Here is a 144,179-nt window from a genome sequence, read left to right on the forward strand (position 1 = left end):
ATTGCCTGCCTATTATCCAAAACAATAAAGTGGAGTTTCTCTCACCATACAGATCCCAGTAACCTTTTTCAGGCAGTGACTCTCTCCAACTTAGATAAAACTGGGGAGAGACACCCTCTTGTTATAATAAATGCCTATATTCCGCCAGGTGATCCTTTTAATACTTTGATGAAGAAAATTGTTATTTTTATTAGACAAATTAAAAAAACAGCTCCTCTCTCTAATTTTTTGTTAGTTGGTGACTTAAATTGTAAAGTGTCCAATTATAGTTTAGAACTATTCAGGAATAAAGAAAAAGAGGAGGTCTTATTGATACCTCAAGCCCTCTTTCCAGATAACATAAAAACAAACAAATGGGGTGAACTGCTGCTGGAAGAACTATATAGCACGGAGGGACTTATAGTTAATGGTAGGCTCCCATCCGATGTCCCTGCAAACTATACTCATAGCTCCTTCAATAGCAAATCAATTTTAGACTATATAATTGTTGACCACCCTATTTTCTCTCTGTTAAGGGATTTGGTTGTTATGGACACTAACCTTAGTGACCATAATGTTATTTTATTAACGCTTTTTCTAGAGCCCCCTAATTCTGACACCTGGGCGTTTGATAGGGATGTGGTCACCTTTCAAAAAACAGGAAGATGTTTCTGGGACTATAAAGCTATGAAGGGTTTAGAACCTCTTCTTGAAAAAACACTATCCAATTTAAACAATTGGCAGGGGGTGGAACAGTCCTCTTTTGATGCTTTTATAAAGGAGATCATCTCTGCCGTTAAAAAATCGAATCTAATTAGGAAAAAAAACAACCTCCCAAAAGCAGTTGTTTCCCTTAATAAGGAAATAAATAAACTGGTGAGGGAACAATACATATGTGGTGCAGTAGAAAGATCTCAGAAAATATCTCTCCTTAAAAGGAGGAGAAGCAGGATAAAGAAAAAAATGAAAAGAGAAAAAGAGGACCTGTTATGGATTGGATTGCGGGAAGCCGCTGTTCATGGGAACTCTAGACAATTCTGGACCCTTATTGGGGAGGGATGTGGTTCTAGAGTGCGCCCACCTCCAATCCCTATTTCCGAACAAACCTGGGTCAACTACATCTTAAGTCTGTACGCTAAAAATGATCTGCATGTGAAACTTAGGGGAATCGAGGAAGATACTATCCCTATAACTGAATACCCCTCAGAATTATCTATAGAATTGGCTATAAGGGACATGCGTCCATCAGGTGCCATGGGTCCTGATGAACTCCCGATATCAGTCTTAAAACAAAATCCAGTATCCTGGAGCAAAATCCTATTTCCCCTTTTTAGGATTTGCTACATTAAAAAATTTATTCCAGCATCCTGGAAGGGGAGTATTTTGGTTCCTATGTTCAAAAAGGGCGATAGAAACCTACCTATTAACTATCGCCAAATAGCTCTCCTAGACGCTATTGGGAAAGTGTTTTGTAAATGTTTATTATCCCTAATTAATAATTGGGTGGCGCAAAAACAAATCTTACCCTTAGAACAAGTAGGCTTTCGTAAGGGCCACGGAACGCTGGATAACCTTTCCGCTCTTCAGACAATTATAGATAAATATATAGGGGTACGTGGCGGAAGAGTTTATGTGGCCTTTATAGATTTCTCCACAGCTCGCTTTTGCCTGCCTTCACTTTGAGCTCTCCTGCAAATAACGCTGCTGTGTGTCCTGACTGCGTGGGCTGTTCCGCCCTGAGGCGCTACTCGAGGACCTAGGAGCCCGTGTGCTCCACTCTGGACTTTTGCTGTATTGATTTGGGGAGAGAAGCGTCCCACGCAAGTAGCGGGAGCGGGACTGCGAGGACCAGAGGTGCTAGCGCTTGTCCATCACGCGCACCTGGTGCCTCTTCCCGCCCCCTTTCTGAAGGCTACTTCACCTCTCGCGGCCCCCGCTCCGCGGGAGCCGCTCGCTTTTGCCTGCCTTCACTTTGAGCTCTCCTGCAAATAACGCTGCTGTGTGTCCTGACTGCGTGGGCTGTTCCGCCCTGAGGCGCTACTCGAGGACCTAGGAGCCCGTGTGCTCCACTCTGGACTTTTGCTGTATTGATTTGGGGAGAGAAGCGTCCCACGCAAGTAGCGGGAGCGGGACTGCGAGGACCAGAGGTGCTAGCGCTTGTCCATCGCGTGCACCTGGTGCCTCTTCCTGCCCCCTTTCTGAAGGCTACTTCACCTCTCGCGGCCCCCGCTCCGCGGGTGCCGCTCGCTTTTGCCTGCCTTCACTTTGAGCTCTCCTGCAAATAACGCTGCTGTGTGTCCTGACTGCGTGGGCTGTTCCGCCCTGAGGCGCTACTCGAGGACCTAGGAGCCCGTGTGCTCCACTCTGGACTTTTGCTGTATTGATTTGGGGAGAGAAGCGTCGCACGCAAGTAGCGGGAGCGGGACTGCGAGGACCAGAGGTGCTAGCGCTTGTCCATCGCGCGCACCTGGTGCCTCTTCCCGCCCCCTTTCTGAAGGCTACTTCACCTCTCGCGGCCCCCGCTCTGCGGGTGCCGCTCGCTTTTGCCTGCCTTCACTTTGAGCTCTCCTGCAAATAACGCTGCTGTGTGTCCTGACTGCGTGGGCTGTTCCGCCCTGAGGCGCTACTCGAGGACCTAGGAGCCCGTGTGCTCCACTCTGGACTTTTGCTGTATTGATTTGGGGAGAGAAGCGTCCCACGCAAGTAGCGGGAGCAGGACTGCGAGGACCAGAGGTGCTAGCGCTTGTCCATCGCGCGCACCTGGTGCCTCTTCCCGCCCCCTTTCTGAAGGCTACTTCACCTCTCGCGGCCCCCGCTCCGCGGGAGCCGCTCGCTTTTGCCTGCCTTCACTTTGAGCTCTCCTGCAAATAACGCTGCTGAGTGTCCTGACTGCGTGGGCTGTTCCGCCCTGAGGCGCTACTCGAGGACCTAGGAGCCCGTGTGCTCCACTCTGGACTTTTGCTGTATTGATTTGGGGAGAGAAGCGTCCCACGCAAGTAGCGGGACTGCGAGGACCAGAGGTGCTAGCGCTTGTCCATCGTGCGCACCTGGTGCCTCTTCCCGCCCCCTTTCTGAAGGCTACTTCACCTCTCGCGGCCCCCGCTCCGCGGGTGCCGCTCGCTTTTGCCTGCCTTCACTTTGAGCTCTCCTGCAAATAACGCTGCTGTGTGTCCTGACTGCGTGGGCTGTTCCGCCCTGAGGCGCTACTCGAGGACCTAGGAGCCCGTGTGTTCCACTCTGGACTTTTGCTGTATTGATTTGGGGAGAGAAGCGTCCCACGCAAGTAGCGGGAGCGGGACTGCGAGGACCAGAGGTGCTAGCGCTTGTCCATCGCACGCACCTGGTGCCTCTTCCCGCCCCCTTTCTGAAGGCTACTTCACCTCTCGCGGCCCCCGCTCCGCGGGTGCCGCTCGCTTTTGCCTGCCTTCACTTTGAGCTCTCCTGCAAATAACGCTGCTGCGTGTCCTGACTGCGTGGGCTGTTCCGCCCTGAGGCGCTACTCGAGGACCTAGGAGCCCGTGTGCTCCACTCTGGACTTTTGCTGTATTGATTTGGGGAGAGAAGCGTCCCACGCAAGTAGCGGGAGCGGGACTGCGAGGACCAGAGGTGCTAGCGCTTGTCCATCGCGCGCACCTGGTGCCTCTTCCCGCCCCCTTTTCCTCCTCCTACTTAAACAATTTAACATACGCGAACGCGGGACGCCGCGGACACAATCGCGGACGAAGACCGGACAAAGAGCGGGCCCTCTGTGGCCCTCAGTGGCTAAAGTAGGCTGGGCTGGGCCCACTTATTAATTTCTGTCTATACAGAGATAATTTTATTTTTTAACCCATTGACTGTATGTAGACGTTGAGTATTGCTGCTTATTCAGTGACTTTATTCATGCCTCCGATTGATTGACTTTGTGATTACACAGTATTCGTTTTATATATTTTAACTTGTTTACTGGTATTATATATTTCCCTATTTCACATATTTTGATATTAGTCGTAATATGACTGCTAAAAAGTTAAGATCTGGAAGACTGTTGGGGGGAAGATCAACAGCCAAGACCAGGTCTAACCCACTCCGAAATAAGAATGTTTCAACGATTCAGTTGAAAGGTCAAAACCAGATTTTCCAGCTTTGGGAGAAAGCGGTAGATAGGGTACCCCAGGAAAATATTGCTTCTAATAAGAGCGTCTCCCTGATTTCAACACCTAACCCATCGTTTGACCATCATCCGAAGGAGGTAGAACCGGGAACTCTTGGCCTAAGTTCATGTATTTTTGTGGGTATCCCATCTACTACTTCTTTACTTTTGGAGAATGAGAAATGTTTAACTTCCAGCCCAGATAACCCCAAAAATATCAAGACTCCATTAACAACTGTAAATGTCTTGCAAAATGGGTTACTTTCCCTCTCTAAGTTGAGGGAGGATATAAACGAAGATTCACAGCCCCTGGATATTGACCCAGTGTTGTGCGAACGTTATTTGGTTGATGTACCTAGGGCATTACTAGAAGCTGCAAAGACCCCAATGGGTGCTACTCCTTCTGGTCTCCATCTTTTTAGCAGTACCCCCTCTTCCAACTCACAAGATCTTTCCCTTCAGTCAAATATGTCTACAAGTCCAATGCTCAATATAACCAGGATTGAGGCTATTAATGATCCTAGCCTGAAACATTCAGAGAAACCCATATCTGAATTTTTACTTTCCTTGGAACATTTGCTATCCTCAATTCTAACGCTACTGAATAAATTTGTGGGTAGCTCGGATTGTGTATTGGATTCCGTTACCCAAATTTTAAAGGCTTTATTATCAAAAACCTGTGAAAGGAGCTGTGGCTCAGATTCTCCTATTACAATACCTCCCAAAAACCTTTTGGCTAATACACCTTGTTTGTTAATTGAGAATACACCGGTTGCACCTGTAGTGAAGGACTCGCGTCCTATTTTGAAAACTTCTGCTTATAATTGTATAAGTGATTCCATTCCAGATATTGTTTCTGAGTAAAATAATATGGTACTGCCAAATGCCAATGCCGAAAAGGCATTATATCCTATTTTTGATCTTGACTTTAAGGGGCCGGAATTGGAGGAAAAAGTGGAAATACATGGAAAGCATAAGGGGAAAAAAAAGAGGAAGTCTCTCCGTAGATTTAAAAAAAGGAGGCAGAGACAAATTCTCTTTGAGAATCCCAAAGTTTCCTTCAAATCCTCCTCTGCTGAGGTTGATGATGACATTGATAATGGATCTCTGAAGCATGACTCAATTAGGTCATCCTCTGAATTTTTGGGGCTTTCCGTTAATTCCGATGAAATTATTATGAATTGTTCTAAATTAAATTCAATAGAACAGGGTGTAGAAAAATAAAAATTCTTGACCCACCGCTTAGCGGAAGAAGAAAGAAGCTCTGCCCCGGTGGTTTCCACTTCTTTAAATCCTTCTGCCCCTTCTTTCCATACACGGATAGAGGGGGCAGCCTTAGGTCAAAACTCTGTTTATAAATTCACGGAAACCCGTACTGACTCTCTGCTTTTGGACTTCGTCCCATTATTTGATATTGATTTAAGCCTGAATAGATCTTTTCTCCTGAAATGCTGTAAAGACATCGAGGGACTAAAACTAATTAAATCTAGTGACATTGACCTAGTAACAATATTGGGATCAGGGTCTATGTCATTTACTAGGGTAAGGTTCTATTCAAACTTGATAGTGAATCTTATATTAAATAAAGCAGAACTTTTCCAGAGTCAGGGGATTGACGTGGTGCCGTTTACCGCCACATGTGGTGATAATCATATTGTGAATGGTCACCATAGGGGATTGGGTCCGGTTGGTCTCTCTCAACCTTTTGATGACTTAAAAATTTGTGTGTCAAAAACAAAAAGGATAGTAACACATCCTATTCCCCCCCCCCATAACAATAAACAGGGGTATAACTGAAAATGATCAGCAATGGAACTGGCTACCCGGTGCCCTGGCGACTAAGGTGACGGACAACCCTAGATTGTTCTCTCACCTTTAGCAGTATCTTTTCTGTCATCTCCTGGAATGCTGCCGGCATCAATAATAACCCCGAAAAATTATCATATCTTTTTTCTTTGAATGCCAATATAATCTGCATCCAGGAAACCTGGTGTATTGACAAATTGAACATAGTGAAGGACTATTACATATTGGAGGTGGCGGCAACCCCCTCTAGTAGAGGTCATGCAAAAGGGGGAATTGCCTGCCTATTATCCAAAACAATAAAGTGGAGTTTCTCTCACCATACAGATCCCAGTAACCTTTTTCAGGCAGTGACTCTCTCCAACTTAGATAAAACTGGGGAGAGACACCCTCTTGTTATAATAAATGCCTATATTCCGCCAGGTGATCCTTTTAATACTTTGATGAAGAAAATTGTTATCTTTATTAGACAAATTAAAAAAACAGCTCCTCTCTCTAATTTTTTGTTAGTTGGTGACTTAAATTGTAAAGTGTCCAATTATAGTTTAGAACTATTCAGGAATAAAGAAAAAGAGGAGGTCTTATTGATACCTCAAGCCCTCTTTCCAGATAACATAAAAACAAACAAATGGGGTAAACTGCTGCTGGAAGAACTATATAGCACGGAGGGACTTATAGTTAATGGTAGGCTCCCATCCGATGTCCCTGCAAACTATACTCATAGCTCCTTCAATAGCAAATCAATTTTAGACTATATAATTGTTGACCACCCTATTTTCTCTCTGTTAAGGGATTTGGTTGTTATGGACACTAACCTTAGTGACCATAATGTTATTTTATTAACGCTTTTTCTAGAGCCCCCTAATTCTGACACCTGGGCGTTTGATAGGGATGTGGTCACCTTTCAAAAAACAGGAAGATGTTTCTGGGACTATAAAGCTATGAAGGGTTTAGAACCTCTTCTTGAAAAAACACTATCCAATTTAAACAATTGGCAGGGGGTGGAACAGTCCTCTTTTGATGCTTTTATAAAGGAGATCATCTCTGCCGTTAAAAAATCGAATCTAATTAGGAAAAAAAACAACCTCCCAAAAGCAGTTGTTTCCCTTAATAAGGAAATAAATAAACTGGTGAGGGAACAATACATATGTGGTGCAGTAGAAAGATCTCAGAAAATATCTCTCCTTAAAAGGAGGAGAAGCAGGATAAAGAAAAAAATGAAAAGAGAAAAAGAGGACCTGTTATGGATTGGATTGCGGGAAGCCGCTGTTCATGGGAACTCTAGACAATTCTGGACCCTTATTGGGGAGGGATGTGGTTCTAGAGTGCGCCCACCTCCAATCCCTATTTCCGAACAAACCTGGGTCAACTACATCTTAAGTCTGTACGCTAAAAATGATCTGCATGTGAAACTTAGGGGAATCGAGGAAGATACTATCCCTATAACTGAATACCCCTCAGAATTATCTATAGAATTGGCTATAAGGGACATGCGTCCATCAGGTGCCATGGGTCCTGATGAACTCCCGATATCAGTCTTAAAACAAAATCCAGTATCCTGGAGCAAAATCCTATTTCCCCTTTTTAGGATTTGCTACATTAAAAAATTTATTCCAGCATCCTGGAAGGGGAGTATTTTGGTTCCTATGTTCAAAAAGGGCGATAGAAACCTACCTATTAACTATCGCCAAATAGCTCTCCTAGACGCTATTGGGAAAGTGTTTTGTAAATGTTTATTATCCCTAATTAATAATTGGGTGGCGCAAAAACAAATCTTACCCTTAGAACAAGTAGGCTTTCGTAAGGGCCACGGAACGCTGGATAACCTTTCCGCTCTTCAGACAATTATAGATAAATATATAGGGGTACGTGGCGGAAGAGTTTATGTGGCCTTTATAGATTTCTCCACAGCATTTGACAAGGTTGATCGTCCACTGCTGTGGAGAAACCTCTCTGCTATGGGAATGCCGCCTTATCTATTAGATATGATTCAGTTGCTACATACAGACACCTGGCGCCAGGTCCTGCAAGGAGGAGATAGGGGGCTCTCCAAGATTATCCCCTCATGCAATGGTCTTAAGCAAGGCTGTCTCCTTGCCCCGTTACTCTTTTCGTTATATATCGCTGATTTACCTGCTTCTCTCTCCTCCTGTGATGGTATAGGTCCAATCTTGGGCGGAAAACACATCTCATGTATGTTATATGCGGACGACATCATAATATTGGATCTTATGCCCAAAGGTCTCGCCAAACGTCTCCTTGCTCTACATCAGTATGCAGTTGCTCATTTTTTAAAAATGAATGCATCCAAGAGCAAAATTATGTGCATCACAGGCCGGAAAAAACATAAATTTAGGAACTTTACCTGGTCTGTGGGAGATGATAAACTGGAGGTAGTAAAGAGTTATGTCTTCCTTGGAAAATTAATCTGTGATAATCTAAGCGCTAAACCCCATACCGATAACAGTGCCCGGAAGGCCGTAGCTCAAGGAAGAAGCTTAAGTGCACTGTACTCGGCATTGGGAAGAAGGCATTTTCCACATTTATTGGAGGTCTTTAGGGCAAAGGTCCCCTCCACCCTTCTATATGGTTTAGAATTAATTGATATTAAGCACTGGGATTTCTTAAATAAGGTGGAGGGAAAATTGCTAAGAAGCATATCCACCGTCAGTTCTGCCTGCTCCGTGGCTGCTTGCAGACTTGAGTTTGGCTTGCGCAGCAGCTGGGTGCAGGGCCTGGCAGCTGTGGTACGCTGGGTCGCAAGCATAGCCAGAGGAGAAGAGGGGACTATGAGGTTCCTCCTAAAGACTGAACTACTGGGAAGTTTAGGGGAACACTCCTTAATTGTTAGCAACTTTAGAAAAGCTGTATCCCTCTTGCAGTTGGAAGAGAGTACTCTCTTTTCTCTACCCGTATCCCAGCTAAAGTCTGTCCTGAAAGAAGCTACTTGGGATCTTAGCTATAGACTAGACTTTACTTCAATCTCTGATAAGAAGGGTGTTAATCTCCTTACCGATTCATTCGCAAGAAAATCCGCCCAACCCTACGCTACTTGGAATCTACCTCATGGTATTCGGAGATTTTGGTTTTTATTGAGACAAGATTTGTTACCCCTAAATAATCTTTTGTTTAAATGGTATGGAGTATCTGCAATTTGCAATTTCTGTCATCAATCTATTCAAGATCGAATACATGTACTCTTTATATGCCCAGCGCTGCGTCCTTATCGCAGCAAATGGTTAAGACAAATATGTCTGCAAATGGGTATTGTAAATGCAAATTCCTTTATGAGTGCCTTACATAATCCCCCTAATGAGAGATTTTGCTTCTATATTCATAATTTTTTTAAATGTTTTTTAGAATTTTTTTGAATATTGGCATGATTAACAATGTGTCACTTTGTGTTCTAGTAATTGCTATGATTTGTCTACCCTTACTGTGAATGGTATTTTTGTATTGTACTTTTTCCTTATGTGGACCTCTAAGGAGTTCCAAAACATAATAAAGATTGAATTGAATATATAGGGAATTAGCATTAAAATTAGTCAAATGCAGCAGCGGGTTTCATTAATGTGAGACCTCAGAATGAACAGCAAAATTATTCAAAGTCCCAAAAATGAGTCAAACTAAGAAAGGTATGCTTTCTAAGAATCAAAAGATGACTCTGGTTATCTAAACAATGAACCTCTTTTTTTATCCAAATACACAACACAAATCATACAGCAGGAGGTGAGCAAAAGGTAATGTCGGCACAGCAATTCGCAATACATAATATAACGCAACATTACCTACCATCAAACTAACACCATCCCCTAAATCAATAATTATTAGTCCCATTTTGACCGAATGTCAAAAGATGTGACAAGTACAAATCTAGTTATGCACAAAATGGCAGACTTACGACATGAATAAGACTACAGACTGTGGACAGGAAAGCTTGACCAGTTTCACTGTGATGGTAAGTTTCGCTGTACCAAGACCTACACATCTTAATAAAGAATGTCATTTGCGCAAATTTTGCTGCAAGTGTAGAGAGCGAGAAATTGAAGTTACAGTCATCATTTAAGATTCAAGATGGCCTTACTGACCAATCTTGAAAAACATGGTTCTTTAATGTGCAGTGTATTTGTTGTTAGTGCAAACTATTTGTGACACTAAGCAAACATTATTTGTTAATCAGAAACAACCCTTTCACATTGCTCTTGTAACTCTGGGTTGAGGGTCATACAGGCAGTGGCTGGAATAGAATGTACACAGGCATTTCAGAGCTATATTCATATTCCATAGTTTACACTCGTAGGGGGAGATTTACAAACATTTTGCGCTGGGTTAGTGTCACAAAAGTGATACTAACCAGCGCTAAATGTTTTTTTTTGCTATTTTCTGTCCAGCACAAAACTTGTTTTGTGCTGGAAAGCACCTTCAAAGTAGCGCAAAGTCACACAAAGCACTGCTTTGCATTACATAGCGCCAACGGGGTGTTACATGAGTGGAACATGGGCGTTCCCATTCAACCCCCTATGAGGTTTGACGTAAAACCATATTTACAAACATTTGTAAACATGGTTTTGCGCTAAAAGTTAACGCCAGTTTCAAAGGAGGCGCTAACAGCAGAAATGCAGTAATTTCTTCGTGCTTTTCCAACTTTGGATGCATGTTGCACTGTGCAGCACGCATATAAAGAGGTAAAAGCTTTCCATAGTGTCTAGGCAGGGTATTTTGTACAAGAAGCATACCCTTCCTGTACAAAACCAATGCTAGACTCCTACACACACCCTAGATCTATGTCGCAAAGGTGTGTGCATGGTGCACATCTGTTGAAATCAGCACCTGCGCAAAGTAAAGGGGAGGAGAGAGCCATACCTCTGAAAATATGGCCCTCTCCTGCTCCCTCCATGTCACAAAACGCAGCGCAGACTCGCAGGGAGCTGCACTGCATTATATGACTTTTTTGTAAATCTCCCACTTAGTCTCTTCCCTTGGCCCTCATGACCAAATAGGAGGCTGTTAAGTAGGTAAGTTCAGGATAAGCCGTCAGCCTTGTAGTATCCTTGAGGTGAGATTCACAAAATCTCCATGCAACGCAGCGCAGCCCACTGCAAGACTGTGCTGCATTGCGCAACAGGGAGGGAACAGGAGATTGCCCTATTTTTAAAGATGTTCTCTCCTCCCCTTTCCCTTGTGCCGGCTTGATTTCAGCTGCTGTGCGCCATGCACCCACATAAGGGCTGCAGCGCTAGGGTGTGTGCATGAGTGTAGCATAGGTTTGGTACAGGAAGCGTATACTCCCTGCACAAAATACAATGCTAGGCATGATGCAAAGCTTTTCCCACTTTGCATATGTGCTGCACAGTGCAGCACGCATGCAAAGTCGGAAAAGGTAGGAGTAATGAAAGCATTTTTCCTTCCTTATGCTTAGTTAAAATGGGTGCAGCTTTCTCACGCTAAACCTAATCTACTATTTTTGTAAATTGGGTTTAGCGTGAGAAACCTTGGGTGGCTGCACGGGAATGCCCATGCATCACTCCTGGAACACCCCCATGGCGCAAAGTAATGCGAAGCAGCGCAATGCTTCGCATTTCTTTCTCATTATTTCCAGTGATAAACAAGTTTAGCGCTGGAAAGTTAATTAGGAAAAAAAGACTTCGCACCTTTTTTCTGTCACTTTTGTAATGCAAACACAGTAAATCTCCCCTTGGTGTCAAAGCGCGCAACCTGTGACATTTTGGTAAGTCAACTTTAATTTTTACTCTGAAAGCACTAGTTAGTTTTTTTATTGTCATCATACCACCATTGTTTACAAAGTCAAGCCTGACATCCTGACATCCGACCTGTACCACCCCAGGCTATTTGCAATTAAACATATAGTACTGCGATCCAGTCCATCCAGTTTCCTGGTTCCTGGTCCCACACAGGTGTAATCAAAGGATGCAAGGGATGAGGTTCTTATTATTCCGATCCAATTCAAAAAATCCTCCCAGATCTTACTACGTGGTTCACCCTCGATTCCTATATCCATTTTGCAAATGGCAGCAGCAGCAGGAAGGGCAGGAAAGGCAGGCAGGCAGGCAAGCTTCCAAAAAAGGCAGGGAGGCAAGCTGCTGAAGAAGGAGCCAGAAAGCCGCTGTGAGGTGAACAATCGGCAAAACCAAAGTCCATGGTCCAGGGTTCAGAGGGCTGTATCAGCTGTTTTGTCAGCTCCGCCGCTCCGCCGCAGTACGGTGTGCTTTATCAGCAGTTTTGACAGTGGCCACTCCATCACTTCGTCCGCTGCAATACAGTGCAGTGCAGTGCGGCCGCTTCCCAGGGGGAGGCCGCTCGGTTATCCGTCTACAAAATCCACAAATCCGCCCTGCAGCACAGCAGTGCAGCAGTACCGGTGTCTTCGCTTCTGAAAGAATTTCGTTGCGCGCACTGCATCGCATTTTGGGATGCAGTGTACTCAGCGAAATTCGTTTCATTTATTTAAATGTTTACTTACCTGTAAAACTCCGTAATCCATACATTACTTCCCCCCTACCCTGCCCCTCCCCCTCCCCACGTCACCGCCCTGCATTGACTCCCACTGCCGGCCGCTGCTGCCAATCAGTGGGTTCCTTTTTTCTCGGGGCCTCGTTCTGTAATTTCTTTCGAAATCCCAGACGCTGCCGATCTCCCTTCTGTTTGCCTCCACCCAAGATAGCAACTGCAGGTATTTAAATCTTGAGAGGGATCCGCCCATCTTTGCTATCAAAATTTTCCATGGCACCACCTCTTTCATCACCAGGAGACCCCCCCCACAATTCAATTCCCGCCCTCCAAATGGGACACTTAACTGGTCCTGCAGGCACTTTGACGTACCTGGCGAATCCCATATTGGTGCACCATCTGAAAAGTAACCCATTCCAAGTATATTTCTTATCCCTACCCATAAGGTAAGTGCTGCCTTAAACGTCTTTAGACTGACTTTTTTTTAAAAAATTCCATGCCTCAAACTTATATGGAAACCCTTTTGAGCCCTACTACTTTACCATTTCCACAAATAGCCCACCCCACTCCGGAGACCCCGGTGTGCCTAAGAGAATTCTACTATTTTTGAACTGAAAGGTCATGCAGTATAATCTTAAATCTGGAAGTGCCAGCTCACTTTTTCCCAATTTACGCCTCAATTTTTTCCAAGACAACCTTACCCCACTAGCTGCCAAGACGAAACTGCCCAATTTCCCCTGTAGTTTATCGATCTTGCCTTTGGAGAAACTGAGAGGGATACAATTAAAGAGAAATGTCAGCTTGGGAAGTAGCACCATTTTAAATGAGTTTACTCTTCCATATAATGACTTGTGCAGATTTTTCCATCTGGCGAGTGTTTTCTTGATTTCCTTTGCTACCCACTCTAAATTGAGCTGAGGGATTCCTTGTAATGAATTAACAATGCCTATTACGAGGTACCTGATCTCTTTCTGAACACCTCCCATCCCGAACATTCCAACATAGTATCCCAGTTTTTATGTTGTTTACCGAATAACCCGAAAATACCCCAAATTATTTTGCTAATAATTCCACCCTAGGGATCGTTACACCTGGATCTGCTGTGTAGATTACAAGGTCATCTGCATATAACGCAGTTTTCTTTTTATATGCACCTGCACAGAAGGTGATAACCTGACCATCCTGATGAAGCATCTGGGCAAATTAGTTCAATATACATATCGAACAATAATGTTGAAATGGGGCACCCCTGTCTCGTCCCACTAAGAATCAGGAAACTCCTAGTAAGTGAGCCATTGAAGAGGATCCTAGCTGTAGTACGGTTGATTTAGAGCTTTTAGTGTTGTGATAAAACATGGCCCAAACCCCATAACCTCCGATACTGCCCATAGATATTCACAGCAAACACGATCAAAGACCTTGGCGGCATCCAATGTAACTACCGCCAAGGGTACCGACCTTGATGTAGCTAGGTCAATACTACCAATTAGCTGCTGGGTTAGTTTGTGCATCTGTCTCCGAGGGATAAACCCCTCCTGGTCCTCATGGATGAGCTTAGGAGCTACTTTAGCCATCCTGCCCGCTAAATACTAACAAAGATTTTATAGTCTGCATTTAGCAGGGATATTGGTCGATACGACTCTGCTTTCTTGGGGTCCTTGGCTGGTTTTAAAACCAAGACTATGGAGGCCTCTCTACATGATTCTAGAGCCTGTGTCTCCTCCATATATGCCGTATTAAACAGGTTTTCCCAGACAGGGAGAACATCCTCCATTAGAATTGTATACACTTCTGAGGGGACAGTATCTAAACCTGCAGCATTCCCATTCTTAGCTCTGTTTATGCCCCCTGATCTCTTCCTGAGTAATTGGTGCTTCCATCATCTTTTCCACTTCACCATACTATACAGGGAGGCCATGTGTCCTAAGCCAGCTTTTGAGCTTTTGGGGCTCTGGGGTGATGTCTTCCATATATAGCTGCAAATAAAGTTCCACCACTTGTTCCTGCATATCATCCCATTTATCGAGCACCTCCCCTAACGACCCCCTCAGCTCCTTTATCTCATTTCTGGTTCTTTCAACCCTAGATGTCCAGGCCAGCAAAACTCCCGCTTTCTCTCCATACTCAAATTCCTTCACATTTGCAGCTTGCCACCTTGCCTTACCCTTTAGCTCCAACCTGATCTTACACTTTAGTTGGGCCTCTTCTAACCTCCTTACCATCCTCTCTCTTTCTTCTCCCGCACTTATAGTATGCGTGAAAGCACTATTTGTAGCTTGTAGCATTACTCTACATGTTCAACGCCCTACATTTTATTTCAAACTGCATACACAGTTTTCAGTGTAATCTACATATATTCATAAATTATTGTATTTGTTTATGTATTTCTTAGCACTAGCCTCACCTTATACCATTTTATCGTATTTACTCAGCAGAATGTATTTGAAACCAGTTAAACAGCTGGAGGTTAGACTACCAGAGATCACTTAGAATGTTTAGAGTTGCAGATATAGGAGAAGACCTCAAGACGGCAGCATAGATATCATCTTGTGAGCATTACCATCAACCTCATTGATTTTGATTGGAAAGTCTCTGAAGTATTCTGAGTAGGTAATTACCAGCTAGACAGGACTGGTTAGGGACTGATAATAGACATAAAACCAATCTAAGGTGGATGAATGTTCGGTAAATCATGTCACAGGGTTACGCACTAGGGGCCAGATGTAGGTAGCCAAATACCGGTCGGTAACGGCCGAATTCGGCCGTTACCGACCGGTATTTGGCTACCGAGATGTAGGGGGACTGAAACGGGGCAAATCTGTAATTTTACCGATTCGGTAAATATACCGGTCGGTAAATTTACCGACCGGTATATTTACCGAATCGGTAAAATTGATATGTAGGTGGGACTCTTCTGAGTCCCACAAGGCCTACAAAATCGGTATTTTACCATCAAATTGTATTTGATGTTAAAATACCGATTCAGGTGTGCATGCACATGTGTGCATGCACACCTGTGCCATATGACAGGCAGACCTGCCCTTAGGGCAGGTATGCCTGCCATATGGCCCCCGAACCTTTTTTGGGGGTGCTAGAGGGTGTCAAAGTGACACCCCCTGCACCCTTGTCAAAATCGGTATTTACCGAATCGGTAAATACCGACCGGTAATGCCCCATTCATTCCTATGGGCTTCAAAGCCCATAGGAATGAATGGAGCATTACCGGTCGGTATTTACCGATTCGGTAAATACAGATATTTACCGAATCGGTAAAATACACATCTGGATGGACCTACATGTCCACCCTTCATATTTACCGATTCTTAATTACCGAATCGGTAAAATTCGGTAATTAAGAATCGGTAAATATTTTTTACCTACATCTGGGCCTAGGATTCTTATTGGCCATATGATGATGAGTAAACAGACCTTTCAGCCTTACAGAATTTCGGATGTGTTTTTCTCCAGATGTAAATGCTCAGCAGAAGACCACAGCTATGGTCTTTCAGGCACATGCATCAAAAGGAAAATCGGTCTCAAACGGGCAGATTCTCAGAATCTGCTCCTTTGTGGCCGGTATTTTTGCATTTGGGATGCATCATCCCAAATGCAAAAATCGCAATTTAAGTAACCTCTACATTGTGATTACTTAAATTGCGATTGCATTTAAGGAATCACAAATTGAGATTCCTTAAATGCAATGCATTAAAGTAAAAAAAAAAATTGCGATTTCGCTAATAGGGGGCACAAATTACCATGAAGTTGTAGTTCATGGTAATTTGCAAAAACTTTGAAAAATGCACTAAAGTGCATTTTTAAAATGTTCATGTTGCGCACACACATGCCCTTAGGGCATGTGTGTCGCAACATATTTGCATAGATCAATTTCAGGGGTGCAACAGTGTGACATTTTGACACGCTTGCACCCTGAAATTGCATGCGCAATTTGCGAGGACCTACTGGTACTCGCAAATTGCATATGCAATTTCCCATTCATTCCTATGGGCCTGTAGGCCCATAGGAATGAATGGGAAGCCATTCCTTATTTGCCAGTCGCAATTTACGAGTCACAAATAAGGAATGTGTAGGAATTGCTATTTTTCTAGCATAGGTTTTTGTGAGTCCTTAATTGCGATTCCTTAAGTATCGCAATTAAGGGCTCGCAAAATCCTACCTTGATGCGTGTGCCTGTTTGTGCTTAGGGATATCAATTTCCGAACTGTGTGTATTTGACTGATTTGTCTGAAAAATAACTCCGGGAGGCTGATCTAATGGGTGTGGTGATTTAGATGAAAGGTCCATATTGGAAAGTTTTACCAGGTTGTGGCTGATTAGCTATTTCTAAAATAGGCACTGACAAATGAAACTTGACCTTTCCTTGATGAAGAGCCAATGCATTACTTTAAGAGCAGGTGGGGAATATAAGCTGGGATCAGTTGTTCTGGGCTGTTTGAAATGTGGTGAATAGTGGCAGCTTGTGAAATTCAAAAGTGGATGAGCTTTAGACCAGCTGACAAACTTTGGCACATAAGTGAATATAGCAATCTGTACGTTTCCCAGAGGGACTCGGGGTGTGGTTCTATTCTTCAGAATTCTTTTTAAAAAATGGAGTAAAATGGTGCATTTTCCAGCACAATTATTGTAATAAATTAACCAGCCTTTTTACTCACTATAGGCTTCTATTCTGAGGAGAGAATATTGCACCGGGTGTAGCCGCTTTTGCCGCTCCTATAATGTTTTTATCTGAAGGATGGGGCTGGTGGCAATTGGGCTCTATGGTGTGCAAATGAGGTGCTGCCCAGGCTGATGAAACACAAAAAGGTCATCAATACTAGTAAATATTGATGTGGTGGTTCTAGAAGGCCAAGGTCACACAAGTGCATTACATGACATATCCACGGTAACGTGAATTCACAGGCTGCCTCCAGCTCCCCCATCCCTAAAAACTCAGCAGTATATTCTACTTGTATGTGCACCCCAAAGAACCCGACTACTTCAGTCCTCACATTCACCAAACATTTTCACCAAACATTTTTAAGAACAGTTAAAACACCTAAGCCTGGCCCAATCCACTCCCACAGATCAGAGAAGTTGGGTGGCAGGGGTGGCTGCTACAATTTGTGCAAACTATTTAGTGTTTAAGATAAAGCAAGTTCTTAAAAAAATATACATTTCAGTGACACCCAATCAGATTGTCTATAGTACAAAACTTTTATAAATAAGTTTCCATAAGAAATGTGCACTCCAAAACTCATCTTGAGGCACCTTTGTATTACCTGCAAAAAGAATACGTTGTTTTGTCACCATTAAGCCTCAAGTGACTCCATCTATTAAAGCCATAGACAAACTTGTTCCCAAGGAACCTTTAGATCTGCCATTAAGCCAATTGCACACTTTTGCATTTTTTCAGCTGGCAGGCACCCTAGCGAGAAAACTTTTTCTTTCACTGCCTGCCTTTCCCTTGATTTGAGAGCACGGGATCTTTTTCCCTTCCATTTCAGCCAGAGGCACTGCAAGGTTGCAATTCAATAATACCGATTGTACTACAATTTTTTAAAAATGACTTGCATATTCACAGTGCTTTTAGTCGCCGGAGAGGGCTCTGTACCACTATAAATACACATATTACTATTTTTTACGCTTTTTGTCAAATCGGATAATCATCATAACGTAAAAGAGTACACTTCCCACCAATTATTTTAACTTGCTTTCATTTTTCATTTAAGGTGTTTGTGTTATATATGTATGACTGGTAGGAGAAATGACATCAAAAGAGCTGCAGAGAATGTTGTACCTCTAGGCTGCATCTCAGAGCATGCTCTGGCTGCACTCATGGATTCCCCTACCCCCATTTGCACTCAAGATCACAGTTTCCATTCTTGTTTGTAAGCCCTCAATGTGCGCCGTTGGCAATGCTGACCACTCAGCGCTTTGCTGAAAAGACGGAAGAAAGCCATGCCAAGGCCAGGCAAGGGCAGTTTTCTGGCACACGTCTTTAGTAGTCTCCTCCCCATGGCGAAGGTTTGAGGGCTCACTGCTTCGACCTGGTAGGTGATGCTGATGTCACGTGTCCCACTTCTCAATAACTTTCAGTCTGATCAGCACTGACCTCATGGCTACTGAATCTCAAATGTTGTAAACAAATCACGCTTTTGTGCACAGAAGCATGTACAATGTATCTGTTTATAGCATGCAAGTGACACAAGTTAACATACTGACCTGACTCTACCCACCACCTCATACATGTGCAGCCTCCTGCTCCAGTGCACTGTAGGTCTACCCTGTCCCAAATGGCCACAGGGTAGGGTCATTCATGATTGCTGACCTCGCCACGCCCCTTGACTACTTGGGTAGGATAGGGAAAAAGGCAGCAATAATTAACTTCAGCCCCTTGCAGTACCAGACAGATGACACAACCCCCTGGGAATGCTTTAATAAGTGATGCTACAGCGCATCAACAGGGGTTGGACCCTGGATTCCCCTGATCATGACAGGCCATGCTTGTGTAAGTAGAAGACCTAAGGCCTCCCAGATGGTTAGCACATGTTTACTGGTGCAGTTGCCTGTTTAATGTGCCTGGTTGCCTGACCCTGCATAAGCAAAGGTTAGAGAGTGACATCCAAGCACTGCAACACTTTTAGCAATGCAAAACAGTGTGTAATGCAGGTATTTAATAACACACTTGTGGATGTAATTGGATTCAGATTGGATGGAACACAAAACCAAAAAGATTGGAAGGACAAAACCCCGACTCAGAAATACACCAGCGGCCCTTGGTAAGGAGATCATTTAAAGACACTTTTCTGTAGATGGGATTGTTATACTCTTCTTGGGAGGAAACAAATCAACGAAACTATGGGGGGAATTAGGATGGCAGACCGATCGCCAGCGCCATGCAGGCGGTCGCGATCAATCCGCCATCTGTGCCCGTCTGCCACCAATTTTCCCCCGCTATTACAATGGCGGGGGGACCGGGGCGGACAGAAACACCGTCTGCCGCTTTTTCGCCCTGGTCGCCTTGCGGCCTGGGCGGAAAAGGGTTCATATGGCTGGCGGTGTTTTCCAGACACCGCTAGCCATATTACGATGGCTGGATGCAGATGCCTTTCGCCACAGAAAGGCATACGGGCTTTGCTTTGGGGGCCAGTTCCGGGCCCCCAGGGTGAAGGGGGGTGGGGGGTGCACATGGGGGGTACCTATGGTACCCCCCTGCGTTTCATAGTACAACATGGCAGGTACCGCGCGGTTCGTCTGTCGCAATGTTAAAAATGCGGGATACATCCGCCACTGTGGCGGGTGCATCCTAATTCGGGGCACGGTACCTCCGCACTTGTGGCGGATGGTACCTGCCCCAGACAGGATAGCAGACGGACTTTGTCCGTCCGCCATCCTAATCGACCCCTATGTTTGGAGGGTGTCATAAATGGAGGATACCATGAGGTTGGATTATGTGATGGATCACAGGTGTGCGTGCATTTCATTGTCAAACAGTACTCCCAGCCTGTGTGCTCTTTGGACAGATTTGGGGTTGGGCGCATTGAGAGAGGAGATATGAAAGAGAAAGTTCAAATATGCACTGTTTCATGCAAAAGGTTGTCAGTTTTTGAGTAAAGAGGCGGAGACATTTTGGGCCTGATTTACAAAGGGCCTCTGTATGTATGGCGGAGGCCGTGGAGACGTAGGGGAGTCTCCGCACTCGGGTTGGAATCTCTGAAATCTGAATTCTCACTGCGGAGATTCCACCCTGACGCAGACACTCCCCCACGAATACGAGGTAGATACCTCGAATGTGGAGGCCATTAATGAATCAGGTTGTTTCTCTCCATACACTGTTTTACATTTTTTAGGGGGTTTGCCGCTCTGAGTTTCTAGATAATCCTCTAACCTCCTAAAATAAATAAAAGTTGCATCTTCCTTCAAGTGGAGAGGGCTTCTGAGATATGGACGAGCAGGCTCATGTATGTGTCACACAAAAGAGGCAAGCGCGTGGATCACTATGGGATTCTGAAATTAAAGGTAGTGATGACAGTTGTAAGCCTAGATTGATCTGCTGACTGACAAAACCATGAAGAAAATATGCCAACAAAGTGGCAAGAGGGTTAAGTAACGTTTTGTTGTCAATGGTGTCAAGTATGGCCATTAGATCTATAATTGTCCAAGCACGTTTTGTCCTAGTAGACTGTAGCTGTTAGTTGGTAGTTCATTCACTATGAACTAGAACATGCTTTTAGGTCCATAGGGTGGATGGAAACATAACTAGGCAGGTATACGATCGCCACACTTTCTAGCACATTTGCAATGTGAGGTAGGCAGGCGATGAGACAGTATTTGGAGTGAAATTGATTGCGATTATTAGGTTGTTTAGTATTTCAGTGATGATTGCAAGTTTGAATGTGACGGGAAAACACCTGATAAATGTGTATCATTGATAAGTTTAGTTAAGTTTAAGTTATTGAGTCTTTCACTCCAAATGGCCGTGCTATTGAGTTTAATTTTTAATACTTAGATAATTGCTCTGCCATCTGAGTCATCCAGTTACCTCTCTAACAGGGCCAGTTTCAAGGGAGTTGAACTCCTGCTTTCCAAGGAAATTAGAGAAGTTTGAGTGTCCATAAGGTACAGAGAGCATACCTTACAGAAATACCAATTAGCTCCTAAAAGCTCAAAAATGAATTTCATCATTTTCAATCTTGATATGAATCAGCTAAGTTTTTGAAAGGAATTCAATTTGAGGATAGGACATAAATATCAGTAGTGGCTTTGACCCTGATTCTGCTGAGGTACAGTTCACGATTTCCATATTGCAATCAAATCTAGAATAATGACATGTGTATTTGGTATTTATGAGGATTTGGGTGTACTATATGATATGGCTGTGGAGGCTTATCATGGAGTACTTTGATGAACACCATACTGAGTCCAGTCAGTATCGTTTACTTAACCTTAGCCTAACCCGGGGTAGCTGTGGTTTCAAGCAATACGGTTTGGCAAAGGAACTTAGGACCTAATTAATGAGGTCAGTGCCGTATGGAATCATGCTAAGCTGCCATATGTCAGAACAAAAGGAAAGGAATGTGCCGTATATATGTGATATGGCGCATTCCTGTTCTTTTCCTCAGCGCTAGCACACAATGGGCTGTTTTGTACCAATGCCGGCACCCTTGCACAATGGTGCAAGGGTGCCTGCATTGCGGAGCTGATTGATTTTGTGCGGGAAGGGATACCTTCCTGCACAAATTCAATCAATTCAGGTGATTTCCTTTTTCTATATGTACTGCAGAATGCAGCACACTTAGAAAAAGGAAAGCACAAGGGGAAATGAAAACATTCCAACCCGTGGGGTGGAGTTAGGCTCTGATCCATTCCCAGGTTTACGATTTCCCATAAATCTGGGAATGTCAGTTTCCATGGGTGTTGCGTGGGAACACCCACAGCAACACCGATGGAACGCCCCTTTCACTCAGTTTTCTGAGCAAAAGGGGCATATATTTATAAGGCCATGAAAAGCCATGTAAAGTGGCTCTACGTGGCTGTATAAATATGCTGTGGCACATTGCACCACCGGAATGTCAAAAAAAGTGATGTTCCAGCAGTGTAAAAGTGCTGGTAGTGCCTCATAAATGAGGCCCTTAATGTAAAGCAATTAACAGCACCAAACAACCGAACAAGAAAGTCAAACACCAATAAAGCAACACAACAACAATTTATACAACTTTAATGACATTTTAGAGACCTTGGTCGTCAAAATCCTCCAGAGGGATCCGGAGATACAGACTTCAGAAGCTTTTATCACTTTTAAACGCAACTACAAACAAACATCAGACAACAAAACTTTTGTAAACTTTTCAAAAGTATGAAAGAGTTAGAGCAGGTACTCTGGCCCAGGTTGGGTGACCAAATCTTGCAGGGAAAACTTCTAGGGGAACGAGAGGAACCTTTGGACAGTTACCTGGCCATAAGAGCATTATTAAATTGAGTTCCACACTTTACAGGACGACCACCATAGACACCAATGAAGTGGTCCTAATGCTGAGGATACAGGCGAAAGATGCTCAAAAAATGCTCTGGTTGTGGTGTGGTCAATGGGGGTGTTTCTGTGGCTGTCCCTTGATACATGGGTGATGAGGGGCAATTTTGACTATGGAGATCAAGTCCCTCATCATGCTCTACATTCCAGAAGTCTGTCAGCAAATGCTTCACCCTCCTTGCACCACGGTCTCCTTGCACCATGGTTAGGGCAAAGTCCTTAGGTGGTGCCTGGTTTCCCTGGAGTTCAATGAATACGGTCTTTGATAGTACTCCCGGTGTTAGAAATGGGGGTCTCTAGTTGGCAGGTTGTTACCCTGTAAATGCAGGGATTTCCCTTGAGTTCAATGAATACGGTCTTTGATAGTACTCCCGGTGTTAGAAATGGGGGTCTCTAGTTGGCAGGTTGTTACCCTGTAAATGCAGGGACCCTTCCTCCTAGTCAGGATAAGGGAGTTACACTTATAAAGCAACCTCAGCTCACTTCTTTGTTAGCTTGGCACGAGCAGTCAGGCTTATCTCAGAGGCAGTGTGTTAAGCATTTGCACATAACCAACAGAAATACAGTTAAAACACTACACAAGAACACCACACCAGTTTTAGAAAAATATCCAATAATTTATCTGTGCAAAATAAGACTAAAAATGATAAAAATCCACCATACGGTTCTTAGAAATATCAAAAAGCAAAAATAGGCTTAAAATACAGTACCTTAAAATTGATAGCTCCTTTCTGGATATCACGAACAACAAATCCAAACAGTTCTCACTGACCGTGGCATCACGGGCCAGCTACGGTGTCGGGAAGACCTGCAAAACAGTACCTTTTAGAAATGCAGGGCGTGGGCTCCCTCTCGTTGAGCTCTGAAGAGCTGGCGTCGCCAGGCGTCAGTTCTGGAAGTCAATGCAGGGCTTTTTGGGCCCTTGAAGTCACCCATGTTGCTGATCGAAGTCCTTGCGTTTGAAATCGGGAGCGCTGGTTTAGACTGCCATTGGTAGAAAGTGCAGGGGTTTGGCGTGCCATGCCCCCAGGACGCGGTACAGGCAGTGGTTCAGTGGTGGTCATCCAGCTCAGTCAGTGAGACCAAGACTACAGTGCGAAGTGATGTGGTGCTCCTCGTAGTGCTGGCAGGTCGAGGGTCAAGCAGTGGTGTTGTTGGTGTGGAGGTGCTGTTGTTGGCTGACAAGCTGGTGTCGATGGCACCGGCGTTGGTAGGCCAAGACTGCAGTGTGGGATGAGGTTGGTGCGTTGTTTAACTTACAAGCAATGCCCTCGAACCACAGTACAAGCAGCGGCGTCAAGGTTGACATGAAGCGGCATCGTTGTGGATACCAGGCCGACGGCATGAAGCGAGGAGGTTCAAGCAGCAGCTCGTTGGCGGTGATGCAGCAAAGCTTCGTATATTTTGCGACTTGCCGAATTCATGAACCTCGTTTATGTGTAACAAGGTAATAATTTGTACGTCTTACTAACGTTTATTCTATGTTTAAACAAGGTTTCCCGAAGCTTGCCTATGTGTTTTACTAAAATAATTAACTCGAGTCTTTTAAAATGGCCGCTGCTTGGAAGTAAGTGTCTGCGCATGCGTCAGTCACAATCACGTGTCCTGATGTGTTTGCAGAGTTGGAGGGAAATAGTTGCGCATGCGTAATGCATAGCTCTGCCAGTAACGTGGTACTGCTCGTGCCACTGCTCTTGTACCTGTTTATATGTTGCTAACATTTAGACTTCATAAGTATATTTTATAGTGATAAGTTGAAAGTACAAACCCTGTGATGTGTTTTCATAATGTTATTTCTATGTATTAATTTGTTCTCGCTTACTTTTCATGTACCGCGGGGAATGGGGGTCTGACTGAGCCGAATGCCATCTTGGAGGGCCTTTCTGCGCATGCTCCTCCGTCTGGGGAACTGACAACCTTGGCTGGTGGAACTTGGCCAGCTGGCAGGGATGGGCAAGATGCTCCTGAGAACTGACCTGAAAACCCAGGAAAACGGAGCCATGTGTCCCTATTCAGCAACAATGTACATTGTCATTGTATTTCCCTGCAGTTTCTCATGGGAACCCCAATCTTGCTAGGCGGTACCCAAAGATGCAAATTAGGTCCCCAAATAGTGTGTTATGATTGGTGTGTTACCCAAATCCTACCTTAGGACCAATCCAAATTGAGGGATTCTGACATTTTGCAACATTGGGGGGTGGTACACTGCCCCAAAACAGTATAACTACCCTAGGTTCACCTAGGGAAATTGTCCGACTTGTCTGGTTTAGCTGACCTGTCACTGACCCATCGCACTCAATAGGTGACTGAAGATACAGAGAGCTGCGGAGCACTCTGTCCGAAATTGACCATAGACTAAGGTTCTACTGAACCTTAAAGTGCTGGCAAAGCACTTTGCTGGGAGTTCGCTGACCCAATCGGGGTCTTGATCGATAGCTGCAGTGAGGGTGGAGCGCAGGCGTTGCTTCCAAACTGCGGGTGCAGTCCTGTCCTGAGCGGTCCTGTCCTGAGGGTTTGCTGTCCTGTCCTGAGGGTCCTATCCTGATTCCTAATCTGAGGGTATCCTGTCCTGTCCTGGGTGTCCATTCTGCACCTGCTGTCCTTTGAGGGGTATCCTTCCTTGAGGGTTTCCTGTCTTTAACTGACCCTTGGCCAGGGTTTGGTTTCCACACCAGTCTAGGTAAATACTGCTCTAAATTCTTTAAACTTGCACCTTTCTATTTTTCTGTCTTTTGCTTTAATAAAGAGACACCTTTGCACATGTTGATTTTTTCCATGCTTTTGCCGCAACTATTGAAACGTAAAGTCATTTGCATTTATTCTCTTAATACGTTCCCATGTTACCCTTCCTGTTAGAAATCATATTTTTGCATTGCAGTTTGTCATTTTCTGATATGGTCTAGAACGGCCTTACTTAAACTGTCTAAAGAACTTTTGCCCTGAATACATAGCGTTTCCTGTTGCATTTCATATTAGTATTTCCATGATTACCCTGACTCTATTTCTCTATAGTTATGTACTTTTCATTATCTTGATTATTGATTGCCTTATTCTTGTAAACTTGATGCTTAATGAAAACGAACTTTAGATAAAGATTTTAAAACTTCCAGTTGTCCGTGGTCATTCACAACAGTATTGAATGTCATTTTGAGTTGGTATTTTGCTGCCTTTCCTTTTACAGCTAGCTCCCTGATCCGTTGTGGTCATAGGTACCCGTGTCGGTGGATGGTAAGTCGGGTACGCTGAATAATAATAGTAGGGAATTCACACAAATTGGTAGCAGCCCGTGAAGTCGCCTGGTCAATGTATATTGTGAATTGAAAGTATATGGGCCCAAAGCCGGAAACGGCGAAATTATTGGCTGGGTGACCTCGCGCGCTCTATCAGTTTTTCTGGCTAGCAGAGGATGGTTAGGGACTAGTTGAAGGTTAGGTAGGATTAGTTAGGCTAGCTAAGTCGGTAGCTGCTAGTATATTAATGCTGCTATAAGAGCGGCTGTTCCGAGGGACCCGATCAATCTCTTGTGAATACGCTGCTTTGAAATTCATGAATTGTTTTATCATCGTTATTCTTGTTCTTATATTGTTATATGTATTAATCCATGCATTTGTAAACCGTCTAGTTTTATGTTGTCCGAACTCCCCGGGGAATTGAAAGGGCAAGTGGTGAATAGAATCCATTGTCCTGATGTCGCAGGCTCGAGGAAAGTTAGGTGCAGGTTAGGATAACCGGGAAGCACTAACTAGGGTTTTTCTGAATACATGTGTGAATAAATGTCAGTAACGAGGTTCATTGGCAAAATTCCCATAGTGGCGTAACCTAGTAAGGGTCACATCGGAAGAGTAGCAGGTTCTTCGGAGCTAGGGTGAAAGCAGAGGGGTCAGCTGGGAAACCTTAGACTCGGATATATCCCGGAGAAGTGGATGAGTTTAGGGGAATAACAGGTTCATCGATGCTAGAGTGAAGGGTAGGCGGAAGAGATCTACCCGCAGCGCGTGAAAAGTAAATGGAAGTAGTTTACTTGCAGTAAAACAAATCTGTCCTGTCTAGACACTTGAGCACTGTGGCGAATGTGTATTCGTTGTTAAATAACCAAGCACTGAGCACTTTAGAAGGAAAGAAAGTTTCCGTTACCTTGTGAAGGGAGCGAGTCAGCCGCGAAGCGTCTCTGACGTCACTCCGTGCCGCGCTGGGATTGGTAGAAACAGCGGGCGGGTAGCGGGGCTGAAATTGTAAAGGAGGGGTGAAGCGCCGAGGAGTGAGAACTGTCTCACGAAGGGGCCGCGCACCCATTGGTCGAAATTATTTGAACGCGTGCACCCCATTGGTCGCACGGAATTGCAAACCACATTTTGATTGGAGGTCACTTTGTAAACAAAGCTAAGCGTAGAAATCGTATGTGGCACTTGTATTGTCCAGAGAATAGACCCGATCCAAGGAACCAAGGGTTTGAAAGGGATCAGTGGAAAGCCAATAGATACGATGTTATGTACGGAGCTAAGAGAAAAATGTCCCTTGTAAATAGGGTAAAGAATTATTTCAAAACGGACAAACCGATTAAATCCAGAGAGGGCGTTATTGTTAAGCATGGGCGGATTTTGCGGATCCACGATTCGCGGATTTAGCGGATCCACGGATCGTGGATCCGCAAAATCCGCGGATTTAGCGGATTTGCGGATTTGGGGGCGGGGCTTCGTCGAGTGTGTGGGCGGGGCCAAACGGACGGGGCTTCCACGCGAGCGCACATGCCTCTTGTGTGTCTAAAAGGTCAGAGACCGATCAGAGCAGCATCACAGCGGATTTTCGATGATATATTTGGGAAGAAGGCACATCTGCCCAGCCTCCAAACGCTCACGATTTTTTTTGGGCTGATTAATGAGTCACTGCATTTGCGCTTCAACTAGTTCCAGCGACCAAGTGTGTGTTACTATGCAATCGCGCCGAAGTGCGCAGGGGTCCCTTGAGTGAAATGTCCATCATAGTGGGTAAATGGCGGGAAGACGGTGCACACCTCGAGTGTGTGGGCGGGGCCAAACGGACGGGGCGTCCATGCGAGCATGCCTCTTGTGTGTATAAAAGGGCAGAGACCGATCAGAGCAGCAGATTAATTTTTGGGCTGATGAATGAGTCACTGAATTTAAGCTTCAACTAGGGCACATGCTTTATTGATATCTGCAAGTGTTTCCTGTTGAGGTTTATTTTTTTGTGCCAGGACCGTCGTGCCCGAATGAACCCTGCCCTTCATATTTATTCAAGAAGACACCACCGTTGAAATAATTTACGATGGCGCCGGCAAGCTGCCAGCGCCATCCTGCAATAGTTACTTAATTAGCTTCAACAGGAAGCTCCAACTGTTAAAATAAAGCAGGCGCTCGAGCCCCTGCTGTATCTTATCTATTAGAGCTTCCTGTTGAAGCTAATTAAGTAACTATTGCAGGATGGCGCTGGCAGCTTGCCGGCGCCATCGTTAATTAGGCTCGCTTGAACTTTTGACCGCAAAATCCGCTCCGATCGCGGATTGCGGATTTTCGGTAAATCCGCGAGAGTTCGCGGATCGCGGATTCACCGAAAATCCGCAAAATCCGCGATCGGAGCGGATTTTGCGCTCATGCTTAGTTATTGTCCCGCCACCGAATACTCCCGCCTCGTTCATGATGTTTGACCGAGGGTATAATACCTGTGTGTGGTTGGAGAATTGGGTAAAGTACACGAAAGATGACGGAATATTGGCTTTTCCGTTAGACGGTACTTTCAATGGTAGGATTTTCTTTATTTTGAGAACCCGAATGAATGAATTGCATCCCAGACCGAGACTAACGCAGTATGAGGCATTAGAGGAATGGGAGATTGAGGCTTTCGAAAGAGAGAAACCCCGAATGGACAAAGGTCTGACCAAGTGGTACCCCAGGCTAAAACAAGAGACCAGGGATAAAAGGATGAAACAGTAGAGACAGAGTATGATTGTAGAGGGTCTGTTTCCCATGATACCAGCAGGTAACCCTTCCATGGGAGAGAAAAGGACAGAGAAGAGTAAGCATTGGGGAGCCCTTGGGGAGTCAGACGATGAATTGTTAGATGACATCTTTACGAGAAGTCCGCCCCCTTATAATGAGGGAGCCCGACCTTCCAGTGCAGGAGAGAATCCCCAACGTCCATCTATTAAGGAGGAGGACAGATCCCTAAATAGGAGGGGAGGTGGGCAGGTACTGCCCTATTTTGAGAATCCCGGACCTGCAGAGGTACGAGATATATATCCTAGAATGCCCGTGAGCCCGGAGGAAAAATATTCCCGTGAAAGAACGTTTTTCCCCAGACCTCTTTATGAGAACGAAGAGAAACCATCGAGTTCAGGAATGCCTTTGTTACAGCCTCCATATGGGGAAGAGCGCAGGTCATTTGGTGCAGGAACTTTGTTCCCTAAACCAAATTATGGTGGAGGACCAAGTGAAACGCATCCTACTGCCCCGAGTTTTACCCCTCACCTGACCCCACAGATAATACCTGATCGAACCTTAGGAAGAGTACTGGATGAAAGGGAGCAAGAGGCCCTAGCTAGACAGAGAACAGAAATAATTCAGAAAATCTCCCAGTTAAATAACAGTCCTGAGGCTCTGACTATTCCGGTAACAATCGGACCAGTGGTTCCGTTGTATGGGAATAATCAAGGAAGTCCAAACCCTCCAGTTATGAACCCAATCATGGCCCCACCAAGGCAGGAGCCCATACTGATAGACGATCAGTCCAGTGAGTGCGAGTCCGAAGTTGTGTTCTTGGACCTGCCAAACAAACAGAACGGGAAGGGAGTGCCGAAGCGGCAAAATCCTTTTAATGCGAAAGAAATAAAATTAGAATCAGCGTCAGGTACTAGGAGTGTCTCTCTGGTAACTCCGGAAGAAATTGAAAACTGGAGTCGTGAATTAGAAAGACAGACTCCGCAAACGAAACCTTCAGACCTCTACAAACTGAGAGTAGAAATAGAGGAATTAATGGCAGGAAATGTAGGATTAGACAGATTAAATACCTACTCGGAAGAAGAGTTGCTGTTTATGTGTAAAAGCCTTACCAGAAGTACCAGAGTGCTCCATGAAAAGCTGACAGACACGGCAGCTAGTATGGGAATAGATATTTCAAGATCCAAGCCCTTGCAGAAACCATACCGAGCAAAATTTTCAGACAAAGATATAGAGAACTTGAATGTGTCAGGGAAAAAGTTGCAGATTAAAGAGTTGCTTGCGATTTTACAAAAATGGGGAGACGTAGAACGGTGGAAAACAAGGTGGGCCCGAAAGAAAGATGAGGCTCGATCCAGACAAACAACCCCTGAGTTCCCTTTGAGAGAAGTAGACAAGCCCGAAACGTTATGCCCCATGCGGGAAGTACCAGGTGGGAGGTATGTACACGTTCCGTGGTCCAGGCAGGATATTGTGTCCTTTACTAATGATTTCCCGAAACTGCGCGAGAAGCCAGTTGACTGGTACCGGCAGGTGGAAAGGTTCGTAAAGGTGCAAAAATGCCTGTGGAAAGACCTGGATGGATTTTTCGATATTGTGGTCCCGGTAGATCTATGGACCGAGTGTAAAATTGCCATAGGCTGGCCTAGTGAGGAGTACCCGAGGGACTCCAACACAGGGGAGCCGTCGATTGAAGTGATGAAAAAATACGAACAAGTAATGCTGCATTTGAAAAATAAGGTGCCCGCAAAGAAAACAGATTGGACCAGGATAGATAGGACAACGCAAGAAAGAGACGAGACAGTGCACTCCTATTATGAAAGGCTGTTGCAGGTGTTTAAAACATACAGTGGTATAGATAACATCGAGATGAAGGATATGACACATTTCATTTACAGGTTTGTAAACGGTTTAAGGCCTGAAATTTGTCAGTGGATAAAAGATAACAAAATCTGTTGGCACTCCAAAAAGATAGACGAGGTCCTGCGGGAGATGGCAGAAAAGAAAAAGGCTCTCAAGGAAAAGGTCATGTGGGCTCAGGTGAAGCTCGCAGAACAGCAGGAAAAACAGTTGAGTAACATGGTCAAAACAACTCAGAACCAAGGTCCTGGGGGTGGGGGAGGAGGCAAGCCCCGGCCCAAAATGAGCAGGGAAGAGGCTATGAAGAAATTTCCCTGTCACCAGTGCGGAGAAATTGGACACTGGCGTAACGAGTGTCCTTATTTGCCTGACGATAACCCCAAAACACCTGATTTAACTCCACGGACGCAGAAAGAAAGACCAAGAAAGACTCAACCACAGGTAAAAACGGTTCAGGTGCCCCGAGCTCCTAAGCAAGTACATAGGGGAAAAGGCACAGAGGGTGATGAGATAGAAGTCTGGGAAAGCAATGAGAACAGAAATGCAGCAACTTCGCAGTATCTGTTAAACGATACCTTCCTTTGTGATGACCAGTACTGACGGGGCCTGAGAGGGGAGGACGAGGAGTGCGTACTTGGCGCCTCCTTGCCGGTAGACCAGTCCGGACCATACATTGAAGGAAAGGTTGATGGAAATGATGTCACCTTTCTGTTGGACACTGGCGCTACCCGTTCTACTGTGAGAACAGTGGACGTTCCAAACCTACCCCTCTCGGGAGAAGCCATCCAAGTAGTGGGTGTATCTAATCAATTGATTAGTACTCCTGTTACCAAGCCCATGGAGATCTCAATTGGAAACTTTAAGGAAATGCATAGATTTGTCGTTTGTGACACCAGTCCAGTAAACTTACTGGGACGTGATTTGCTGTGCAAAATGAACTGTACCATCTTTTGCACACCAAAGGGTGTTGAAATTCAGACCCCAGATGAAGATGGCATTTATAAATTAATGTTAATCAGACCGGACTCAGAAATTAAACGAATGACAATGCAGGATTTGCCCAAAGAACTTCAAGAAGCAGTGAAGCCAGAGGTATGGGACTTTACTGGGAAAGATGTAGGGTTAATGAAAAACGTGGACCCCATACAGATAGCAATCAAGGACAATGCAGTATACCCCAATACTAAACCCTACAGGATGAATGCAGAAGTGAGAGCTGGTGTTACCCTGGAAATACAGAAATTGCTAGAAGGAAACATCATACAGGAGGTAATGAGTAGCCCATGTAACTCCCCGATTATGGGCATCAAGAAGCCTAGTGGCAAGTACAGAGTAGTGCAGGACCTACGAAAAGTCAACAAAATAGTGGTCCCCTGCTGCCCTATTGTCCCGAACCCAGCAGTGATTCTGTATCAGATTCCCTGGGATGCTGAGTGGTTCACTGTGATAGACCTGTGTCATGCATTCTTTTCCATTCCCTTGCATCCAGATAGCAAATTTCTTTTCTCATTTGCCTTCAATGGTCACGTATATGTCTGGAACAGGGTCCCTCAAGGGTACACAGAGAGCCCCTCTATCTTTAATCAGATCTTGAAAAAATGTTTGGAAACTTTGGTCTTACCTGGGAACTCTGTCCTAGTACAATACATAGACGACCTCTTGGTGGCCTCTAAAAGTCACAGGGATTGCGTGATTGACACCATTGCCCTACTGAATCACCTGAGTGATAAGGGACATAAAGTGGCCCCTGAAAAATTACAGTTCTGTACAAAGTCGGTGAAATATCTGGGGCACCAGATAGAGAAAGGTGTCAGGAAAGTGACATCCGAAAGAGTGAGAATAATTCAAAAGATGCAGTTACCTCGTACTCAGAAAGAGATCAGAATGTTCCTGGGGGTGATAGGATACTGCAGGCAGTGGATTCTGGGATTTGCAGTCCTGGCTAGGCCCTTGATAAAAATGACCAAGAGAGGAACTCCAGATATTGTAGAATGGGATGATGAAGGCTTAACAGCCTTCACCAAACTGCGAGATTGTCTGTGTACAGCCCCTGCATTAGGAATGCCAGACTATTCCAAGGAGTTTGCCCTATTCTGTGACACTCGCGATAATTGTGCGTTGGCAGTCCTGACACAAAATCATGGCACAACAAGAAGGCCTGTAGCATATTTATCTGCCACCCTGGATCCAGTGGCTGCTGGATTACCAGGTTGTCTGAAAGCGGTAGCTGCTACCTGCGCAAGTTTAGAGCAGAGTGAGTCCATTGTCCTGGGACATCCTGTAACTGTGTATGTCCCACATGGAGTGGTAATTTTACTGACCAGAACAAAGACTCAGTATCTCACCCCTAGTCGGCTGACTAAATACGAGAGGATTCTTGTGGGTGCTGCAAATGTAAACATTGTTAGGTGCAGTATTTTGAACCCTGCCACTTTACTTCCCGACCCAATGGATATGGAAGGGGGGGTAGATGATGAGCATGATTGCATTGATTTAACAGAATTCAATACCAAGCCACGTCCAGACATTAAAGAAACACCATTGCCCGAGCATGACAAGGAACTATTTGTGGATGGTTCATGCCTAAGACATGAACAAGGAGGCCTAAGTGCTGCCTATGCGGTAGTCTCCTTAGACAAAATTGAAGAAGCAGGTTATCTATATCACATAAAGTCTGCACAAGTAGCCGAATTGATCGCTATGATAAAAGCTTGCCAAATTGGGAAAAACCTACGCATAACAGTGTATACTGACAGTCAGTACTGTTATGGGGTTGTGCATGACTTTGGCCAGTTGTGGCTACAGAGGGAGTTCCTGACTTCATCAGGTACCCCTATTCGAAATGGAAAGGTGGTTCAAGACCTTTTAGAGGCAATCCAGTTACCAAAGGAACTGGCAGTGGTAAAATGTGTTGCTCATCAGAAGGGCATTGACACTGTATCACTGGGAAATGATTTTGCTGATCGAGTGGCCCAATGGTGCGCCAGAGATCGGTATATCATAAATCCAAAACGAGGGGGGCCAGGAACCAGCTGCCAACTTCAGGTGTTTGAAGAAGTGCCTACATGGGATGAAGTGAAAGAGTGGCAGCAGGCGGCACCCTGGCAAGAGAGAGAGAAATGGAAGGAAGATGGGTGTAGACCAAGACGTGTGGATGGTGTCATCTTAGGCCCAACTGGTATGCCTGTGTTACCTAGACACTTACTTAGCACGATGGCGAGATTGATACATGAAGGATCACACATTGGTAGGGACGCCATGGTTCTAGTGTTCCAACAGACTTGGTACAGTAAAAAGTTCAGGAAAGTAGCAGAATCCCTCTGCCAGAGGTGCCTGTCATGTCAAAAGATGAACCCCGGGAAGAAAACTGTGGTGGAACTGGGAAAAATTGGGAGGTCAGGGGGTCCCTTTGTGAGAATACAGGTTGATTTCATCACCATGCCCCGTTGTGAAGGGAAGCGATATGTCCTTGTCATGGTCTGTTTATTTTCAAAGTGGGTGGAAGCTTTCCCTACTCCCCAAAATGACGCAAAAACAGTAGCTAAGTGTTTACTAAAAGAACTGATACCTAGGTTCGGGGTTCCAGTCACTCTTGAATCAGATCAAGGCTCACATTTTCAGAATGAAGTGATCGCCGAACTCTGTAAGGCCTTTGGAATATCACAAAAGCTTCACTGTGCATACCGTCCAGAGGCTTCTGGAATAGTGGAACAAATAAATGGGACTATCAAAAACAGACTAGCAAAACTGTGTGATGCATCTGGCATGACCTGGGTGAAGGCCCTGCCCCTGGTCCTGATGGGACTCAGAAGTGTTCCTGACCGCAAGACAGGCCTAAGTCCCCATGAAATCATTATGGGAAGAGTGATGAGACAAGCATGGGTGCCAGGAAGCAAACTGTTGAGTATTACTGATGATTTGGTGCTTGAATACTGCAAGAGATTGGGTGACCAAGTGCGTTCTATCTCTCGCCAGATCGGAGAAGACGCCATCCTCAATCCAACGACTCCTCTCCACAAGCTGGTCCCGGGGGACTGGGTAAAGATAAAGAAGCATACTCGGAAGAGCTGCCTGGAACCAAGGTGGGGAGAGAAACGTCAGGTGATCCTGGTAACTACCACAGCAGTAAAGTGTGCAGGGGTTCCACGTTGGATACACGCCAGCCACACCCAGAAGGTATTACCAGACAAGGAGCCTGAAGCAGAAGGGCATCCAGCAGAGGACTCTGCAGGAGCCAGACCGGAAGTAGCTGACGACGTACAGCCCAGTACCAGTCGAGCTGCAGAATCAGCGGACGTTGGCCCAAGAATAGTTGACAACGAACTACTAAGAGCCCAACCTGCTGAAGAGGTCCAAGAAGCTGAGCCAGAAGTAGCTGAAGACGAGCTGCCGAGCATATGGCCAGAAGAGTGGATTCCATTGATTGATCTCACTGAAGACCCCATTCGAACGAGTGAGAGACTGTGGGAAGGTAGAGAGTGGAATAGAGAGGAAAAGCAAGGCACAGGCGAAGAACCTCAGAATCTTGAGATTCACATCAAAACTGAGGAAGGGGAAGGTCAGACAGGGACAGAACAAGTGAATGATACAGAGCAAGTGCTCGATACTGAACAAGTGAAGGATACAGAGCAAGTAATTGATACTCCTCCACTGACTCCTGATATCGAGAAGGGACAGACTAGACATAGTGTAATAGTTCGAGCAGAAGAAAATCAAGAGATCGAAGTGCTTGAACAGGATCAGATAGAATTAGAAGAACGTGTTCAGGAAACAGAAACAGAGACATTTAAAAAACGAACGCAAAACCATCCTGAACAAGGCCAGATTAGTAACCAGGCAGAAGAAATAGATGCGAGCCCTGGAATTAGTCAGATAGAAGAGGAAGAAACTGAAAAAGAATTGCCACAAACTAATGAAAACAAGAGGGCAAGAGAAGAAAACGAAGTCCAAGTGCCAACTAAAAGACTTAAGAAAAGAAAGCACATTGAGCCTGGATACATAAAGAAATTGAGACTGAGAATAAAAACGGTAGAAGAAAAACGTGCAGAAGAAAGGAGAAGTGCTCGCATAGCAGAACAACCAGAAGACAATTCTAAAAGAAGGAGTGATCGAATAAAAAGACAAAACAAGAAGTACAAGTCACCTGAATGGACACTTGTGTTGGAAGAACTTGAAGATCTTGATATAACTGACGTAAGCGACGGAGAGCCCGTCCCTGAGTACTCTGACGAAGAGGAAGAAGAGCCACCGTGAATTTGCACAAAGTAAGCTACTCGTGTAAAGTCACAAAGAGGGGTCGAGAAACTTCTTCTGAAGCCAAAATGTCTGATTCAAACGTGAATGGTAGCCCTAGTTGCAGTCGTTGCAAAACATGCTGCAAGGTATGTGTATGTAGTATAGTTATAGTGATATTACTCTGGATAGGACTAACAGTTTTTATTCCCTTTGCAGTGAGCAAAAATACTAATATTGTCCCTACTGAAATTGTAAATACTGAGACAGAAGAACTGACAACACAGAGTGTAGCAAGACATGAGAGAGCACTGAGACAAACAAAACAAGACTTAGAAGCATCAGATGAGGGAGGACTACATTATCATGGAGTTAAGAACAAGACACACTTAAATGTTTTCGCAAACTTGTTAATACACTATGTAGAGACTATGGAAATTGAAGATTGCTATGTCTGCATGAAGCTACCTACTTCTGTAGCTGAAGGCGTGACATACCATCACCTGCCCTTGACATATGGAATCTCATGTAGCATTTTAGCTAGTTTGTTTTACAAAAGAGGACCGTTACAGTACTATTACTCTAACAATGACGTGATCTTTTCTGAACTTCCTATACGTGGGAACTTGAATCCTGTACATACCAAAAGTGACGTTACTCGCTATATGGGCGAATACTTCCTGACTATAGGTAATATCGACATAGGTGACGCACACAGAGATAACTTGACTTGTTCTTTGCGTGAGCAGGAAAAGATTTTCCTGAACATGGCAGAGAAAAGGAGAATTAAAATACAAAAGAAGGCAAATGACGAAAGTCAGAAAAGACCAAGGTGGGCAGAGAACATGGAAGGCACCTCAAATGGGGGAGCGGGTCCTGCTCTGTTGCTGGATTTGGAAAAGAAAGGCAAGCTATGTCTTCACCGCGAGAAGACTAGCTATTATAATAACATTTTCATTGGTTCCAGTGAATGCGAACATAATTACAAGGTAATTGGGGGTTGGGGTTTCAAAAATGGGTCAGAGCCTGTGTTTCCTGGAATTTATTATATTTGTGGGGACAAGGCTTATTTCAAATTGCCGGATCACTTGTATGGAAGCTGCTATTTTGGCATTGTCTTCCCGAAAATATACCATGTGAATGGAGTTGCTGGAAGCAGTGAAAATACTAATGGCTTAGTGCGTAGTAAAAGAGAAAGTATAGGTGAAATTATGGGTAGTATTTTCAGTGCACTGATACCTGGAGTGGGAGTGGTTCTGAACACTCACAGAATTTGAAAATTGTCTACTATAGTGGATGTGTTGTCTACTGACACAGCTCATGGATTTCTGCTGGTCAATACCGAAATGGTTGCGATCAGATCAATGGTTTTGCAGAACAGACTTGCTCTTGATACCTTATTAGCGAAAGAGGGCGGAGTCTGCCGGATGTTGAAGGCGCAACATTGTTGCACTTATATTCCGGACAAAAGTGTACAGCTCAAAAGATATGTGAAAAACATTACTAATTTGGCAAAGGAACTCAAACCACTCGAGGTTGACAGTGCCTGGAAGAGACTGGTAGATGGTCTCTCAAATGTAGGTCATTGGTTTGCTAGCTTAGGTAAAAGCTTATTGTTCAAGGTCCTGATGCCAATTGGAATCATAGGTCTTATCCTATTTTTCATATTTGTCTGTTGCAAGTGTCGTAAACACACCGGAAAGCATCAAGTGAATGCAAGAGGAGTGAAACGAAGTGTGGATGAGCTTGAATTAGAGGAAATTAATAATCAGATATATAAAAGGGTGAAGAATTCTCACCCTACAAAAGATGAAAAAGAGAAATTGAACCGCTTGCTGGAAGAGATAGAGATGTATAAGGTGTGAGAAGTTGGCATCTGGTTCCATTTAATTTGTGATGATAGTAAATATCATCAAAGAGGGGATTGATGAAGCAAAGCTTCGCATATTTTGCGACTTGCCGAATTCATGAACCTCGTTTATGTGTAACAAGGTAATAATTTGTACGTCTTACTAACGTTTATTCTATGTTTAAACAAGGTTTCCCGAAGCTTGCCTATGTGTTTTACTAAAATAATTAACTCGAGTCTTTTAAAAGGGCCGCTGCTTGGAAGTAAGTGTCTGCGCATGCATCAGTCACAATCACGTGTCCTGATGTGTTTGCAGAGTTGGAGGGAAATAGTTGCGCATGCGTAATGCATAGCTCTGCCAGTAACGTGGTACTGCTCGTGCCACTGCTCTTGTACCTGTTTATATGTTGCTAACATTTAGACTGCATAAGTATATTTTATAGTGATAAGTTGAAAGTACAAACCCTGTGATGTGTTTTCATAATGTTATTTCTATGTATTAATTTGTTCTCGCTTACTTTTCATGTACCGCGGGGAATGGGGGTCTGACTGAGCCGAATGCCATCTTGGAGGGCCTTTCTGCGCATGCTCCTCCGTCTGGGGAACTGACAACCTTGGCTGGTGGAACTTGGCCAGCTGGCAGGGATGGGCAAGATGCTCCTGAGAACTGACCTGAAAACCCAGGAAAACGGAGCCATGTGTCCCTATTCAGCAACAATGTACATTGTCATTGTATTTCCCTGCAGTTTCTCATGGGAACCCCAATCTTGCTAGGCGGTACCCAAAGATGCAAATTAGGCATCCAAATAGTGTGTTATGATTGGTGTGTTACCCAAATCCTACCTTAGGACCAATCCAAATTGAGGGATTCTGACATTTTGCAACATTGGGGGGTGGTACACTGCCCCAAAACAGTATAACTACCCTAGGTTCACCTAGGGAAATTGTCCGACTTGTCTGGTTTAGCTGACCTGTCACTGACCCATCGCACTCAATAGGTGACTGAAGATACAGAGAGCTGCGGAGCACTCTGTCCGAAATTGACCATAGACTAAGGTTCTACTGAACCTTAAAGTGCTGGCGAAGCACTTTGCTGGGAGTTCGCTGACCCAATCGGGGTCTTGATCGATAGCTGCAGTGAGGGTGGAGCGCAGGCGTTGCTTCCAAACTGCGGGTGCGGTCCTGTCCTGAGCGGTCCTGTCCTGAGGGTTTGCTGTCCTGTCCTGAGGGTCCTATCCTGATTCCTAATCTGAGGGTATCCTGTCCTGTCCTGGGTGTCCATTCTGCACCTGCTGTCCTTTGAGGGGTATCCTTCCTTGAGGGTTTCCTGTCTTTAACTGACCCTTGGCCAGGGTTTGGTTTCCACACCAGTCTAGGTAAATACTGCTCTTAATTCTTTAAACTTGCACCTTTCTATTTTTCTGTCTTTTGCTTTAATAAAGAGACACCTTTGCACATGTTGATTTTTTCCATGCTTTTGCCGCAACTATTGAAACGTAAAGTCATTTGCATTTATTCTCTTAATACGTTCCCATGTTACCCTTCCTGTTAGAAATCATATTTTTGCATTGCAGTTTGTCATTTTCTGATATGGTCTAGAACGGCCTTACTTAAACTGTCTAAAGAACTTTTGCCCTGAATACATAGCGTTTCCTGTTGCATTTCATATTAGTATTACCCTGACTCTATTTCTCTATAGTTATGTACTTTTCATTATCTTGATTATTGATTGCCTTATTCTTGTAAACTTGATGCTTAATGAAAACGAACTTTAGATAAAGATTTTAAAACTTCCAGTTGTCCGTGGTCATTCACAACAGTATTGAATGTCATTTTGAGTTGGTATTTTGCTGCCTTTCCTTTTACAGCTAGCTCCCTGATCCGTTGTGGTCATAGGTACCCGTGTCGGTGGATGGTAAGTCGGGTACGCTGAATAATAATAGTAGGGAATTCACACAAATTGGTAGCAGCCCGTGAAGTCGCCTGGTCAATGTATATTGTGAATTGAAAGTATATGGGCCCGAAGCCGGAAACGGCGAAATTATTGGCTAGGTGACCTCGCGCGCTCTATCAGCGGCATCTGGCAGCATCGTCAGTGAGACCAGGATTGTGGTGCAAAGTGCAGCGGTGCCTTCAGGACACAGAGCCAGTAGCAGCATTGTTGACTGCGTCAGGTTGCTTTTTCTTCTGTTGCAGCATAAAAACACAGTTCCCAGTGCTGGTAGCAGTTGAACTTGAAGTCTTTGCTGTTCCTGAGACTTCTTGAAAAGGGGGCAAGCTCTACTTCAAGTCCTTGAATAAACTCAAACAAAGAAGTTGCAGAAAGTTCAGTCCAGTCCTTTCTCTGGCCAAGACAGAAGTAGCCACTGCATGCCAACACAGCAAAGCACACAGCAAAGTGACAGTTCTCCTCACAGCTTCTCCGGCTCTTCTTCGTGGCAGGTTTCTGAGTCCAAAAGAGCTCCAAAGTCCTGTGGTAAGGGCATCAATATTTACACCACATTTCCCTTTGTTTTCTTGTGGCAGAGAGTCTCTGAGTCTAGCCCAAACCAGTTTTGTCCTCTCTGGCCTAGCTTCCTGGCAGGAGGTGGAGACAGCGTTGTGTAAGGCAGACCAGGCCTATTCAGGTGCAAGGAAATCTCCTCCCACTGTCTAATCGCAGCCCAGGTCTATTCAGCCTAGCCCTGACTTATCCAGGAAGGCAGGAGACGCCTCAACACCCCCTGTGGCTGTCTGCAGTGAATGCACATCCCAGCCCGTCACTCCAAAACCAGGAAGCCAATCCACAACCCAACAGAGGCACACAGGATGGTTAAGCAAGAAAATGCCTTTTTTCTAAAAGTGTGTAAACTAACAAGGTATTTAGTTGTCATATGTATTGATTTATTCAAAAATAAAGGCACCAATATTCTGATTTCATTAGCCCTTGTGCTTTATTTCACTTTTCCATTTTTCTTTTTCAGAAAAATGTTTTCTTCATTAAGGCATGTCTCAAGGGCAACACTTAATTTTGAAAACAAAAAAATACAAACATTACACAATTGATATACATGAGTTACCAAGCAACAAATAATGACCTACTAACATATACATAAACAACATCAAATATGTGGCCTTTCTTTGACCTGTCCTACATTAACACATTAACACTAGGCGGAATGTTCACTTTATATTATGTATAGTCTGTCCTGCCAATGTGTATTGCCCCGGGGTTGCAATTTTTTCATATTGTCAGGGAGAGAGTAGCTACAATTCTAGATCCCTCTCAGACACTGATGATGCGACTGTTCTTTCCCAAGGGCATGGGTCGGGTCAATGCATTTCAAGCCCCTAATTCTTCCAGGGGTTCTCCTCAGGACTTGGACTCGACCATATCTGTTGAAAATAAAATAAACGGGTGTTTGTTTAAGGAGTGTTAATTATGGATCAACCCTATTACTTAACTCCACTGCTTCATACATTGTCTCATACCTCTAGTCGTGTCAGAATGGAATCCTCTATTGTCGAATATCGCCACAGAGGATAATTGTGGGGAAGTGAGTTCCTATAGGGGGAATGTGCCATGTTCAGTATATGATTATTACCATGTGCAGATTCACTAACTGTAAAATACGTGACACAACCAGTTTGGAATATGCCAGTGTTTCAAACTGCACTTGCCATTAGATTAAAAAGCACTGTTCCTCTGCCATTGCCTTTAGCGTTCCTGCTTTCAATGTGTGCCTGTGAAATGAAAGCCACTTGTTAGGAGAGAGTTAATTACCCCTGCTTCTAATACATCCAAGCTGTGTATGCTCAGTAGACGAAACTGCCACTTGTGAAGTGTTATATTTTTACTTTGCATTTAATATTAACGCGCTCCTGGACAAAGCGACCTTATGACTCGGTAATTTCTTTTGTTTGTTGGTTAAACTTGCCTTTAATAGTCCTTGAAGATCCATTCATTCCATCTGCACGCTGGCGTCAATCTCGTGGCAGCTCGAGTGGCTGGGATGTTTTAAAGGAAATAGAATCAATTACCGAAATTAACTTGTAAGGATCGATTCATTTTTCTTGTGCTTTAAAATTGCATGATGGATGTTGTAGTTCCAAACTGTGTGAAAAAGGACATTTGAGATTTGTGTTTTGATTCAGAAGTCTTTTGATTTCTGTCATTTCATTTAAACCTCTCCTGACTGTGTATAACTTTATGAAAATGTAAGCCTCCTTTCTCATTAGCCGAATTTCCAGGTCCCCAACTCTGGGGCTTGGAGGTATTGCACAAAGAACAGTCCATTTAAAGTCTCTTTCCGTGTGACTCTTCTCCACAAAGTGATTGGCCATGGGGGCTGTGAGGATTTTCTTTTTTAATCCGGAGTGATGTTCTACAATCCTTTATTTTATCTCCTGGTTTGTTTTTCCTATGTATATTTTCTGGCATGGACAAATTATGGCATAGACCACATTTCTTGTTTTGCAGTTTGTGAACTCATTATGCTGCCATTGTATTGGACCATCTATGAAGGTAGAACCCTCGATGGTTGAGTTATATGCTGTGCAGTTTCCGCATCTGTGATGGCCTTGTATAGGTTTCAAATTAAAATTAGTCTTTCTAAAAGTGGCATTTTCAAACACACAATTTAAAGACCATCTATACTAAAAGATGTGTGATTACATTTTGAGTTCAGAGAGCTTAAACTCCATTCTCTAACTTGTCCCAAAAGGAAGTTATACTTGTAAGAGGGGTGCCTTACATGTAAAAAAGAAAAGGTTAGAGGCCTGACAAGTGGGTGCACTTGCATGTTGACATGGCAGTCACAAACTGTGTGCAGACCTTGCAGTGGCAGGTCTGCAATACACTTACATGGCTACTTCTGTGGGTGGGACAACCAGGGCTGCAGGCCTACTTGTAGCATTTGATTTACAGGCCCTGGTCACAACTGTGCATGGTACTAGTCACTTGGCAGTAAATCAAATAAGCCAATCATGGAAACACCAATCCATAAAAAAAATCACATGGAGGGCATATGCACTTTAGCACTGATTAGCAGTGGTAAAGTGTCAAGAGTTCAAAAAATCTGGGGGTAAAGCTACTGGAAAGGCCTAGTTTAACACCCAGGTTCAACAGACATGGGTGCAACTTTTGGCTATCTTGGATGTGTCTTTTTGTGTGCCCGACGGCTGGTAGCAGCAAACCTTCTGCGTGGGATACCAACGTTGTTGGTTTGGGCTCTTTCAGCTCTTGTGTCCCTCACTAGCTGTCTCCTAATTGTCTGCAGGAACTAAAGGCAATCTGCTCAGGGGTGTTGTCGCAGTCTGCCCTTCAAAGGTGGCTTTCCCTTTGAAGCTCACCTTTAGGGCACACACCCTCAATGGCCATCCTGGGAGAGGTCTCACCTCGCTCTGAGGCAGCTACCTTTTTTCCTGGGCCAGGGAGTCAATCACACATCTCCCCAGGTGGTCAGAAATCTGTCTGTGTGCCAGGGCCTTTGTGATAATTTTTGAAGGGTTGTAGGAGCACTCCGTATTAATCTGCTTTTTCCTTCTTGTACACTGGTGCCGCGATTGTTAAGGGTTGTCAGTCCTGGTACCAAAGTAAGTTATGGTGAAATAGAGTTTCCACCCAATCGCGCACTGTTCACTTGGCGCCCTAGCGCTTTTTGTTTTTATTATTATTTTAATCCGGCTTGAACCACACTTGTTTTTGTTTGCTTAAATTTTCCTTTTATTTCTTTTGTATGCTTTTTTGCTGATTAATTGTCATTTCATTATTCAACATTCACATATCTATTTAGTTGCAAACTGAATTTCACAACATTATTTCACATCATAATGAAACACATTTTTTTGCCACATATATTACAATATATCAAATCAACATTTCTCGAATGAGCCCAATGCATTTCGGCACTCATGTGTGCCTTCATCAGGGGCAGTCTCTAAGAAAGAAAGTAAGAAAACATAGTGTAAGTGTTATTGTTTATGTTTAGCGAGGGGTTCTCTTAATGTGTGGCCTTAAAATGTGCCTACCTGGTCGTTGTTGTTTTGTGCCTTATAATATTCTGTTCTTCGTTATTGCCACTATTCTTCTGTTTAAAAACACAAATGCAAAAGCAGACCCATATGTAACTAATCCACTGGTATACCTGTGATTGTTAATAATACTCAAATATGTACCCAACATACCTCCAATGATACTGTCAAGTGTTGCTGTTGAAAAATAAATAAAAAACAATGGTCTTAGCTCCTGTGTACAATGCACTACTACCATATTCCAACCTTATGAGTTAATTACATACCTCAATCGGAAATGCCTTTTGACTCTGAAAAACACAAACCGCAGCTGTACCTTAGTTACACCAAAAAAATCACTGTGAGAAGAAAACGGGTCGCAGTAGCTCTCCGTATGTTTACCTTATCTTCTTCTGTGCGTTCTTTATCTACGAACCGAAAGTCAACAATGTCACTAACCCGCTCTAACCATTTCCAATCATTTGCGATACTAACAAAGTATGCTGCCACCATACCTGTGCCAATTCCTTATCTCCTTAACATAGAATCCGGATAACCGCTACGTGGTATCTCCCTCCCGGTCTGTTTATTAACTACTTCTCCGCTACTTCCCCAAACAACTGCGCAAGGTTAGCAAGTGACGACGGACTTGCTCAACAGTCCTTGTTACCATTAGTTGCCGTAGGCGCCATCTTAACACTATACTCACCAACATCATATCTGCCTGACAACCGTGTTGACCGTGTTCTAATATTATGGATCTTTACTTAATATGATGCCTGCTGGTTGTTAAAGTGCTCCCCTCTAAATATATACAATTGATGTATATTGGACCCATGATTACTATTGTGCAACTAAATACCTCCGATATATTGCGTGCAGCTAAGTGCCACTCGTGATTTGATATATTGTAATATATGTGGCAAAAAAATGTGTTTCATTATGATGTGAAATAATGTTGTGAAATTCAGTTTGCAACTAAATAGATATGTGAATGTTGAATAATGAAATGACAATTAATCAGCAAAAAAGCATACAAAAGAAATAAAAGGAAAATTTAAGCAAACAAAAACAAGTGTGGTTCAAGCCGGATTAAAATAATAATAAAAACAAAAAGCGCTAGGGCGCCAAGTGAACAGGGCCTTTGTGAGGGCACTGGACTAGCTGGAGTGAGGGGTGGCAACTCTCTAAACATTGTTAGCTTTAATAGTGACTATAAATCTAGCCTGAGCATCAGGCCAGATGTAATGCCATCATTAATTTGAAACCTTACCTCGCCTTGTTAGGTAGTCCCATTCGGACGTTGGCCAGCCTGGGATGTCATCCAGCAACTCTGTGTTAGCCAATGTCGCTAGTAACCTTTCCGCAAAAAAACGGCAATTTGAATGTGTTGCTGTTAAGACATCAAAAATCATATGTCCTTCTGAGTAATATATAGCTCCCTGCCATAGTGCTTGATAGGCCTTCCTAGGGGCAGATTACTTATATCCTTATGGAAAGTGATGGCTTTGCCATTAGGTGTAGGGGCAAAGTCGGACTAGCAGTATAAACACTGCCCTTTCAGTCTGCAGAGGATGGCTGGGGTCCATTTTGCCTTGTCACATGCAGGATGGCACAAACAACGCTGCAGCCCTGGGTGAACACTCTGCCTTACATGCCCTGGATACCATATACTAGGGACCTATAAGTAAGTTAGTTCTTGCCCATTGGGTATATGATTTAAAAAAAATGTATTAGGTTTTCTCCCTTTTTTACATGGCACATACCAAAGAAATAAAGTTAAGGTACATTCAACACAATAATAAACAGATGCATTAAAGAGAAAAGAAAAGATCTGGGCTGGTTATCCGGCTCGAAGTACTGAATAATTCATTAATACATTTCATTGTCTCTCAAACACAGCCAATAGACTTATAACATAAACATCTACATCCATCAAGAAAATAAACATTAGCAGTAATAAGTCAGTACAGGCAGCCAGGCCTATTTAACATCTTATTATACAGCCTACCCTAAATTGGCTGTATCCAGTCTGTAACAGGAGCCCACATTTTACAGCCCAAGACCATTTTTCTTCTCCCTTTGGTCTTATAAATTGAGAATTCTAAATTATATATAGCTAGTAATCTTGACTGCCAATTAATAAAGGTAGGTGGGTTGGGACTAATCCATTAGTTGGTTGTACATGAGGAAACCATCGCCATAGCGATGAACAAAATAGCCGTCATAGATCTTGACCTTGAAGTGCCCTCCCTATCAAATCCCATTCCCAGTATTACCAATTCCCTGGCGATTCTTATTGATGTTCCATGTATCGAACCTAAAAAATTCTCAATCTCTTGCAATAAAGACCCTAGTCTAGGACAAGAGAAGAACATACGGAACGAGTCTGCAGCTTGTAGTGCACACCTATTACATGTATACACCTTTGTTGCCCCACATTTAGCAATTTTCCCTCGGGTATAGTACAATTCAAAAAGAGACATAAAATGCTGACGCCTTAGTCTACCAGTGATTAAAATCTGGCTCGCCAAACCCAAGGATTCTTCTATATTTATCCAGATGATCCCCAGCTTATTCTCCCATTTTTCATTCCAAATACCAATATCATCCGGGAATGTTTCCCATTTTCCATCCACATATCAATATCATCTAGCAATGTATCCAATATCTGTAAATATACCTGCCCTATTGAAGTTTTTTTCCTAGTTTAGTTTATTTTATTTGATTTGGAACTCCGAAGAGATCCACAAAATGAAAGTACATAGTCACAACATTACAGGTTATATAATAGAAGGACACAATTACAAAGTACCATTTATCTGTGCAGAAAAACCAATACGGATTTCATAATCATAATACCTTAGTTCATACATTGCAAAGAAAGACCCGTCAATAAATATCTAAAAAACATTTTAAAAAGTTAAAAACGTTAAAACAGAACATCTCGTTGGGAGGGTTATTAAGAGCAAGTACAAAAGCATTGACGGTTAGAATACTCAATTTCAAACAGATGTGATGCAACCATTTGCGTCGGGAAGGAAGCAGAGAGGGACATACAAATAATACATGTGTCAAATCTTGCATAGGGAAGTTGCAAAAATTACAGGCTGCGGAAGTACCGTACCATTTGGCCAAAAGTATGTTTAAAGGTAGAAGATCCTGTCTTAGCAGGAACCAGAACCGCCGGACACCATGAGATAGGTTCCAGGATACATAGGGTTGCCTGTATTTGATTGCACAAGATGAAATGAATGGAGTGACTCCTTTCCTTGTCACGATATACTCCCTATCTAAACAGAAACTAAGTTCCCACGAGGCCCGTTTCAGGACTGATTTCAATTGGCCCTGGGATAGTGAAAAAAGGGAGGTCTCATCTAATTTTAAAAACGACACCACCTTTCTAAAGTTTTTTACGAGAAGGGAGAATTCATTAAAAGACCCCAATAATTCGTTTTTCATAAGACATCGTAGGGTCCCCACTTCACCCTTGGCCAAACAGAAAACCCATCGCACCAATCCCACCGGGCCCTGGGCCCAACTACTACGTACTCTAAACTCAAGTCTGAAGGCCGCTGCTGTACATGCGTTATTAGTAGTAGTTAGATACCGGAAAATCTTCCCCTCGGCCTGCTGCAAAAAACCCCATTGCCCCAAATCCACTGTTTCCAGTCCATAGAGTAGGGAGGACGGGATTTTTGCACGAAATACCTCCAGCAGGTAGGAAAAATGTCGCCTCCCAGTGGCAGTGTAAAGGGATAGTAAACTTTTCCCATTCCCAGTATTACCAATTCCCTGGCGATTCTTATTGATGTTCCATGTATCGAACCTAAACAATTCTCAATCTCTTGCAATAAAGACCCTAGTCTAGGACAAGAGAAGAACATACGGAACGAGTCTGCAGCTTGTAGTGCACACCTATTACATATATAGCCCTTTGTTGTCCCACATTTAGCAATTTTCCCTCGGGTATAGTACAAATCAAAAAGAGACATAAAATGCTGACGCCTTAGTCTACCAGTGATTAAAATCTGGTTCGCCAAACCCAAGGATTCTTCTATATTTATCCAGATGATCCCCAGCTTATTCTCCCATTTTTCATTCCATATACCAATATCATCCGGGAATGTTTCCCATTTTGCATTCCACATATCAATATCATCTAGCAATGTATCCAATATCTGTAAATATACCTGCCCTATTGAAGTTTTTTTCCTAGTTTAGTTTATTTTATGTGATTTGGAACTCCGAAGAGATCCACAAAATGAAAGTACATAGTCACAAAATTACTGGTTATATAATAGAAGGACACAATTACAAAGTACGATTTATCTGTGCAGAAAAACCAATACGGATTTCATAATCATAATACCTTAATTCATACATTGCAAAGAAAGACCCGTCAATAAATATCTAAAAAACATTTTAAAAAGTTAAAAACGTTAAAACAGAACATCTCGTTGGGAGGGTTATTAAGAGCAAGTACAAAAGCATTGACGGTTAGAATACTCAATTTCAAACAGATGTGACGCAACCATTTGCGTCGGGAAGGAAGCAGAGAGGGACATACAAATAATACATGTGTCAAATCTTGCATAGGGAAGTTGCAAAAATTACAGGCTGCGGAAGTACCGTACCATTTGGCCAAAAGTATGTTTAAAGGTAGAAGATCCTGTCTTAGCAGAAACCAGAACCGCCGGACACCATGAGATAGGTTCCAGGATACATAGGGTTGCCTGTATTTGATTGTACAAGATGAAATGAATGGAGTGACTCCTTTCCTTGTCACGATATACTCCCTATCTAAACAGAAACTAAGTTCCCACGAGGCCCGTTTCAGGACTGATTTCAATTGGCCCTGGGATAGTGAAAAAAGGGAGGTCTCATCTAATTTTAAAAACGACACCGCCTTTCTAAAGTTTTTTACGAGAAGGGAGAATTCATTAAAAGACCCCAATAATTCGTTTTTCATAAGACATCGTAGGGTCCCCACTTCCCCCTTGGCCAAACAGACAACCCATCACACCAATCCCAGGCCCTGGGCCCAACTACTACGTACTCCAAACTCAAGTCTGAAGGCCGCTGCTGTACATGCGTTATTAGTAGTAGTTAGATACAGGAAAATCTTCCCCTCGGCCTGCTGCAAAAAAAACCATTGCCCCAAATCCACTGTTTCCAGTCCATAGAGTAGGGAGGACGGGATTTTTGCACGAAATACCTCCAGCAGGTAGGAAAAATGTCGCCTCCCAGTGGCAGTGTAAAGGGATAGTAAACTTTTGCCTTAGGCCACAGCCTTCCGCATATTATTATCAATATGGGGTTTCTCACTAGAATTACTAGTTATTATTTCCCCCAAAAATACATAACTATGTACAATTTCCAACATTTGTCCCCCAACAGTCCATCCAATTTTGGTTTTTTTTTTCTTGCCAGCAATACACATTATTTTACTCTTAGAAATGTTTATTTTAAGGAAATGAGATTCAGAAAATAAATGGAGGGCATGTAAGCGGTTATTTAAGCCCTTAGGGGTTAGATCCAATATTAAGATATCATCGGCGTAAAGTAAACTAGAAATCGCAGAGCCCCCTAACATAGGAGCTATTCCTTCACAGGAGGCAAGTGTCAAAGGAAGATTAGAAATATATAAAGAGAAGAGAATGGGGGCCAACAGACAACCCTGCTTAAGACCATTAACAGAGTGAATGACCCTGGATAGCCCTCTTTCTCCCCCTAAAAGAACTTTACACCATGTATCTGTGTGAAGAGCACAAACCAGCTCCAACAAGCTGGAAGGCATACCCAGCGCTGATAGCTTTCTCCAAAGCAGCGGACGATCCACTTTATCGAACGCCGTGGAGAAGTCTATAAACGCTGCGTACACCCTACCACCGCGAACCCTTACATATTTGTCAGTGATTATTTGTAAGGCCGTAAGATTATCAAGGGTACCATGACCCCTGCGGAAGCCTGTCTGTTCAAGGGGCAATATGTTGTTATTGGACACCCACTCATCTATCAGGAACAGCAGGCATTTAGCAAAGACCTTACCGATTGCATCAAGAAGGGCGATAAGGCGATAGTTTTTGGGGGCATTCCTATCGCCCCTCTTGAACAGCGGCACCAGTATACTTCCCTTCCATGACGGCAGGACAGTTTTATTCCTAAAGCAGAAACTAAATACTACTTTTTTAATCAGGGGAATTTTAGCCAGCTGTAGCTCTGCACCTGACCCCAGCTGACCCAGAAAACTACGAACTTGAAGATATTTAAAAAAGTCTTGTTTAGCTAGGCCAAACTTCTCCTGAAAATTTGAGCACAGACATTGAACCCCATCAAACAAATCACCCAAACAACTAAGTTCTTTCAAGCCCCATCAAATGTGACTTGATCTTTAAAATCATAGGGAGCAAGCCTGAAGCGGTAAAAGGGGTATAGACATTGATGTTTGGGGTATTCAGCTTTCGCCTAATCTGTTTCTGAACTTGATATGCAGCCTTGAGTGTCCTAAACTTAGTCTATTTATCGTACCTGGGCTTCAGTAGCCTAACCAAACAGCTATTGGCTTTATCCCCCAACCACAAAACATAAATAGATGGTCTGTTAAAAACCGGGACCTCTGCCTTGACCCCGACTAAAAGGGGGCCCATGTGCTGTAGCATGGATACCCAATAATACACCAAAAATGTGGGATACACCATCCTCCTCGGTCTCTCGGTAAGATCATCCTTTTAAATGCCCTTCTCGGTTTCCGATAACCCCAAAGGAATCTGGAGCAGATCCACTCTAACTTAGTAAAACAAGAAACAGAGAACTCAAGGATAATTGTTCTAAACATATAAAGAAATTTAGGAAGAACCAGTATTTTTAAAACATTACAGCATCCATGGAGAGAGAGATGTAAGTGATCTAATCTTTACAAGGTTTTATTAACTTTATCCATCACTGGTATAATATTCAGATCCGGGAACTGATCCACTTCCGGTGTAATTTTAATTCCCAAATTTGTCGCTGTAGTAACAATTGGTAGATTTGCCGGATACTTGGTGCCTGAATGAAGCATCTGAGGTTTGTCTATATTTAATTTATAACCGGAAAATCTACCAAACTGTTCAGCCAAAATCCTTATTGCAGGAAGTGCCGAAGTAATGTCACTAGTAAGAACCACGATATCGACGGCATACGCCAATGCTCTATATTCGTTATTGTGAGCTCTAACCTGTTTAATATTAGCACTCAAATTGAGTTTACTAAGGAATAAATCAATATAAAGCGCGAAAAGCAGGGGGAGCATGGGCACCCCTGCCTGGTACCTCTGCTAACACTGCATGGTCTTGACTCCTGTCCAGAGATATGTATGGATGCCACTGGGCTTATGTATGAAGCATTCAATGCTTGGATAAATTCCGAGTAGAACCCCTTCCAGTGCATAACATCCCACAGGAACCGCCAAGGAGACCCTGTCGAACGCCTTCTCGGCGTCCAATAGGATCAACCCAACGGAGACTCTGTTGCCTGAGCCCAGTCTTAAAGTGCTATTACACATCTCAAATTATCGGCTGTATCCCTTCCATGGTCATACACTGAAACCAACCGACAGGCCATCATTTTTGAAAAGTTCTTACTCTCCGAGCTAATAAGAGATATAGGTCGCTATGAAGAGGAGTAAAGCTCGGGTTTGTCTTTTTAAAAAAAAAACAATTATAGTGGTTTTTCTCCAGGAGTCCGGAGCAGAACCCCATTGAGCAGATTGGAATAATAACATAAGTTCTGGTCAAAGCACCTACCTAAACGTCTTGAAAAATTCAAGAGAGATACTGTCAGGACCTACCGCTTTTCCGGTAGCTAAGGACATTATTGCTCCCCCCACTTCTTCCCAGGTAATATGTGCAGCCAATTTCTCATTCTAATCAAATGTGAACTCGTTTGTCTCTACTTCTGAACTGAATTCCTGCATCATATCATTTCCACCAATAGTCTTTCCCTCTGTATATAACTAATGATAATACCTACTGAACACGCCTAAAACTTCTTCCGGGAAATCCTGAATCTGATCGAGATGATCCTTAATTCTGCAGATTCGGGTAGCCACTTCCCTTTGCTGCAATCTCTTTGCTAACATTCTACCCATATTTTCACCCAATTTCACATACTTGAGCCCTGTAGAGGGCAAGTTTGGCAACTAATTTCTCTGCAAAGTGCTGATAAATTTTAATTTTCAAAATAGCAATAGCCTTGTGAGTTTCCTCACTATTTAGATGCCTTGTTATTTTCCCCATGAGTTCTAGTTCTAATAGTCTTAACTGTTCAATCCAACCCTTAATTTCCCCAAACATTTTCCGCTGATTAAATAAAGAGTAGCTGAGTTTCTCCCCCATCCCCAGGCCTTAAAGGCTTCCCAAACAATGGGATCGGAAGCTGTGTCCCTATTAATTAAAAAAAACTCTTGAATCCAGTTTCCCATGTGCACACAATATGCTGAATCCAGCATAATTTTCTTTCAAAAGTCCAGGACTTTTGTTGAATCTTAAAGCTGACTAGTAATTCTAAAATTACCTGGTTATGATCTGAAATAAACCTGGGTGTAATCTGAATCTTAGCATTCTCAGCTTTTTCCACAGAAACACAAAAAAAATAATTCAGACGCACAATTTTTTTATGGGGAGCTGAATAAAAAGTAACTCCAGGATCATCTCTTTTATGCCTGTACCACACATCCACCAGCCAAAGCTCCTTAACTAACCCTTGAGTAGCTTTAAAGACATTTGGTTTTTTACCCCTATATGGAAGATTACTAGTTATGGCAAAACAACTATCTCAGTGTAAGTTAAAGTCTCTACAAAGGATTAAGGTGTGAGGCCATAGTGCTAGTTCAACACTCAAGTGATGATGCATCACTTCCGGGTCATCTAGGTTGGATCCATAAATAGAGCAAATTGTCAATAAAGAACCATTAACCAGGATTTCAACAATGGCCCACCGCCCCCGAGAATCCTCTTTTACCCGTTTATAAACTCCTAGACTATGCTTAGCCAGTATAGCTACCCCTTTAGTCGTTGTACTTTTTCTAGTACAAGTAAGCACATCCAAACCCAAATCCCTCAACCTCCCCCGATTATTCCAAGGGATATGGGGTTCTTGTAAGCAGAGCACGTCAATATGCATAACCTGCAGGATTTAAGCCATCACCCCTCTTTTCCTCCTATCATTTAGACCAGATATATTTCATGAACAGATACGTAATCTACCAGTCATCATTGTATCTACAAAAATATCAACTCAAGTTGGACCAGCCAGTACCCGGGGCTAAGTTCCTTGGCCATGAAAAAGATGATTTTCTCTCCCATATAAAAACGCGCCATAACCATAATGAGCGAAGCACATCAAACACCACCAGTGCCATCCCAGCCCCTCCCCCACCCCCTCCACGTCCTATGCCCACCCAAACCTACCCCTCCCGATTGAGGCATAAGGACCATAGTCCGCTGTGATGGGAAGCAGATAGTTGACCACCCTGAGGATCCCTCCCCCCGATATAAACAATGAGATGGTGCCGGAGGGAAAAAAAATAAGCGAGAAAGCCCACAGGGAAGGGTAGCACATACGTCAAACAGCCATAGGAATAAAGCACCTTATCTACCTCAAATTGTACTCAAAATATTCTTAGCTAGAATTTCAGAGACAAACATTTTTGTCTGACCCCTGTGTATGATTTTCAATTTGGCTGGATTGAGTAGACAAGCCTGAGCTCCCTCGCTTGAAATAAAGGGATCAATTGCCGAAGGTGCCACCTCTTTTGGACTGTGACCTGGCAAAAATCAGGGCAGACAAAAAATTCACATCCCTTGTCCGCTCTTCCTATCTAGTTTTGCCAGATCATAGATTGCTGCCCGTAGCAAAAAAGTATTCAGACATATCAATATTGCTCTTGGCCATTCAATTGATCCCCCACTTTTTTCGGTTGATTGAATGGAAACTGATGAGCTCGCTGTAGTTCAACTTTCCAGTCCCAGTGCTGCAGCTCTGGAAGGGCTTCTGAAAAAAGTTCAGCTACAAACTGCCAGACATCTTTGCCCTCCAATCCTTCGGGTACTCCCAAAATCTGTAAATTGTTCCTTCTAGAACGATTATACAATTCGGTCAGCTTCCAGACTATATCGTCTTTCTGAGCCCTCAAAGATTCAGTAATGAACTTCGGCTGTGCCAGTTCATCTTCCAGTACTGAAATTCTGGTTTCGGCTTCCCCAATTCTGGTGGCAAAGTCCGAGCACGTCTCAGCTACTCTGTGCACGGCATTCTGTAATTTGTGCACTGCCCCCTGGGTCCGGAGCCCTTCCACCCTGGTCTCCTCTCGATGGGCCATTATACTTTGATAGATGGTAGAGAGGGTAATTTTCCCTTGCATGTCTAACCCGGAAGTATCTTTAGAGGTGCCTCCTTGCCCCTCTTCATCATCAATTTGTGGAGAGAACAAATAGTCCTAAACTAGAGAGCCTGCTGGACATAGAGCTCAGTTTGCCAAAGAGTCACGCTGCCCCCTTTGTTTCCAGACAGTCCCATTATTTCCAGATACCTCCTCGCTCATCTCTTCTTCATCGAGCCGTAGGATGCTCGAATCGCTTCTATCTTTTGCCCAATCTTTTCTATGGCTCTCCTCCCCGGAAGAGTTAGAGGGATCTGACATAGAATCAAATTTGTTGCCCGAATCTACTTCTTTAGTACCCACTGTGGCCAATTGGTCCAGATTTTGTGTGCCCTGAAGTCCTTCTTCCCCCCTTTTCAGAGGGCTACCATCAAAATCTGGCTTCTGACCTCCAGTACCCGAGCAGTCACTAAGGAGTTAACTAATGGCGTTGCTGCAGAGACAGAAATCTTGGGATCATTTGCCAAGACTGCATCTCTTGAAGTCTCAAATCATGCCAAACACAGCTCTTCCCCTGGAAAAAAAATAACCACTTGATTGTTTCCTTCCATAATAATACCAGTGCTTTGCAAATCGCCTCTCATGTCTCCGAACAGCCCTGGGCTGTCCCCCTGCCACCATTCGCCTCACCCAAAACCACCCCTGAAGTGGAAACAATACTTTGTGCCATCAAAAGTGTCAGTCCCGCTGCAACACTGATTCCTGGGCATTTCACTTTCACTTTTTTGCCACTATCCACCGGAGCGTCGACAGCCTCCACTACTTCCACCGGTTTCTTGCCTTTACCAAGTTGTTTTTAAACAGCCCTGGAAATGCATGGCGGTTCGGATAGAAATACCATCATTCACCGCAGAAACTGGAGAGGAGCTGCTTACTTGTTGGCGTGCTCCACCGTCTCCACCTCTTCCGAGACTGACCTTAGTTGGGCTTCTGGCGGCTGGGGCTGTACCTGCTGGAGGCACCTGGATCTGAGCCCCCTTAGTCGTGCTTTTCTGCGGCATCGTAGCAGGTATGCGGAGAGATAGAGCCGTACGCCGCCAACACAGAAAGTCTGAAAAAGCGTATTTGGAGCGTTGCAAAAGAGTCAGGCGCCAAGACCAATACTGCAACAGCATATCAAATTATTCACATTATCCAGTGTATCCTTTGTTAGTGGAGTTGAAGAATGCTGCAGGGGGCGGCGGGAGGGTTATTCCTGGAGAGTGCCGATATCCAGCTTACTCGGCCGAGCTGGCAGCTGCCATCTTGCCTCTGCCCATTGAGTGTATCCAATTAAATATATCTTTTGTATAAGGTTAGAAAAAGGCACTGAGTTCTGGTTAGCAGGCTTCAGTGCACTCTCAGAGTTGAAAAACCATCAGCATCACTCCAAAAATGTGTGAGGAGGGGTGAAAATGCAATAAGGGGGATTTCCTTACATGGCTCGTGTCAGACAAAAGAAGGTGATGAGCAACCTAAACTGGTGATTTTCATCTTTTAAGTGGAAGAACCTGTAAGGCTATTGGCATTGGCATGGCCATTCCCAGGTCTGTGTTCCACTCTAAAGTCTATATGCTGTGGAGAAATGGACCGCCTCAACAGTTTGAGATTATCTCCTTTTCTCTGCAACAGCCATATGGAGGCCTGTGGTCAGTTTGATGTGTGAAATGAATCCCAACAAGTAGGGTCTTATCTTCTTCAGGGACCAAACCATAACAAAGGCTTCCCTTTCAATGGCACGCCAATGCTGCTCTGTGGGGGGAGTCACCTGCCTATAAAGGCAACTGGTTGATGTTGACCCTGATCATTCAGCTGTTACAGTACTGCCCTAATCCCATATTCTGAATCATCAGTTTGGACAACAAACTATTAACTAAAGTCATGTGCATTCAGGACAGCTGCTGAGCATATCGGTTCCTTAAGGGTGTCAAAGGCCTTTTGAAAATAAATCAGTCCATACGACTTCCCCACGCTGTTTCTCGGTTAAAGGTGCCACTATGGTACCATATCCTTTTACCAACCCCCTATAATACCCATCAGGCCTAAAAAGGCTCTGACTTGGGTATGAGTCTTCAGAGCGTCCCAGGCCAGAATTGTCACAATTTTGGGTTGGAGAGGTTGTACATGCCTCCAACGTCTTGGTGGCCAAAGTACACTGCTGACCCTTGTCCTATCTAGCACTTGCTTGCATTGATAGTCAGCACTGCCTGTTGAAGGGCTTCAAGTACATCATTGATGTAGACCAGGTGATCCTTCCAGGTGGAACTAAAGACAACTATATTATCCTGATATTCTGCACTAAAGCTTACCAAACCTGTAAGTACTTTATTCACCAGCCTCTGGAATATGGCAGGTGCATTCCTCAAACCAAAGGACATCACTTTGAATTGGAAGTGGCCTTCTGGGGTTGAAGAGGCAGACCTTTCCTTAGCTCCTGGTGTGAGCCCTATCTGACAATAACCTGAAATCAGGTCAAATGTGCTTAGATATCTTGCAGTCTGCAGCTTATCAATTATTTATTTATTTGAAAAGTTTTATAAAGCGCGGACATGACCGAAAGGGTATCAGAGTGTTGTACAAATGAACGTAAGTGGAATGAGGTAAAAGCATGAGTGCAACATCAAAACTGAACATATGACGTACATGAAAAGCAACAGTCCTAGGGGAGCACGGGGAATAACAAAATAATAATGGTGACTCAGGGTAATCAGCCCATCTTATGGGACATGCAAAGTTCCAGCAGAGCAAAAAATTAAAAGGGCATGTGAGGAGACACCTATAGCACTTTTGACCAAAAGGTATAAAATAATGTCAAACAAGAGATGGAAGTATATTAACATGGCATCAGGGCTATTGCTTTAGATTGTCATTCAGGAGTAGCCATTTGACATGTTTTTTGAATGATGCAGTAGATGGGTTGGATCTGATCTCAGGAGGAAGAGCATTCCATATTCTTGGAGCAAGACCAGAGAAAGCACAATTGTATGTTCTTTTCTTGTTGAATTTGGGGGGTTTCATCAGTGGGGTATTAGAGCTTATTAAGCCCAATAGTTCAAGTGTTTTCACCAAGTAAACAGGGGTGTTGTAACGAATAGCTTTGTGCAGATGTATGACGTTACAACGCATACTTTTACAACGCCTACCTTTACATCACAAGTTTTACAACACATACCATTACAACGCATAATGCTTTTGGGCGCTGGATAGTGAATAGTTTAATTTACTATTCCAACGCCAGTCCCCGTGGATAGTATGGAAGGTGTTGGATAGTACATTAAACCTATTCCCTATCCTGGAGCACCCCCCAGCGCTATGCGTTGTAATGGTTTGCGTTGTAAAAGTTGCGTTGTAATGGTAGTTCGTTGTAAAAGTTTCGTTGTAAAGGCTGTATACCGCTTTGTGCGTCAGGCAAGCTATCTTGAAACGGAATGTTGCTTCGATAGACAGACAGTTTAGCTGAATTAGGTCTGGTGTGATGTGGTCATGTTTTCTGGAGCCCGAGATGAGTCTGGCCGAAGAGTTCAGAGTGGCTCTGAGAGGAGCCAATATAGCTTTAGGCAACCCAGCTAGGGTCAGCAATCCATATTCCAAGTGTGAGATAATTAAGGATTGAACTGATGACCGGATGTCCTCAGAAGATAAGAAATGCTTGATTTTCCTTACAGTGTTGAGCTGATGATTTGCACCCCTAATAGTAGCACTGATGTGATCTTGCATATTTAGTTTTTTTTCCCCAGAGTTATACCTAAATATCTAGCAGAGTCAACAACATGAGGGGTGTAGTTAAGCACAGTAAGTTGTTTGAGCCATTCCTGAGTAGGTGCAGAGTGATTGCTGGGGGGGGAATAGAAGGACTTCTGTTTTGAGGGTATTTTACAACAGATGATTATGAGTTAGCTATTGCTGAGTTTTTAGGAGCCCCAATTTAGAGTTTTTATGTCATCTGGCGAGGATATTTTTAAATACAGTTGAGTGTCATCAACATACATACGGTATTGAATATTTGAGAGGTTCAGAATATTGGAGAGTGGTTTCATGAAAAGATTGAGAAGCGTGGTGAAAGTGTGGAGCCATGAGGTCCTCCAATAGTGAACGGGGTATAAGTTGCAAGTTTCAAGGGATTGGTAAACTTTGATTCTTTGGGTACGGTTATGTAAGAAAGAGGCAAACCAATTTAAGACAGGGCCTGATAACCCCATCCTATTTTGAAGAAGAGCAATCAGGTGTTCATGTTTGACAGTGTCAAATGCTGAGGACAAATCAAGAAGGATCAGTAGACAAGGAACATTTTGGTCCAGAAATCTCAAGACATCATCAACAATGTGAGTTAGAGGCGTTTCAGTACTGGGAACTGCTCTAAATCCTTACTGGTAGAGGGCAAGGAGGTGAAATTACTCAATGTGGTGGCAGAGCTGTGCGTGAACACATTTCTCGAGCAATTTAGCTAAAGTCATGATATTGGTGATCGGATGGAAATTGTTAGGATCAGCTAAGTCGGCATTAGGCTTCTTTGGGATGGTAGTGACTTGCCCCGTCTTGAGGCAATCAGGACTCCTACAATGCACAACAGATTCTTGAATAATCCGGGACCAAAGTGGAAGACTGGCCGAACTGAGTTCTTTAAAAAACGTAGCGGGTAGAGGATCACTGAAGTGATTGCAAGGTTTAAAAGACGTCATAGAGTGGAGCAGCTCTGTATCATGTGGAAGTAGAAAGAAATTCCAAGATGCATTGTTTTTAGTAGTGCGAACTGAAGGGTAGGAAGTAGGTTCTCTCGCTACCTTAGACTCCGCTGATGGTGCGAGGGAGATCAGAGGCAGCAAATTTAGTGCAGCACGTTGCAGTTCAAGTTACATTTTTCATGCCTTTTCAATCAATCAATCATTTGTAAAGCGTGCTGCTTACCCGTGAGGTCTTAAGGCACTGGGGGAGCAGGAAGCAGCTACTGGTCGAACAGCCAGGTCTTGAGAAGTCTTCTGAAGGTCAGCAGGTCCTGGGTCAGCTGTAGGTGGGCGGGGAGGGTGTTCCATGTCTTGGCGGCGAGGTGGGAGAATGATCTGCCGCCGGTGGTTGTTCAGTGGATGCGTGGGATGGTGGCAAGGTAAGAGGAGCAGAGCTGGCGGATCATGGTGTAGATGGACAGTCGGTTGTTATGGTATGCTGGTCCGGTGTTGTGGAGTGCTTTGTGAGCATGGGTGAGGAGCTTGAAGGTTATCCTCTTGTTGACCGGGAGCCAGTGCAGGTCTCTCAGGTGGGTGGTGTTGTTGCTGTGGCAGGGGACTCCGAGGATGAGGCATGCGGATGCATTTTGAATGCGTTGCAGTCTTTTCTGGAGTATGGCCGTGGTTCCTGCGTAGAGGGCGTTGCTGTAATCCAGCCTGCTGCTGACGAGTGCTTGGGTGACCGTCTTCTGGTTTCGGTGGGGATCCATCTGTAAATATTGCAGCGCATGCGGAGAGTATTGAAGCAGGAGGAGGAGACAGCGCTTACTTGCTGGGTCATAGAGAGCATTGGGTCCATGATGAACCCCACTTTGGAAGCATGGTTGGTTGGGGTCGGGGCAACTCCCAGTGTGGCCGTCCACCTGGAGTCCTCTCATGCAGAGGGGGTGGAGCCGAGGATGAGGACCTTCGTCATGTCCATCTGTCTTTTCAGAGAAGTGTGCTGAGAAGTCCTCCCCACTGGGGCAGGAGGTCATGGGTGCTAAGATATGATAGAGTGGTTAGCTTGTTGTTTGATGATTTCAAATAGTTTCTTGGGTCTGTTTTCAGTGCTGTCAAGCTGAGCCCTGAAGTGATCAGTTTTAGCACTATGGATATATTTGTTATATGCCCTTCTCATCCTCCTTAACTATTGGAGGCTTGTAATGGAGTGAGAATTTCTCCATAGTCTCTCCGAAAGCCTACGTTTACCACGTTCCTCATTTAGGGAGGTGTTAATCATGGGTTTGGATCGTTTGATCGGAATCCTTCTGAGTTGCTTCGGAGCAATTGTGTCAAAAAATACTTGTCATGGGGTTGATGTAATGAACCGTAAAGTCGCCCAGGTTAGTAATTTTAGGGGGTGGGGGAAGAAGATTCTTAGGAACCAGCTGTTTGATTTTAAGCGGTTGACCTTGTCTGACCAGGACCTTTTCCAGGATGTGAAAGGATATTTGGTGATGATCCGACCAGTCACAGGGTATAATGTCATCAAGTTGTATGGTGTTGGCTTTAGCTATGATAAGGTCAAGCGTGGTGTCCTTGTTCTTGGTGGGTCCACTGCAGGCCTGGGTAAAGTTGAGGTCAGAGAGGAAAGCCTTAAAGGAGTGCGCAACAGGATCTTTTGTGTCATTCCAGTGAAGGTTAATATCCCCGAGGAAGATATAGCTGGGGTGTTGGTCTGAACATGAGGTAATGGACTCCATAATTTGCTCAATGAAGAGCAGATTATCACCTGGTGGATGATATATCATGTGGAGTACGCAGGCAATCTTGCCAATGTTCCAGATTTCAGTGACTTGGTGCTCACAGGAGGACATCTTAGTATTTTGAGCCTGTTTCAACGTGAGGCTAGAACGAAGGTCGCAAACAATCCCCCCCCTCTAGTATTAACAAGTCTATCACATCTGATAATGCCATAATCAGGAGGCATTACGATGTTGAGAATTGAGGAGAAGGAGTCATTTAGCCAAGTTTCAATTAGGTTCAGGTGCAGGCAGTGGTGGTGATGTCATCTTGCAGCAGTGTTGTTGGTGAGACCAGGCCTGCGGAGTGAAGTGAGGCAGTGCGGAGTGCAGTGCCTACATGTCGCGGTGCATGGAGTGGCTCGGTGGGGGTGGCAGACGGCGTCGTCGGAGGGACCAGAGTTGAGGTGCCAAATGTGTTGGTGCCTTCTGCAGTACCTTCAGGTCATGGGACAGCTGGCGGCCTTGGTGATGTTGTCAGGATACCTTTTTCCTCTGTGTCAGCTGAATCCTCAAGTTCCAGAAGCAGTACCCAGAAGATGTTGAAGTCTTTTTGTTCCTGAGATTTCTTGAACAGGGGCAATCTCTAAATCAAGCCCTTGCAGATACTTGGTATGCCGAAAGAACAGACCAGTCCTTTCCCTGCCCAAGACAGAAGCAGCAACTGCAAGCCAACCAAACAAAGCAAAAATAGCAAAGGGGCAGTACTCTTCCTGGAAGCTCTTCCAGCTCTTCTTCCTGGAAGGTTCTTTGGTCCAGCAGTAATCTAAAGTTTTGGATTCAGGGCCCCAATTACGACCTTGGCGTTTGCCTTTAACCTTGCCCTGCTACAATGGTATATTTTTTCTTGTCCAATTGTTTGCTAATTTTCTAAATTGGTTTGGCAATTTTATTATGTTGGTACTGCTTAAATTTAGCATGTAATTTTCTGGGGAGTTGCCTGCTGCTTGTGTCATAGCTACCAGGGGTTGAGCAGAGTTTCACTGAGATGTTTATTAAGACCTAACAAGGGAATGCTTATTAAGTTGGTAAGGATCCCCTCTTCCCAAATTAATTGTGCTGGTCATGGACAATTTATGCAATTGCACTATGATTTATGTGGGGCCACAGCATCTTAAAGAATGCAAAGACTGCAAAGTTAGGCTGCCAGGATATATCTGATATTTCAATGATTCCACTGGCTCCAGTCGATTCTAGGCTCAAATTCAAGGTCCTGTGAATTATCCCTAAGACTTACTCAAACAAGGTGCCAGTATACTCAGAACAGTTCGATCAACCTACATTCCTGCTAAGATCCATTGTTCTACATCTCCACTGGAGAGTTCACAATGGCCATCAATCTTAAGAAGACAGGGGCCGTTGTTTGAACTGCTGAGCCATGAACTGTGAAATTCCTTACACCACCCAAGTTAAAAATGAGCCAAACTTCCTTTTGTTCAGGCAACACTTTATAAAGAAATTCCCTTAAATCTATAGTGGTGCTCATATAATTAAATACATGAATTAAAATGAGATGTAAGATGATGTAGGAATATTCAATCCTGATATGATTATGAAGTTGCATATAGAAATTTATGCTTCTTAAGGTGTTTGTGAATACTGTGTACTCCATGTAATTAGGTCTGCTGATCAATTGAATAGAACCCTGTTTATGCATGCTTTTGATAGGGTGTTCGAAAGCCTATCTTCCAACATGTTGGAATTAGTCACCCAGAACTATTAGCTACTCTACCAGGATTTCAGGGAAAACTGTTAGTATGAGGATTAAGCCTAACAAAGTCAGTCAGACAGACATTTCACAATGGGTAGATCAGCTGGTAAGTAAGTCCTGGTGCTCTGCCGGTTCTTCTGACACTTTTTGGTGAAAATATTTCTCTTTCCCAACCTTTTAGGAGTTAGGCTGGAGCTGGACCTCTAACACTACTTGCAAGGGTCTAGGATGAAGGGGCACCACTTGGGGGATTAGGACTCCCTCCAGCAGAGACCCGATGTGAGTTTCAATCTCTGCGGAGCTTGTTATGTCACTATAGATCACACCGGATGCCAGCCAATTAGCACATGAATTCACTCTGGGAATCCTGGGTTAAAGCAGCAAGGCAGGCCTCAAACAACAGGGCATTGTTGTGATATACCCGGCAGTCCTCTAAGGTACAACACAGGTTTCAAGCAGTAGGGCACTCCTCTGGGGGTGCAAGGCAGTCCTTCCGGAGTGCACTGAAGAGGTATTCTGAGGGTCCAAAATGTATACATCATGCCAGTCTTAAAAGTGAGGGAATCTTCTAGCCTACCCCCACATCTGATTCTGTAAAGTTCCTTTGTTCCCCTGCCAAGAAGTCTTGTGTGACAAAAGACTAGTATTAGGTTTTGTTATATGTGGTGCAAGCAAGCTCTTTTGATCTGTAAGTAGGCCGGAGAAAAGTTCAACCTCATCCATACTGTCAAGATGACCCATCCTGCAATAGCCAACCTGTCTTGTCACACTGTCTTGGAGGAGAACAGAGAGCCTAACAGCAGGGTCATGTGACCCAGGGCACTAGTAGCATGCACCAAATGGATAAGACAAGAAAGTACCAACTTTTTTAATGTGGCATATTCTGAACTGTGACTGAAACTCTGACATTACCGTTAAAGAGAATTTAAAATTATAATTAATTTAAGTCCAAACATAAATGTTCCCACTCAAAAATAATTTGAGAGTTTTTAACTACCAGGGCATGTAAAGCTTAAAACCAAATGGCCTACTTTTTACATACAATGAATCCTGCTCTATAGGCTGCCTAGGCCCTACTTTAGGGGTGACATATGCTTTAAAAAGGAAGGTTTAGGCCTGGAAAAAGGTTAATTTTGGCATGTTGAATTGGCAGTTTAACACTGTGCTGCAGACTGCAATGGCAGGCCTAAAATTTGTTTTTGGGTGGCATAATGAATGTGGAAGGTCCCTCACTAGCATCTAATTTACAGACCCTGTGTACATGTAGTACACCTTTACAAGTGACGTACAAGTAAATTACATGTGCCAATTGGGTATATTCCAATTCCACCATGTTGAAACATTGAGCACAAGCACTTTAGCACTGGTTAGCAGTCCTAAGACCAACAAAAAACAATTTCAGAAAATGGGAGGGGTGAAGGCAAAATGTTTGTGGGAGGACCATACGAATGATGTCAGGTCTAAAAAAGGGATCTTAATTGAGTCCAAAGCCAAAGACTATTTGCTAAACGGGAGACTAATTGGCCCCTCTTCATATTCTGCAGGGCAACCAATTATTTTGTTTTAGCCCACTTCACTGCCACTGTTGAGGATGAAGGGGAACATTCATATGTTTATCCCTACCAGGGGAATTATCAGGGGTAATTGGGTCTTCTCTGCAATAACTCCTGAGTTGCAGAAATTGCTACATGAGTGAGGTCTACTTTATGCGGATTTTGAGTGAACATCACAAGAGAGCCTCACTCTGTTGCATTTGTACTAAGGAAGAGGATGAATGAGAAGTGCATGGGTACTTCAAAGTGTTTTGGGAAGGTGACTTACAGTACAATTAGATATCTACCTTATAGTCAGGGACCATTTATAAGCTGATGGTGCTATAGTGTCAGCAGATGTTTCTGAAGACAGAAGTATGTGCGCTCCTAATTGAAACTTACCTTGCAGTCAAACATACAATAGATTGACTGTTATTTTAAGTCCACTTTCCCTACAGGTGTAAATGGGGAGACATATTTTCAGCTAAGCCTCACTTGCCAGACATCTGGAAAATGTTGTGCAGAGAAAATAGTACCCCTTCTATCCAGTGTGCCCTGTGATCAAGGTTATGTTTGAGAGCATAGAGAATGACATTGTGAGTGAGTACCCTTTTACTTTCCACATCAAACAGTATGTATATATATATACATGTTGTAGTTGATCGGACACCATGAGATGATACCCCTAAGAAACTCAGATGTCCTTTGGGGGGCAGTACCATTTAAAGGAAGTTCCTACTGGTAGGTGCTCATGAATTAGTTCATAGAGCTGTAGCGATTAGAGGACACATAGATCCCTATACCATTTTAAAAAGACTAATGGTGACCATTAACTAATTGGCATTATTTCAGACTTCATCACTGGTGGTTAAATGTCATGAGAACGTGAGGCTCCCAGCAACATAGCTCCATAGAGACTTGTTGGAAAGTAGGCTCTGCTTCTATTGTTACCCCCTGGTGATATGTATTTGACTAGTCTGACTGAGATCCTGCTAATCAGGACCCCAGTCTATCTGCTTTCCCCCTAAATTGTTATGTTCAGTACTTACGTACACCCCAGATTAGATACTGGGGTACCCTTATAAGTCCCTAGTATATGGTACCCATGTACCCAGGGCATAAGTACCCCAGAGTTCTCCCATGGGCTGAAGCATGTATTATGACACAGATGACTGGCTGTTCAAAATGGAACTATAGGCCTGCCTTTGCAGCCTGTGGAATTTGGTGCTTGCACCACTTACTAAAGATATAGGATTCCTATATCTAGGGTCACTGCACTTAAAACCCATAAGTCACCCCTCTAGCAGCCCTTTGCAATCCTGAAGACAGGATGCTTGGTTCTAGGATAGAGGATGCTTCTGCATGTGCAGGACACCCCTACAGCCTACGGAGCCTACGGAGTCCATTCTCCTGGGTTGTCAATGAAGCAGCCATATACTACATACAGGGCCCCTGCGTAATACGCGACGACCATCTCGAAACAGGCTGCAACGAATCGTATCATATTTGGAATCAACCATGAAACAGTGTGGGAGGTCTGATTCCAAGTATTTTGAGAGGTTAGGCTCTTAGTGTTCCCGGTACCAGCCTTCTTGTCCACGACAATGGTTGCAGCCTACCAGAGACATGATTATGCCCTCGCTCGAGCAGGGGAAGGCAAAACAATAGGCATCCTGTCACAAGGAAGTGCGACCACCTCCCAGACAGGATTTAGTGTATTAGGGTAGGATGGATGTGCTAGCCAGTGCCACTCAGTCTGCATGAGTGTCACATTTGGTGTCCCTGTGCATAGTCCAGTTCAAACCAGTGCTGACAGCCATTGGCTCCAGTTCTGGTGTAAAATTGGACCAAGGACATGGGAATAACCTCCCCCCAGTCCAGAACCTCCCCTAGGAGGGTCTCCTGAATTGTTCCAACCCTTTCCTTAGGGAACTTAAAGTCTTAACTGGGTGTAGGTCCCTAGATTCATAGTGGGACAAGATTCAGATCAGACACCACTTCTTCTACCATCTGGGCACTCTGGACATGGCTGGGTTTTGTTTGGGCTCGACTTAGTCTCCCTTTCATACTGCTGCATCGTCTGTGCCTGTGCACCATACAAGAACCTTTCAATGCCAGTGGAGATCAGAGACACCTCAAGGAATCTCTCTTGGAGTGAAGGAGTCACTTCCCTGCATTTAAAGACACCGCAACTAAGTCGACCGGTGTGCTGAGCCTGACCTCCTCTGGACTCCGTAAGGTTCTGCAACACAGGTGGTATTTTTCCACAGCTCCCAAGGCCTGCCCTGCCAAGTTTGAGGCCAGTATCCCTCGTGGGGGTTGCAATAACTGAACCCCTGTGCACTGTGTCAATTTGTGGTTGTAAAGACGTGTTGGCTTCCTTCCAAGAAGATGTTTGGGCTTCAAGTAGCCCCAACCTTGAGAACCTCCATTGACCAGAATCTTCAGCCGCACCACATTGTGTATATTGTGGCCTGCCTCTTTTGGTGAGCTGCTTGAGGTCCTCTCACGACTCCAGTTCCTCCAGCCTGTGGGTCCATTGGAGGGTCACCTTTGTTTCTTTGGGCCTCCACTGATTGCTTGGAGACTGCCCTGACTCCCCCGATTGCGGTGAGTCCCCTGGGTCTGACGTTCCTCCTTCTTCAATTCATGCGTTGGTTGCCTTTGCCAAGGCTTGTTGGTGCTCCCGCCGGACATCGACCCCTCAGCACTCGACATCCTTTATGAGACAGATCGTGCATGGCTCCTGGTCCTCCTCAGCATCGCCTGGTTCTCAAAGCTGCAGAGTCATGGTCATCATCACCCATCCAGCAAAACACCCAACATCGGAGGACATTCATCTTCCAAGTCTGCTGGTCACTTCTGAGTGACATGCACTCTGTCCCCTCTGTTTGCAGATACCTCTCATCTAGAATCCACCTTCAGATTCCACCGGACATGCTCTTTCTTCAGCAGCGGCATTTTCCTAAAGTCCTCCATTGGGTTTGACGGCGTATTCCGACACCACTTCACACGTATGCACCCTGCATCCCTGGTGTAGGTAAGGTGGGTATTAGGATATCCACAAGTGGGGTGGCTCTCCAACCTTCTGTCTTCCACGGGGTTTCTTCAGGATCCACTAAAAGGGTCCTTAATCTTTAAAAACTCAAACCACGACTTACACTTATAGTTGGACAGAGCATGCTGTTGCGTTACCACAACACACACGATCTCCATGGGGTTCCCAGTCACTCTCCCTGGGTGACTCCTTGGGTCCCCAGCACTTCTACGTCCTCTTGAGATTGTTGTGACCTGAGTCGTGGTTTTTATGCCACTTTCTTAGTATATGGTTTGGTCCCCACCTGGGGCCCACTGTATATTTTGTGCTATTTACAGTATTTCAAAGCAAAGTATTGTGTACATTGTGTTTATCTCCGTTTAAGAAATATCTAAACTTATTAGAGTGTATTATATAATAAATACATATTTGTATAAATACATTGTGTGGTTCTTTTTCACTTAATCTATACTATAAGATTGCATTCCGGTAAAACAAGCTGCTTTACACTCCTTCTGGATTAAGCCTGAAAGGCTTCTCTCCACGGCTACCATTTAGAGCGCTTTCCAAGGTTGTCTAAGACCTCTTAAATCACCTCTTAAATCATCTCAAATTACCGACCAATTTGCCATTTGCCAGCCTTCTCCAAAATTCTTGAGAGACATATTCATTCCCATCTTTCCCAGTTTATTGAAACTAACAAAATCCTCCATCCCTCCCAATCTGGGTTCAGAGCCGGTTTCTCCCCAGAAACTAAGTTGCTAGGGGTTACAGAGATGTTGCGCCATCATCTTGATGTCGGAGATATCGTCGCGCTCATACTGTTAGACCTCAGCACGGCGTTTGACACAATTTCCCACCCTATACTAATCAACTCATTGAAGTCTCTCAGCATCTGTGGCTCAGCCTTGGATTGGATCAACTCTTTTTTAGACGGCCGTATTTGTCCGATCTTCTCTGCCAAGGATAGTTTAAACTGCCACTCATTACTCGCCAGAATGGGTGGAAGATCCTTTGTGTATCTAGGCCCGTCCCTCTGGAATTCTCTTCCCCTCGCTATCCGTAAAGAAACTATTTACACACATTTCCGCAGATCCCTGAAGACCTGGTATTTAACCAATAATTTCAACTCACTGCCGCTATATTTTGCACCCAGTCCGTCCAGGCGCCGGGAAACCCTTTTTGGGTAGCTGATGTGTCTTATAAATTCAATAAATAAATAAAATAAAATAAATACATTGTAACAATAATTGAGCTGTGGAAGAGTTTTGGGTATGGATAGTGGTGCTTGTTCTAAAGTAGGGGTCGAAAGTGTGTATTTCCATTGTAGTTACATTTTTTATTCTCTTCATGCTCTCTGTTTTTCATTGTTTTTGAGGTTTGTTCACCTTTATTTTTATCTCCTTTTTCCTCGTTTCTACCTCTGCCCTCACAAATTGGGTTTCTTAGGTTGGCTGATTCCGATATACGTAGGTGCACTTGCCATTCCTTTTGTGCACTTTAGGGTGATTCATTCAGATCGATTGGTGAAGGTTTCTTTCCTCATTAGTGTGGAGACTCTTGCTCTTGTTGACTATTTTTAGCAGTTTATATTTCTCTTATTTGGTGTTCATTTGTCCCCACAGACAGGCTTTACAGCCCTGCTTATACATTATACATTGTGTATTTTAATTGTTGATGGCTTTCTCCTGGCCACACACTATTAGGACGAAGTCTGCGCCCTGATGAAGGAAGTCTCTTGCAGTGGCAATTCCGAAACACGCGTCGGCGCTTTCACTTTTTGTGATCATATTTGTGATATGTGTTGTATTGTTTGTATATTTTTGTATAATGTCTTATGTTTTGTTATGTAGTTTCCTAGTTTTACTTTGATGCATGAATGTCATTTAGTTTTGTTTTATCTGTTAGTTAGTTGGCCCTTTGTATAGAATTGGAAATTTTCTTTTTGCTTCAGGGTTTCTCTGTCTTGTGATCTTTTGCTTATTGTATATATAAATGTTGTCATGTATTATGTGTCCACATTTATGTACTAAAAATGTTTTTATTTAAAAAAAAGTCATGAATTTAGAAAATATGATGAATAAATAACTGTGAGATTATATTTCTGTGGGTGACATTTTTATATTTGGAGCTGCTGCCTATCTTTATTATATGTAGTGGGGGTATTCATTCATGTTTCCTATCGAAAGTGTGAACTACAGAGGACTCAACACAGTCACTAAAACAGTTGTATAGCCCTTTCCTAGACCTGACAAGCTCAAAGCCAAAGTGAGGAACTGTTCTTTTTTTTCAGAACATGTAACTCAATCAATAGGTACTGGCAGAATAACTGGACATCTGGGGAGACATTTACAGAGAGTGAGGCTCAGTAATCAATACCACCCCCAGCACTGCAATATGGTAAATGTCTACCACAGAGCTGTTCTTCATAAAAAGCATGGTAGTACAGAGAATACATGGAATTCTACTACACATAAAATAATGCAAGAGTATCTGATTTACCGATTTGAGTAGATATGCTTCCAGAGGCCAATTCTGGCTAGCTCAGCTACCACTCCACTTGCCCCATGTGAGTTCAGCCCTTTCTATGGGTTTCCCCACAGACCAGAGTTTGATGGTACTGAGTTGGGTGCAGCCCATGCTCCACCCCTGTTTGGCCATAGCCCTCAGGTCTATGGCCTTTTTTAAATTTCTCTCCTAGTTTGCATGAAAAGTGGCAAATGCATGTAACAGCAGGACCTCATGAGTGACAAAGAGCTTCCCAGTGGTATAAAGCAGTCTTCAAAAAAGCTGTGCTGCAGCTGGCCACACAGCTGGTCTCTCGGATGTTCATAGCAGGTGTAGAGGTTTCTGTTGGTGGCCCTCTTCCAGAAGGATGCTGGGGGTTTCAGCTCACAACATGGCTCTGTCAATCATTGCAGCAGTGGCCAGGCACTATGATGCAGTGCATTGGTGTAATGAGGTTGATTCTTCATCAGGCACCCCTGGGCACCTCTAAGATCACTTGGTTTTCATGATTGGTCCCACACACTTGGGAGTGCCGTGGTCATGCAGTCCACTAGTGGCGCCACCAGTAGGTTCTTATCCTGCCATTTTAGCAACTCGTTATCAGACGGACCCTGCATCAGGGTCAATGATGGCAGTTCATTCTGTGACCAGCTCCTTCTTCAAGGTTGGCACTTCCTTCCCCCGCTCACAGTTAGAATATCTTAGCACACAGGACAGTCCATTAATTCCTTCATCATATAGGACTCAAGACAATATTCTGTTGCCTCTAGGGAGCTGACTATCAGTGTTACAGCAACCCTTGACTGCCTCATAGACCCTGGGCACTCTGCAGAGTACCGTCTCCTCAGTTGAAGAGCCCACGGCCTTTCTTTCCAGCAGTAATGTTTGCCAGAAGGAAATTATTTCCCTCAGGTGATACATGTTTTCCTCTTCTTTTCAATTAATAGTTCTACCTTTTGTATGGTGACATTTCCACCTCTTTTATGTACAGCTATATTATTTCAGATCTACACCTAATATATGCCTGTAATGTAATAGATATGGTTGTATGTTGAGTTTTGCATGTTCTCAATACCTCACGTATAGATTGGGGACACCTACCTTTACTAGTTGATGTAAATTTTCACCAGAGTTTCTATATTGCATTCACTTGAAAATGTACGCCTACTATTAGATTCAAATCAGCATGTCAAAAGCATTAATCCACCCTTACATTTACCTCAATAAAACCAGGCCAATATGTTTCTAATGAGAAACTTCTGAGATTATGAAATTGAACAGCTTAACTCAAACTGTTGTCTACGCACACTAATGTGTTCACCATTTAACTTTGAAAACAGTTATGCACTATATTGAGAAATACACTATCAAATGCCAAATATCCATAGGTAAATTACAATGTAAATATTATAACCATACCCAATACAAAAAAAACACATCTATCGTTCAGAAAAACATTGCATGTGCCCCATTGTTACTGATCTTTCTTCGAGGTTCCTGTATTTCCCTCAGGGGTGTGTTCTCCACACTCCATTTTATTTTGGCTGTGGGGCACCGGAAGGTGGTCCCAGTTATGTATCTAAAAGTTGGCTTATGGGGAATCAGGGGAATTAATATATTTTATGAGTCTCTGCACTTCACTAGGTTCTTGGATTAGTGTTTTTAGAGTGTTCTTGTGATTATAGGGATGAATCTATCAGTTTTTATCTAGAGTTTTATGGGCATTGTCAGTTTTCTGAGACCTTGTCTCTCCTGATGTGTGCCTCGAGGCACCATTGGTGTGGGTAACTTTCAACCTACACATATGAGAGACTGTATGAGGAGGGGGCGTGTTGCCTTTATGTGTTTTTGGTGGTTACAATGTGCCCCAAGATCACGTGTCCAGCCATTCACTGTGCAATGTGACCTTCCCTTGTGGTGCCAGATATCGTGTTCCACACTTTCTCTACAGGCTTCTTTTTTTGGGCTAACTTTGATCTACTTTTCTTTGGTTTTGGGTGCTTCCCTATATATCGTGTGGTCTTCTATTTCACTTATCCAGAGGAGGAGGAAGTCGGAAAGTCGATCCAAGGCTCCCATGCACCACTGATCGTGTCTTGTGGTGTCCGAAGTTGGGGCTTACTGCTTTCTCTGAATGGTGTAAGGGAGGCCTGGTGCATTGGGCATTTGCTAGGCCTGATCCTGGGGAAAGTGCATTCTGCGTTCTACTCTCGCCCATAGCTGTGATGGACTTTGCGGCCTCTTGTCTTTCAGGCTCCTCCTTTCTTCCTTGTGTTTGAACCTGCGGTTACTGGATTGTGGCTGTGGTCTTCCAACTAGCAGGCGTGCTCCTGCCACTTATTTTGGAGGAATATGGCAGAGTGACCAGACTGCGGATATTCAAAAAAGAAAAGAGTAGAAAACATTGCAAGAATCATAAGAACATGCGGGTCTGTAGGCTTTTCGTTTTTAGGAACGTTGTTGGAGATACACGCCAAACAGGAAACATAGGTCCTGGGCCAAATGCCCGAGAATGGGGACCTTTTGACCTGGTTATTGAAACCAGTCACCTTTGACTTTGGATAAAGAACATGGGTGCTTGCTTTTTAAGCACTTGGTCTGGGTGCCGCCCTGCCCCCTCTTCAGACGCCCCCCCCGTGGGGAATGGTTAGCCAACCTCGCCTTGGGGGATGAGCAGCAGAGTGGAACATTGTCTCCTGCAGGTGCCCTTAATGGTGGACTTTAGTGAGGATACCCGATCCGCAGAACAGATATAGGAGCCCTGAATAACCCCAGAAAGTTACCTCTCCCTGCTGAGACTGTGTTCCAGTCCCTGCTGGGCTGTGCTCCCTTTCTGCAATTGTTGTTGCCATGCGTTTGTCATCCTACCTGATACTTGTTGCGGGGGTGCTGCAGCTGACTGACCTCCCTTCGGCTAAATGTAATGTGTATTTGGATTTCCCAGAGCTTGATGTTGTGGATTAGGATTTTGTGGTGGCTGACCCTGGCCCGTCAAGCTTTGTTTGCGGTATGATTTTAACTGGTGTTGGTCTGCCAGGTGGCCGATCCTGTGTCAATAGTACTATAGCTGTGCTATAGGTAGTTTGAAACCCTTGTGTGGAGAACTGTGGCTCACTGGTAAGAGGAGGCAGACCGTGAAGCAGAGGTCAGACCCGGGACCAGGGTTCAATTCCCGACGCGGCAGGGTCTTGAGCCCAAATGTCCACGGACTCGATAATTCTCGCTTCGGTGCCTACTCGAACCACGGGTTCACACTCTGCAACTCTGGGCAATAGCTTGCTTAATCTCCACTACGGCCCCCCTGCGGCGGGATGCCTGGCTTTCCCCTTGGGGATGCCCACAGGGAAAAGCCAGGACGGGTTCCCAAAGCTAGCGCCTTGAGACCTTGCGGTGATAAGGCGCTATGTAAGAACATTTGACATTAAGACTGGTGCCATTTGCAAGTTTGTGGCCAATAAGGCCCCCTTAAGGGCGGTCTTTTTCATTTTGTGCTAGACCAATTTAGCAGTGTCTATATGGGCTTGCTCTTGTTTTCCTCTATACTTCTCTTGTTTCTTTTTGTGGTAATGCAATATATGGGCTTGTATCTTCCACCAGGGCTTGGTGTATAACCCAACCACTCTGTCCAATAAGCTTTGAGTCTTGGTGGGCAGCCCCTTTTTGAGAATATTATAAAAGAATGCGACTTGTGGGCCTGTGTCAGTCAAATGATGTCTTCCGCTATGATCATGTTCTCTTCTTTGAAGGATCTCTCCTTTGGCCAGGGTCTATCGTGCTAGCCTTTTCCCTTCATTCTAGTGGGCTAGCATGTGGCAGAGTGGCCACGCAAAGTCTATCTCCCTTGGGGTCAGTCCATTCATTTTGTGCGTTTGGCTGGAGCAGCCTACGTCTTTGTCATTGCTCCTTTCGTGTGCGAGTAAAGGTGCCATCCTGTTTTTCCTATGTCTTGGTTGGGTCAGCACCAGGCTACCTTGATCTCTGATTTCCCGCTCATCTAATTCTACCTCTGTCTCTTTCCTGATCAGTGACCTGTGCCTACACCTGCTCTCCTCATATAGGGGGTGGACTGCTCTGTGTTCTCTCTGTGCTTCCTAAGTGTGAGCTCTTTCTCTTTCCCACGTTAGCTTTCACCTTTCTTCTACAGCCCATCTAGGTTGCCTATTTTGCTCTGAGCTATGTGCTGTTTTTTTCGGTCAAGCTTTGCCCTCAAATTCACTCTCTGTTGTTTCCTTGGCTACCTGGCCTAGTCCTGTAGCTCCACCCTCATCATCGGATCCTGGGGGACTGAGGCCCCCTTCCTCACTCCCGATAGCAGTGTCACTGTCTAGAACTGCTACAAACCTCTCTGTCACTTATATGTGCTCACCTAAATCAGTGAGGGTGCCTGTTTTCCATGCCACTGGTGTTTTATGTGTTGGGCACAATGGACGGGGGGGGTTGAATGTCTGGGAGCCCTTGTACCGGACTTGGGTTGGTGTGTGACTTCTTGGACCTGTTGGCCAGTTAGACTCACATGCCTGGGCCTAACTACGTTTCGTTCTGTGGGATCCTCCTGACTTCTTCAACTGGTGGATTAGGGTATCCTAATACGGGGAGAGTGGGCGAGAGCACCTCCATATCTGCATATAGTGGGTGGTGCTGACGTCTTGTGTGCTAACTGTAGTGCAGGACTGTCAATCTGGGCCTCCTCAAACACGGCCCATAGTTCTAATAATGCCTCTCTCTCATCTTTCTTTTAGCCTGTGTATTTGGTTTGTATGTATGTTCTCATATGTTCAAGAATGTTAGTATCACCATTTTGCACGTTTGGACAGGTAATTTATGTGCCTTTGTGTGTGCTTGCCATTCTTGACAAACATTATTACGTTTTTTATCCAGTGTGGGGAAATAGGTTTGCATGTGGTATAATGGTGTCTCCATAAAAAGTTTGTTAGTTTGGTTTTAGAGGACAAGAAACTTTAGCTTCTTTGTTTTAGGAACTTTCTGGTTTCAATCCGAATTTACACAGGGGTTTACTACTGCTTTTAATTATGTAACTATGATCTTAGCACTATGTAAAGATACATCAACAAATCAACATGATAATTTCTTAAACACAAATAAGAATGCATATAAAGGGTTGCAACATAGAAAAAGTGCAATTTGTTAATTAAAATAGTACCTGAACAATATTGACTTCTGCCATTAATTGCGATAGGTGAGAAGTAGCAGCATCTTCATATGAAACATTAGAGTATCGACAAAAACTCAATACTTAGGACAAAACACAGTATTCCGTAACTTAACAGCATCACAATATCTCACATATATATCACATCAACAATGGCATCCTGAATCAGATCCAGGGGCTAAGCGTACCATCTATATCACACCAGTGGTCCAAGTGACCAATATCTAAAAAACTGACAGAGACAAAATGAAGGCTTTGTTAAAAAAAGTCCTTAACCGGCTCCTACAGCATGCCATCCTGTGGCCAGGGGAAGCTCTGCACAGTACACAGGGCTAAGTGAGCCTGATAGTCTGTTAACCCCTTGTGTGCTTCAAACGGCTCTTGGCCATCCGACGTCACGGTTGGCGTGTGCTGAAGATGACCGGGGGCCATCCAAATCCCCCCCACTCAATAAAAACCCTGCACAGCGCAAAAATGTGCGCAGTGCGGAAGGGGTTAATATCGGCTCTGGGACAAATATAATAATAATAGTTTGTGGGAAAAAAAGGAATAACTCAAGAACCACTAGTCCCTCTTGGCCACACACAAGTTAAACCTAATCTCCCAGACCCACATCACTTTCCCAAAATTTCCAAATCACACACCGTATCACACCCAAGGGCTAAGTGTACCATCTATGCCATGCCTAGTGGTCCAAGCACACCGACTGTATCATACCCAGTGGATAAAGCATGCCATTTGTGTTATGCCGAGTGGTCCAAGTGACCAACACCTCTTACTTCTTTCAGATACCAACAGCATTGGAAAACTGGAAGCACTGAAAAAACCCTTTTCAATTTTAAAATAAGATTGAGGTGTAAACTCTGAAAATAAATACAATGAAGATTCGCATTTCTTAGTGTGTTGACTATCGGAAAAATTTGACTTCCTCTGGATTGCCTCTGAGGCCACCTTGCGACTACCTAGCTAGGACATTTAAAATAGTTACTATTCCAGATTACTGTCAGTGACAGGGCACTCAGGTTATCTTTTTATGCTTCTCCCTAGTTTGCCACATCCTACATGCTTTACTAAGGTTCTGATGTAGTCTCTTACCCTCTGTGATGGCTGCTTCAGGGTGGGCCTTCTCTCCGCAGATTCAACGGAGCTTCCAATCAATTGCAGTGTCTGATCTCCTTCCTTGTTGCTCAAATATGAATCCCTCCGGGCAGAGTCCCCTTCCTTTGGCTGCGGTCAGGATTGAGGTACCAAACAACTGCAATGGTGTCTCACCAAAATGTTGCTTGAACATGAAACACCTTAAAAAAGCCAAAAGCCAAGCAGTGATTGGCAAAACAGGAACAGTTTGTTTAATTAAACAATGTGGCTGGGAACACAGGCATAGGGTATGTAGACTGTCTCAACTGTTGAACATACAATTTTATACAGTTTGTTGCTCTATAAAAATTTACCTTGAAAAAATGAAAAGACGAGGTGTTTGCCAAAACAGGAACAAGTTGGTTTGATTAAATGCAGCGGACGGGAGAGCATCGAAAGAGTTGCGCCTGAAGACAGCCGCAAAGTACATTGGTTTTGGCCATCGCTTTATACATTTGACAAGGTGTAATAAAGCGAGTTGTGCATTATTTTGAGAACAGAAATCTGGGCCTAATCATACATTTTTAAGTACAACCATCTGATAATGGGTACACAGGTGGCGCTCAACCTCCGTGAGAGCTAGTGTGCACCAGTGTGTATGTGTTCAGATGTACAGCATGGGGAATGCGTGATCACTAAATGGGGTGTGTGTGCTGTGTCCTGATTGACCGAATGTTCCTAACTAGATGTGGCATCGAATTTTATGGTATTTTGGAAATGTGAGCTTTTGTCAAACTTGTTTTATTGGGGCCAATTAACTCAGACATGTTTGTGGTATAGCTGCCTATCTGTGGGATTGATCTGGGGTTTCCCTGGTTGTGCATTTGTCCATGGGCTGAGTGTAACCCCACCTGTGATGTATCTCTGACTCGGGTTGATGGAGAAGTAATCTTGGGTGAATTCAACAGCAATTATACAAGTTCATTTAAGCACATGCATAGAACATGGAGGTCATTGATATCATATTTATCAATATTTTCATTATTATGCGTACCGTTGTGATGGCATACATCAACATTGCTTTTACTAGTTTTGATACTTTTATGTGTGCATAATAATGGCGTACATCAACATTGCATTCACCAATATTAACATTCCCTTTAGCAGTTGATTTTTTAACTACATAATTTTCCTCGTATGTCACATTATTCGATACACAGTGTGTTGCTGTGGTGTCTTCTATTCTTTCCCTTGCTATGTGCATGCTACCTAATTTGAGGAATGCGTTTTTATAGTAGGAAACCCCCCCTTTGTAGGAAACCAACAACAGTTGTACACAAATGAGAACTGTTAGTAATGACGTGAGTGCTCAGAGGCACCTCCCTCCTTCTTCATGTCAACTTGTAGATAATGCAGTGCTTAGATGGCAATAGTGGGAATCCTGTTCCGGAGGTCATTTCCAGGAATAAAAGTACAACAGTATGCACCAATCTTGGAATGCACCCCAGCCACCATCACAGTCATCAAGTCGAACATGTACCAATATTGCATCACTGTAAGGTGGGTAGCTTTCAGTTCTTCCTTCAATCAATCAATCAATAAATCAGAGATTGGTAAAGCACGCTACTCAGGAGCCTCTCAAGGCACTGGGGGTGGGAAAAAAGCTGGGCTGCTCCGGTCAGTCGAAAAGCCAGGTCTTGAGAGCCTGTCTTAAGGTCTGCAGGGTTTGTGAGCATGCTATTTCTACTGGGAGGGTGTTCAATGCTGTGGCTCCGGTGTAGGAGAAAGCTCTCCCTCCAGCTCTGCTTCGGTGGATACGGGGGACCTCTGCTAGGGCGAGGTCGGCTGAGCAGAGGTTTCTCTTGGGTGCGTGGAAGCTCATTCGGTCGCTGAGGTACTTGGGTCAACTGTTGAGGGATTTGTAGGCATGGGTGAGTAGTTTCAAGGTGACCATCTTTTCGACGGGGAGCCAGTGGAGTTCTCGCAGGTGTGGGGTCATGGGTTCGTGGCTTGGAATCCCTAGGAAGAGTCTGGCCGCTGCGTTTTGGATGGTTTGGAGTTTGCGCAGTAGGGATTTGTTGATTCCGGTGTAGAGGGCGTTGCCGTAGTCGAGCCTGCTGGTGATGAGTGCATGGGTGGCGGTCTTTCTGCAGTCTTGGGGGATCCACTTGAAAGTCTTGTGTAGGATCGGGAGGCAGTAGAAACTGGTGGAGTATATGGCGTTTATTTGGCGTTTCATGGAGCGGGAGGAGTCGAGGATTATGCCAAGGTTCCGAGCGTGGTCGTAGGGGTTGGTGGGGGTCCGAGGGTTAAAGGCCACCAGGAGTCATTCCATGCAGAGAGGCGTGGTCCGAAGATGAGAACCTCGGTTTTGTCGAAGTTGAGTTTGAGGCAGCTGTCTTTCATCCATGCGGTCACGTTTTTCATTTCTTCCTGGAATCTGAGTCTAATGTCCTCTGGGTTGCTGGTGTGGGAGAGGATGAGCTGGGTGTCATCAGTGTAGGACACAATGCTGAGGCCGTGCTGCCTGATGATGGTGGCGATGGGGGCCATGTAAATGTTGAATAGAGTAGGGCTCAGAGGAGATCCTTGTGATGTTGGTGGGTTCGGAGAGGAAGGGGAGAGCATGACCCTCTGTGTTCTCTCGGAGAGGAAGGATCGGATCCAGTTGAGGGCGTCTCCCTGAATTCCTGAGTCGTGGAGCCGGGTGGTTAGTGTGCGGTGAGAGATGGTGTCGAAGGCTGCGGAGAGGTCCAGGAGGATGAGATCTGCGGTGTGGCCCTGGTCGAGCAGCATCTGGTTGTCGTCGGTGGCGGTGATCAGGGCTGTCCAGGTACTGGGGTTGCTGCAGAAACTGGAAACTTGATAGTGTTTAGGCAGAGCTCGGTGTCATTGATCATCTTCAACATTTTCCACCAAGTTATTTGTAACTAGCAGTTGTTTGCCTTCGTTTGCAAGGTGAAAAAGGGTTTCGACCCTCTTGCATTTACTTGAGTTTCAGAAAACACTCTAAATTCTTCTAGAATGTCCTTGTAGTGAACCCAGCCAAAATTCTCCCAGTTCGTCTTCCTCAAACCTGATGCAATAGAGTTGTTTTCTTCTCTAGCAGACAACTAAGACAGATCTTCACCTGGGATGACCAGTGTTGGAGTGCATTTGGTCACAAGGGTGTAGAGGCCCCGCCATCTGGGAACAAGATGGGTGTAGGCAAGCTCATTACACTGCCAATATATAATCAGCAACATGGAGGTGCCACATTGAATGTCTGGTATATGCAGTATTACTTTATAGTACTCACTTAAACACAGCGGTATGGTTCCTTTGCTTCTGAAATACAAACAATGCAGTGTAAGTTTCCGTTAAATGTGGTGTTTTTCCTTCCCCTCCAACCCTGTGTACCTATTAGTCTCAATATCCCAGATTTTCAGGCACGGGGTGTCTATGCTGGTGTTTGACCCCTCACATGGGACTCATTTCCCCTAATGAGGTTGAGGTGAGCGGCTCGGCAATAGAATTCAATATCTGGGTCCACTTGTCATTAAAGAGGTGGCCCCATATATGTTAGAGGCCACTCTGGGAACGGTGGTGGGAATGGTCATATTTGTGCATGTGGTGTGGTGGTCTGGCTTCCTCCAAGAACCATTTTTCTTCAAAGTCCCGGGGCCAAACTGCGTTCTCCCTTACAGTGCCCCTGCTGAGCATCCTGTCTAGTACAGTTTGAATGTTGTTAGGTTTGGTAAAATAGTACAGTGCAGTGGGGTTGTGTAGTGTAGTTCCTATCATCCCAATAGGCTCTGCGCATTGGAATAATACCTACAGCAGTAAAGGCCTAGACCAGACGTTAACTAGGTCTACTACTGTCGATACTAGACTTAAAGTTTTGGGTTTGCCAGCTTAGCTCAGAGTTCACTAGAAACTTTCTCGAATGTTCAAGGAGGACTTAACTTCCCTGATTAGACAAGAAGGGATTTAGTTTCTGACAACCATAGAACATGACAACTTTGCTCTCCCCTAATCAAGAGTAAATCTCGAGAGTCGTGTGAACAAAAGGCAATTTATTTTACTCAGTCAGTACGTGCATTCTTAGTCTCATCAGAATGTAGAGAAAAGGAAGAGACGGGCGTGTTCAATAAAAAGGTGTTATTTATTGATCAGTCTCTTTTCTCGTACAAGAGAAATGGATCAATATTATTGCAATACTTATAGTTAAGTAAAGTGCATACATTAAAAGCAATAGTATAAAATAATACTGTAAAAACATTGATATGGTTTCTAAGCCATAAGATGTTTAAAATGATTAAAATATATTACATACACTTATACATTTGACTAAACGTACTCAACTGGTGTTTCTAAATACGCCTACCCCGTGTACCTGACCTAAGTCTAATACGTGGGCGGGAATAGAAAGTTACAGTTTAAGTTAAGTTTGTTTTTGCCAAGTGACTGACTAAAGAATTCTCTGTGAGGGGTTATTCAGTTCTGTACCTGGAAGTTAGGATGAATGAGGGATGGTATCTCTCTCTCTGCTCTCGATATTCCAGGCTGCCTGCGAGGGCTACCCAGAAGCGCCGGGGCTGGATTCTCGGCAGGAGAAAGCAGCGCGTCTCGTTCTCAGCGCGTCAGGAAGGCGGGGCTGCTGCCAGCGGGGTCTGCTCTGCTCTGGGCTTCGGCAAGTATGGCTGCTCCGTCTCGTCACCACGCGTGTGTTTGCATAGCGCAATATCGGTAATATTTATACCTTTAAGGTGCCGAGATTGACGTAAGGATGGACATAGATACGTCAATAAAGATGTCATACGACCAGGTCGTTAGCACATTCTTTTGCTGAAGTTCTCGGTGAAATCAAAACAATGGCCGCAGGGTTTTTCCCAGGTTGTCATAGGTTTGATTTGTTATGAGAACTCCGTATGCCTTATCAGGGGCTGGAGGAATATCGCTTGTCTAATTAGATCGCAAGCGTTATGACCTAATCAGATAACACGTTCCTGTGCCGTAGTGTGACTGCGTCAGATAACGGTATCTGCATCATGGGGGTTTTCTGCCTCATGGGCTGACTGCTAGTTAACTTGTTGGTTTGTTAACCAGAATAGGGTCAGGAATAGGGGGGATCGATTCAGAACCTATAGGAATACATGACACCCACTCCACGCTAACTATGGACATATTTACTAATCTAGGCATAGTATAACATAGTACAACATACTATAGAGTAGTGTGTATACCTTACCACCCCAAAATACATAAATGCATTTCGAAATTTTCAAATATACGGAAAAATTGCAGTTATATGTATTGTATGCACTCAAGCTGTAGAATAATGCCAAAGTAATTACGCATTTTCATACATTAATACTATTCGGTATATGAGAAATTACACATGAAATGGCTCTTAATACAGAAAAAAAGTTCGAGACCATTCCATCACATAATAAAATATTTACGAACATACCAGCGGGCAGCTAATGTCTATAAAGTATCGAAAAATAGAAATCTTAGTTCTCTAGGAATAGTTTCTTACTTTAAGCAGAAGATAAGTGTCCCGAAAAATATGCAAAAATATTTAGGGGCTGCTGAAAAATCGCTGTCCGTGAACTGGAGGGAAAACTGTTCATGTGACTTTATTTTTAAAGTTGAAGGCCGAATTCAGGGAACGCCGTGTGCGAGTTTGCTCAAAAGTCTCTATTTCTGCTCTGGTGAGAACATCATATCATTTAGGCTCTCGAAAAAACTGTCAACAGCTTCATGGGAAAGTTCCACTAACTCGGAAATAGGTGTAACCATGCATTCGTGCGCATGATTGTCTCCATTGACATTCTGATTTGCATTGCTGACAGAAGGTCGTACCTGTTCGATGCTGCTTTCATCTTGAACTTCACTACCCCTCAATCGTGGTGGTGAAGCTTCCACGAATGCCGTCATCAGGATTGGTAGCCTTTGAGGGCAGCACAAAGCATGAACCTTTATTGGGCTCAACAATGTTTCTGCATCCATCGGCGCATCCGATTGTAGCGTCAGACAGGTGTCTAACACGCATTCTTCTCCGCATAGCAGACACCTTAGTACAGGTAAAACACATCTTTGCCACATAGGTCGAAATGATAGAAACCAAGTCATGTTCAGGTCTCTAAGCCGGGAGAGTCCCAGGATTTTTGATATCCGGTCCCGGTATCCAATGGCTAGGATTGTTTCTTCCATTGTCGCGAGAGTTTGGTCTGTGACATGGGTTGCCATAACGAAAAATAAGGACTAAGAATAGGATTCCTGCAATTAGTCCCAAGATCAGGGGAAGTCCGCCAAAAATCGAATGGACGAAATCTGGAAAAATACCCAGTATGGCTTTGAATGGTGTTAATGCCATCGAAAATACTGTCTTAAATACCCCTGAGATCCCATTGGTATCAGAAATATTTAAGATTTCACTAAGGATTTCCGCGAAATGTATGGGGGAATTAGTTGATAATAATGTATGTATCTCTGCAGTCGTCCTTGCGACTTGTAGATCATACGTTTCTTTTGATGACGTGAGCTTTGTAGGCGTCTGAAGAAGCACTGTTTTCATTCTGCTTAAAGTATCTATTCGAATAGAAGTAATTTTCAAGTTGGGCCATGCCCTTGCCTCCCTGTCTGGAAAGGAGCTGGGGAACAAAGAGCGTCCACAGCACTTGACCTTCGCAGTCGTAGTTACTAGATAAGGAGTCCCGGGCATGAGACTACAGCATCTGCGGTCTACAATTAGAATGTAACTCCCATTATAGAGTCTTTGAAAGAATGGTTCTATCTCTGTTGCAGGTGCGCCTTGCTGGTGACATGAAAGGTTGTATGAATTCCCTTCACAGGCTCCGTGCAAACTAATTCCGTTACACAGAAGTGTGCCACTTAGTGACATCGCACAATTGTTGCCACTAAGAAACACTTTCTGTCCTTTATTACTGACACATGCATGTGAATAGGGCAGGTTCCATGTTGTTTTAAGGTACCCCTTTCCCAATTTCTCGTACATGCCAGCCTGTATATATTTTTGGCAGTATTGAAACCTGAAGGTTGAGATTGGAATATTTATTATCCCATGTATTATCCATTCACTGACAGGTCGTTCTGACATTGTCACTGGTAATCTTTCTAGTTTTTCAATGCTCAAGATTGTATAATCAGCACCCTTTTGTGCCATACTGATTTGTCTATCAGTAAGGTTAAAGATTTGGAATAGTGACGTTGTGTTGATTAAACGCCAAGGCACATAGCCTGAACGCAGATTTTGTAACGTCCAGCCAAGCTGTACAATAGAACGCAATTGAGACTGACCGTGTTGTAATAACAGTAAGTCCTGCGATAATATGTCGATTGCTGAAGACACAATGCTGTCCAAAGAAAAAATTCTGGAGGACAGAGTCATTAACCCATTGTCCACTACAGAAAGTGATTTTTCCAAATTAATACGGTCAATTTCCCGTATTCTCTCTGCTGTTTCAATTTGAGTAACCTTCCAGGCCTCATTGTATGCTGCATATACAGAGGCTGCTATGAAACGCTTTTGACGCTGTTTGCGTGGTCCCATAGTGAAATCACGCAAGTCAGCACCATCAGTAAGTAAAGTTAGGTGTTGCTTAATTTCTGCCAGTGTGGAAGTTTGTAGCCATTGAAGGCATAATTTGCCCACACTGTAGGTGGTTATTATCCCTGGGTGAAGTCTTTGAGGATATCTAGGGTCTGGCCTGGTCATTTTGAACCCCTGTGTTTTTTTCAGGAATCTGTCTTGACAGTTATTAGTATCTGTGGGCCAGATCAACCACTGCTTCCAATTAGGATGTGTTCTGTTTTGGTTTAATATATGGTTTACGTCTATCTCTTCATCTATAGAAGTGTTGCTAAACATTGCTGGCTTTGGAATAGACGGTTTATTTAGGTCTTTGATTTTGGCTAAGCCAAGACAGGTGGTTTGTTGGACAGTGTCATTTAAAAATATAATTTGTTCTGGGATCATGCAGGCTCTAAAAGGTGATTCTATACCCTGTACTTGCCATTCTTTTGTACCCCAAACACTTTTCAATTCAACATTTTTGTCCCAATAATCAAAACCAAAAGTATTCATTTGTTCGAAGAATGAATCTGAATATATCAATTTTGTGTTTGTTATCATGGTCTTGGTCCCTGTTTTGTTTGACAATTTAAAATAAAATGTTTCAGCATTACTTGTGTTAAAACCTGAAAAATATGAATATTTGTCGTAAACTGTTCTTGAGCTCCCTTTTGGAGGTGTTGCACAATGTTCCCATTGATTATAATTTAAAACATTTCTAGGTTGTGCAGATCTATGTAGAAAATGGTTACCATATTGGTTATAACAGTACATACTATCATAATTTGTAGAACCCTGCAAATAATCATGTTTGGTAAATTTAGCAGACATTACTAAGTCAGACATCATATTATTAATGCTTTCGAAGTCCCAATCATCAGCAAATGAGTTTGGTTTTACAAAGTCACTCAAGGAGATCTTAATTTGGTGTGGATATTTCAGGATCTCGACCGGACCATAAATTTCATAATCAGTGTTGTCCCATGCTACCCCACCAGGTATAGGATTGGCTGTGAAGTTGGCTGAAGAAAGTTCTCTTTTCTCGACGTGTGAAGATGTGTGTGGTTTGAGGATCAAGTTGATTTTCTGACTTGCTGTGTCCATTTTAGCATATTTTCCCTCAATGAAGCGTCCCAAAGTTAGTACCATGATGAGCCAAAGTATGAGGATAAATGCACCAAAACCCACCCAAAATTCAATCCATGGGGAAATCAGATATGTTTCTTTCAGTTGTTTCAAAAGTTCTTTAGCTTTATCTTTAAAGGTTATTGATGATGGCTGTGTCTTTGATTCACTGAAGTCTTCAGAGGAATCATCGAAGTTTATGAAGTAGCCGGATGCAGTTCTGTCAATTGTTCCAATTGCTTCAGGATTTTTGTTTCTTGCATTTTCACTTGGTACTTCATTGTAGATTGGTGTGTCTCTGCTAAATGTTTTTATTTGGGTTTTCAGAGGTCTGAGTTCTATTGCATTGTTGCATAGTCCTTGTTGTTCTTCTGTAGGCGTTTCGAATGTGATGAGCCTCTTTGTTAGGACCTCTGTACTGGTAGCAAACCTTGGTGTTCTGCTACTCATTGGGAGTCCACTTGGCCTACTGTTTGTTATCGGCCACATGATTGTGGTTTTACCAGGTCGATGGATACAACTCGGTTCTCCTTTTTACCAGCAAGTGGCGGTAGTACAACTGATCTTGTCCCGTTGACAGACAAGACAGGAACTGCTTTTCTGTAAGAAGGCCCAAATTCCTTCTTTACCGCGATCTTTTCCCTGACTAGATCCCCGACTTTTGGAATCCAGACAGGTCTTGCTGGGACAGGTGGTGGTTCTTCAGTGGTTGTTGGCTGTTGTTTCAACTTTATGTTGCTCAGGTCTTTTCTTGTTTTGTTTAAGTCCTGCAAAATAGCCAAACGGTCTTTGATATCAAAGCTTTTTTCTTTCACCACTGAAGTCTGACTATCAATGTCAGAGATCATCATCCTAGTTCCAAATAATAATTCGTACGCACTGAATCCCTTCAGAGAATTTCTTGGCAAGTTATTGAGACTACGTTGGACACTTATTAGATGTTTGACCCACCCAGCTCCCGAACCTAATATCCTTTCCGTTATAGATTGCTTTATGCCTTGGTTTTTTCTTTACACCCTCCCGTATCCCTCAGGAAGGAAGTGAGAAGATTCCCGCTGGGCTATGCTCATTTGGTCATTTTTTCCCCTCAGGCTGGAGGGCTAGAGTGAAAACAATGGTCAAACGTAGCATGCTCTTAGCGTATATGCCATTTAGACTCGCAAATCTTTGTATAACAGTCCAGACGTCAGCCGAGTGCTGGTGATCTACATTATAAGTGGAAACTAGCCTGTATATGTTAATCGCAAGCCTTCCTTTTTACATCTGATTTTTTCTGGAGTAAAAAGACGAGGTATTAAACTGTTTCTCTCCCCACTGCGATTTCTGTTGCAGTTTGGGCAGTTTTTCACAAACATGGTGTGATGCAGGCTCATGCCTGGCCACCAGTACCGTGATTGTAATTCTTCCAGAGAATCTTTTAGTTTGAGGTGTCTCAGACCCTCGCCCATATGTGCGTCTGCGATTAACAAGTTTCTCCTGTCCATGTTTGGAATCACTCTATCCCCCACTCCAGGGATTCGAGCAAAAGGGACGGAGTTTGCATCGATTATGTATGTATAATTGAGTGGATAGTTGATCGGTAACGCTGAGCAGTCGCCTTCTGATGACGTTTTCACCGCCAGCACTGTTTCACCGTCAATGTATTTTAATGTACGCTTTTTTCGAGCTACGGGAGCCGATTTAGTGGCTGCCGCTGTGGCTGTGTCAGCCAATGAATTCCCTGCAATGTGAACGCCATCACGCTGATGACTCAGTGAGTGTGTCACGTGAGTCTTTGGTAGTTATTTTTGTAAAAGAGCTATTTGTTCCCAGAGCAATTTCTGCTTTATTGGTGCATCATTGTCATCTTTGTTACCGTTTTGAATCCATGTCTGCAAATCCTTGTTGTATGATTTGACGCAGTAATATGAATCTGACACTATAAGTGTCGGGAATTCGCGATCCGCATTATCTAGCGCCATTTTCAAAGCCATTATTTCAGTTTGTTGTTCTGAATTAGTTTCTACTGAGTGTGTTTTTGTTAATAGAGGTTTTAGTTTACCTCCGCGCCACACTTCTTTTGTAATCCCACATGTGGGGTTGTATGCTTGTTCTCCCCAAACGGAGGGTTGAGCATGTCCGTCTGTATAAATTACACAGGCGTAATGTCGTAAAGGCAGAATGTCGATTGGCAGAGGGAATGTTTTTTCATATTCTAAACTTTTTAATTCTTCTAGTTCTAGATCAAAGTAGTAGTATACTTTGTCAGTTGTGATTGAATTCACCCATTGAATCCATTCAGGATCCAATGTTGTTGTTGGTAAATTACATGGTGTTGTTAGTGCCTCAAAGGCTGATTCTGCTGTTCTGACTGTAATGTGTCTACCGTCCGCTTGATCTTTTTCTCTAGCTATTGCGGTTTGAACTGCATGAACAATTTTTTCTTTGTTGCTGAATTTCTGTTCAGCTTCTGTGTACAAGTGTGATTTGAATGCAATTGGTACCTTTTCTCCCTCATTAGAGGTCAGGTATGTGAATCCGCATCTTCCTGGGATGACTCGAATCACAAGATTGCGTGTATTGTCACGTGTTTCTAATTTTGTTTTAATTAGCATGTCTGTTTGTAAGGATCTCAGAATTTCTGTGTGTATTTGAGTCCAATTTGATCTTTTAAAATCTGGTTTTGTCAGATCATAAAGGGGTTTAACCCTTTCTGCGTAATTTACAATGTATGTTCTTCCGAAATTTAGGAAGCCTAGAATTGACTGTAGGTTTTTTAGTGTTCTAGGTGCTTGGAGTACGGCACATTTCTCTAGGAAATTGTCAGCCAGGCTTTTGCCTTCACTTGATAATTCATATCCTAAGAACAGGACTGTCAGATGGGCAATTCTGGATTTTTTAAAGTTGAATTTGTAACCCTCTGCTGCGAACCCAAGTATTATGGTGTTCACCCTCTTCAAGTGAGTCTCCAAGTCATCATCTGTTAAGTAAATGTCATCGACATAAGATAATGCTTCATCATCATATAGCTGTAGTAATTCTGTTACTCTCGCTGAGAATACCCCCGGGCTATTCTTGTACCCCTGGGCTAACCGACAGAATTGTTTTTGAGTGCCATTTATTGAGAACGCAGTTAAATATCTGCTCTCTGGTGCTATGTTTTGACAAAAGAATCCATTAGAGATGTCTAATGTTGTTTTGTATTTTTTGCGCACTATGTTATTCATTAGTGCAGCACTGTGTGAGTTTTGCACTGCAAAGGTTTTGCAACATGTGTTGAGGTGTCGGTAATCCAAAACTAGACGATATGAATTGTCTGGTTTGGAGACCGGAAACAAAGGGTTGTTCATTTGTGAGGTGCAAGTTTCAATCGCCCCCTGGTATTCTAGCTGATCTAGTATTTCATTTACCTGTTTTTTAGCTTCTTGCTTAATTGGGTACTGCCTTTGTGCAATAGGTTGTGATTTTAACTGGATTTTGTGAGGAGGAGAGTCCTCATCCCATCCCACGTGATTTTTATATAAAGCAGGAGCTAGAGCCACTGCCCATTTTCTGGCAAGTGTGTATTTTTTATGAATTGGAATTTGATTTGAGAAGGCAGGCATAATTATTTCTTCGCCATGAGGGCACTCCCTGACAAACTCTGGTGGCCAGTCTTTTTCAGCTAGAAGGATATCATAGGCCTTGGAGAGATTATCCCAAAATAGACCCCTTATTTTTCTAGTCTTATCTCCCTCTATACGCAATGTTATTTCGTATATTTTGTGAGGTTTGCTAACTCTGGTGTCCGCAGTTTCCACTTGAAGATATTCATTCGTGTCCACTGTCTCCAGATGATTCATAAGGACTCTGCGAGCTATGCTCACTTCTGCTGCGCTGTCTAGCATTGTCTGAGCCCACTCTCCGTTTTTCAGTTGTGTCCTCAGTATTCTCGGCATTGTTAACTACCTTGATACTGGCTACCTTCTTTTTTGGAAATTGTAATTTCTTTTTTAGATGAGCAGGTTCCTTGTCTTTGGACTTGGCGTGCTCTTCTCTTTGTTCTGATCGTCCTCTTCTTTCCGATTTCTGCGAGGAAGTCTGAAAAGATTGAGAGGGACGTGTATCAATGTCTTGATATCTATCAGGCTTTTTTATATTATCCCTATTTCTAAGGTTATATCTTTTCCCAGAGGGGTCACTCTGAGGTGACCTGTGTCTTTGGTTCGGAGATTTCTCTCTTCGCCTAGGAGACCTTCCTCTGGACTGGAATTTCTTTTCTTTAGGATTGGATTGTTTGTTTCCATCCCAGTTCTTTTTTGGTGAATTATTATTAAAAAATATTTTTTCAGGACTTTCAGTCAGTTGCGGTTTTACTGGTATTCCACCTAAACTGTCTCTACCTAGTTCCTCATAGGATTTTTCTATGATTCTGGCAATTTCAGCTGGTTGGTCTGCTATATCTGTCTCTTTTAACCTCTGGCGGATCGCCACATTTGCTGCTTCTCCCTTTATGTTGGCTAATAGTATAGCCGAGACCTGCTTGAAGTCTTTCAGTAATTTCATACCAAGAGTTAAAGCGGGTTCTGGACCGTATTCGTCTTGAATTTGTTTTTAGCACATCTGGTATTACCGAGATGGATGGAACACCGTGCGTTTTTGTGTAGATAGAAGCGAAGACTGTACCCCAAGTGTCACAGTCCTCAATGTGTGGTGCGATTCCCATTGGAAGACAGATAGTCAGAATCCTGTGTTTTTCTAGCGGGGTGGTGTCTGGAAACACCGCCTCTATTTGGGTGATTTTCTGTGCTAACCAGAATGGTATTTGTTCCCGTTTAGCCGGTACTTTACCTAGGCAGGACTGGATGTTCTGTGGTGTAATTTTATTTGTGTTCCCCTGGTGAGGGGTCAGCTGTGAAAGTTTAATTGCTGGCTGAATTGTTGAAGTCCGCATCACATACTGGGCTAATTGTCTATGTATTTTTATTAATTGTTTAAGCTGTGTTAAAAGCTCTGCTGCAGACATCTCGTTGATGTCTGGATGTGGTGTGTATCCGGCTAGGACCGGCCACGTTGCTCCTGGTCTACCTAAAGGACCGAGCCTGGTGATGTGATTGTTATGTTTTAGGGCGCCATTAAATAAGAGCAAATGCTCTTGAAATTTAAGTGGTACTTCCACCTCCTCGAAAGGAGTGTACATTTCAGGAGGTTCCTCTATTTTGTAATAGTGGAAGTACTTTGTTACAGCATTTGCTGCTGGAAAATGTATCCATGAATAGTATACCACAGTCTGCCGATATTCGTGTGCCTCAATTACGAATATGACTGTGCCACCTCTAGGTGTCAGTCCATTTTCTATAAGTTTTAGGGTTATAGATCTCCTTTTAATGACCGGAATGAGTATTATCTCCGGGTCTGCGTCTTGCATAGTAGCATCCGCTGCTGCGAGTTCAGTTGCTAATCTAACTGCCTCTCTTTCGTCTTCATTGTCTGACATTTTACTGTTCTGAAGGTTATTTTGTTTGTTTGCAGATCAGGTTTCTTATGGAAACAGAGATTAGATGCACAATATTTTGGAACAGTGTATCCTTCAACGTTGACTATACCAAGAACCATACATAGGAGTTCCCTCCTGCGAGGTTTTGGAGGATATAACCTTTCACCCACTCCAGACGTCTTTGGAGTATAATGGGAAAAGGGGTCTGAGTGAGAAAGCACGACTGAGTTACTCTAAATGTCTTATGTTAGTTTTATCGCCCTTTCCAAACGCGTTGGGCGCCATGTAGTGTAGTTCCTATCATCCCAATAGGCTCTGCGCATTGGAATAATACCTACAGCAGTAAAGGCCTAGACCAGACGTTAACTAGGTCTACTACTGTCGATACTAGACTTAAAGTTTTGGGTTTGCCAGCTTAGCTCAGAGTTCACTAGAAACTTTCTCGAATGTTCAAGGAGGACTTAACTTCCCTGATTAGACAAGAAGGGATTTAGTTTCTGACAACCATAGAACATGACAACTTTGCTCTCCCCTAATCAAGAGTAAATCTCGAGAGTCGTGTGAACAAAAGGCAATTTATTTTACTCAGTCAGTACGTGCATTCTTAGTCTCATCAGAATGTAGAGAAAAGGAAGAGACGGGCGTGTTCAATAAAAAGGTGTTATTTATTGATCAGTCTCTTTTCTCGTACAAGAGAAATGGATCGATATTATTGCAATACTTATAGTTAAGTAAAGTGCATACATTAAAAGCAATAGTATAAAATAATACTGTAAAAACATTGATATGGTTTCTAAGCCATAAGATGTTTAAAATGATTAAAATATATTACATACACTTATACATTTGACTAAACGTACTCAACTGGTGTTTCTAAATACCCCTACCCCGTGTACCTGACCTAAGTCTAATACGTGGGCGGGAATAGAAAGTTACAGTTTAAGTTAAGTTTGTTTTTGCCAAGTGACTGACTAAAGAATTCTCTGTGAGGGGTTATTCAGTTCTGTACCTGGAAGTTAGGATGAATGAGGGATGGTATCTCTCTCTCTGCTCTCGATATTCCAGGCTGCCTGCGAGGGCTACCCAGAAGCGCCGGGGCTGGATTCTCAGCAGGAGAAAGCAGCGCGTCTCGTTCTCAGCGCGTCAGGAAGGCGGGGCTGCTGCCAGCGGGGTCTGCTCTGCTCTGGGCTTCGGCAAGTATGGCTGCTCCGTCTCGTCACCACGCGTGTGTTTGCATAGCGCAATATCGGTAATATTTATACCTTTAAGGTGCCGAGATTGACGTAAGGATGGACATAGATACGTCAATAAAGATGTCATACGACCAGGTCGTTAGCACATTCTTTTGCTGAAGTTCTCGGTGAAATCAAAACAATGGCCGCAGGGTTTTTCCCAGGTTGTCACAGGTTTGATTTGTTATGAGAACTCCGTATGCCTTATCAGGGGCTGGAGGAATAACGCTTGTCTAATTAGATCGCAAGCGTTATGACCTAATCAGATAACACGTTCCTGTGCCGTAGTGTGACTGCGTCAGATAACGGTATCTGCATCATGGGGGTTTTCTGCCTCATGGGCTGACTGCTAGTTAACTTGTTGGTTTGTTAACCAGAATAGGGTCAGGAATAGGGGGGATCGATTCAGAACCTATAGGAATACATGACAGTTGGTCATATACCGGGTGATGTTTACTACTGCTCTATGGGGTCTACTATATTGGATTGAATCTTGGCCCTAATCCTAGACAGGTAGAGATGGCTGAGACATTTTGCTTTCTTGGGGGCTATCTCTTGGAATAAGTAAAGCCTGTCTGCGGCTACGGCATGGGGGTCTATGTGAACATATTTAGCATTACCCTTTCATGTTTTGAGTGCCCACGGTGGTCATGTACTGATACCAGGTGTTGTGTAGGAGGACGCTGCGTAGTGAGAGAGGAATGCCAGCATTTGGTTCAGCATAGGGGTGAATGATTTGAGAGAGGTCTCTGCGCATGTGTCACAAAAAAGACAAAGTAGGTTTCATGAAACTAGGCATATTTCTGGCTCTGGAGGGGTGCAAGAGCCCCCAAGTGAAAAGCCTTTACGACGCGGCTGTTACACCACTGTGCCGTTACAACGCGGTCTTTTCAACGCAAGTCGTTACCACGACTTGCGATGGAGGGCACTGCAGGACAAGGAATTTTTTTATTTACTATCCAACACCTTCCCTACTGTACGTAGGCTGGTGTTAGAATAGTAAATTAAAAAATTCCTAAGTCCGCACCCCCTCCAACGCAAGTCGTGGTAACGACTTGCGTTAAAAAAAAACGCGTTGTAATGGCACGCGTTGTAAAAGTACGCGTCGTAATGCCGTACATCCGAGCCCCCATGCTAAATAGAGGGTGTAAAGAAGACACAAATATTTAACTTGGAAAACATTTGCAGGTGTTGGGATGGTGTTCAGGGGTGCTTTTCGTCATCTGGACACCCAGTGTTGTGTTGACTTGGTGTAGTGCAAAAAAGACCCTCTTTTCTTTTCAAGTCAATTTGCAGTTTGTGTTCTTAAGCAGTTGGCCTTGTTGCTGTCCTTTCAAGAGTTTCGATTGAAGGGCCGGGGGCTGCTGTAATAACAGTGCATGTGTGGTTCTGTCGCAGACCTGTGGGATAAGAGCAGTGTGTTGTAGGTTAACTTGGAAAAACACATCGTTAGACAGATTTTAGCAAGTTCCTGTGTTTCTCTTTTTTAGGAGTACACAGTATATCTTTCATTGAGTGCAAAGCGGTCTAATGAGGTACTGGAAAGAGGTGGTGATGGTTTTCAAGAATGATCAGTTTAAGTTGGATAGTGTTGTTTTGTAGGTACTTTGGTCCCCACTCTCCTTGCTGTGAAAGAGAGAGCAATTGTGTCTGTGGGCTGCTTCTATTAAATATATGTGTGTGTGTTGTTTTACCAGTGCATGGGTATCCCTTTGAACTGCATGGGCTTGAGTGCAATGTGAGGGGAAGTGAATTGCTGTGTTCTCATTGTCAAGTGAATGTCCCTCTGGTCTCTGCACATGGTATGTAATGATGTTTTCCCTATTGGAGTTGGATTTTTTTTACTACACCCTGGTTCTGGAAGCTTTGGGTTTTGGACTACTTTTGGACTTCTACTGGCAGGTCATTAGGTGTCTTCCTGGGCACTTGTGGAAGACTTGTTGTAATGCAGCATACTTGTGGGGGTTGAGAAGCTGCTCTGTGGCCCATATTATTTGGATATGGCAATGACTGGGATTGGGCAAATGCTTTCACAGATGATGTTTGTGAGGCCCTATGCATCCTATTCAACAAGCTGGGTGTGGTGGTGAGCTTAGACATGCACCTCGTGTGGGGAGGCTGTGATATTGATCTATGGAACCCCTCTTCCTCCCATCACCCCCCTCGGATCCAGGATGCTTTGGTCTGCCACCCTCAGAGTAAATCAAGGATTTCATACTTGTTGAAACGCTACTCACACTGCTCTGAAGGGGCATCATCCGATGAGCAGGCTTTGGATGTTTTTAGAAACATGAGAAGAGGCAGTAGAATGTCCTGCTTATGATGATAGTTAGGTGCACAGATGGGACTTGTGCTGAGAGGCAACAAGCTGAAACAGCTGATTGCCCATGTGAATTTCCCTATTGACTTGGTGCCAAATTTGTGCATTGACTATGGAATTCTGGGGGTCATCTCAACACCCAAAGTGCATGGAAAGTCTGTCTTTCAGCACCAGAGCATTGCCTCGCTTTGGAACTAAAACAGAAGGTGGTTTCCATCTGGTGAACACCCTAGGGTTGGTGAGACTTTCATAGCTTACCCAAGGCTGTACTTGGACCAACAGACATGGGATCTGGTTTTATGCACTGTTGAGGGCCACCCTGCGCCCTCGTCAAACTGTCCTCCCCCGGGCCGTTGCAAGGCAACCCCATCTTTACAGACCAGCAGTATAGTGGGGTCTAAGCCCCTACAGGCAGATTTAGCGTGCATTTCCAATAGATCAAACATACCAAACCCCTGAGTTTTCCAGAACGTAAGTAAAGGCTTGAGTTTTTTCCTAATGCTGTATCACTAGTCTTTATTGTAGTGAGTTTTCTGAAGTGGGTATGAATTGTATGTTTCATATTGGGAGTTTGAATGTACTGTGTAAATGTACTTTGCAGATGTGCTAAGGCATTGCCACCCTAGACAGTCCCACCTCCCTACCTTGGCTGTACCACGGTCCCTGCTGTGTGGCGTTCCTTTCTGCTGCGGAGGTTGCCACATGCTTGGCCAACCACCCAGACGCTGTTGCAGCGGGATGGCTGTAGCCTGATTTCCTTGTGGCTGATTGTACAATGTAATTGCATTGCTCAGGGTTAGGTTTTGGGGATAAATATTCTGTGGGGCTGTCTGGGTATTATCCCTTTCAGCTTGTGATATATTTTTTAGGTTGCATCAGCTGGCCTTGTGGCCCATTCTGTGACAATATGGACACTCTATGTGGCTGGGTTGTAGCCAGCTTTCCTGGCCTCGGCCACTAGGACTGGGTGGATATCCCCTGGGATCCTGAGGCAGAGCTCCCTTAAAGACTGGTACCATTAGCACGGTTGCGGTCAACAGTGCCCCTTCAAGGATTGCCTTTTTCAACTAAGGTTTAACCAAGTTGGTGGAGTCCCTCTGTGCCTGCTCCTGCTTATTCTATCCTCCTGTCATTGCCAGTAGTAATGTAATATGTGGGCCTGTATTTCTCACCAAGGTTTGGTGTCTATCCCACCTATGCCATCTAGTCCGGTCTGTATCTCAGCAGGCTTTCCCTTTTTGAGGATGTCGTAGAAGAATGCAACCTTGGGAACCATATCGGTCTAGGGCTGTCCTGTCTCTTGTCCCTGTCATGTCCTCATTCTATCTAGGAAGTCAGTATTGGTTTCCCGCTGGCTTTATGCTTTAAGCATGCATCCTCCTACATCTGGGAAGTTCAGGAATATCTCCTTCAGGGTCAACCATATCTGGTGTCTAAATGAGTTAAATCTGGCCCCATCATGCTCGGTGTTGATCAGCATGACTGCGGGGATGTGGGCTTGTGAAAACACTGTGTCTGTCTGCTCTCCAATGAGGCTGCTGAGCAGGCTTTTGATGTCACCTGAAGCACAGTTGATTCCCACTGTGTTTTTTTCAAAACAGGAGATCCAGATTCCTGCCTCGTCCATCAACGAGGGTAGTTTGTCCCTGAACCTTCTTTGTCAATCTGTGCCCCTGGTGTCTGACACACCCTTCTGTACCAGCGGGCATATCTTTGCATGGAGTAGATCCATCAGTTTCTCTTCGACTTAGCGCTCCCATCTTCTCAGGCATTCCTGCGTGTAGTGGTAGTTCCATTGTGGATCTCCCACTCCGTGTCAGATGCATCTTCCACCACAACCATGTCCTTAGGTACGAAGGATCCCTCCTTCTGCGAAGGTCTGTCATACTGGCCCTTCCTTTCAGTTCAGCAGGCCAGGAGATGGCAAAATGGTTGCACGAAGGTCTCGCCTTCTTCTCTGGACACTATCTCTCTGGGGATCATTTTGCCTGATCAACTAGTTTAGGGAGCTTTCCTCGTGTGCGTTTTAGGGTGCCATTCTTCCCCTCCTATGTTGTAAATTGTGTTTCAGTTAGGCTTTCCTGATTTCTTATCTCTTGGTCAGGCCATCTCCTACATCGGCGGCTGAGTGTAGTGTGGGTTCCTACTAGGGGCCTCTCTTCTGACTCTTTCCCAGGCTCAACCTCAAGGGAAGCCCAGGGCCCGGCTCTGGCTTCCTCAAGGGGGGGCTGTGTTGTTCTCCCTACCTGCTGGGCTCCCCAGGTAAGAGCTCTTTCTCTTACTAATCTTCACTAGTGCTTTCTTCTAACTCCCACCTGGGCTGCCTTCTTCGCTCATGCTGCTTGCTGTTCTTCTGGGTAGCATTTTGACTTCAAACTAACTCCCTGATGCTTCCTTTGCATCTTGAGCATACCCTGGGGAAGCATACACTCTGGCTCCCCTCTCAGTGTCAGACCTTGGAGGGATGGGACCTCCTATCTTCCCCTCCACTGGTTTTATCTTCCCCCAGAACTGCTATGAAACTCCCTCTGACTCTAGAGCACTTGGAAGGGTGGTTAGGAGCATGAGGTTTTCGTCCCACTGGGGCTTGATGGGCCACAACTTATGGGATGGGGTTTGAACATCAAGGGATTCTGGAATCAGACCAAGAGGGGGCTAACTATGTCAGGGCTCATAGGTCTGGTGGTCTCCCAATCGTGGGTCTGTTGGCTTGCTGCCCAGAGTAGGTCCCACCGACCCCCTCAACCACTGGATTGATATAACTCAGTCCTGGGGTGGCTGGGATAGCAGGCATCAAAGAGAGCACTTCACTGCCGGTGTATAGTGGGGTAGGTGTGGATGCCTTGTGTGCGTGCTCAAGGATGATCTTTCAGGACAGTGTCCCCTCATAGATGGCCCATATTTCTAGTAGGGCCTCTCATTTAGCCCACTTCTGACCAGCATAATTGGTCTGTATGTGTGTCCTAGTGTGTTCTATGATGTTGTTGTCCAACGTTCCGGGCCTGTGTGGGGAACCTAGCTTGCATTTGGTCTAGTGGTGTCGTCATGATGGATTAGGAAACTTAAAAAGGGGGCTTTATAAACTTTTGACTATTTCAAGGCTTTAAATAATTGCAAATTCTACTTCGATCATAGGGAACCTGTGTACACAGGGCTTTACCAGTAATAATCTACTGGTTGCAATCTCTTAAAAAATGATACTCCACAAACGTGCTTGACACTTGACAGAGGCAAATACAATTAAATAGTAACAACCCGTAAAAAAAGTGCAATGGTTAGTTCAGAAAAGATTGAGTTGATTTTTTAGCAATAATGTAGCAAATGTAGAATTCTGCTTTGTGGGTAAAAACATTATTTCACACATGCATACGCTTACTAACATGGCACAACATTCAAACATGGAACACATTTGCAAAATTTTTAAAGCACCACAACATCAACAATTTATAAATGAAAAACCTAAGAGAAAATGGAAGAGGAAAATCCACAGGAAAAAATTATTATTTTGTCCAAATAAATCTTAGCCCCCTCCTAGCACCTACAGACCGAGGATAGCAGATACTCTGTGTGGTATACGGAACTAAGTGAGCCCCATAGTCTGTCAATATCGGCTCAGGGACAAAAATAGCAACAATATGTGCAGTGAAAAAGGAACAACTTGACAACTATGTGCCCCCTGTGGCCAGAAACAAGCTATACCTTATTCACCAACATTGTAATCATTCACTAACATCCTAATTGTACCCTATATCGCACCTAAGAGTCATGCATATGTTCTGTTGTACCGCCCAGTGGTCCAAGCAAACAAATTCAACTCTTCACTTCTTTCAGACACTCTTAGTGTGATAAAACTGACAGTCTCTAAGAAAACTATTTGAACTAAAAAATAAGATCATGGTGGTGGCCCTATACCAAACACCAATGGTCTAGGGTGGACCGGATGAGTAACGCTCAACGGTTCATGCAACATAAATAAGTGGCCCTATATAACACACAAAGGGCCCGGTGTGTACCAGTTGTCTAACATTCAACTGTTCAAGTGAAAAAAAGGAGTGGCCCTTTATAACACACCAAGGGACCAGGGTGTACCAGTTGTGTAATGCTCAACGGTTCAAGTGAAAAAATGTAAACTACCTTCACCTTCTCTATTGTGCTGACTAGGGAAAAGGCGATCTACATGCTAGTCCTAGTTTGCCACAAGCCACATACTGGGACTAAGAATTCAATGTATTCTCTTATCCTCATGACGGCGGTTTCCCGGCGGACCACTGCCCCACAGATTCAGCAGAACCTTTAATTAAATATGGCATCTGCTCACCTGTCTCATTGCGCAGATGTGAATCTATTCAGATAGGGGTCCTTGTTCTTCGGCAGCAGACGGGCGTGATAAACCATCGCTCCTGGCTGGCTCGGATATGAATTTACCTTGGAAAAATTAAAACACAAGAGGCATTTGGCAGAGTAGCATCTGAAGAAATCCTCAAAGTCATTGGTTTCGGCCATCATTTTATAAATTTCACAAGGTCCAATAAAGCAATTTGTGCCTTCTTTTACAATAAAAATCTGGGCCTAGTCATATATTATAGGTACAACCATCTGATAACGGGGATAGAGTTGGCTCTCGAACTTGGGGAGAGCTAGTGTGGACCAGTATGAATGTGTCCAGATGTCCGGCATGGGGAATACGTGATAACTACGTGTAGAGAGCATTCTGTGTCCTGATTGGCTGAGTGTTCCTAACTACATGTGACATCTAACTTTGTGGTATTTTGGAAACATGATCTTTGGCTAAACGTGTTTTATTTGGGCCAATTTCCTTGGACTTGTTTGTGGTGTAGGTGCCTATCTGTGGGATTGATCAGTATTTTGCCTGGTTGCCCATTTGTCTTCGTGAAGAAGGTACCCCACCAGAGAGCTATTAATCAGAAAGCCTGTATTTAGGTCCCAGGGCCTGTCTGACCAAGAATCTCAGACTAAGGAATACTGGGGAGATCATCTCAAGTGAACTTGACAGCAATGATACAAGTTTGTTTTTGCTTGTGCATAGGACAGAACGGTCATTGATATCATATATACCGTCAGTCTGATCATTATGCGTACAGCTGTCATGGCGTACATTGACATTGCTTTTACTAGTTTTGACATTGCTATACATGCATAATTTATGGCATACATTGACACTGGATTCACAGATATTAGAAAATTCATTGGATGTTATAAAATGTTTCCAGCAATCCTTTTTTAATAAGGATTTTGAACCTCTGTCTTTAGAGCCATAAATTAAGGTATTGGATGAGGGAATCCAGGTGGGCCTCGATCTTGCATGGACACAATGCAGCCAGACACAGCACTTACAGTACATGCAGCGATCACACACTCCCCATGCCAGACACCTTACCCACTGGCTGCATTCTGTCCACTGTATTGAGGAGCAGGGAAGAAGCTGGGTGGTGTTGGGAAGAAGCTTAGAGCTGAAGTGGCAAGCCACCTTTAGCAGTAATTATCTGGAAATCTTGATCCCCTCCTGACCCCACTCTGCCACATGCTTGTGTCTAAACAAAGCCCCCCTACAGCAGCAAAGAAAGACAGTAGTGCCCAGTGTATTTACCCACACGCATCTCATTGTTACCAGTTCTAAAGAACAATCCTAACCTGCCTCCTGCCAACTAGTCCTGTGTTTGTGACTTGCAGTTATGGAAGGTGGATTGAAGGGTCCAGCCATGAAAGTACACCAGGAATTATAGTTCTCCACCCTACCATTAACACCTTCAAAATGTTCAGCTGTGTGCTTGGATCTGTTGGACACAGGACCATCCCAAGTTTTACAGTGATGGGCACAGGGGTATCCATGCAACTACAATCTGCACTGGTGGGTACAGGTTGCTGAAGAAATATGCCCCTTCTCTTCAAAGTGAGTAGCTGAGAGGGCTGGGCACAGAGATGCCCTGTAATTGGTGGTGATGGACAGATGGAGAGTTGTGGACCAGTGTGTAAGATGCAGAGCAGCAAATTTATCAATGTTTTAGGTTGCCCTTGCGCCATGTAGGCTGACGCAAAACCTAGAATTTGATTTACCAAGCTATGCAAGGCCACCCTGCGTGGCTTGGAAAATCTGGTGTAACACAAGGCAATGCACTTCGCTGCCTTGTGTTACATTGCGTGGTGAAGGCGTTACATGGGTGCAATGTGCTGTTTCCGTCACAGCCACCATGGCATTTTGATGTATTTCCAAATTTATCAACACCGGTACACCTGGGAATGCCTCAGAAATTTACTCCATCCCACCAGAGGCAGGCACCCCTGCACCATGATGCAAGGGTACCTCTGCTAGCTCTGAGGTCCAATAAGTATGCCAGTACAAGGAGAGGTCAGGAACATGCCATATCATGCCTGCCCCCACCCTTTCATAGAACACAGCTAGGTGTCTTGCTGCATTGCATTGGATGAAAAAATTATGAATCTGCCCCAGAGATCACAGTCAGGTGGAATCTGTTTGAAAATCAACACCTCCAAGTGAATTGTGTAATCCTGGGCTAATCACTTTAGGCTCAAGGATACCTGAGATCTGTGTAGACACAGGGCGGCTAGATCAGCACCCTCACCCAGCCTTTGGTTCATAGTGGTAGACACAATGGAAGGTCATCAGACTGCTACTTTGGTACTTAAAAGTACAGATGAGTAAGCGAATGGGAGATCCATTCTTTGAACATTCAGTAGAAGGTCATGGCTGGCATAACCAAATCTAGGTGAGAGCATTAAAGAGGCCCCATGTAGGCATTAAAAAGGAGAAAGGATACAGTATTTCACTGAGTGAAGGTGACAGGGGCAGAACTGACCTTCTTTGTTTCCTGTGTCCCCTGCAGGGGTGCGTGAGGATCGTGGCCAGCAAGTCTGGGACGCCACAGGGTGTACGAGTGGGCAAATCACTATATTTTGCCCCCGCTACATGGAAACACAAAACCCGGCATGGATTATGAGGCAGGAAAAGCGCACTCCATAGCCGAGGAGGAAGGGCCAGCGCAGTACTCCAATGGGAGAAGACCAACTATGATTTAAACTGGCCCCCAGGTGTGACATCGCTGCTGGGGAGAATACGGGCACTGAAGAAAGCAGAAAGGCTGGAACGCGTCTGCCCTGTCCAGAGGTTCCTGGATACAACTACCTCTCATGTGCTTTGTAAGGACATAACAAACTCATTTGTTTGCGCTTTGAATTGGTAATAAACATCACCCCCTGTCACCGAGTGGACTTGGTCCCATTCTTTAGTGAGTGGGATTGGATGTAATATTCAACGGGGAGCAAGCACCAGTTTCCGGGACCCCCTTCCGTCCAGGAGCAACACGCTTGGCTTGCAAGCGAGTGGACTGTGTATTCAAAAATACAACCTGTCGCCCCCTGGAGTGGTGAAAAATGCGCACAAGTGCATTTGCCGTTTTGGGAGAAAGGAAGCAGTATTTCACTGCGTGAAGGTGACAGGGGCAGAACTGACCTTCTTTGTTTCCTGTGTCGCCTGCAAGGGTGCGTGAGGATCGTGGCCAGCAAGTCTGGGATGCCACAAGGTGTACGAGTGGGCAAATCACTGTTTTTTGCCCCTGCTACGTGGAAACAAAAAAACCCGGCATGGATTATGAGGCAGGAACAGCGCACTCCGTAGCCGAGGAGGAAGGGCCAGCGCAGTACTCCAATGGGAGAAGACCAACTATGATTTAAACCGGCCCCCAGGTGTGACATCGCTGCTGGGGAGAAAACGGGCACTGAAGAAAGCAGAAAGGCTTAAACGCGTCTGCCCTGTCCAGCGGTTCCTGGGTACAACAACTCCCTATCATATGCTTTGTAAGGACATAACATACTCCTTTGTTTGCGCTTTGAATTGGTAATAAACATCACCCCCTTTCACCGAATGGACATGGACCCATTCTTTTGTGAGTGGGATTGGATGTAATATATATAGATATGCTTTGGGTCATGTGATCAAGGGCTCGAGGCCCCGAAACGCGTTATGGCGGCGAAGGTGTTGCACGAATAATAAAAAAATTCGCAAACAACCTGAATGGGTCTGGTTTCGTTGTGTTCCTAAAAGACGGGAGAGCGAGCAACGAAGTTCCGTGAATATATATATATATATATATATATACATTTCTAAATGTTCCGTTTCCAATCACCCCTTTGTTTTATCTTCTTCCCAAAATACACAAACTCACTTCTCCTGTTCCTGGTCGCCCTATAATTTCTGCACGAGGTAGTATGAATGAAAACTTATCTAAATATGTTGATTTTTTTCTCCAACCCCACATGACCTCACTCCCTTCCTATTTAAAGGACACCACAGACTTTTTAGTTAAAATCAAAAACGTTAATTGGTGCTCTGATTTCTGTTTTTTGGTGATGGACATCGAATCTTTGTACACCAGTATTCCTCATTCTTTTGGTTTAGAGGCTATTACATATTATTTGGACACACGAGATGCAGTCCTGCGAGAACATAATGTCATGTTACTGGACATGATAGAAATTTGTCTTACCAACAATCATTTCCAGTTTGAAAAGGACATTTACTATCAGGAAAGAGGAATGGCTATGGGTTCGTGCTTCTCCCCCAGCTATTCATGTTTACATGTTGGCTGGTGGGAGGAGCACGTCTTACATAAAACACACCGCCAGTGGCTTCCACATCTAGCCCATTACTGGCGCTTTATAGATGACATATTCGTCATCTGGAAAGGCTCGCAGGATCAAGCCCAGTTGTTTGTTAATGATATTAACATCAACACTCGCAACCTAAAATTTACAGCCATGATTACTTCTAACTCGGCTGAGTTTCTAGATGTACAGATCTACATTGAACAGGGCAAGTTACAAACTAAGCTACACAGAAAAACGACGGCGGGAAATTCGATTCTCCACGCCCGTAGTGCCCATCCGTCCCACACCATAAACAGTATTCCCTACGGCGAATTTATTCACATTAGGAGAATTTGCAGTGACAACGATACCTCCAAGCAGTGTTTAGCAGAATCAGTACAGAGGTTTTTGAAGCAGGGATATAAATTAAAACTTTTAAATGTTACGCTCTCGAAAAAGTAATCACGCTCGAGAGATGAACTTCTGATCCCCAGAAACACAACTACATCCGTATCTAATTCTACTTGTTCTGTACGCCTTGTTACTAACTATTGCACACAACACCTTAAGATTAGACGGATCATTAACTCCGAATGGCCTATTGTATTAACTGATGTCATCTTAGGCCCCATTCTGCCACAATTACCTGCTATCACTTTCAGGAGAGCTCCTTCTATGAAGGATGCACTAGATAAGTCTCAGCCTGAGTTAACTCCTAAACCTAACTGGTTGGCAAAAACAGGTTTTTACAAGTGCTTGCTCCTTTGCCAGAAATGGAACACATTACAAATCAGCATTTAGCGACAAACTCATTGCGATTAATGAACATCTAACTTGTCGCAGTGAATTGGTCATATATAAATTAACTTGCACCTGTAATCTGTCATATATTGGCAGCACGAAGTTGCCAGCTAACCAGCGTATTCTGCAACATGTGCGAGCCATAGTCAATTCGGATAGTAGTTATCCAGTGGCTCGCCACTTTAAAGCCATCCACAATAACAAACTTGCAGATTTACACTACACTTTGTTAGGCTCGGTCCCAAACCCCGGACGGGGAGGTGATCGCGAAAAACTCCTCAGGCAAAAAGAAACGTATTTCATTTTACTGTTAGATTCACGGGCCCCTAATGGATTAAATGTTATTGATGAATTGCACAACTTTTTGTAAATAAGATATTATTGTGTAAATTGCATTTATTTCAACTTTGGTTTGTGGTAAAGATGTCCAGTCTGTTAAAAGGTTGTTGTAAATAGGTATGAAAACAAAAAGAATTTTTCTTGAATAATCTTTTTAAAATGAGTATTAAGATCAAGTTAAATTTGATGTATTGGACCAATTGTTTGCTTACCGGTGGGTGCACCTGCCATCACTACACTCTCATTTTAAGAGAGTCGTGTTTTTCACTATTGAAGCACTAGCACTTTAGTTATATCAGGCCAGTACCAGACTGTGATTATCACTTCATTGCTAAACTGAGTATTTGTGAAAAGATGGATACAATGAATACTTTGATACTTTACTGTATCTAGATAACAACTCTAAATGCACTATATGTACCTAGCTTATATGCACTTTACATCTGCACTTAACTTTAACATAAAGTTTTAGCCAGGAGATATTTTATCTTTATACCTACAGATAAACAAGTTGAGAATGAAATTGATGCACTTGCACTTTATTCTCAATTCTATTGCTGCTAAGTGTTATTTTTGCTACAATATTGTATATGTATTTCTAGTTTTGTTATTCATGTCCATTTTACTTGAATCGATCTTTGTTCTTTGTAAATAGAGCACTATGCTCAAATTATCGCGATACCTATATTAGGCATTTGAATTGTTTAACTTGTCATTGTTATTTTTGTCAGCTACTGTGCCTTCAAATTCACATTTGCCTTTCATCCATTTTTTAAGGTTGTTAGGGCTTTTAATCTCTTTAAACATAACACCTACTCCTGACGTGTCATGTGATCAAGCTCCGCCCTCGGAGCGAAACGCGTCATGGAGACCATTTGCTCTGTTATTGCTGCAAATAAATCTTCACTGCAACACGATTAACGGTGTGATGGCGATTTACTGAAATTCCTGTTGGAGTATTTTTCATTGGAGAAGGGGTCTGTTCCTGTTGTGTCCGTGTTGATAGCGGTCAAGGACTTCTTTTTATATATATATATATATATATATATATATATATATATATATATATATATATATATATATCGCAGCACATATCAACTCCATCCAGTTGAAAAATGGCAAGCACACTGGTATCCGATTTCGTGGATGATTTATTGCAAACCCCCCTTCACCCCAGACAGACACGTTTCGCTATACAAGCTTCACCAGTGTCAGTTTGTGTACAAAAATGATCGCCATTTTAAACCCCACCAATCATTGCTTTCTTCATCAGCATAGAAGATGGTATCAATGGTAAAAGCAGCAGCCATCTTACAATGTATATGACTTTATGCATTTCCTTGGTTAAAATGGCGAGTGATAAAGTGCTTAAGTGCTCATATTGAAACTTTTTTGTGAAACAACAAACAATTCATTATTGAAGTACATTCCAGGAAAAAATTCATCATGTGTATTAATACACAACAACTGCAAGGCAAAAATTGCACATTGATTGAATGTTCGGGGTGTATCCCCCACTTATTGTTTGTTGTAATTTTATATGCAGGATTCGGTCACACTACACTTTGTTAAAAAAAAAAAAAAATATATATATATATATATATAGAAATATATATATTTAAATATATATATACATATATATATATATTCACTGAAAAAACCATAGGTTTCAGGGGTGTTATAGTTAGCTGCATTTCACTCGTACAAAACCATAGAAATTCCTCCATTATAGTTAGTTCTGCTTACTATAAACCGCGCGCTTGCAATGCACTGCTGATGATGTCACATATTACATCATTCATACATCACTGATGACATCTCAAATGACATCACTGATGACATCATCCACTGAATGTTGTTTTATTTGATTTATAAATATGTATAATATATATAGCAATCTGCATTGAAGAATGAGTGGATATATAAGTGTCTGGATGGAGGATTTAGTAGCTGTATGATTGACTGTTTAAGTGAGTAATTAAAAGTGTCTCACTAAATACATGGGTTAGTGACTAAACTGTGTGAATGTCTGTATGAGTCTGACTGTTGCTGTGTAACCTGCCGCATCAGTAGGTCACTAGCTACATGAGTCTATATTAGGTATTGATTAGTTGGCTGAGTATTTTGTATCGGAGACTGAATGTGTGTGTGGTTGGGTGGGGGTGTATGACTCTGTGAAAAGATGTGTGAGAGGTTGATTAACTTGGTGCATGAGTTTAAGAGTGCATGTGGAAACAGTTGTTTGGGTGAGTGAGTGTGTTTCTAGGTGTGTTGATGAGCGATTATATCTCTCTGTGGTACATCTCCAACAAAGTAGAAAAATAAAAGGCAATGTATGTGACAGTTGTTGTATATAAATAAATATACATAAGAGTCAGTGATTGTGTGAGTGACTGTATGGATGAGTGTATACTTCTAATAGTGATTTTATAAAACACTAAGTATGAGGTACTATCTGTATGAATAAGTGAGTTTGTGTTTGTATAAGTGTGTAGGTGAGTAAATGTAAGTGTGATTGATTGTTTACATGAGTGAGTAAGATGACTGCATAACTGACTAGGATGAGTGCTGGTGTGTCAATGTGGATATTGGTGTATGAGTGCATTTGATAGTGTTTTATTGATCACTGACAGCATGTATGAGTGATTCTATGGGCGAGTGAGTAGATGTGTGTGTAGACCCATGAATCAGTTAGTGGGTATGTAGAAACTGGTACTGGTGTGTCAATGGTTTCAAAAATAGTACTATGTATTTTAGAGTGAGTGATCAAAGGTTATACTAGTGTGTGATGAGGTGTATCAGATTGTCACATGGATGATGTTATCAGTGATGTCATTTGAAATGTCATCAGTGATGTCACTGATCATGTCATGAATGATGTAATATATGACATCATCAGCAGTGCATTGCGGGCGCGCGAAATATAGTTACCAGAACTAACTATAACAGAGTAATTTCTATGGGTTTGTACGAGGGAAATGTCCAGCTAACTATAACACCCCTGAAACCTATGGTTTTTTCAGTGAATTTCTAAGGCTTTTTAAATGCTAATTCCTAATTATAACATGTCTGAAACCTATGTTTTTTCAGTAAATTTCAAAGGTTTTTGAAATGCGAATTTATAACTATAAAGTGTCTGAAAGGTATTTTTTTCAGAGAATTTGAAAAGTTTTTAAATTATAATTTTTAAATATAATAATACTTATATCTTTTTTTGGTACAGATTTTATTCTGTTTTTTAATTGTTTATTTTTAAATATTTTCTTTATTAAGTAGCATTATATTTTTTATATGAAATTTGCAAAGAATATATATTTTTTTAAATTCTAACTGAAATATAGTTTTTTTTTTCTAATTTAATTGTTTAGTTTTTTTTCACCTTTTTTTGGAGTCAGGCGTTGAAAGGGTACCCATCACGATGGGTGCACGGATTCTAGCCGCCATTTTAAAAAAAATTGTGAAGGATCCGCGTAAGTTAAGCGACGCCTTTGTGTTTTTTCAGTTACATCATTTACATTTAACATTATGTGATGTGCGCAATTGGTATGCGACCGATCTGCGACTCCTGGTCCAGCGCATTTGCGACACATGTGCATTATGGTATGTGACGTTTGCGCGATGGTGGGTCCCGCGCGACATCATATACGTGCTGGTGCGCGACTCCAGCAAATTTTTTTTATATCTAAAATTTATATATGTATCTTTAATAAACATATTAGGGCAAGACATTATCTAAGATACTTATAAAAATAATATATTTGTACTTAAAATAAACTTATATTACTTTTAAATGTAGTTTTGCTTAGTCGCGTTGGGTGCGTGCTTCGTGAGCGGATCCCATGTGACCTGAAAAAAAAAGATTTCATTGGTTCATAACACTTCCCACTGGAACTATTGAAGGACCCAACCCATTTCAATCATTCTTCTTGGTGCATCTTTGGAGAGACATCTCTGTGCTTTGAAGATCCCTTACTGCATCATTTTTGTGGGTGTTTTTAAAACAAAATAGAACAACATGGCTTCAGGACAGCAACAGCAGGAGGAGGAACATTCTAGAGAAGAAGAATTTTTGAAAGAGCCTCCATGTCATCAAAGGCCCGAATACTTCGTGTGGAAGTTCTTTACCTTTCCACCAGGCCAGAAGAAGGTAAATGCTACTAAAGTCACCTGCCACATTTGCCAAGGAATTTTACCTAGAGGAAGTAGCGAGAAGAAGTATTCTTGTGGTACTGCGTCGATGTATAAACATCTGAAGACCATACATCCTGTGAATCTGGCTCGGGATGAGTGTAGAGGAGCAGAAAGGAACCCTCCACCTGCAGTTCCAAGTACTTCTGGTACATCTTCTGGTACACCTGCAGCAGACATCCAACCTGAGTTTGCTCTCCTAGAGGAGCACTGCGTGAAGTGCAAGAAACTAATATGTTTTGGGGAGCAGTCTGTCGAAGCAGTTCGTGCTGCGCAACGGAACAATCGTTGCTAGTTTTTTGCTTGCTTTGTTTTTTTGGAATGCAAAATAATTCCTGAAGTTTCCTTTTTTTCATTCTTTTTTTTTTAAAACACCCACAAAATACAAAATTGTTCAGAAAAAAATATATAAAAGAAGAAAAAAAACATTCTTATAAGAACTACCTAATCTGGTTAAAGGAATAACTATAATTGTATTCTAATGTGTGAAAGTTTGGTTGAATATATGTGTAGAGTATGAATGACTGAAAGAATGTATTAGTAGTGTATGGACAATTTATAAGTGAAGATTTATGAGGAAGTACTGCCACGTTACAGTGCAAGCTCTTTAGCTGCATTGCGCTGTGGCACTTCCGAAGCACAGAGATGTGACATATGTTCATAAATATGTTGCAACTCTATGCTTCCCTCTTCACTGTTGCACAAAGTGCAGCCATGCTGTGACACAGATACCCTTGCACCATGGTGCAAGGATGTCTCTGTCGTGGGGCGATTGTTTTTTGAGCAGGAAGGGATACTCTCCTGCACAAAAACAATCTGTAAAGGCATTTTCCTCTTTCAATGTATGCTGTGGAATGCAGCATGCATTGAAAGAGGAAAACATGAGGAGAATTGAAAACAATTCTCCTCGTTGCCCCTTGCTACACCAACTCTAGGATGGTGTAGCATTCACACACATCTCCAGATTTACGATTTCTCATAAATCTGGAGATGTGTCTTGTTCTATGGGTGTTGCGTGGGAACACCCACAGCAACACCTATGGATTGCCCTTACAATGGTCGTATTTACAAAGAGAAGAAAAACTACACAGGGTGGCTTTTCCTCTCCTTGTAAATATGAAGGAGTGTCTGGCGCCATCAGTACGTTACAAAAAGTGACATACTGGTGGTGCAGGGTGCTTGTAAATCTGCCCCATAAGTGCTTAAGTATTGGCAGACTGATACAATAAGAACTTAGTGCTGGTTGGGTGATTGAAGAATTGCATGAGAGTGACAGGAGGTATCCTATTCTTCATGGGTACTACTTCAGAATTTAATAAAGTGGATCAATAGTATGTACTTAGAGATTTGAAGGAATTATGCACATTATATTGTAAGTGTACTTGTGTTTGTGCCTAAGTAATTTTTATAAGAATACCACTACTAACTGGAATGATGATAGTGCTGCAAACAGAGTGAATACTCCATTTATAAGTGCTTATGTATTGCTAGAGTGATAGGAAAAGTAGATACTGGTAGATAAGTGATTAAAGAAGTGCCTAGGATAGACTGGACAACTCCTACACTATATAAGTACTAACTAGGTATTTAGAAGAGTGTGTTGATAATATCTAGCTAGTTAAATATCTGTTTGAATAGTGCACAAAATATTATAGCTGGACGTGTGTTAGTAGTTAGGCTATTCCATAAGTTCATGACTAGTAACTAGAATAATTAAAGTATTGCAAACACAGAGATATCTCTCCAAAGATGCTCCAACAAGAATGATTGAAATAGGTGGGGTCTTCAATAGTTATGAACCAATCAAATCTTTTTTTTCAGGTCACATGGGAACCTATAACAGTGGGATTCCAACATTGCATAGGTATTAACTGGGTATTTAGAAGAGTGTATTAATAGTATGTAGTTTGTGGCAGGTATGTTTGCATAGTATATAAAGAAATGCACCTGTACTAGGCTTAGTGGCTAGGCCAATCCTTAAATATATGACTAATAACTAGAATAATTTCAGTACTGCAAAGAGAGTGCAAGATACGTTTATAAATGCTTAGGTATTGGGAAAGTGATAGGATACATACATAGCGCTGGCAAGGTGAATGGACAAGTGCAAGGGACAGATAGAAGGTTTCCTAGAGTGCATAGTTACTAACTGAGTCTTTAAAAGAGTGTATCAATTCTATGTAGGTGATTAGAACTCTGCATACATTATGCACAGAATATTGTAGCTGTACTAGTTTTTCTGATTAGACCATTCCTTTGGTAGTTGAATACTTAATAGAATAATTTCACTGTAATCAGAATACATCATTCCAGTAAGCGCCACTGCGCTGCATTGTAGAGAGGTGGTCTAGGCCGTGCCCCTTTTTACATCTCTCTACAATGCAGCTCTGTGGCACTTACTGGACACACCTAGTGGGCTAGTTGGACTCTAGGTACCCTCAGGATTCAAGGGAACTTAATGTCCCAACATAAAAAGGCCATAGGGCATGTTTACACAGTGGTGAAGGGAGGGGATGGGGCCTGATGTGACATGTGCAAAAAAGCCCTGTGGCACGTTTTAAGTTAGAGAATTAAGTCCCTTTAAATCCTGACAGTCCCTGGGTCCAACTAGCCCACCACGTACCTCTAGTAAGCAGCGCAGAGCTTAGTTGCAGAGAGTTAGTCTGAGGCCATGCCCCATTTTACACCTCTCTGCAATGAAACTCTGTGGCACTTACTGGCGATACCTGGTGGGTTAGTTGACCCCCAGGGACCCTCAGGATTTAAGGGGACTCTATCCCCCAACTTAAAAAGCCCACAGGGCGTGTTTGAACACGTCACCTCAGGCCCCCCTCCCTTCACCAGTGTGCAAACGCACCCCATGGCGCGTTGAAGAGGTTGTTTTACAACCCCTGCCCTTTTATGTACTAGGGGTTACAGAGGAGGTCATGCTAATCACAGGGGTACCCTAATGCATAGTGTTCTCTTGTGTATGTAGGTGTTTTCACTGTATTCTATGTGTCATTTAGCATACCACTGGCTCTAGGCCAGGTTAGTCACTGTGGAATAAAGAGAAGGATTTCTAGACTTTATAGGTACTAACTGAATATTTTAAAGACTATATCAATTCTATGTAGTTGATTACAGGTCTGCATACATAGTACACAGAATATTAAAGCTATACTAGTTTTTCTGATTAGGTCATTCCTTAGGTACTTGACTAGTTAATAGAAGAATTTCACTGTTGTAAAGAGAATACATACTGAATGTATAAGTGGTTCGGTTTCGGCAGACTGATAGGATACATAGATAGAGTTGGTTGGGTAATTGAAGAAATGCCTGGGATACATAGGACGATTCCTAGATTGCCTAGGTACTACTTTATTTAGTAGTTGATTAAGAGATTGATATACATAGTGCACAGCTGAATGTAGTAGTGCATTGATATTGTTTGCATTACTTAATCTTACCTTGACAGTAGTACATATCAAAAAACGGTTAACAATTTTTTACTTGTTTTCTTACAATTTAAATTTCTGAAAATGTTGTACTTTACAATTAGAATCTGTGAAAGAGAAGAAAAAATACAGTTATAATATACAATATTATACTTTTCCCAACATAACTTTAACATTATATGAATTATTTTGTTTGCCTTTTTTGCTGTTCTCAGAATATATTGAGTTTCACTACAAACAGTGATTTCAATGTTACTCATCACATAACAGCGGGCAAAAAAAAAGCAAAAAAAAACAATCTATAAGATTGTTTAAAAAAAACAAATCTGTGTCAAAAATATTTTCAATATAGTCAACTATTTCTCAACATTCCATAAAAACAACATCCTCAACAACATACCATATAATACAAATCACACTTAAATAAAATCCTTCTTTCTAAGAGAATTCTCTTGCTTCAATATGAAAGAACTGAAATAATAATTCAATGAACAATTCTTTATTTCTTCCAGATACTGTAAATGATGTTCTTTAAAAATATATGTTGTGAGAATGTCCAAGAAAAAGTCCTTAATTCAAATTAATACCTTTCCTCTAGGCCAAATGGTATTCCTGAAATCCTTTATATTGAAATTGTCCAATAGTAATCGTATTAATACACTTTAACTAGGGGTGGGCGGACATCTCCATTCCACCCACAGAATGTGCAGAGATTTGCCCCTTCCGCCTTTTGCAATGAAGGCGGAGAAACGGGTTAAATCTCCGCACACTCGGGGGCGTAACAGAAGTGACCGCCCGCCCGCCTCCTGCACGCCTCCCGCCCACAATATTAAATGTCTTTAAAAAGCCTTAGGATGAGATGTAAAATAAAACTTACCTTATCGCGGGCTTATCCTGGCATTCCTGGGCCATCCAGCCTTCTTCTTTGGAACTGCGCATGTGCGGGAGCCTGCGCATGCGCATTCCTGGCGAGGATTATCTGCTTTTCCACCCGGTAGGCAATCGGGCGGATTGCCTACCAGCGGAAAACCGGCGGATGGTCTTCCCGTCCACCGGGGTCTCCCCCGCCATGGTAATGTGGCAGGGGGAAATTAGAGGCGGGTGGAGGTTTTTGATGGGCGGATCGCCACCGACATACGGGCGGTGGCCATCCACCTGTTATCTTAATGGGCCCCTATGTGTCCAACATGTTTGTTTTGACAATATCTGTACTTTCTGGTTCTTTTTCTGCTAAATATTCAATTTCTTGTACAGATTTAAGTTCTCAATTTTGCATTGCAGCAAGACCTAGACTCACCCAAATGATTCTTCTAGATTTCAAGTATAAACTTGCAGATGATGTGAGCATTCATATGCTCCAATTTCTCGATGAGATAACATCTTCAAACTGAAACTGTACAATTTCTTACTAAGTCTCTTTTCATGAGAAATTTCCTCCCACATTTCATTCAACTATGTCTTTTTTGATTTTGTTATGTAAGATGTCACATACCGGGCAACAGCAATGGAATTATCCGCAACATACTGGATATCCATATTAGCATTGCACATTGAGAGAATAACAGGATTCTAATCATTGATATAATTTGATTCTTCACTTCTTCTCAAATTGTATGTATTTTTAGGAGATTTTCTAGTAATGGTATGTCTCACAGCTGACATGAAACTGTTTACTCTTCCTTTGGATGTTACTGGATGTGGAAATCCAAAACAACATTTGGTATAAAACTTGTCCTTAGACTTGTACTTTCAGCGACAGTATTTCCCACATCGATGACTTTGGAATCGTAAGACTTGTTGCCTTAAGGTGTTTTCTTCTGTTCTTTTTGGAATAGCACATGTGACATATTCTTCAATAAAAGACAAAACAGTGTCATCCAAATCAGTTCCAAATTTGGGTGCATCCTTGATCCATAACCGTATATATATGTGAGGAGCACCACTAGCTTGATACTTCTTTTTCCAAAAGAAATCCACAACTTCTCCAAGAGGAGGATTATTTTTATTACAGATAAAATACATCATAGCTTCAAACCTATGATTGAAATACAGGATCCAAAGAGCACAATTCTCCAGGTGTCTTGTATTCCATATTTATTATATTCAAATTTGCTTCTCGAAGAAAATCAAGTAAATCATCCCAAGCGTATTCAGCACAGCTTAGGGTAACAAATCACGTAAGAGTTCCTAGGTTCCTTAGCATACATTTAAGTTCTCCATGACGAGGATACCAATTCTCATTAGTACCAAGCTGACATGCCATCTAATTAATCAACTGAGATTCTAAATGATTGTCTCTCTGATGTACTTTATCAATAAATTCCTTTGCAGAAACATTTTGAAGATTTACTCCTGTTTTTAATATGTGGTTAACTGCATATGAAACTCCAGGCAAATCACTCTCAAACAAAAGATGAAATATATATGGGATACATTGTTGAAATCTTGGATCTTCTGCATACATTCTTGTTGTCTGATATTCAGATGCAGGAATCTGCACTGATCGTTCATCATATCGTCCGCCTTTTCCACAGCTGCGGAAAACAGCGAGCTTCCAAACTTTTTTCCCAATCACTCATGGGAGTCCCCTTTGCTTTCTTCATTTGGAATAATTCAATTGTATTCCCCATCACTTCTTTCGAATGAACTGGATGTACACTATAATGTTCATGGATTTCTTCACTTTTGGACGTGTCCACTTTTTCATTTTGACCACTTGACATTTCACTGTCATCTGCTAAAAGTATTTCTTCTTCTTCCACATACACATTTTTGTAGTAATTATTGTTTTTCATCAGATATAATGTTGCTTTTTGCACTTTCCTAACATCCACTAATGCTTGCCAGATTTTCTTACTCTTAGTAGGAACACCATTAACTAGAATAACTAGTGGTTCACTTTCTACATTCTCAACACCAATAGTTTCAATATTTTTCTTTAAATCTAGAGGTAAATCTACAACTTTTCCTTTTAACCTACTCTGTAAATCTGTAGGAGGCAATTTACCTGTTTTAGGCTCCATACGAACAGTAGCCTGAAATGGGTGCACACATTGAATCAGAATAGACTTCTACGTATTTAAATCTATCAGTTTCGGAGGAATAGCTCACAACTCTGGATTATTATGGACAGCTCTAGCGGGCCTTTTATTCTCGTCTAATTTGTTATAACAATATTTACAAATACGCTGATCAGAACCCAAATCAAAACAATTCTCTACCAACAAATAAGTTGCAAAATCCTTCCATTTATCATTATTTTCTCTTTCACTTTTTAAATACAGATCAACAGTCGTAGCATGATTTTTATAGTGATTTCACCGGCAACAAATACAAGAATAATTTGGCTTTTCACCTGAAATTACCTTAAACTTTGTAATTTGTTCTTCAAAATGTTTTGTAGTAGTATGTTGCACATTCTCTTCAACATTTTCTTCTATTAATGTGTTAGTTTCTGCACTCTCTTGTTCAGAACCAAAGTAACAAAACTCAATTTCATCATAAACCTTCTTTACATCTGATACTGACCCACGCAAAAGAGCACTGTTCAATTCATTTAAAAGTATTGCTGGACTTTTTGCATAATACAATCTTCTGACTAACTTCCGCATTTGAGAATTATGTACTGCTAACATTCTGAAATGATGAAAAACACTTTGACATACTTTCCTAGAATGACAAGCCAGAGAATTACCTTGCAAACCAGTATTTTTTCTCACTCAAGTCCTAGATCTAGTCCTCGCAACATCTTAATCTTTTGTTTAACACTTTTTCTACTATACGCTTGTAAGAAATTGTGTAAAATATCAATAGATTCCTGTTGTATACTACAAATACTACTGCAATCCCAAGTATACACTGGGGCTTTAGAACGTCTCCCTAGAACTTCATCAGCTATTAGTTCTTCTACATTTCTAGAAACCACCTTCCCTTTCTCAATAGGACAACCATTTTTAACCTCATAAGCTCCACCACTGGTATCAACTGCATGCAATAAAGTATTAGTCTGAAAATAACTCTCTTCATTAAAGAAAGGCTCTAAATATGAACTGTGTTTCCATTCACCAAAAGAAATATCACAAAAATTAGTTCTGTTAATTACTCTTTTGGTTTTACTTTTGGCCTTCATAAATTGGATTGGTGTATCCAGTGTTCGAATTCTGTTTAAAACTAAAATGAATAATTTCCTTTTTAATTCAAAAGCCTTCTCAACAATAATTTCTATTTATTTTTTATTTTTATAAAATGCTGCTCTTCTTTTATATGTTTTCACATCTTTTAAGAAATTGAAGACAACTCTATTGTAAAATTATTTCTTTATTATTTCTTGATACTGCCTCTGCCACCTTTTACCATACATTGTGTCTTTTGAATGTAATTTCCCATTTTTTACAATTTCTTTTTTTCATTTTTGTATTGTTGTTGAGGCATTCTTTATACTTTCCACAATCTGCACACTCTTTCTAGGCTTTGAAAGTTTTTAAATAATTTCTTTTGTTGTCTTACCGCAAGACTTTTTCTTTTTTCCAACATGCTGTTGTTCATCCAATACTTGTTGTTGAGTTTTTTTTCAATTAATAGTCCTTTTTGTGTTTTTTTCTCTTTTCTGTTTTTCTAGCCATAATAAGTTTCTTTTAATGATGATGAGCAATATCTGGAAAAAAAATATGATATTACTTTAAAAATCTATAAAATATATTATTCTATAACTAAACAAACACATTCTATATAAAAAACATTTAAACACTCTCTTTACAAATCACATTTAATATAATACAGTACACAGCTATTAATTAAATAAATATTAAAATGAATAAGAGCAACACAAATGCATAGACTATGAATGAGTACCTAGAGTACTAGTAGTTCCCATCAAAGTAACTTTATAAGTACTAATGTTTCAGTAGAGGGATTTCATTGTGGCCTACTTCTGTCAATATGATCGCAAGAAATGCACACAGGCTCACAGTGTGATTCAACAAAAACATTACTTTTCCCTGCACTTTTAATAAGACTGACTCACTAGTCTGCAAAAAATTAGGAGACCACATACATTGTTCACATTTGACTGTACTACTGCTTGTCTGAATGCCTGACTCATTGTCCAAGTGCATAAATAGTGACTGTGTTCTGATACTGCTAATAGTTATCATCAGGATTAGTTTATAAGCACTTATATGTCTGCAGAGAGATTAAATAAGCACATGCTTCTGTCAGGATGAATCTAAGACTGGACAAAGACTCACAGTGTGATTCCAGAAAAGCAAGACTATTCCCTGGACTTTAGCAGGAGTGATTCAGTAGTCTGGAAGGGGTTAGGTGACCGCATACATTCTACACATTTGACCACAGTACTTCTTGTCTGAATGCCTAAAACATTCTGCAAATGCATAGCCAGTGACTGGGTTCTGATACTACCACTAGTTGACAACAGGATACGTTTTTAAGCAGTTATGTGTCAGCAAAGAGATTAAATAACCACATGCTTCTGTCAGAATGGTTGTACAAGTGGACACAGACGCACAGTGTGATTCTAGACAAGCAAGAGTATTCCCTTGACTTTAGCAGGAGAGACTCAGTAGTCTGGAAGGGTTTTATATGACCGCATACATTCTACATAATTGACTGTTCTACTGCTTATCTGAATGCTTGAATCATTCTGCAAACGCATAAGCAGTGACTGGGCTCTGATACTACTAATAGTTGACAACAGGATACGTTTCTAAGCAGTTATGTGTCAGCAAAGAGATTAAATAACCACATGATTCTGTGAGAATGGCTGTACAAGTGAACACAGACTCACAGTGTGATACCAGACAAGGAAGACTATTTCCTGGACTTTTAACAGGAGAGACTCAGTAGTCTGGAAGGGGTTAGGTGACTGTATATATTCTACACATTTGACTACATCACGGCTAGTCTGGAAGGGGTTAAGTAACCACTGCTTATATGAATGACTGAATCGTTTGGCAAATGCATAAGCAGTGACTGGGTTCTGAGACTACTAGTAGGTGACAGCAGGATACGTTTTTAAGCAGATATGTGTCAGCAAGAGTATTCCCTGGACTTTAGCAGGAGAGACTCAGTAATCTGGAAGGGTTAGGTGACCGCATACATTCTTTCCCAATTGACTGAGAACTTTTTGCCACAACTCTGAACTTTGCCTGCTCACTTGAAGTTTGCCTGAGGATCGTTCCATAGGGGCACAGGAACCTGTTGCAGCTTTAATCTGCTGCCTGCCCGTTCTGCTCACACTAAAACCGCGGACCGCGCGCTGCCTGGACTCCATCTCCCAGGGGGCAGCGTGGTCTCGCGAGAGGCGAGGAGCAGCCTCCACCAACCCAGGGCCCATAAATCCTGACAAAACCCCCCGCGGCGAGTGAGAACTTTTTGCCACAACTCTGAACTTTGCCTGCTCACCTGAACTTTGCCTGGGGATCGGTCCATAGGGGCACAGGACCCTGTTGCAGCTTGAATCTGCTGCCTGCCTGTTCTGCTCACGCTGAAACCGCGGACCGCGCGCTGCCTGGACTCCATCTCCCAGGGGGCAGCACGGTCTCGCAAGAGGCGAGGAGCAGCCTCCACCAACCCAGGGCCCATAAATCCTGACGCGGCCCCACGCGGCGAGGGAGAACTTTTTGCCACAACTCTGAACTTTGCCTGCTCGCCTGAACCTTGCCTGGGGATCGGTCCATAGGGGCATATGACCCTGTTACAGCTTGAATCCGCTGCCTGCCCATTCTGCTCATGCTGAAACTGCGGACCGTGAGCTGCCCAAACTCCATCTCCCAGGGGGCAGCGCGGTGTCGCGAGAGGCGAGGCGCAGCCTCCACCAACCCAGGGCCCATAAATCCTGACGTTGGCACCCTCGGCATGGGAGAACTTTTTGCCACAACTCTGAACTTTGCCTGCTCACCTGAAGATTGCCTGGGGATCGGTCCATAGGGGCACAGGACACTGTTGTAGCTTGAATCCGCTGCCTGCCTGTTCTGCTCACGCTGAAACCGCAGACCGCGCGCTGCCCGGACTCCATCTCCCAGGGGGCAGCACGGTCTCGCGAGAGGAGAGGAGCAGCCTTCACCAACCCAGGACCCATAAATCCTGACACGGGCCCCCGCAGCGTGGTGAAGCCTGGGCCAAGGGCGGGCCTGTCCCTGCCCGACTGTGCCCGTTTGAGGCTGGGCTGGGCCTATCCTCTTGGTTTATTTTTATTTTTTCTTTCTTAATCACTGCCATTATTTTGGTTTAATACTTACAATTTATTGTCATGTATTAGGAGGTTTGATCAGTAAATGATTGGTTTGGCCATGAACTAATTTCTGTTTCCTGTTTAAACTTGTATCAAGATCATATTTGGGTAATTACAATAGGCAAAATGAAGTTACCTAGTCCTAAACCCCCCTCGGCTGCCAGGACAGTGGTTGACTCTCAGCAGACTTTGCTGTATTATCTTACGGGGGCGGTAGGGGTTCTTGACAAACAGATCTCGCCTGTCGAAGAATCAATAGAAGCAGGTTCTTCCAGGCTGAGCTCGGATATAGCACTTTCAGATGAGCCCCCCATCCAATGATCAAGGCACTTCTAACAAAGGCGTTCTCAATGGTTATATCCAGCCTAGCACAGAGGAGATTTTACTTATCGATAGTGACTCCCCCTCGCAACCACCACAAAAAAGGCATAAAAACCCACGTCCCATAGATACTCATACCATTAATAGAGCCACACTTAATTTTCATGTAGCTCCCAAGGTGACTAAACCAGTGAAACAGACCCCACAAGGGAAAAAACGGGTGGGGTGCAGTAAAGGCCATACCAAGGGTAAGGCCGCATTAAATGGCAATCCTGATATGTATAGCGACATTAAGAACCTATCTACCCTGATTGAAAGATTGGATCTTTATTTGAGAGTTAGGCTGGATCAGTTATCATCCAGACTGACTACGATTGAGGATCTTATCTCTAGTATTTGCACCCAGGGGGGAGCCGCAATCATTGGTCTTGGAGCCCAGGGCACAATAAACACGTGCGGGAGTATTCCGACTGGGCCAGAAAACCATATACCAACAGGTCTCCTTACTGACTCAGAGAGGGAGTATAGTAGTAAAGAGGATATCTTAACGAAAAATTGTTCTACAGTTTATGGAAGTAACAGGGTCGAACATGAGACAATTCTCCCGCTGGCTAATAGGCCGGCGAAAGGGGGTGACAATGTTGTTAAAAGGTAAACTGGAACACTTGACCCTCTACAATCAACACACTCCCCTCAGACCCATCTACCCCCTGTCTTGAACTCACTACACTACCTGCGGGACCAGCGGACGTCCGATCACCATTTAGACCTCCCCCCAGCGGCAACACCATATATCGTTGTTCTGGCTAATGTCCCAAAAAAGCAGGCTGCAGACGATGAATCATGGGTTTCCTTAAGAAACAAATCACTTTATTAGCTAGGTAGAAGGGTAGGCTTGACCAAACAATTATACCATGAATTCAAGATGGCAAGACGGGTACAGTGGGTGGGCCACCGAGAAAAAATGGTAACAGGTGACTGTATAGTTTTAACATTTGCATCCCCGCTATTGGTCAACAAAATTCTAGGGGGGGCGAGAACCACTTTGTAGACGCAATGGGGATTAACATACTACCGTTAGGGTTCTTTTACCCTCCCCAACCACGCTATGAAAATACTGCCAAGACTAGACTTGATCCTACTGATTATAGCCAGACGTACATTGTCCCCACACACAACAGATTTAACCCCCTCTCAGACTTGAAAGACAATAATTGACTGGTTGATTGTGACCCTTTTTTCCAGGGGCAACGGCCGGCACTTTTTACCCCAGGTCAACATCAACTGGAACTTTTAATGACATCAAATCCCTTCAGCTGTGTAGGTGCCACTAGCCTCCCAGAAGAGGTTACTGATCTGGTTGGATCTGGAGTCTTGTTGCAAACGGAGGAGAATAAAATCTCACCAACGTCTTCTAAATTAAATGAGGAACCAAACATCGAAGTTCCTAACGGTCCCCGTATATCAGGAACCTTTAAACGTAATATTATTTTTGGGAACGTGGCAGGACTTTGATCTAAAACGACCAATGATATCTTTTAGACTTGGTGGAAAAATATAATATCCTGTGTTTTCAGGAAACATGGACAAGCACAGATATACATCTCGAGGGTTATAAAACGTATACTTCATATGCCCTACCATCAACCTCGGGTAGGAAAAAAGGTGGTCTGATAAAGTTTATCTCAAACACCCTAGCAATTGAGGATATAGCCCCTTTAAGATTGGAAACTAATTTCCAAATTTGGAATCTTAAAATAAATAAATCCGCTAATTATCTCTTGGTTAATTTATATAATATTTTAGAACAGGCAGACCTCATGATAGTTCTAAATTATATTTTTTCCTCCCTACAGGAACTAAGAAACAAGCGACTTAAAAAAGATTTGAAGTTAATTTGGGGAGGTGATTTTAATTTATCGCTTTGTAAGAACAGAAATATTAAAAATTGTGGAATTCTGGACGAGCACAATACTGCTCTAACCCATTACCCTCACTCAAATATTGGTAATTGCCTGAATTAAATTATGTTAGCCTTGGTGTTGGGTTTTGCAAATGAGCTGATGGTTCCCCCCGTTCCATTCTCTGCCACATTTAACGGCAGGGGGCTTTCCAGCATCATTGATTATATTTTTGTTTCAAGCAGCATGGAACCCATTATCCAGGGTTTCTCAACTGTCAACAACTCTGTAAGCGACCACTTCCCTAATACTCTTTCAGTACTTATTTCTATTAGCCCAGTAAAGCCTAATTCAACATGCAATTTGGGTGTACAAATTCTAAACTTGGACAGATTAAATGGTTTCTCGCTACAATGGATGAAAATTGATCCAACTGTAATAACATCCAAAGTAGTGAAGAAAGCGCTGCCATTAATCGAAAAATGTTTAAACCCAGACACTGTGCACGAAGAGATATTGGCTAGCTATATAAGCATCACTAAAATTGTACAAGACGTCCTTTTCCAGAAAGTGGAAGCTAAAAGGTTAACTGCTAATGGGTGGTTTAATAAAGCGTGCACAAAAGCCTATTCCAGTCTGAAAGCAGCACTCCATAATTCACCCAGGGACAAGGAAGAAATTATTAAACTTAGAAAAATCTATAACAAGGTAATAAAATTCCGTAAGGTAGAACAAAAAAATTACTTATGGGATCAATTGCATAAAAGTTGCACTAAGAAATATAGGGCTAACTTTTGGAAAGTTGTTAAAACCCCTTTTCTGCTGGGTGAAACGGAGCATCCCAAAATAGATGTCGCTGTTGATGCTACTACATGGATTAAGCATTTCACCCAGATATTTAGTTTAGACTTACATGATTGCACTGACCCATTTGAAATAGAAGGGCAGGCATCACCCCTACCACAAACATCTTTTCCAATTCCACTCAACTTTATGCTCCAGGAAGTGGAAGATGCTTTATTAGCTAGAAAGGGAGGGAAAGCACCGGGCCCTGATGGGGTCCCGGTCGATCTTTTTAAATATAACTTGGAATTATGGTCATCTATTTTGACTAAAGTGCTTGAAGCTGCTTGTGTCATAGGGCTAGTTGACTCATGGTCAGCCTCAATCCTTGTTCCCATTTTTAAAAAGGGCGATCGCCATAGTCCATCATGTTATCGTCCTATTTCCCTTCTTGATTCCCTCGGTAAGGTGGCGGGTCGTATCCTCCTGGAATGACTCCAAACCTGGGCAGACGACCGCAATATAGTTTCAGACTTACAGTACGGGTTCAGAGAGGGACTAGGTACAGTGGAACAAGCACTCAACTTGTCCCTTCTAATGGGGAAATATGTTGGAGCAAAAGGTGGACAACTATATATGGCTTACGTCGATTTAACAGCCACTTTCGACTGTGTAAGCCATTTTAAATAATGGGCGATCCTCCTGGAAATGGGTAAAGAACCACCATTGGTCAACTTCCTCCGTGAACTCCGTTTCGAGGCGACAGCAACAGTGAGGTATGGGCTTAGGGGCGAACTCACAGCATCATTTGGAGTGGAGAGGGGGGTCAGGCAAGGCTGCGTCCTGGCTCCCTTCCTCTTTACACAAATGGGTTGGAAACAGCTATGTTGGAAGGGGGCCTGGACCTGCCCTACATCAGATCTCGGCTAATACCGGCCCTCCTGTACGCCGATGATGCCGTGATTTTAACTAGAACCCTTCTGGGGCTCCAACGCAGTGTAGAAAGATACCGCAGCTTTATGGCTGGCCTGCATCTTAAAATTAATATTTAAAAAACTTTGTAATGTACTCGGGAACGGGACCCAAGAAAACAAGGGATATTTTTATTGAGAATAGAAAGCTGGAAAGAACAAACACATATCCGTACTTGGGGATTTTAATAGACAATAAGTCTTCGTGGAAACAGGCGATTGAGGCAAGGAAATTATTGTTTCTCAGGGCAACAACTGCCCTGATAGCATTTGCGCAAAGGTTAGGCAAAAGGTCAGCACCTGAAATGATTAAGATATTTCATGCCAAAAGCATCAGTGTAGCATGTTACGGAGCAGGGGTCTGGGGACATGGGAAGGTGGACGCTCTCCAGAACGTAGAGAATAGTTTTTTGAGATATTTACTTGCTCTTCCACAGAGCTCCTTGACCTATTGCTGCCATTTAGAATTGGGAAAAGTACATATATTAGATACTATTAAACTTCAACCAATTCTTTTATGGCACCGTGTCTGGACGTCCCCAAAAAGTGAACTATCCCAAAACCTTCTCCGTGACTGCCTTTTGCTTGAAAATAGGTACAAGATCAGCTGGCTGGTTTATGTAAAAAACTTTCTTTAAGACCTGGGCCTGGGGAAATATTATCTGTCACCATCAACCATATCGGAAGTATCAAGAAGGTCTTTAAAAAAGATCTGTATGTCACATTTGTAAGAGCTAAGACTAAATACTGAGGTCGGAAAAAGCTCAGGGCAGCATATTTTAACTATTCAGACTACTTTATCTATGCAGCCTTACTTAACATACACGATTCAGAAAAGGGGGTGGTGATGAACAGAGTGTCTGAATTAAGCAGACCACTCTTACCCAGTCCAAAGATCAGGGCTTGATCCATCACCGTTATTTATCTCACTGCCCCATCCCAGCTCAGAACCTGGCTATATGCAAATGAGTCTGTCCCTGGCCCAGTGCATCATGGGAACAGGGCATACCAAACTACCAAGCCAATTCTTCACCAGAAAGGAGACAAGCTACCGGGGACCGGTTTCTGGCATTTCAGCCTCTTCGGCCCGGCTTGCTTGAATCCTGATGGAGCAGTGAGAAAGGGACTCATGTCTGAGTATACCCTGCCACACCTATAGTGGCCAAAAACGATTCAGAAAAGGGGGTGGTGATGAACAGAGTGTCTGAATTAAGCAGACCACTCTTACCCAGTCCAAAGATCAGGGCTTGATCCATCACCGTTATTTATCTCACTGCCCCATCCCAGCTCAGAACCTGGCTATATGCAAATTAGTCTGTCCCTGGCCCAGTGCATCATGGGAACAGGGCAGACCAAACTACCAAGCCAATTCTTCACCAGAAAGGAGACAAGCTACCGGGGACCGGTTTCTGGCATTTCAGCCTCTTCGGCCCGGCTTGCTTGAATCCTGATGGAGCAGTGAGAAAGGGACTCATGTCTGAGTATACCCTGCCACACCTATAGTGGCCAAAAACGATTCAGAAAAGGGGGTGGTGATGAACAGAGTGTCTGAATTAAGCAGACCACTCTTACCCAGTCCAAAGATCAGGGCTTGATCCATCACCGTTATTTATCTCACTGCCCCATCCCAGCTCAGAACCTGGCTATATGCAAATTAGTCTGTCCCTGGCCCAGTGCATCATGGGAACAGGGCAGACCAAACTACCAAGCCAATTCTTCACCAGAAAGGAGACAAGCTACCGGGGACCGGTTTCTGGCATTTCAGCCTCTTCGGCCCGGCTTGCTTGAATCCTGATGGAGCAGTGAGAAAGGGACTCATGTCTGAGTATACCCTGCCACACCTATAGTGGCCAAAACGATTCAGAAAAGGGGGTGGTGATGAACAGAGTGTCTGAATTAAGCATACCACTCTTACCCAGTCCAAAGATCAGGGCTTGATCCATCACCGTTATTTATCTCACTGCCCCATCCCAGCTCAGAACCTGGCTATATGCAAATTAGTCTGTCCCTGGCCCAGTGCATCATGGGAACAGGGCAGACCAAACTACCAAGCCAATTCTTCACCAGAAAGGAGACAAGCTACCGGGGACCGGTTTCTGGCATTTCAGCCTCTTCGGCCCGGCTTGCTTGAATCCTGATGGAGCAGTGAGAAAGGGACTCATGTCTGAGTATACCCTGCCACACCTATAGTGGCCAAAAACGATTCAGAAAAGGGGGTGGTGATGAACAGAGTGTCTGAATTAAGCAGACCACTCTTACCCAGTCCAAAGATCAGGGCTTGATCCATCACCGTTATTTATCTCACTGCCCCATCCCAGCTCAGAACCTGGCTATATGCAAATTAGTCGGACCCTGGCCCAGTGCATCATGGGAACAGGGCAGACCAAACTACCAAGCCAATTCTTCACCAGAAAGGAGACAAGCTACCGGGGACCGGTTTCTGGCATTTCAGCCTCTTCGGCCCGGCTTGCTTGAATCCTGATGGAGCAGTGAGAAAGGGACTCATGTCTGAGTATACCCTGCCACACCTATAGTGTGTAATGGCAGAAACCGGTCCCCGGAAGCTTGTTTCCTTCCCAGTACAAGTATTGGCTTGGTAGTTTGGTTTGCCCTGTTCCCATCATGCACTGGGACAGGAACAGACTAATTTGCATATAGCCAAGTTCTGAGCTGGGATGGTGCAGTGAGCTAAAAAACGGTGTTGGATCAAGCCCTGATCTTTGGACTGGGTAAGAGTGGTCTGCTTAATTCAGGCACTCTGTTCATCACCACCCCCTTTTCTGAATCATTTTGTCCACCATAAGCGTGGAAGGGTATACTCAGATGTGAGTCCCTTGCTCATAGCACCATCAGGATTCAAGCAAGCCGGGCCGAAGACGCCTGAAATGGCAGAAACCGGTCCCCGGAAGCTTGTTTCCTTCCCAGTACAAGCATTGGCTTGGTAGTTTGGTTTGCCCTGTTCCCATCATGCACTGGGACAGGAACAGACTAATTTGCATATAGCCAAGTTCTGAGCTGGGATGGTGCAGTGAGCTAAAAAACGGTGATGGATCAAGCCCTGATCTTTGGACTGGGTAAGAGTGGTCTGCTTAATTCAGGCACTCTGTTCATCACCACCCCCTTTTCTGAATCATTTTGTCCACCATAAGCGTGGAAGGGTATACTCAGATGTGAGTCCCTTGCTCATTGCACCATCAGGATTCAAGCAAGCCGGGCCGAAGACGCCTGAAATGGCAGAAACCGGTCCCCGGAAGCTTGTTTCCTTCCCAGTACAAGAATTGGCTTGGTAGTTTGGTTTGCCCTGTTCCCATCATGCACTGGGACAGGAACAGACTAATTTGCATATAGCCAAGTTCTGAGCTGGGATGGTGCAGTGAGCTAAAAAACGGTGATGGATCAAGCCCTGATCTTTGGACTGGGTAAGAGTGGTCTGCTTAATTCAGGTACTCTGTTCATCACCTCCCCCTTTTCTGAATCATTTTGTCCACCATAAGCGTGGAAGGGTATACTCAGATGTGAGTCCCTTGCTCATTGCACCATCAGGATTCAAGCAAGCCGGGCCGAAGACGCCTGAAATGGCAGAAACCGGTCCCCGGAAGCTTGTTTCCTTCCCAGTACAAGAATTGGCTTGGTAGTTTGGTTTGCCCTGTTCCCATCATGCACTGGGACAGGAACAGACTAATTTGCATATAGCCAAGTTCTGAGCTGGGATGGTGCAGTGAGCTAAAAAACGGTGATGGATCAAGCCCTGATCTTTGGACTGGGTAAGAGTGGTCTGCTTAATTCAGGCACTCTGTTCATCACCACCCCCTTTTCTGAATTACTTAACATACAAGCTGAGCAACTATGAGAAATTTTTACTGACCTGTTTTAGGTTCAACATTTTCCATCGTTTGGTGACAGTTCCGCAGGTTAACGACTGGTCTAAGAACCTCTCGGTATGTACTTGTGATGATGCCACCTCTCAATCTTTGATACATACTGTTTTATTTTGTAAATGTTATAACGAGCCCAGGAAAACTTGGATAATACCAATTTAAAAAATGTTGGGCCTGCTTAGATGCCGCCCTGCTTTTCTTGCCCTCCAATTTCTGGAAGAGGAATTATATGCAAAAAATATTGCCCGCTTCCTCAAGTTCTGTGTTAAGCATAGAGCAAATCTTGGTTAAAGTCACTTCTGGCCCATATCACCCAAAGTACTTTGTGTCACCTCATAAATTGATTCATCGAAAATGTTATTGTATTTTGAACTGGTTTTTTTTAACACTGTGTTATTGTGTACTGTGATGTTTTATACACATATTGTCATTCTTGTATTTTTATATGAACGTTAATGGTTTTCTATGAAATTTGATAACCGATTAAAGGAATTTGACTTCACTTGACTTGACTGTACCAATGCCTATCTGAATGCCTGAATCATTCTACAAATGCATAAGCAGTGACTGGGTTCTGATACTACTAATAGTTGACAACAGGATACATTTTTAAGCTGTTATGTGTCAGCAACGAGATTAAACAACTGCATGATTCTTTGAGAATGGTTGCACAAGATAAGACAGACTTACAGTGTGATTCCAGACAAGGAAGAATATTCCCTGGACTTTAGCAGGAGAGACTCAGTAGTCTGGAAGGGGTTAGGTGTCTGTATACATTCTACACATTTTTTTTTACATCACTGCTTGTCTCAATGCCTGAATCATTCCTCAAATATTTAAGCAGTGACTGGGTTCTGATACTACTAATAGTTCACAACAGGATACGTTTTTATGCAGTTATGTCTCAGCAAAGAGATTAAATAACCACATGCTTCTGTCAGAATGGTTGTACAAGTGGACACAGACTCACAGTGTAATTCTAGACAAGCAAGACTATTCCCTGGATATTAGCCAGAGAGACTCTGTAGTCTGGAAGGGGTTAGGTGACCACACACATTCTACACATTTAACTACGGTACTGCTTGTCTGAATGCCTGAATCATTCTGCAAATGCATAAGCAGCGACTGGGTTCTGATATTACTATTGGCTCACAACAGGATACGTTTTTAAGCAGTTATGTGTCAGAAAAGACATTAAATAACCACATGATTCTGTTAGAATGGGTGGACAAGTGGACACAGACTCACAGTGTGATTCTAGACAAGCAAGACTATTCCCTGGACTTTAGCAGGAGAGACTCAGTAGTCTGGAAGAGGTTAGGTGACCACATGCATTGTACACAATTGACTGTAACACTGCTTATCTGAATGCCTGAATCATTCTGCTACTGCATAAGCAGTTAGTGGGTTCTGATAGTACTAATACGTGAAAGAATGGTTCCATCAATTGCTTATGGTCACGTCCCTCGTTTTACGTTCTTACAAATATATATATATTTTTTAAAAGATCAAATAGTTTCGCTATGTGTAGAGTCATCCTCATTCTTTTATTTCCATCTTTCTTCCAGTATAGGCAAGTGTATATGTCCTCATCTACATTCAGCCAATGAGGTTCCATGCTATTGAACTCCAGTATAAAATATGTTTCATTTTTTTAAATTTCCTTTTCACTATGCCCACCTCTTCTTTTTCTGGGGTTTTCTGCTATACAGCTATACTGTAAGCTAGACGGATTACTTTGGTGATTGATTTTAAAATGTCTTGCAATCGGATAAGTTCTATCCTGATTTACAATCCCTCTACGGTGTTGCAAAATTGTCTTGTACACAGGTAAGTTTGTACTTCCTATATAAATCTTAAAGCAGGAACATTGTAATAGGTAAACAACAAAACTTGATCTACAGGTTACAAAACTCTTGTTGGCAATGGTTGTATTATAAAATGTCCTAAAATCAGTGTGATTCATGCCATGTTGGCACACCTTGCATTTAAAACATTTTTTAAAACCGAGTTTCTGTTGGTGCCAGGTGGCGTCTCCCCCTTTCTTCTCCTGATATACGCTCTTCACAATCAAATATTTCAATGATTTAGATTTCCTATATGTTATATCTGGATGTTTATTTACTTTTGGGCCCAATACTGGATCATCCCTTATCAGATGCCAAGGTCTATTCAAAATGGACCTGTTTTCTTTATTCTTGATGTTGAATGTTGTTATAAATCTGTGATTCCCCAGACCTTTCTGCTGATTTCTGTTGTTTTTTCTCTGTTGGTTTCTAAACGGTTCGAATAATACTTTTTGTCTCTCTAGATTCCCAGCTTTGGTAGCTGCTCCTTTAATGGCATCTGGTGAGTAACCTCTCTGGATAAATCTGTCTGTCATTTCCTGTTCTATTCTGCATTATTCTTCCTGACTACTACATGCTCTCCTTGCCCTCTAGAACGCCCCAAAGGGGATGTCCCTAATAAGAGTTACAGGGTGGGCACTGCCCGCTTTGAGAATAGTATTGCCTGCTGTGGCCTTTCTAAAAACATTGGTCTCTAGTTTCTCTCCCACTGATTTTATTCTGATAACTAAAAAGTCTATTTTAGTTTCACTATACTGCCCCACAAATTTAAGATTAAGAGTATTCTGGTTACGGTCCCTGATGAATAGTTCTATGTCTGTTTCTGTGACCTGCCACAGTACGAAAATGTCATCAATGAACCTAACCCACAATAAAATCTGTTCTGACCACTGTTCTAGGAGCGGTCCCCCGAGCACATGCTCCTCCCACCAGCCAAGATGTAAATTAGCATAAATGGGGGTGAAGCAGGTGCCCATTGCCGTTCCTTGTTCCTGTAAGAAAAAAACCTCACCAAATAATAATATGTTCTTATTCAGGTTCCACTCCATTAACTCTAAAATCATTTGATTGTGCTTTAAGAATCTCATTGGTCTCCAATTAAAAAATATATAGATGGTGCAGAACCAAGCTGCGAGACTTATCTACAAACAACCATAATGGCAATCTGCTAGACCTTTACTAGCAAAACCCCATTATCTCCCTGTCGCTCAATGGGCAGCTTTCAAGACAGGGTGCCTAATTTTTAAGGCCCTCCATCACAGGAGTCCTAAATTTATTAATTGTCTTATGTCGAGACATGTTCCGTCCCGCAACCTGCGCTCAGCACATCCCCACCTTTAAGCTCAAACGCCAGGGAGGGTGCATGTTTTCCTATCTGGGTCCTAAATTCTGGAACTCACTACTGTTAGGGATACGGTCTTGTAACAATCTCCTAGGGTTCAGAAAAATGCTCAAGACATGGCTGTTTGAGCAGGCTCATGCGTAATCTGTTGCTGCATTGATATGGTCCAAGTTAAGCGCCAAGAAACCTTTCGGTGTACGCGAGCTATATAAATTATTAAAATGTATATATACATATATATATTCAACAAAGGCTCCACAACACCTCCGGCAAGCTACCCAGCAAAACCAGCGAGAGAGGAGACGGACCACAGGATCAGGTGCAAAGATTTTATTCGGCACAGAAAAACAGCTACGCGTTTCAGGCTACACGAGCCCTTGTTCACGCTGTAAGTCATTAAAGTTTTTTGATGCTTTTTTATGTGTGTGTGTGCGAGTGCACGCCCTAAACAGTGACATCATATATCACGTGGTCATGAACGGAGAAAACATACTAAACATAGTATGTTTACACATATATTTTGATTATTACCGTATTTTCCGGCGTATAAGACGACCGGGTGTATAAGACGACCCCCTACTTTGCTTGATAAAATGTAGGTTTTGTGCTATACTCGCCGTATAAGACTACCCCCACTTCCAGAGCAGTCCAACGCAGTCCTGCATAGTTGGCTCGTACTTTGTACGCTTTTGTAACCTGCACACTTATCACTTTTTTCTCCAGGAATGTACCGATTGCTACCTCATGTATTTTGGTTGCTCACTATTGTCACTTTTGATCCATGTAACTTAACGTTTGCTTTTGTAATTTGTTCATTTGTAATTGTTCCTCTTGTATCAATACTGTTCCTACTGTAAAGCGCTCTGACACCTGATGGGAAAAACAGCAAGCAGCCCCTGGATGGAAAATCTGTCATAAGTAACAGTACAATTCAGGGGAAGAGGAGCGCCACCCCTGTCACGGTTGCTGAGAGTAGCAGTTCAACCTTTCAGCACTGTGAGGTCAAGTACAGGAGTATTAAAGCTGGCAGAACTAAAATTAAAGTCCGCGCTATGTAAGAAACGCATGAAAACATACGTCAAATTTGGCACCCGGCGTATAAGACGACCCCCGACTTTCCAGAACATTTTAAGGGGTTAAAAAGTCGTCTTATACGCCGGAAAATACAGTAGTCATCGTAGGGTTATAGCAGCATAAATCCGCAATGTGATTCATGTAAATATATTATTCATAGTATGATATAACTGGTTAAATCCAAATATGCACATGTAAAAATATATACAGTTTATCCAGTTCCATCATATTTTGCTGGTGATGTAATAATAATGGATGAATCCAAAACATAGAAATGACACATGATCACAATATATCAATATAACTACAACACAGATTTCTACAGACCCTATCTGCTTAAAACCATGACTAATAGTGTCTATTATTTACATGACCCCGATAAAATGTAAACATTCATAGTGAAAAGCAGCAAAAATATTAAAGTGCAAAAAAGTTGTGCAAAATTGAAGTGCAAAGAAGGCATTTTGAATTTATGGTGCAAAATATCTGATTGATATAAGAAGTGTATCAATATTGTTACACAGATTTGTTACAGAACCCTGTAACATATGTTAAAATCATATAAATTATCTTCTAAAATTCATCAATGCAGAAAAAATCATACTTGAGGAAATAAATAAGAGATTCAGCCAAAAAAGACTGAAAAAAACAAAAAAAGGGGAATGTAACAACTTTAAATGCATATGAGCATATATACATTGTAATACATTTTTCAGATTTTATAGATAATATGTCATTAAAATATATATATATATCTCTTCTTTCACCTGACAATACGAACATACTGTATCAAATTGATGCTATATACACATTGATAGATATCAAAAAATATATAATATGCCAACCAAAAAAGCAACAGATATCAGCAATAGTATAACTCTAACCTCCAATTTACAAATTCATAATAAGCAGTGTGAATACATGGATAAATATAAAAAAAGAATGTATATTATGCTTATGTGTTATCCTACATAGTCTGTCCATTCAAAACATTATTTTCAATATTGGGGAACCTATATATTGGAAATTATTAACATGGTAAAATATGAATGGGGAATACATTAATAAATCTACATGTAAAACTGCTAAAATGCAACCTCCTGGTATGGTTCTAAAATTTATATAAAGCTATGCAGTTCCTCAATGTTATTCAATCCATTGGGCCACTTACTCTCAAACTCTAAAATCATCTTAGTTTCTAATTGTCTCAGTAAGCGCTCACGATTGCCTCCTCTTTTAAGTTTTGGAATGGCTCCCACCACATAATACCTGAGACAGTCCAAATCCTGATTATGGACATCTTTAAAGTGGCGAGCCACCGGGTAGGCCTGGTCATTATGGAGTATTGCCCTTAGGTGTTGCAGTATTCTCTCGTGCACCTGTAGCTTTGTACTTCCTACATAATTTAAGGCACAGGTGCACGTGAGAACATAAACTGCGAATTCCGTTTTGCAATTGAAATTACCTCTAATGGGTGTCTCATTTGCACCAAATGGAGAGGAATAGGTAGCTTTATTCATGCCAAATTTACACGCACGACAGCTAGTGCATTTCCTGAAGCCACTGTTAGATTGTAGCCAGGACACTTTTTGTTTTGTTTCCGGTGCTGCCTTATCCAAGGTAGACCGCGTGTTTCTGGCTCGTCTGAAAGTAATATTCGGGGTATCAGGAAGCTTGCCACTAAGAACTGTGTCTGTCAACACGATCGGCCAGTTTTTATTAATTATGGCTCTTAGTTTTCTATCCTCACTGCTGAAAGTAGTGATAAGCCGTGGACATATGTTGATATTGGCTGTTGTTAGTGTTGCTGCTGAGGTCACATTACTAAGTTGTGTATTCACACTATTTGGAGTTTTTTTTTTTTAAATAAACTTTTCCTGGGTCTTAATCTAGCTTTTTGGATGGCTTTTTGCAGGATAGAATCAGTGTAACCACGTATTTTGAAAGGTTTGATCATTTCTTCTACACATCGATCAAACTCTTCAGGTAAACTACAAATTCTTTTCAGCCTCAAAATTTCACCATAGGGAATGCTAGATATTAGGTGTCTCGGTTGCATGCTGGAGGCATGCAACGTAGCATTCCCAGCGGTAGATTTTCTGTGTAGGGTCGATTTATTGGTCTCATTCTCTATATATATTTCAACATCCAAAAATTCTATTTTAGTCTTATTTATATGGGATGTGAAATGGAAGTTTCAGGAGTTTAGGTTGATATCTTCTACAAACTTAGAAGCCTGCTGTTCATCACCTTTCCACAGGATAAAAACATCATCTATATAACGTAAATAACAGCATATGTGATTGTCAACCTAATATTTGTGTTCCGTCAACAGGACCTGTTTCTCCCACCAGCCAACGTGTAAACACACAAAGCTGGGGGAGAAACAGGACCCCATTGCTACTCCTCTGAGTTGTCTACATAAATCAGAACCAAAGGCAAAGAAATTGTTGTTCAGGCACCAATCAATTAAAAGAATAATCATTTTGTTGTGCTCATAATATTCAATACTTATGCTAGATAGATAATATTTAATAGCTTCTAGTCCTTGTGAGTGATTGATGCTCGTATAGAGGGATTCCAGGTCTAGCGTTATTAGCAACATGTCAGCACTCCACGATAAATTTTGAATTTTGCATAGAAAATCACTCGTATCACGTACATAGCTAGGCAGTTCTTTGACAAAATCCTGTAAGAAATAGTCTATATATTGTCCTGCATGCTCTCCCATGCTCTTGATGGCGGAGATGATTGGTCTGCCTGGGACGGGATTTGTGAGCTTATGAACCTTAGGAATTAGATATAGGGAAGGCATAACAGGGAATTCGATATTCATAAATTTGTACTCTTCCAGAGAGATAAGTCTCTCCCTGCGCCATTGCTCCAGCATTTTTTGCAGTTTTTCTTTGGCTCTTGTATATTCCTTTTGGTTAGTCTTTTCGTAGCAGTTAGTATCGCTCAATTGTCTATTGGCTTCCAAAATGTAATCTTTTTTTGGCCAAATGACCAAGTTGCCGCCTTTATCTGAATTTTTGATTATAATTTTACTGTTTTCTGCAAGTCTCTTCATCAATTTGTCATATGCTCTTGTCATGTGTAGATTTTTCTTTTTCTTTTTGTTATTTATCGATTGATACAGTTTCTTAATATCATTAGTAACGCAATCATGAAATACATCTATGCAGTCTTTAGGCATCATAGGCATGAAATTCGATTTGGATTTAAATGGATTCAGGCCAGCTCCTTTTTGAAAGATGTCAATCTTATTTAATCTCACTTGTGTTGCTTGATCAATATCAGAATTTGAAGGTTCTGAGTTATCTTTTAAATCATGCATTGTGAGAACAATTTCCACATCGGAGGATTGAAAAGGAGCTGTAGTCGTTTGCTCACAATTGTCATTATTCATTTGTGTTGCGATTCTGGCATCTTTTGAGGCAAAATGTTTCTTTAACTTGAGTTTGCGGATGAAACAGAACACATCCACTCGAGTCATCGTGTAATTAAAGCTTTGTATGGGACAGTAGTTAAGGCCAAGTGACAGGAGCTGTTCTTCTGCCTTGGTCAAAGTTATTGTTGATAAGTTGATTATAGTCTTATCTTCTACCGTCTGTTACTCCAATTGCTTTTTTTCTTCTTTTTTTGTTGATTTTTGTTTACATCTGCGTCTCCTTTCTCTTCGCCTTTTATTTCTTCTTTTCTTGTTTGCTGCCGCGTCAACATCGGTCGTGACGTTTGGAGTCTTTCTCCGACTAAAAAATCCAATTCTTCAGCTAGATCTAATCTGGTTACTGGAAATTGGTTAGAGGAGATTGAGTCACAACTTGAACCACTTGTTAGTGAAATCGTATCAGTGCTGGTTATGTCTTCATTATCCTCATTTTCCACATTGATTGTGTTAAATATTCCACTTGTAGAAGCATTTCCTGGTGGTGCATTAAATTTACTTTTACTCTTTTTATTACTGTATTCTTGTCTTTTTTGTGCATTATATTTCCGTGAGAAAGTAAAAATGTGGCCGTTATTATAGTCATCCTCATCACGTGCAAATTTGTGCGCTTTCCTAATCTTTATTTTTTCCTCGTGTTTTTCCAATCTAGTATTCATAGCATCCCACATTTTCTTGATTTCATCATTCGTTCCCTTGTTGTTAATTTCATTTGTTAAGCTCTCAATTTCTTCCAAGATCATATCCCGGTCAATGGTTGCGTATTTAATTAAAATATGAACCAAATTCATTGAGGCTGCCAAATTATTTTCTCCCCACTCTTTCAACATAGCAGGGTTGGGTTTATCAAAGCTGGGAGCAAGGAGAATTCGTAAGCCACGAGGTACTCTTTCAACTTCGGCGTATTTGCTCAACGATTTATGCTCCCACCATTTAGTTATTTCTGTTTTTTTATTGTTTTCCAGATTTTTAAATAGCGTTTTAATATTTGTAGGTGCTGCAACTTGTAAATTTTCATTGGGCGTTTTGTTTTTTACTGCAGTGCTCGACGTTTTACTAAACATCTCCTCAGCTGCTTCTTCGCGTTTTTTCATTGCTTCCGCTGACATGGTTTCTGTGCTATTGTGAGAAACGACCCTGCTTTGATCGTATCGGGTCTGAATAACGTCCTGTCCTTAACCTCGCTAACTTGAGCGTATTTTCCAAATTACTCACCGCGTGGCAGGAGTCTTCCAACCGTAGGTCCTCCGACCCGGCCAGTCTGAAGATTCCTTTCGTCGGCTTCGGCAGTATGTCAAAAGTCAGGGGGCAGCCGTTTAAAGTTTCCACCACGGAGCTCTGAAAAGGCGGTTTGATGGCGGCTGCCGTCTTCTTCAGCGGGGGGGTCCGTGTAGCGAAGCAAACCAACTTTCGCTGCAATATTCAACAAAGGCTCCACAACACCTCCGGCAATATACATATATTATACATATATACATATATACACACACTACACTCTTTGATTCACCACTCCAATGTATGACAGGCCACTCTATTCTACAACATTTCACTCCACTCTGTACCTCCCCACTATAAGACACTCTAGGACAAACCACGCTATGTCACGCAGCTCCACCCTACCCTACCCTATGACACGCCGTTCCACTGTACACCACTCCACTCTACTCTACAACATGCCACTCTACTCTACGACACATCACTACACTCTACAACACTCCACTCAACTCCATAACACTTCATGCCCCTCCACTGAATGACAGGCCGCTCCACTCTTAATCCCTACAAACTAACACACTTTATGACATGCCACTCCATGACATACCACTCCATCCTATTCTACGACACACCACTTCACTCTATGGCACGCCACTCCACTCTAAGCCATTCCAATCTATGCCACAGCACTCAAAAACACATAATTACAGGCCACTGTACTCTATGCTGTGACATGCAGTTTCACTGTACGCCACTGAACTGCACTCTATGACATGCTACTTCCTCTACACCGCTGCACTTTACACCCCTCCACTCTAGGACACTGTACTACATGCTATTCTATCACATGCTTCAACACTTCACTCTACTTTTATGACACTCCACTCCACTTCACGCATGTCCACCCTACAACATGACATTCCACTCTAAAGCATGCCACTACACTCTACTACACTTGAATCACGCCCCTCCACTCTAACAAAGTCTATGACATGCCACTCTATGACAAACCACTACACTGTACTCTACAACATGCCACTCCACTGTATGCCACGCTCCTCTGTCAGCTCCACCCTCTTCAACATCTACATGGCCCCCCTCGCAACCATCATCAGGAACCACGGACTCAACATAATCTCCTATGCCAACGACACACAGCTGATCCTCTCCCTCACCAATGAACCCAACGTCACCAGTAACAACTTCCAAGCCCTGGCGGGAAGCCCCTGGCCGGACCGCATCTGGCCGGGGTCAGGAGACACAAGCCCTGTCACTTCCTCTGAAAATGTTTGCCGTTACAGCACTGAGCAACTAAGACAAGTAAACACAGAGCTTATGTCACCTTGTGCCCACTCCATTATCCCGGGCATGCTGGCCCCCGGCTTCGTGCACTGTCCTTTTATACTTTCACCGCTTATTCAAACCCCTCCCTAAACCCTACAAAATGTTCCTGCTGAACTGAAGATCACTGCCCAAGCATGCAGTTGAGATTTGTATTTTGCTAAAGGAAGAATGCCCAGAAATCCTGTTTCTGACTGAAACTTGGTTCTGACTGACATAATTCCAGCTCTTCCCCCCTCCCCCCCCCTGGCTACTTAATCCAGAGGATAGATCGGTGTCTCGGTAAAGGCAGCGGGATTGCCATCATATATAAAAACCACCTCAGCTGCTGCATCTCTGTAAGTCCTTTACCAGATTGTGAGGATCTCCTTCTTACAATAGGCTTTACCCCCATGCTTTCCTTGTCAAGCAACCTAATCTACGGCCCCCTAGCTCATTGGGTCAATTCTGTAAAATTCTACCCGATATAGTCGCTAACCTTGCAGGTACTCCCTCTAATTTTACCTTGTTAAGTGATTTTATTTTAATTTTGAGGACACAACATATGTGGCAGCAGCAGAGATTATTAAAGATCTTGCCTCATACCAGCTCAAACAAAAGATCACTAATGTGACCCATGCAAGAGGTCACCTCTTAGATCCCATTTTTTCTAACTTCGAGGAACTAATTGGAATTCCTCCCACCCCAAAACCCTGGTCTGATCATGTTTTGATCCCTTAGTCGATTATGCCAGATATTAGAGGGACTTAAGGTTGAGCAGTCATTAGAGTTATTTTTGAAACAACTATATGTGGGGGCAACAGCCAAGGTGAAGTATGGTTTAAAGGGTGAGTGTACAAGGCCTTTCCGCTTGGAGAGGGGAGTGAGACAGGGCTGCGTGCTCGCCCCTCTCCTCTTCTCATTATACACCAATGCGTTGGAGAAGGAACTGGGGGCCAGCGCGAGTGATTCTCCACAAGTTAACAGCAAGCAGATCGTCTCCCTCCTCTACGCTAACGACGCAGTCTTAATCGCCAGAACCCAGCTCGGCCACCAGAGGGCTCTCACCACATACATTGACTTCATGTACAATAGGGGACTGAGGCTCAACGTTAAGAAAACATTTGTTACGTCCTGTGGTAAGGGCAGGAACAAATGTTGTACTCTTGTAGCTGGGAATGACAAAATTGTACCTACCAAAACTTTCTCTTACTTTGGCATTTTGTTGGAGGACACAGGCTCTTGGGGTTTTGCGGTTAAGAGTATGGCCCTTCTATTCAAAACGTCGACGTCGGCTCTGATGATATTTTCAAAAAAGATGGGCAGAAGACCGCCGGAGATCCTATTGAAAATTTACCAGGCTAAGTGTCTAAGTATTGCCATATATGTTGCAGGGGTTTGGGGATTTTACGATGTTACACCAATACAGGTGTTAGAAAATGCTTTTTTAAGATTTATACTAGTTGTTCCACAGAGTGAATCTGTTTTTAACTGTCATAGTGAACTGGGGATCCATCACATCACTGATGTGACCAAAATGCAACCTATGCTACTTTGGCATAGACCCTGGACCGCACCCAATCTTGGGTTAAACCGAGATATTATTAGATATGCTATGGGTCTGGATCAGGCCAGAAAAATTCCTTGGTTGAATTACATCAGCAAATTATCAAATGATTTGGGTAGACCTGAGCTTTATGTCAACCCTGATTCCTTACACTCAATATCTAGAAAAGAGCTTAAAGCTGTATGTATGAACCATTTTGAGTCTCTAAGAATGGGGTGGGAGTTTAACAAAAAAACTGTGATCCAGCATCAACTTACCCTGGTCTGTACCTCCATTCAACCCTATTTAGTGTGGTGTTTAGGGGCTATGAAAGATATATTTTATTTGACCAGGTTTAGGTTCGATTGTTTTCATTGACTGGTTTCATTCCCAACAACTAATGACTGGTCCAGACAGCTTTTTCTCTGTCCGTGCAATAATCTATCAATTCAAACGACCTTGTACTTGATTGTCTTTTGTAAATTTAATGCAGATGAAAGGGCTAAATGGATTATTTACTTCTTAAAGCAGGGTACATGGCGGCATTGCCGTCCGGCCTTTTTATTTTTACAACTTTTGAGTAATGTGTACTGTGTTGGTATCATTTCTGGTTTTTTAAAAAGCATACTGAGGAAAAGGAAAAGTATAAACTGTCAGCTTCTTTCATAGTTTAATGTATTTTTAACTGCATATATTTAATGAATTGCGATTTTTTATTTGTCTCCTTTTATGATTTTATCAATTTCTGTAATCGAATAAAGCATTTTCTAATTCTGATTCACTGAGAAACTAAGACAACTAAACACAGAGCTTATGTCACCTTGTGCGCACTCCATTATCCCGGGCATGCTGGCCCCCGGCTTCATGCACTGTCCTTTTATACTTTCACCGCTTACTTAAAACCCTTCCCTAACCCCTACAAAATGTTCCTGCTGAACTGAAGATCACTGCCCAAGCATGCAGTTGAGATTTCTATTTTGCTAAAGGAAGAATGCCCAGAAATCCTGTTTCTGACTGAAACTTGGCTCAACTCAGGTTCTGACCCTGACATCATTCAAGCCCTCCCCCCGCTACTTAATCCAGAGAATAGATCGGTGTCTCGGAAAGGCGGTGGGATTACCATCATATATAAAAACCACCTCAGCTGCTGCATCTCTGTAAGTCCTTTACCAGATAGTGTGGATCTCCTTTTCACAATAGGCTTTACCCCCATGCTTTCCTTGTCAGGCAACCTAATCTACGGCCGCCTGGCTCATTGGGTCAATTCTACCCGATATAGTCGCTAATCTTGCAGGTACTCCCTCTAATTTTACCTTGTTAGGCATTTTAATTTTAATTTTGAGGACACAACACATGTGGCAGCAGCAGAGATTATTCAAGATTTTGCCTCATACCAGCTCAAACAAAAGGTCACTAATGTGACCTATGCGAGAGGTCACCTCTTAGATCCCATTTTTTCCAACTTTGAGGAACTAATTGGAATGCCTCCCACCCCAATGCCCTGGTCAGATCATGTTTTGATCCCTTTTTCCTGGACCCCCGCCTGTGTCGCTCCTCCATCTAGGCCAATACGATTTTTGTCACATCCCTAGCCCAAACTCCCTTCAGAAATGTGGGTACGGGAGTTAGAAAACAGTAAGCCATCCACTAACAATGATCCAATTACTGCCAACAAAAGATTTAATAACTGGATCAAGAGCACTTTAGATCAGGTTCTCCTGAAGAAACATCCCCAACCGAAAGTAGGGCCCAACAGAACACTATGGTATTCCTCTAGCTCCGGGCACTAGAACAGAGGAGTAAGAAATTTGAAAGAGTCTGGAGAAAGGATTTATGTCCAAACAAGAAATCAGAATATAGGGAAGCCATGAGATCATACAAAGCTGAAATTAAAGTAGCCCTGGCCTCATATTACGATGAAAGAATCTCCCTGGTAGGCAATTCCCCAGTGCAACGTTTTGCATAGTGAAAACATTGCTTAAGCCCCCTCCCCCCCAGGAGAGACCTGATGTCACTGGCTGACATTGAAATGAACTCGCAGACTATTTTATAATATAATACAAACTATCTATTTGTCTTTTTCCCCGGTGGATAGCCTAAACAATTTCCACTTAGAGGATAGGGATTTGCGTAACAGAGGTCACTCCTTTGAGGCTTTCCCCTTGATGGACTATAAATCACTCCAAACCACCTCAGCACTTGTAAAGAGTGGGTCGCCTAGAGACCCAGCTCCACCTAACATTCTGAAACAAGTATCCAAAATAATTTTCCCGACCATCCTTGACTTGATCAACGCCTCTCTCGTTTCTGGGGTGGTCCCACCACTGTGGAAAAGAGCGATAGGAAAGCCTCTCTTAAAAAAATCTGGTCTTGATCCAGAGCTATTGAGTAACTTCTGTCCTATTTTGCTCCTCCCAGGGATTAGCAAAATAGCAGAGAAATATGTTAACGCCAAACTCTCATCATATTTGGAACACATAACCTCCTTCATCCCTCCCAAACCAGCTTCTGTCCTTGCCAAGTAACAGAAACAGCACTGTTAGCATTTGTTGAAAAATCTAAAAAGATCCGTAACGCCAAAGGGTCAACAGTGATTATCCTCCTGGACCTAAGCGCAGCCTTTGATACGGTCAATCACCAAATTCTGATACATTGACTCAGAAGTTTGGGCGTGCTCTAACATGGCTCCAATCACTCTTGGAAGAGAGATCCTTTCAGGTTTTTGAGGGTGATGTCAACTAAAAAACCTCTACCTCTCCACTGCGGAGTCCTGCAGGGGTAGTCCCTTAGTCTGTCCCTATTTAATGTTCATATGACCCCACTCGCAAAGATTGTGCTTCCATTTGGGGTTCATATAGTGATTTATGTGGATGACACCCAACTTGTGGTAGCCCTGAACAACTCGGATAATGCCGCGATCGGCCTGCATCCTTGTCTTGAAGAGGTACTCACAAGGATGAATAAATCATACTTAAAACTAAATGGCGACAAGACTGAGTTGATGCTCGTTGGCAATCCATCTCTATTCAATGCAGATGTTCTATGGCCAGCTTGCATGGCTCCGTCCTGGACCCCAAGACCCAGATGAAGAGTTTTGGTATCTGGCTGGATCAAGATCTCAACTTTATGGTCCAGGCATGGAAGTTTGCAGCTTCCTGCTACGGCATCCTCAGGATGCTCCGTAAAGTGCTTCCCCTTCTCCCCTTCCAGGCGAGAGCTCATGGTTCAGGCACTCATCCTTTCCTGCTTGGATTACGATAATGCCCTCTACCTCGGAGCTCTGGTTTCAACCTTCACAAAACTCCAAACGGTGCAAAACTGTGCTGCGAGAATGCTTGTGGGGATCTCGAACCGGCAATCTGCAAAGCCCTCACTGAAGTCCCTCCATGGGCTCCCTGTTTGGGAGAGAGTTAACTTTAAAGCCATGTGCATTGCCCACAGGATGTTAGCAGGGAAGGGCCCCTCCATCAACCATTCTATGGTCCAGCCTTATGCGGCAAGCAGAAGACTGTGCTTAGCTGATCCATACCTGCCTGCCGTTCCCAGGATTAAGAGGGCCAGAAGTGGCGGTCGCTTATTTGCTTACAATGCAGCCAGGCTGTGGAATTCCCTCCCCCTCTGCCTATGGAAGGAACGCAGCCATCTTGTCTTTCGTAAGTTACTGAAGACTTGGCTCTTCCCCTAAGTGTGCTGCGATGTCCTTATTGTTACTGTTACAGCGCTGGGATGCCCCATGGGTAGCTAAGCCCTCAATAAATCCAAGTAAATAGGAAAGAAGGGATGAAAGTTATCGCCACCTGGATGAAGAACAGCTGCCTTAAGCTCAACTCTGACAAGACAGAAGTCCTCATCTTGGGATCCACCCCTTCTGCCTGGAACGATACCTGGTGACCCTCTGTGCTAGGAACTTCCCCCACCCCGACAGAGCAGGCATGAAACTTCGGCATCATACTAGATGCATCGCGCACTATGGACCGCCAGATCAACTCCGCATTCGCTTCTTTCAGTACCCTCCGCATGCCTTGAACGACCTTCAGATGGATCACCTCCAAATCCAGAAAGTCCGTCACTCATGCGCTCATTGGCAGTAGACTGGACTACGGCAACACACTCTACGCTGCCGTTACCAAGAAAAACCTCTGCAAGCTCCAGAATGTCCAGAGCGTCACAGTCCGACTGGTCCTCCACTTCCCCCCGCACAACCACATCGCTCAACACCTCTGTAAACTCCACTGGCTCCCGGCAGACAGAAGAATAACCTTCAAACTCCTCACCCACTCTTACAAGGTTCTCCACAAACTGGACCAGCATACCTGAACAGCCAACTCTCCTTCCACGCACCCAAAAAGCACCTCCACTCCGCCCAGCACGCACGTGGCATTGTCCTACAGATCCACTGGAGGAAAGTCCTTCTTCTTCCTCGCTGCCAAGACCTGGAACACCCTACCCCTCCACTTTAGACTATCTCCCACACTACTCCAGTTCAGGAAGGACCTCAAGAACTGCCTCTTTCAATAACGTCAGCATTCAGATGGATCTGCTCCCCACCTCCCCCAGCACCTTGAGACCCTCAACCCTTGCTTGATTAATTGATTAATTGATTCACTCTATGACGCTCTGCTCAACAACACTTGAGTAGATGCAACTCCACTGTATGACATACCAGTGCACTCTCCAACACGCCACTCCACTGTACACCACAACACTGTACACTATGACACCGTACACGACAATACTTTCTGACATTCCATTGCATGCATCGCCACTGTATGACATTCCACTGTACTCCACTCCACAACACTGTACTTCACTCTCTGATACTTTACTCCCCTCCACTCTACTCAAATCTATGTCATTCCACTGTACAACACCCTAATCCACTCTTTGACACGGTACAACACTCTACTCAATGACACTCCAGTCAACACCACTCCACTCTGCAACATGCTAGTCCAGTCTATGACTTGCCACTCTGCTCTAAGACATGCCATTACCCTCTACGCTAATCCACTCTACGCCCATCCACTCTGACACACTTTATGATACACCACCCTATGACAGGCCACTCTACTGTACTGTATGACACACCACGGCATGCTACTCCACTCTATTGTCTGGCATACCACTCCACTCCATGATATTCCACTGTACACCACTGTACTATGCGTCAATGCACTCTACCCCACTTCAGTGTACTTCACTCCTCTCTACGCCACTCCACTCTTTGCCGCTCCACAGCATGCCACAACACTGTACGTCACTCTATGAGATGATACTCTATGCCACTCCACTCAATGACACTCTACTCCAATGCACAACACTCTACTCCTCTCCACTAATTGACATTCTACTCCATTTAATGCCACTCAACTCTACAACATTCTACTCCAACTCTATGCTACTCTGTGACATTCTAATTCACTCTATGCTACTCTAGGGGACTCTGCTCTACTCTACGCAACTCTTTATATGCAATTCTAGGCTTCTTTACCCCAGTCTACCCTGTGACACACCACTCCACTCTACTCCACTACTCCATCCTATGCCACTCAATTGTGCACTATATACCACTCCATGCCATTCCATGCTACTCTATGTCACTCAACTCTACACCACTCAATTGTATGCTGCACCATTCCACTCCACACAGTGCCACTCTATACCACTCTACCTCACTCCACTTCACATGCCACTCTGCTTTATGTCACTGTACTCTATGCAACTGCACCCTGCACAACTGCACTCTACTTCTCAACACTGCACTCCAAACCACTCTATTTTACTCTGTCCCAATGCAATGTATGCCACTGCACTCTCTGATACTGCAACTCTACATCACTGCAGTCTACTCCACTCTGCTCTGCATCATTACCCTCTCTGCCACTATTCTCTACTACACCAGCGTATTCTACTTTGCATTACTCTACTGTATGCCGCAGTACTTTTCACCACTGCACTCCAGACCACTGAACTCTGTTTTTGGGCACTGTACTCTTTGCCCGTTTATTCTACTCTGCACCATTGCACTATTAGCCACTGTCTTATATGATGCTGCAATCTACACAACTGTACTTTGCGCCACTCTACTCTGCACCACTCAACTCTGCGCTAGTGCACTGTACTCCACTGCACTCAATGCCACTACATTGTCCTTCATTCCAGTGCACTGTATGCCCCTCTACTCTAGTTTACATCAGTCTACTCTATGCAACTGCACTTTATGGAACTGCACTCTGTCACTGCTCATAGTCGTAACTGTTCTTTTTACTACATAAACATATATACAAACATAATCTGAAAAATTACTTTCATGTAAAAAATTACTGTAAATCATATTTGAATAAAATATAAAGTATCATGCAATATTGCATACACATTAAAAGTCTTAATTGCGTGAAAAGTTCATTTGTGCACTAAAAATAAAACATGATTGTGAGTTACGACAAATTGTGTTACAGAAAGTTAGTATTATTAATAAAACATATTTTAATAAACAATGTCTCTAATAATAGATGCATTGGGAAAATAAAGGACATTGAAGATGCAAGAAATCCTGTCCCCTAGAGGAGCCTGTGGGCACCCACAAGTGTATTTAAAGAAACAACTAGTCCCCTTTTCCTCAGCTAAACCAAACTGGCTCTGGGACAAGCTCACCCTCCTACTGAGCTAGTGCCTAACTGGCTACAGAAGACCTAAAGAACAAAGGCTTCCCCTTCCTCAGCAATCACCCAGCACATAACTGTGAATGGGAAGACCTCACCTATGAGGAATTGGGGTGTTGGTTTTGTGGGATTTTAACCGTACTCAAGCATCAACCACACTCCCTATCAGGGTGAACCACAAAAGACTGTAAATTAATCTGCACTTAACACTCTGGTACCTTGGTACAAAAGAAGTCCGGCTTAACTTCGAGGCAAAGTGTAAAGTACTTATGAGGCACACAAACACTAATAAAGTGATAACACAACACAAGAAAAATCCCACACCAATTTAGAAAAATTGAGTCAATTTT

This window comes from Lissotriton helveticus, chromosome 4_1 (assembly GCF_964261635.1).
Source record: "Lissotriton helveticus chromosome 4_1, aLisHel1.1, whole genome shotgun sequence".
NCBI classification, from domain to species: domain Eukaryota; kingdom Metazoa; phylum Chordata; class Amphibia; order Caudata; family Salamandridae; genus Lissotriton; species Lissotriton helveticus.